The sequence below is a fragment of the Phyllobates terribilis genome, unplaced genomic scaffold (genome assembly GCF_046119375.1).
Source record: "Phyllobates terribilis strain yellow unplaced genomic scaffold, ASM4611937v1 Scaffold_1__5_contigs__length_1240528914, whole genome shotgun sequence".
NCBI lineage: Eukaryota > Metazoa > Chordata > Amphibia > Anura > Dendrobatidae > Phyllobates > Phyllobates terribilis.
Genome location: NW_027362761.1, coordinates 569,140,035 through 569,284,213, shown reverse-complemented (window position 1 = coordinate 569,284,213; position 144,179 = coordinate 569,140,035). Strand labels below are relative to the sequence as shown.

The 144,179-nt window shown below is 47.6% G+C and overlaps 1 protein-coding gene across 1 annotated transcript; it reads right to left on the bottom strand.

The window, feature by feature from the left end:
* Window positions 1–31,223: 31,223 nt before the first annotated feature.
* ST8SIA3 (ST8 alpha-N-acetyl-neuraminide alpha-2,8-sialyltransferase 3) lies at window positions 31,224–78,467 on the bottom strand. The gene is made up of 4 exons (XM_073681017.1): window positions 77,895–78,467; window positions 56,173–56,295; window positions 54,971–55,528; window positions 31,224–44,905 (listed from the first exon to the last, which is right to left on the bottom strand). The coding sequence occupies exons 1-4, from the start codon at window positions 78,071–78,073 to the stop codon at window positions 44,623–44,625; spliced, it is 1,143 nt and encodes a 380-aa protein (XP_073537118.1). The 5' UTR covers window positions 78,074–78,467; the 3' UTR covers window positions 31,224–44,622.
* Window positions 78,468–144,179: the final 65,712 nt, after the last annotated feature.

Sequence of the window (144,179 nt, the reverse complement as noted above, 5' to 3'; positions counted from 1 at the left end):
CCATCTTCCAGCCAAACTAAAATGTCTACTTCTTTTAGCGGACAATGTGATAAGATCCCTTTCTTACGGCCACGCCAATCGCTACAAATTCCAGATGAGGCACAAAAACAGCAGGTGCTTCAACGGATATCAAGTGCTCCTTTAAGTGGGCTCTCCTCCACATCAACTTCAACATCACAAATACTCCAGTCCTCAAAGGTGTCACCCCAATCGCACTTGCTTCCTCACAGCTCCCAAATCTCCAGCTGCCCGTCTGAGTATGAGGTAGAACAGATGGTTGAGTCTGCAGAGCTGTTTACTCATACTATAGCCTGGGAATCAGAGGTCGACTCCAGCGCTTCTGTGAATCCAGACGAGGAAATGATCTGCACTGATGCCCAGAATCTTTATGAGTCGGATCCAGGACCAGACGCAGAAGGTTCTGACCATAATGTAGACCCTCATTCCCAAACTGTAACTCCTGTTGGTGGAGACAATGAGGAAGACGATGATGAGACTCAAATACCTGATTGGAGCGACAACTTTAGTTTTTTGTCAGGGCAGGAACAGGTTGGCTCTGAAGACGACGGGTGTGATAACGCACAGGGTGATGATGATGAGGTTGGAGATCCCACTTACTGTCAACCCACAGTCAGCCAAGAGATGAGGTCAGCAGAGGAGGTGGAGGAAGATGCTAGTGACGACGAGGTCAGGTTGCGCCTTCCTGGACAGAGACGTAGTACTGGAAGCACGTCAACAACTGCATCCTCAAACACAACTCTGCCTCTCACCACAAGTTGTGGTGGCTCTTCAGGTCGCATGGGTGCTAAGCCTTGCATAGCCTGGGCATTTTTTCAGATCGATAAAGATGACCCAACTCGTGTTATCTGTAACATTTGTCAGCAAAAGCTAAGTAGAGGCCAAAAAATACATAGTTTGAGTACTTCATGCATGAACCGGCACATGGACATGAAGCATAAGTTGCAGTGGGAAGCTCAGTGTGCTACAATGCGGCCTAGCCGGCCGGGCCAACCACCGTCTGCCATATCTTGTGCATCCGCGGCCTCTTCATCCTCTGTGACTGGGGGGACAGCAGTCACACCTGTTTTGGGGTGCAGACCTGCCACCTCTTTACCCGCAACAGCCAGCGTGATTGGCAGGTCATCATTTTCTTTGGAGGTGGTAACACCAGCTGGTGTTGAGCGCTGTCCGACATCGATAGCACCACCTTTGGATCAAGGCAACCTAACATGTCCGCCTGCATCTTCCTCACAGACCGGCAGTTTGCCGGGGACACCCTTATCAACCCCGTCTAAGCACAATAGCCAACCCTCGGTCCCTCAGATGTGGACAAGTAAAAGACCATTTCCTCCTAGCCATGAGAAAGCTAAGAGGTTGAATTTCACCATCTGCAAGCTCTTGGCTACAGAAATGCTGCCTTTCCGCCTGGTGGACACAGAGGATTTTCGAGACCTTATGTCCGTCGCAGTGCCCCAGTACCAGATGCCCAGTCGGCACTACTTCTCAAAGAAAGGTGTGCCTGCGCTCCACCAGCATGTCGCACACAACATCACCGCTTCTTTGAGAAACTCTGTGTGTGACAGGGTGCATTTCACCACAGACACTTGGACGAGTAGGCATGGACAGGGGCGTTACATGTCGCTGACTGGGCACTGGGTAACTATGGTGACAGCAGGACAAGGGGCTGCTGTCCAAGTCTTGCCGTCCCCACGAGTTGTGCGTCAATCCTCTTTATGTCAAAGTTCCTCCACTGCTTCTGCCTCCTCAACCTCCTCTCGGTCTTCCACCTGCACCCAAAGCCTGTCTGGTCATGCCACAAGCTTTCTAACTGCGCAGAAGGGATCCTGCACACCTCCTTACTATGCTGGCAGTAGGGCTCAACGTCATCAGGCGGTTTTTACTTTGAAATGTCTGGGAAATGTGAGTCACACAGCTGAGGAGTTGTGGTCAGCTCTGGAGAACCAATTTCATGAATGGTTGTCTCCACTGGACCTGAAACCAGGGAAGGCCGTGTGCGACAATGCTGCAAACCTGGGTGCGGCCCTTCGCCGGGGCAATGTCACACACGTGCCTTGTATGGCTCACGTGTTGAACCTGGTTGTCCAGCAATTTTTAGCCCACTATCCCCAGACTAGATGGCCTTCTGCAGAGGGCACGGTCGCTGTGTGCTCACTTCCGCCGTTCGCATCCCGCAGCTCAGCGACTTACATCTCTACAGAAGTCGTTGGGCCTGCCACTTCACCGGCTAAAATGCGATGTGCCTACCCGGTGGAATTCAACTCTGCACATGTTGCAGCGACTGTGGCAGCACCGACAAGCCCTGGTGCAATACGTTCTGACGTATAGCCTGGGCCAACGAGATCCAGAGGTGGGGCAAATCACGCTGGAGGAGTGGTCTCAGATCAGGGACCTATGCACCCTTCTGCACAGTTTTGAAATGGCGACGAAGATGTTTAGTGCTGACGATGCCATTATCAGCATGACTATTCCGGTGATTTACATGTTAAACAGAATTCGGAGTCAGGTGGTGGCACAAGAGGAGGTGGAGGAAGTAGAGGAGGAGGAGTTGTATGCGGAAGGGCTAACATCTGCAAGGTCCAGACGGTCGGCAGCACCAAGGCGGCAGGCATGTGAGGGTGGGGGAGATGGTTTTACCAGGGCGCATGGTAGCAGCCAAACTAGTGAGGAAGGTGCAGGAGCCCAGGAAGAAGTGGAGGACGAACTGATGGAAGACTCATCAGATGAGGGAGACCTTGATCACATTTCTGTTGTGCGAGGTTGGGGGGAGAGGACAGAGGAAGGAAGCATGATTGTTACCTCGCCACCAACACAACAGGGACTTGGTGCTCCTGGATGCGCAACACACATGAGTGCCTTCTTGCTGCACTACCTGCAACATGACCCTCGAATTGTGAGAATTAGAAATAATCCTGACTACTGGGTTGCCACACTGTTAGATCCCCAGTACAAAAGTAAATTTGCAGAAATTATTCCTGCCATAGAAAGGGATGCACGCATGCAGGAGTATCAGCAGAGACTGTTGCAGAATCTTACATGTGCTTTTCCACAAAACACCAGTGGTGCACGTAGTGAATCTCACAGTTCCAACTTGCCAACCGTGGGACCGTCAAGTGTTCAGCACTCAAACCGTAACAGAACCACAGTATCTGCTGGTAACATCAATTTTGCGGAATCATTTCACCACTTTTTTAGCCCATCCTTTGCAAGGCCACAGGAGACAAGAAGTCTGACACATAGTCAACGCCTAGAGACGATGGTACAGGAGTATCTCCAAGTAAACATTGAAGCCATGACTGTGTCACTGGACCCTTGCTCCTTTTGGGCTTCCAATCTGGATAAATGGCCGGAGCTAGCCACTTACGCCTTGGAGATCTTGTCATGCCCCGCAGCCAGCGTTCTGTCTGAACGTGTGTTCAGCGCTGCTGGTGGTGTGCTGACAGATAAGCGCACGCGGCTCTCCACTGATAATGTAGACAGACTCACGTTCATAAAGATGAACAAATCATGGATCCGAAATGACTTTTCTACCTCTGTGTCATCCTGGGGAGAGTAAAAGCTTGATGATTGGTTAAAATCACCCTACCAACCGTTTTAAGCTTTCAAATTACTAATCATGTTTATCTGTATCTTGGCTGGAAAATAATTTGGGCTTTGTAGCAGTGTGCAGCACTGATTCTATTAGGCCATCTATAATAAGCTCCACCAGATTTAAAATTACTAATCATGTTTATCTGTATCTTGACTGGAAAATAATTTGGGCTTTGTAGCAGTGTGCAGCACTGATCCTATTAGGCCATCTATACTAAGCTCCACCAGATTTAAAATTAATAATAATTTTTAGCTGCATCTAGCCCGGAAAATAATTTTGGGGCTCCGAGATGCGCAAGACACATAAGTGCCTTCTTGCTGCACTACCTGCAACAAGACCCTCATATTGTCAGAATTCGAAGTAATCATGACTACTGGGTTGCCACACTCTTAGATCCCCCAAACTTTTCGATCAACCTTTTCATTTTAATAAAGACCAAAAGAATGGTCATTTTTGAAATTATAAGCATTAGCAGGTTATTAGAAACTGAAATCAAACAGTTTTCAACTCAAAACTTTATTCTAGGTGATGTTACATTTTCACATAGGACCCCTTGTTCGAAAGGAGCTTCTGAACTCTCTCGTCCATTGAATTTGTCAGGTTTTGGATGGTTTCTGCTTCAATTGTTTTGCATGAGGACAGAATACCCTCCCAGAGCTGTTGCTTAGATGTGAACTGCCTCCTGCCATCATAGACACTCCTTTTGATGATGCTCCAGAGGTTCTGAATGGGGTAGAGGTCAGGGGAGCATGGGGGTCACACCATAAGTTTGTCCCCTTTTATGCCCATATCAGCCAGAGATGCAGATGTTTTATGTGCAGCATGAGATGGTGCATTATCATGCAAAAAAATGATCTTGCTGTGAAATACACGGTTCTTCTTCTTGAACCATGGCAGGAAGTGCTGTTTGAGAAAATCCACATACATTATGGAGTTCATCTTTAGCGCCTTCAGGGATCCTAAAGGGGCCGACAATCTCTCTCCCCATGATTCCAGCCCAAAACATTACTCCACCTCCTCCTTGTTGGCGCTGTAGCCGTGTTTGCGTGGGGTGTCCATCAACCAGCCATCCTCCACTCCATCCATCTGGACCATCGAGCGCTGCACGGCACTCATCCGTGAACAAAACAGTTTTGAAATCAGTCTTCATGTAATGTTTGGCCCACTGGAGCCGTTTCTGCTTGTGTGAAGTGGATAGAGGAGGTCGACAGGATGGCGTATGCACAGCTGCAAACCTCTGAAGGACCCTGCATCTTGTTGTTCGGGGGACGTTGGAGGCACCAGCAGCTTCAAAAACTTGTCTGCTGCTATGACAAGGCTTTTTTGCCGCTGCTCTTTTAACCTGACGTAATTGCCTGTAGGAAAGAGTCCTCAATTTGCCCTTATCAGCACGCACACGTGTGTACTGTGAATCAGCTACATACTTCTTGATTGCCAAGACACTTCATCCTGATCATCGCACAATGTTGATTGTAGTCATGCCTTGACCTAAACACTCCACAATTTGTTGCTTCTCAGCAGCCGACACATCCTTTTTCTTTCCCATTTTGGCAGAAAATGTAGGCTGCTTAATAATGTGAGACAGCCTTCTTAAGTAGTCTTGCCTTTCATTGGACACACCTGCCAAACTAATTAACACAGGTGTCTGCAATTGCTTACAGTGATATAAAGAGCCCTGACACACATCACCATCAATGAGTTTAACTGACAAACAAACAAATTCTTCCCTTATCACTCCTAAACACTTTTTGCATAATAATTTGGAACACAGTGTACATGTGCTTTTCCACAAAACACCAGTGGTTCACGTAGTGAATCTTACAGTTCTAACTTGCCAACCGTGGTCTGTATGGAGTTGTTCAATAAAGGGCCCAAAATTAAGATAACATAGATGGGAGAGGTCTCTATGAATAGGAATTCCTAAGTATTTGATACCCTGTGAGGGCCAGGCAAAGGGAAAGTTGGACTGGATGGAATCCTATATGGATTTGGGGAGGGAGACATCGAGGGCCTCAGACTTCGCTGTATTGATTTTAAAATTTGACCATGTAACAAAGTGATCTATTTCAGCCATAACAGCATAGATGGATATATGTGATTGAGTGATATATACTAGGACATCATCAGCAAATAGAGAGCACTTGTACTCGATGCCTCCCACCTCAATTCACCTAATATTGGGGTTATGGCGAATTGATGAGAGCAGGTGCTCCGTCACTAGGATGTATAAGAGAGGGGACAGAGGACATCCCTGCCTTGTCCCATTGGTGATTGTGAAAGGTGATGAAAATGTTCTGATGCACCCCCTGGGCCTTGGGACACCCGGAGCCGGACCCTTTTTGGTGGATGCTGGTGGTTGTAGTCTTCGTGGCGGCGACCCGGTTCCGTGGCTCAGGGTGGTCAAACCAGTGGTGGAACTATTTATGTGGTTTTGATGTTTAAATGTCCGACTACGCCACCCGTGGATTGCGGTCAGAGTGAACCGCCGCTGCAGGGCAGACCGCTGAGGCTGGTGTTGTGGGTGCAGCAGAGCGTAGCATAACTCCCCACGGGAGGAGTATAGCCTCAGGGCAGTGTATGCGGAGGATGGGGGTGATGGTGCAGGGCAGCAGCAGTAATGACACAGAGTCAGTGATGCAGTCCAGGGCCTTTACTCACAGTTCTTATTATCCAGACCACGTCTGCAGGTAACGGCTGCCCACGTCGTACTGTGCTTACCAGGTGAGGGGCTCAGACAACTCACAGATAACTTTGGAGCGCTTCACAGGACCCCCTTTGTGTGTCCTTTGTCTGGCCTTTCTTACCAACCCTTCTGTCCGGCTGCCTCGGGCCTCCTCTTGGTAAACTTGGCGCCAGTTTCCCTGACCCTATGTGGTGCCTTCCTAGCGGGTGTAGCGAGGGGCTGCGCCACATAAAATGTCACAGCCTCCGGTTTCTAGCTGAGGGTCGTTTCCTGCCTCCACTAGTTTCGGGGACCGGTCTCCCCCTTTGGCCTGACCCCTCCACGCAGGTGGATTCGGGCGTGCGGTGGCGACTCGCCCGTCCGCACCCCTGGGATCCCTTCATTCCTCGTTCCTGGAGCCTTCTCCGCTCCTCTTCCTTCCTTCTCCCTCTTCCAGGCCTGAGCCTCTGTTACTAGGCCCGCCTCCGGAGCAGAGCTCATGCAGAGCCCCTGCTCCCTGCCACTTCTGCTCAGACTTCTCTGCACTGAACTAAGATGGTGCCCACCTTTTATACTCCCTTCTCAATGCACCCAGGAACTGCTTCCTCCCTGCTCCTGCACTACAGGGTTCCCCTTCCTCAGTGTTCCCTCCCCCCACTCCAGTCAGGGACAGGGACTGTCGTGCCCATCTCAGAGGCATATTGGTCGCCCTGCCCCACGGCAATGTGGTGTAATGCATGCAGGTGTCGGGTCCTGATCCACACTCCATCCTTACCTGAGAGTGAGATATCACACCTCTGGGTGAGGTGCAATACCTCTGTAGCAACCGAGCCCTCAGGGTGCTACAGTTCCATTTATCTTCAGCCTAGGTGACGTATTGTGATACAGGGCCGTGATTTTGGCTATAAAAGGGTCCCCTAGACCCCTACCCCAAGCTTTTTAAGAGAATCATATATGGCGTGCCAGGAGACTCTATGGAATGCTTTCTCAGCATCCAACGAGAGTATCTAATTACAAATTTTTAACTGCATCTAGCCCAGGAAATACTTTGTGCCTAGTAGCAGTGTCTGCTAGTCAGCGGATTATCCCGGCTGTTAAGCAAGCTACACCACCTGTAGTTTGGACACTTAATTTTTTCAAAGGAAATGCTTCGGGACCACGGGATACTCAGTGAAGAGCATCAGGAGGCACCCCAAGGCATAGGGGCTGGGACTGGCAGTAGGATGCCTTGCGGTGGACAGCCGAACTCGATCCATATAAAAGCTTTTTAACTGCAGCAGCTTTAGTGGACGCTACTGGAGCTGGAATTACGCGGCTGCTGGCATGAGACTTGCCCTCCAATAGATCCTTGTAAATGGATTTAAAGTGTATTCATTCAAATTAGAGAGACAATTTAAATTAAAAAGCTTAGAGCTGCCTCCACCACAGGGGGGCTCGCTCGACCCACCAGCGGACAGGCACCAGTATTGGGAGAGGGGGGCTGGCCGTCAGGGTTCACCGCGGCTCTGGCACAAACCCGGCGACACGGAGCGGACTGAACGTGTCGGCTTCTCACTTTTTGGATTTTAGAAGGGCATGACATGCCTATATCTGTGTCTCCCCCTCCTTTTACTCCTCCACCTCTTTTCTTTTCGCATGACTATATGTACTTGTCACTTTTCCATGTGTTAGTTGTGTCTTCTGAGCAGTTTGTCAGCTTTTGGACACCTTTGAAGGTGTTTTCTATGTGTTTCTATGTGTTTTTGTTTGAATGCCATTGGTTTTAACGGTGTTCGAAGGTGTTCGACGAACAGTTCGACGAACAGTTCGGCGAACACACGGGTGTTCGACGAACCGAACCGAAATGACCGTACAACCGGCAGAGACAGGGAGATCTGTTATGAAGTCCATAGCTATATGCTGCCAGGGGGTTCTTTAGCTGCTGTTAGGCGCCGCTGATCTTTAGCATCAGGATCTTCCGGACCAGCGACGCCAACACAAAATAGCACTTTGGTGGGAGGACCGGAACGCTCAGCCCCGACAGCCCCCTCACACTGCCGCCGCTTCTCAACTAAGTGATCAGCGGCAACAGCATTCAGAGGTGCCGAGGCTACCGGAGCTGCCCCCGACACCGGGCTGCTCCCCCCTCCCACTGAGGAGCGCACCACAGCATCGTGGCCTGACCGAACGCCCGCCGCCAGGCCGCCCTCACTGTCCAGCCTCTCGGCTGATGCACCTCCTGCTGCGTCCCCACTACTACAAGCAGAGACGGAGCTCTGCGCCTCACTACCGCGCTCTGTAATCTCCCCGCGCATTTGCACCGGATCCACAGCAAAACCCAGGCTGGGCTGGGCAACGGGGCTTATACAGCGAGCTGAGCCTGCCGCCGACTCAGGGGGTACAGGGAGGGGGGCATATACGTATCTTACCGCTTCCTGCAGCTTTGGCTTGGTCTTCTTTGCCTTTTTGTGGCCCCCAGGTGCCTCTTCTGGTAGATCGTCACCAAGATGGAAGTTTTGGAGGCACACTGGGGACTCCAGGAGCTTAATCTCCGCCATTAGCGCTCCTCCCTGGCCGCTGCTGTCACTGTCCTCCCCAGAGCCAGCAGAACTGCGACCGGACGTCACTGTTGCCTGTCCTGCAGGGAGCTCGCTGCACGTGGCCTGCGGGTGACTTTGCAGGCTGCCAGGTGGGGCTTCCTGCTGGTCATCATCACTCTCATCATCCACCTGGCTCTCAGGCTGCAGCCTCATCTGCCTTTGCTCTCTGGTATCAGCCATTTCTCTGTAGCGGTCTTCATTTATTAGTTTTTCTTTGAATGGACCACTCTGCTCTCTGATGGTGGCTTTCCTTATTTCCAGCAGATGAATCTCACTGGTCAGCCTCTTTACTTCAGCCTGGAGCTTGGCCTTCCTTGGTTTGGAGGCCCCTGCAGCTTTTACGCTTGTGCAGCGCAGCTCCTCCCGGAGCCTCCTGATGAGCTTACTGGCATCTTCATACTCACGGAGGTGGATCATGACCCGGGAGGCATAGGTGGACACAGACTCTCGGGGTCCCTGCAGCGCCCAACCCCCCTCAGGGAGGTCGGCCTCACCTCCATGAGCACTCAGCTTTCCTCCGGAAGGAGCGCCATCATGCACGCCGCTGTCAGGCTTTTCCTCCATGCTGGAAGCCTTGCGGCTTCTAGGGGTCTCCACAATCCCGGGGGGAGTAGGAGCCACATTGCTGCGACTCCTGGTGCAGCATCTCACCCCCGAGTCCTCTGATGTGCAGGCTGGTTGCTGGTTTCTTCTGCCCCCCGCCGGCCTGGTTCAGGAAGCAGAAGCCTGGGACTTGGCTCCTTCACTCATCCCAGAAACCCGCTCTCTCTCTGGGAAAGAGAGAGAGCAGGTCCCCAGGTGGAGAGGTGTTGGTTTCTCAGAGATCAGGAGCTCACAGCAGGATCTGCAGCCACCACACCCGTAATCAGCACACTGACTAGCAGCTGATCAGAGCTGCACCCAGTATGCTGCTGGTGCAGTCACTGTGTACATACATTACATTACTGATCCTGAGTTACCTCCTGTATTATACTCCAGAGCTGCACTCACTATTCTGCTGGTGCAGTCACGGTGTACATACATTACATTACTTATCCTGTACTGATCCTGAGTTACATCCTGTATTATACTCCAGAGCTGCACTCACTTTTCTGCTGGTGCAGTCACTGTGTACATACATTACATTACTGATCCTGTACTGATCCTGAGTTACATCCTGTATTATACCCCAGAGCTGCACTCACTATTCTGCTGGTGCAGTCACTGTGTACATACATTACATTACTGATCCTGTGCTGATCCTGAGTTACATCCTGTATTATACTCCAGAGCTGCACTCACTATTCTGCTGGTGCAGTCACTGTGTACATACATTACATTACTGATCCTGTACTGATCCTGAGTTACATCCTGTATTATACTCCAGAGCTGCACTCACTATTCTGCAGGTGCAGTCACTGTGTACATACATTACATTACTGATCCTGTACTGATCCTGAGTTACATCCTGTATTATACTCCAGATCCGCACTCGCTATTCTGCTGATGCAGTCACTGTGTACATACATAACATTACTGATCCTGAGTTACCTCCTGTATTATACTCCAGAGCTGCACTCACTATTCTGCTGGTGCAGTCACGGTGTACATACATTACATTACTGATCCTGTACTGATCCTGAGTTACATCCTGTATTATACTCCAGAGCTACACTCACTATTCTGCTGGAGCAGTCACTGTGTACATACATTACATTACTTATCCTGTACTGATCCTGAGTTACATCCTGTATTATACTCCAGAGCTGCACTCACTATTCTGCTGGTGCAGTCACTGTGTACATACATTACATTACTGATCCTGAGTTACCTCCTGTATTATACTCCAGAGCTACACTCACTATTCTGCTGGAGCAGTCACTGTGTACATACATTACATTACTTATCCTGTACTGATCCTGAGTTACATCCTGTATTATACTCCAGAGCTGCACTCACTATTCTGCTGGTGCAGTCACTGTGTACATACATTACATTACTGATCCTGTACTGATCCTGAGTTACATCTTGTAGATCTTTTTATTATAAAAATGAAAAACATGACAATAATAATAACAGAAACATAACAAAAATATCAACCAGAAAATAATCACTATATTGAAACTGGTCCAGCCACTCTCCTCACACACATCTACTATATAATCTGCTTATCCCGTCTGTCTGTCCGTCCAGGAAATCCCGCGTCGCTGATTGGTCCGGCCGCGGCCATTCAGCGACGCGGGGTTTCAGAACAAGATGGCAGCTGTTAGCGGCTCATCTGCCGCACGGAGGTCAGCGGCGATGCAGCCGGGAGATGATCGGCGCTAGCCGGTCATCTCCCGGCTGCTCGCAGCAGAAGTTCTCCGACCGGCGGCCTAGGCGGCGCCGCTCCCCGGTCCTCCCTTCACACTTGCCATCAGGAGATCAGCGGCACTAGCCGCTGATCTCCTAACGGTAGCCGCATGGAGGTCAGCAGCGATGCAGCCGGGAGATAACTGGCGGCCGCGACCAATCAGCGATTTTGGCGCCAAATTTAAACACGCTCTCCAGCCAATTGGCGCCGGATTTACAATAAGTACGCCACCGTCGGGAGATACCAGGGCTGACTCCGCCCATGTGGTCATGTGACTCACCAACTGCCCATGACGTACTAAACATGTTTTGTCAGTCACAGTGTGTGATGTACTTCTGTCACGTAAGCGGAAGCAAGATCCGGCTGCAGGCGGGAGAATTACGTGCTGGCTGTGCGTGGTCAGCGATGTTGTCACAAGCAGTATTGACAACATGACGTAATTACAAAATTCATTAGGGTCCCCGGGGGGATACATTGGGGAGTTAATTTAAAGTAGTGCACAACCCATTTAAACACTGCTTCGCTGATTAGTCACGCCTGATCGGCCGCATACATATTCTAGAATACCCGATGCGTTAGAATCGCGCCACCATCTAGTATTATATTTATATATATATATATATATATATATAGATAGATAGATAGATAGATAGATAGATAGAGGGATAGATAGATAGATAGATAGATAGATAGATAGATAGATAGATATACAGAATAACAAATACTTACACTATGACATCTGGTCCAGTGACCAAAGAAAATAATAACAATACATACAATAAGTAAAATAAACAATAGCCGACAAAATATATACAAACTAATATATACATATAAATTTTTTTTTAAATTTTAATATATAATAAACGCTAACTATACAAATATATACAAGACTAAACTAACCACCAAACACTCAAGCCCACCATTCCCAACCCTGGCACTGACCTGAGGGCTGGTCCTGTGTCTCAGTCCATGTCCAACTTCCATAGGCTAGATCAGGCAGTGCCAGTTTATCACCCAAATAACCAGTGTACCAAAGTCCCACAAGATGAACCCACCTCCCCCTTTTTCCACCATCCAACCTAACACCTACACCCAAATCCGTATCCTTATATACAATATATACAAAAACAAACAATACAATAACCGCAACTAACAAAGCCCAAGTTCGGTGCCTGCAGCCCTACATCACTGTCTACAAATCAAAACAAAACAAAAATCTACGGTGTCAGCAGCAGCCCACCACCAGGAGAGGAGATGACCAGACTAGGGCACACTAAAAGAAAAGCCCCCCCAGAGGAGAGTGGCCCTAAATGTGCCCAGTCTCTCATACTCCAGAGAACGCGCCTTCACCAGGTCACGAGTATGGTCCTAAACACATTGTCCACTGGGAGGATTTTCCGTTGCGTCGATACTAAGTGCCGTGCGTTCCACGTGTGATACCTAACCACTGTGCTAACTAGAAATAAGGTGCAGCGGTCCCAACCACCCAGGGCTACGAATGCTCCATAGGCCCATTCCGCATAAGAGAGACCGGCCAGCCGGGGCCAGTCAGTGAAGGCGCCCACCCTGTTGTACACCGCTGTGTTAAAGGGAGAACGAAGCAGGAAGTGGTCCATGCTTTCCAGCATGGTACCACAATGCTCCCGAGGACAGTCCCTGTCCTCAGAGCTCCTACACTTCAGATTGTCCCTCACACACAGTTTCCCATGGAAGCAGCCAAGCCAAGTCCCAAAACTTCGAGGGGATCCTGATAGAATTCAAAAGATGCAGATCCACCCCAAGATCCTGACTTGGGCAATCCATGAGCGCCAGAGGCCTCTGAAAATGGGTCAACAGAACCCTTTTGTCAAGGAGCTTCCTCGGCAGAGTCCTGACCTCCCACATTCCCAGACCCCACCGGCGAATTACCTTCAGAATCAGGGTAGCGTAAGCTGGTAGATGTCCATGCGGTGTGTGTAGATCCTTCACTTGCCCTCCTGTCTCCCATTCCTGAAAGGCTGAAACCATCCCCTACAGGAAAATACCCACGTAGGAGCCTTCTCTTTCCAGAGGTTTTCAATATTGATCTTAATGAAGGTATTCACAAGGAATACCACAGTGTTGACCATACCCAACCCTCCTAGTCTCATCGTACGGTAAGTAACCTCCCTCTTGACCAGGTTCAGTCTATTCCCCCATTACAGTTGGAAGAACAAACTGCAGACCCGAGTCCAGAGAGGCTCTGGCAAGATGCACACACTGCCCAGATAGATCAGCAAAGGGAGCAGGTAAGTTTTGATCAGATTTACTCTTTCCCTTAGACTCAAAGACCAACCCTTCCATTGATTCACCTTCTGAGTGGCGATCTCTAGCCTGCTGTCTCAATTTGGTTTGGGGTAACCCCCTCAGCCAAATTCGCTGCCAAGAACTTTTGCAGAGACTTTGGGTCCTGGAAGGGTGTCTGGGAGATCAAAATCAGAATCTCCTCCTCCCAGCCAGAGACTTTCACACTTATCCCGATTGATCTTAGACCTGGATGTCTCTGAGTAGCGATTTACCTCTGACATCAGCCTCCCCATCAGAGGAAACAAAAATGGTGACGTCATCGGCATATGCCACCACTCTCAGAGTGGCTTCTGGTGCGGCCCGGTCCATCCCGATCGCAGCCAACGGTCCATACTCCACCCTCCTAAGAAGTGGGTCAACCGCAAACACGTACAGCAGCGGTCTCAAGGGACAACCCTGGCGAACACCAAACCCAACCTCAAAAGAGCTGCCAATCCAACCGTTCACAAGCGGTTGTGAACAAGGTCTTAAGTGTACAAGGTCTTAAGCCAATCAACAAACCCCCCGGCAGGCCATACCTCAGAAGGACAGACCAGAGGTACTCATGATTAACCCGATCAAACGCTTTTGCCTGGTCCAATGACAGCATGTACCCCTTCCAGTGGCCAGCCATACCCTGCTCCACTGCCTCTTGGACACAGAGTACAGCACTAATTGTACTGCGGCCCGTAACAAAGCAATGCCGGGCCCCCGAAAGGAGCCGGGGTGCAAATTTCACCAGCCGATTAAACAGCACCTTTGCCAAAACCTTCTGGTCTGCATTGAGAAGCGCTATGGAACGCCAATTCTCAATGTGACTCGCCCAGGGGGGATATGGGGGAAACTCGGTACCTAGGCTTTGACCTTCTGTGGGATGTCACGGCGGTTGGCTCCCGGGCCCGTACCCTGGGGTCACTCTTAAAAAGGGGTTGTTGCTTGAAGGGATGATAAACGGTTTTGTCTCGTGACGCCACCTGTGGTTCCTGGTAATGAGTACCAGCGCTGCTGCAGACCTCTGGAGCAGATGTTAGTGCAGCTGGGTTGGTGCAGCTCCCCACAGGCAGAGCTCAGCTCCAGGGCAGTGTGGGTGCAGATGGTGATGCTGAGCGTTGTAGTGCAGGAGCGGTAAAGTAGCAGCAATAACCGACAAAGACAGTGTGGTGCAGTCGTCCGAGTTTACTCACAGTTATCAAGTTCCTCAGGTTGCCTGTACGGGTGACAGCCTCCCACGTCGCGCTGCGTTTACCAGGCAGGGGTTCAGCACTCCCTCAAGTATCTCAAGAGCACTTAGCGGGACCCCTTTCTGTATGTTCCTTTCTTAGCCGACTTCCCGCGCTGGGTCTCTCCCTCCTGCCCTGCGCCCCGCCACACAAAGTCCCGATCAGGTACCTTGGGATTCCTCTGGGCAACTTGGAGTTCCCGGATCTGGCTTGGTGCCCTTTTCGGCGGCTTAGGTGCAGATGTGGCAACTGCACCTTGAAAGTGCAGAAGCCTCCGGTTTTCTAGCTGAGACCTAAAGTAACTCGGCTAGTCCAGGGACCGTTTCCCTTCTTGCGGCCTGATACCTCTACCGCCTGGCAGATTCGGGCGTACGGGTGCCGTCCTGCACTCACAGTACCCCCTGGCATCCGTTTAGTTCCTGGAGCCTTTCTCCTGCTCCCACTCCTCTCTCAGTCTTGGGCATGACAGGCCAAGCCTGCCTCCCGAGCAGAGCTCATGAAGATCCTCCGCTCCCTACGTCCTCACACTCTCTCTCTCTCCGTTCAACTCCCTAAAAAGATGGCTTCCCTATATATATATATATGTATCTTCTTCAAGTGCTCCCCTGGTCTGCGTCCTCCACCCACACCCACTACATGGTGGCAGCAGAAAGCCGTGCATAATTGCCCTTCCTGCCGGCCTGGAGCAGTGTAGTGTTGAGTGCAGGTGTTAGGCTCCCGGGCAGCACTCCATCCATACCTGAGAGAAGGAGATGCCACACCTCTGGGTGAGGTGCAGTACCTCTGTGGCGACTGAACCCTCAGGGGCGCCACAAATGCAAGATGGGTCCTTACCCTTTGACAAGATGATCAGGGCCGACCTCCTCATTAACTTCAGCAGAGTGCCCAGGGAAAGACACTCACTGAATACCCCAGTCAAGAAGGAAACCTTAAAGGTCTTATAGAATTCAGATGTTAAGCCATCTGGACCAGGAGATTTCTTTAGGGCAAGCCCTTCAATTGCCAACTTAACTTCCTCTTCCCTGATCATCTCTGTCAAAACGCCAAGAGAGGGGTCTACCCCTGGTTCGGGGACAGCTTCAGCTAGAAAAGCCGACATCTCATCCCAATCCAGATCCCTCTTCCCCAAGAGGAGTGAGCAGAAGGATCTGCCAACCTCTACGATCCCCGATCTGGATCTTTTCAGGGACCCTGCAGTGTCAACCAGTCCTGTAACAACTTTACTATTCACTGACATCTTGCAGTTTCTGTAAGGGTCGGGCGAGCGGTACTTCCCATAATCCCTCTCAAAATCCAAAGATGCGTGTCTATCATACTGACACCTCATTAGCAAAAATTTCACTCTGGAGATCTCCTCGCAGTTACCTCCAATTGAGACAAGATGCTCAAGTTTCCTCCTCAGGCCCTGATACAGGCGGTACCTGTCCAGACTTCTGAGGCTCGAGAGCTGGCAGAAGAATCTCGCCACCCTTTTCTTGAACATCTCCCACCACTCTGACTTACTACTACAAAGATCCAGTAAAGGTACCTGGCTCTGAAGAAAATTCTCAAAGGACTGTCTTATCTCCGCTTCATCCAAGAGAGACGAATTTAGCCTTCAAAAGCCTCTTCCCATCCGGGGGGTCTCTGTAACATTCAGAGAAAACAAAATCAAACAGTGATCGGAGAACTCCACCTCAACAACAGATACTGCTGAAGAGATAGCTTACCTCTATGTGTCAGGACTGCGAATATTTTTAATTACATTTTGGCCATTTTTGCCCTTTTTCAAGATGGTGTCTTTTGTCTCATGTGCCCCTTGTCTTCCTGCTTTATAACTCCACCCCAGCCTCTAATCAGTGCTAGAGTATTCTGCCTGTGACCTGTTCCTGGTGGTTTCCTAGTTTCCTGCTCTGCCCTGCAGACTTGTGTGGATCTTCTGTTACCTGCTGTCAGAGATTCTGCTGCATTCAGTTGTTACCTGTAGTCCTCCTTCTCCTGGCTGCTCCTGCTGCTACCTCTGAGCCTCAGTCTTCACCTGCATTCTGCTAACAAGTAAGCTGGTTTCTGTTCTGACTCACCTGCATTAGATAGCTGCAGAGCACGGGACTGTGCTGCGCTATCAGGGACTTCCTACCCAGGCCTCCCTGGATTATCTAATATATATATATTGTATGGACTTCATTGCATGGACTTGATAAAGACTTCCTTGTTTTCTAGCATCCTCTAGTGTGAACTGTGCTTTACAGAGTGCTTTGCTGATTGCATTTAGAGCACGGGACTGTGCTGCATTATCTGGGACTTCCTACCCAGGCCTCCCTGGATTATCTAATATATATTATTTGGACTTCCTTGCATCTATATATATACTTGTGTATGGACTTGATAAAGACTTCCGTATTTTCTAACATCCTCTAGTGTGAACTGCGCTTTACAGACTTCTCTGCTGATTGCATTTTCCCCTGAGTGTTTATGGACTTTGAGTTTTCGTCTGCACTTGTTTGAAACACCGTGTGTTTATAAAATACACTTTGACACCTACAAACTGTGTTCTGTTGTATCTTTGTTCCACGCAAAAAGAATCCTGTGGTATCCATTATAATTATTACACTATGATAGGTGAACCCCTCGTGGCCTGGGGTGTGCCAGATGTGGACATGCACCAGGCGAGCCTCACTAGCTATACTATTAAGGGCGACGCTATCATAAGTCAGCTTATCTCTTGAACCTCCTCTATCCCGGGGCCTCGTGACAGTGTTGAAGTCCCATCCAAAGACGACCTGCCGACTCGTAAAAAGGTAGGGCTTGATCCTCATAAAGAGACACTTCCGGTCCCATTTAGATTGGGGACCATAGATGTTAATGAGCCGAAGCTTCTATCCCTTCATGAGGACATCTATTATCAGGCACCTCCCCATTTCTAACTCAATAACCCAGCAAAAAGGAACCCCACTCCGCTATATGGCTCAGCCACAAGAGACCAATAGGAGGGCCCGCATCTCCACTCCCTCTTAACTTTAAACACCTCTGCCATATTTGGCAGCCTGGTCTCTTGCAACAAGAAAATGTCAGCTTCAACCCGGCTGAGAAAATCAAAGGCTGCAAATCAAGCCATATTTGCCTTATGCTGGCGACTTTAATGGATGCCAGCATCAACAGAGTGGGTACCGCCATCATTGGTGATTGAGCTAGATGGCTTTCTTCTTCCCACTCCCCTTATCCTCTGCCTCAGGCGAGGAATCCTTCCCCCTCTTTAACGATGCAGAGGTGTCCATTCCCACATTTTTCCTTCTTTTTTCGTCCTCGTCTCCGGACTCTGGGCCAGTCCCTCCCCCCAAGGACCTTGCATCCCCAGGAGAAGGAGACTCGGTGCCCCCTATAAGCTCCGCCAAAGCCGGAACCTCACCCTCTGCCTCTTCCTCAGAGGAAGAGATGTTCTCAAGGGCTTGGAACCGGTTAGAAAGACCAACCAGAGGGGAGTCAGTTTTACCTTCCTTAGGTAAATAATTGGTCAGAGTGGAAGAAGATGTTTTATCTCCCTTCTTTCTCTTCTTTTTGGTGCCGAGCTTACGCTTGTCCTCTAGCCACTGCTTATTATTCTCATCTATGCTTTCATAATGGGAGGATTCTGAGGCAGAGGCGGTTTCCTCCCTGTGGATCCTCCTGACCTCCTCATCCAACTCATCATCCTTCGGGGCCTCAGCAGCAACAATGGCATCCAGGACAGGGGCTGCCTTAGTAGCCTGGGGCTCACCCAGCTCCCTATCCTGTCTGCGCTTGTCTAGACACCTCAGCTGGGGAGGCGTCTTTTTTTTGTTTTTCTTCCCGGGCCCCACAGCTCCCCCACCCCTGCTAGTCCCCTCCCCAGCAGAATCGGCCTCACAGCTTTCTCCCACCGGGGTCTCGACTGCATTAGCAAAGGAGCGAGGACAAGGGCTGAATGGGTGACCTAACTCACCACACAGGTGGCACCTAATCTCCACACAAGAGGCAGCAAGATGGCCGACACCCCCACACAACGCACATTTCTGCACGGTGCAGTTTGCACTGAAGTGCGTGGGGTCGTCGCAACTGTGACAGAGCTTCAGTTGCCCCTGGTAGAAGACCAGGATACAATTCCTACCCAGGAAGGCAGATGATGGAATATGGGCCACCGTGCCACCTGAACGCTTAAGTTTTACCATAAAAGTCCAGGCCCCAGACCAGATACCAAAATCGTCGCGGTTTTTCTTTGGCATCTCCATGACCTCTCCATACCGACCAAGCCACATCATGATGTCATAACAAGAAAGCGACTCGTTACGAGTCATCATTGTCACTTTCTTGATCTGGTTTTGGCGAGACACTGCCTGAACAGCAAAGTCTTGTCAGCCGGGCTCATTTTTTGCCAACTCATAATTCGACCAGAAGAGTTCAAGTCCCTCCGGCCGAACAAAGCAGACATGAAACTCAGGCATGGAATAGGGATGTATCAAGGCAAAGATGTCAATCGCCTTGAAGCCCATCCTCAGCAGGAGCTCCACAACTTTAGACCTTGGAGGACATGCATCACTGCCCCTCCACCGAAGATGGACCACATTGCTATGCACACTGCCTGACCCGGCTGTTGGGAGGGACCACACTGTATCCCCACCTTTTTGCTCTCGGAAGGCCCCGAGGCCCTGCCTCTCTATCCAGAAGGATAGATCAACCTCTCGACCCTCTACCATTAGTGATCTCTCCCCCTTCTTTAGAGCCCCCAGGAGACGCCGTTGCAACATGCCGTCCCCAGAGCCTGGAGATGAGGAGGATGCCCTATTTGCCCCGGTGTTGACACTGGCATAACTCTGGACAGGTGTTGCCACCACCGGGGGGGCAACTGGACCAGTGACTGCATCAGCCCCAACAGCATCACTATTACCCACCTCCATCTCACCCTCCACCAAACCAGCAACCACACCACTAGACAATGAACTTGCCTCATTTACACCCATCACCACATTCACTCCTGCTGGACCAGTAACAATGGTGGATGACATTTTGACCTCAGCATCATCAGGCACAAGGGGCTCAGTCACCTCCATAGAACTGAAGGCAACCTCACACCTGGTCTTATGTGTGCCCTCCGCATTATCAGTCGGTAATTTCTGTTTGACATTAGGATTAATGCGCCGCTGATCTTTAGCTGCTGTGAGGCGCCGCTGATCTTTAGCATCAGGATCTTCCGGACCAGCAGCACCAACACAAAATAGAACATTTGTGGGAGGACTGGAACTCTCAGCCCCATCACACTGCCGCAGCTTGTCAACTAAATGATCAGCGGCAACAGCATTCAGAGGCGCCGAGACTTCCGGAGCGGCCCCGACAACAGGCTGCTCCCCCTCCCACTGAGGAGCGCACCACGGCATCGTGGCCTGACCGAACGCCCGCCGGGCCACCCTCACTGTCCAGCCTCTCGGCTGATGCACCTCCTGCTGCATCCCTGCTACAACAAGCAGAGACAGAGCTCTGCGCCTCACTACCTTGCTTTGTAATCTTCCCACGCCTTTGCACCGGATCCGCAGCAGAACCTGGGCTGGGCTGGGCAACGGGGCTTATACAGCGAGCTGAGCCTGCCACCGACTCAGGTGGTACAGGGAGGGGGGCATATACATAGCTTACTGCTTCCTCTTCTGGTAGATCGTCACCAAGATAGAAGTTCTGGAGGCACACTGGGGACTCCAGGAGCTTTATCTCTGCCATTAGCGCCCCCCCCTGGCCGCTGCTATCACTGTTCTCCCCAGAGCTGGCAGAACTACGACCGGATGTCATTGTCGCCTGTCCTGCAGAGAACTCTGAACGTGTCCTGCAGGTGACTTTGCAGGCTGCCAGGTGGGGCTTTCTGCTGGTCATCATCACTCCCTTCATCGACCTCATCATCCACCAGGCTCTCAGGCTGCAGCCCCATCTGCCTTTGCTCTCTGTTATCAGCCATTTCTCTAAATCTATCTTCATTTATTAGTTTTTCCTTGAAAGGACCACTCTGCTCTCTGAGGAATGCATTCCTTACCTCTAGCTTATTTATGTCCATTTTCAGTCTCTTCCTTGTCTTCCTTGGTTTGGAGACCCCCGCAGCTTTGGCGCTTGTGCAGCGCAACTCCTCCCGGAGCCTCTTGACAAGCTTACTTGCATCTTCATGCTCATGGAGGTGGCTCATGACCCGGGAGGCATAGGAGGACATAGACTCCTGGGGTCTCTGCAGCCCCCAACCTTCCTCAGTGAGGTCGGTTTCACTTCCGTGAGCACTAAGCTTTCCTCCTGAAGGAGTGCCATCATGCACGCTGTCAGGCGGCTCATCCTCCATGCTGGAAGCCTTGCAGCTTCTCTGGGTCTCCACAGACCCGAGAGGAGTAGGAGCCACATTGCTACGACTTATGGTGGAGCATCTCACTCCCGAGCCCTCCAATGTTCAGGCCGGTTGCTGGTTTCTCCTGCCCCCTGCCGGCCTGGTTCGGGGAACAGAAGCCTGGGACTTGGCTCCATCGCTCATCCCAAGAAACCCACTCCCTCCCTGGGTAGGAGAGAGAGCAAGCTCCCAGGTGGAGAGGTCTTGCTTCTCAGGAGCTCAGGAGCACACAGCAGGATCTGTAACCACCACACCCACAATCACCACAGTGAGCAACAGCTGATCAGAGCTGCACTCACTATTCTGCTGGTGCAGTCACTGTGTACATAAATTACATTACTTATCATGTACTGATCCTGAGTTACATCCTGTATTATACTCCAGAGCTGCACTCACTATTCTGCTGGTGCAGTCACTGTGTACATACATTACGTTACTGATCCTGTACTGATCCTGAGTTACATCCTGTATTATACTCCATAGCTGCAATCACTATTCTGCTAGTGCAGTCACTGTGTACATTACATTACTGATCCTGTACTGATCCTGAGTTACATCCTGTATTATACTCCAGAGCTGCACTCACTATTCTGCTGGTGCAGTCACTGTGTACATACATTACATTACTTAATCATGTACTGATCCCGAGTTACATCCTGTACTATACTCCAGAGCTGCACTCACTATTCTACTGGTGGAGTCTCTGTGTACATACATTACATTACTGATCCTGTACTGATCCTGAGTTACATCCTGTATTATACTCCAGAGCTGCACTCACTATTCTCCTGGTGGAGTCTCTGTGTACATACATTACATTACTGATCCTGTACTGATCCTGCACTCACTATTCTGCTGGACATTAGGTGTTCTTTTGCTTGCACAATCCGTGTTCGTTATTAGACTCTCCCACTGATTACCTGGCATACTACAGAGATCCCCTATGATCATGAGTAATCTGTTAGGAAACTCTGCAACAAGCGTTGAATTCCCTTGCAGTGCCACCACAGGAGAAATAAAGCATTATACAGTTCTTATTAAAATCAATGTGCTTTCTGTCTAATGCACGGATAGCTCAGGTTCTCCAGAGTAAGAGTTGCTCCTTTTCTGCTGCTGGGTAAATGTTGAGGATCCAAAAATGTTTTTTTCCAGACCAGATACCCATACCCATTTAATGAAGAGAAAATTATGTTAACAAATGAAGTACCGGTAATTTTTGTCCTAAATTCAGCGAGTAGTTTCCCGGCTTATGCAGTTTACGATAAATCTTGAGAGAAGCTTAGAATTAACAGATCAGACTTGTCATTTTTATTGCTCATTAGTATGTATCAGTTTCAGCGACATAACAGTATGATGAATGGAGAACAGAGCTTAATCCAGGAAAAATGCCATGTAGAGAGGTAATATCAGAGGATGGCGCTCTCCGGTAATACTAATGGCACAGACATTAATGGATCGTGATTAAGGACATCGTGAGGTGCGGCCTCCATAGATCGGACCTATATTTTATCACATCAATCGGATTTAGACCTGAAAAATTTGATGAAAGTCATCACACTATTCTGAGCAGTTTTTGCAGTGTGACAAGGAATACTGTGAATTCTTTTTTTGCAGGGGATGTGGGGTGACAATGTGAGTCCTGTGTTCTCTAGAACTTGTAGTACTCTCCTTGCTGGGAGCTTGGGAGTTAATTTCTGTTTGTATTGCTCTCTGCTGTATAGCATGGGTGGGACTGCAAGATTTTTAAGCTCCTTTAATCCTGCTATTCATTGCCAGTTATAGTTATACTAGCTATGGTTAACTCCTGTGTTTCTAGTGGATATTCTTGATACAGACCTTAGCTCCTTTAACTGACCATTCTTACTGCCAGCCTGCTCCTCTGGCCAGCGGCTACTCCAACGACTTAGCCCAGTGTCCCTGTGTAAGTCTACATCCCTGCACAGGGATTAAAGTGTGGAGGCCAGGGCTTCCTTGAGTCCTGATAGTCGGACTTGCCAGCGCAAAGTCTGTCTGAGGTTGACTCGATTTTTATATACAGGGAAAATGAAGCCACATATTGGAAACGGAGAATCACAGGACTAAAAGATAAATGCCAGCTTCAGGAGAAGTGGCAATTACACTAAGTAAAAAAAAATACATATTTAAAGTAAGTTAAAGTTTCTCTTTTATTGTATTATGTCTGTTTGTTATTGTCCCTCATACTAAATTGTTTATTTCAGTGTCTTTGCACTTGTGGTTCTCTTACCCACTTTTTTAGGCTTTGGGAAATCCCTTTCCTTTCCTCAGTGTGTCTGGAATGCAGTTACTGACAGCTCAGCCGTCCAATCTGGTACAGGGGCGTGCTGAAGCTGTCAGAACTTTGATTGATAGTTTGGTTGTCCAGTCTGGTGCAGGGGCGTGCAGAAGCTGTCAGTGTTTTGATTGACAGCTCGGTTGTCCAGTCTGGTGCAGGGGCTTGCTGAGCTGTTAGTGTGTTGACTGACAGCTTGGCCGTCCAATGTGAGACTGGGAGGCGCTGGCTATCTCCATGTGTTCATTATCCCAGGTGACTGCCAGGCTACTTAACTGGGCCATTACTCCCAGACCTCTTCCAGACGTACATTCAGCTGGTGTGAGGTTTGTTTCCCTCTGCCTTGTGTTCTGGGAATTGATCTTCTGTCGCCTGACCTTGGACCTCGTTCTGACCATCCATCTGTTTAACCCCTTCTGCTCTGATCTGCTATCCTCCTGGTATTTTGACCTCAGACTGTTACCTGACTATGCCTTTGTCTCTCCCTTCTGTTTATGACGTACTTTCCTGGCTTTTGATTTCGGACACCATGACCATCACGGCTTGGCTGAGAAAAGTGACTCAGTGTCACATCCTGTTTATACATTCTAGTAAAATGTTCTATGCTTAGGTTATAAAAAAAAACACATTATACCCATGCATGGTTAGTTGAGCCATTGAGGAGAGTCAGGACACCCTCATCCACATTAGGATAGTCTGCTGATTCCTCTAAAATTGGAGAGCTTGCCCAACTTTCCTCTAAGACGTATGGACATCTTTACAATCCCATTTTGATAGTAAAGGCAATTCCATCGAGCAGAGAATGCTTATCTTCTCAGACTAGGAAGAAAGAAAGTACGAAGTATGAGTGAAGACCTCGGGAGCATACAAAGTACCAGGCTTAGGAGCATTAAACAAATAAGGACAATGCAAAACCTAAAAGGTCATAAACAGAATTTTAAAATCAATGAACAACTTAAAAGCCAGCCTGCCGAGAGATCCCGAGTCGTGTAAATGTGATAGACTGACTTAATAATGGCTTGTATTCTAGACGGAGCCGACCGCTGAGGATTTCTCCACTGAAACCTCCAAGAACAATGACCTAAATGAGTCAATTGGATAGAGAAGATGATCCGCTCTTCTGAGAGAAGGTTCCGCTCAAAGTCAACCGTGGAACTTGTATTTTAAGATTCATCTTCAGCTTGGGGGATAACTTGCAGTTTTGGGTTTAACCCTTTAATGGATTGCAGTTCCATTAGTAAATTAAATGTAAATTATTATTATTATTTATTATTATAGCGCCATTTATTCCATGGCGCTTTACATGTGAAAAAGGGGTATAATACAAGAACAATTACAATAATCTTGAACACAATGTGACAGCGACTGGTACAGGAGGAGCGAGGACCCTTCCCACGAGGGCTCACAATCTACAAGATGTTAGGGATCCACAAGAGGCTACATTCACACTCATCATTTGCAGGTTCTTTTTTAAAGTCACTTTTCTTTTTTTCGTTTTGTGCCATTCCTTGAAGTTTTCACGCCAAATTCTTCAAAATAGTGCATGTGGTTCATGAATTTTGCAAAAAATTAAAAAAGGCTCTTTGGGCCCATTTCACTATTGCATTTGCATCTTTTTTTGTCTAGTTTTTGGTGTCTTTCATTTGCTCCTTATTCTTTTAATTTTGGCTTTTTTTAAAGTCTATTTTATGTGGATTCGCCTGGTGGGCAGGGTTCGGGGTTTCCAGATGTTTTCCACGGATTCATTCATTTCAAGTTTTTAAAAAGTCTCAAAGTTTTACACAAGCGTACTGCATTTTCCCCTTGGGAGTGGTTTTATGTATACCAGTGTTATTGCTTTTTTTTGTTTTTTTGCACAAATTTTGTGACATTTTAAAGGATATGAGCGAAAAAGTTGCAGAACAGGTTAAAGTGAAAAATAAAAAGGCATTTTTGATTTTGCACAAAAGTCATGAACCACGTGCACCATTTAGAAGAATGTGCCACAAAAAAGTTACAAAGCAAAAACAGAGTTAAAAACCTCATGCAAATGATCAATCGGGCTCTTTATGTTTTTCATGAACCCTTTTTGCAACGTTTTAGCACAAAAAGTCACCTGTTCTGCTAAAATGTACCAACATTGCACAAAAATTTCAGACACACACAAGATCACTCCACGGTAAAACTGGAGTTCAATTGAGCAAAAATATTGCAACATTTTAAAAAGTCTCAATTGATGAATCAGCCATAAACATCTGGAAGCCCCAAAACTCATACACAAATGACGAGCATTAAAAAAAAAATGAAACAATTGTTTAACAGGAATTATGGGTTCACTTTTCCCAAAATAAATCAGTTGCCTCTGCTCATATAAAAAAAAAACAAAATAAAAAAAACAGGAGAACATATACAGTGCCTTGAAAATGTATTTATACCCCGTGAATTTTTCCACATTTTTCACGTTACCCCAATTACTTCAATGTATTTTATTGGGATTTTATGTGATACCAACACAAAGTAGAAAGTATTCGTGAAGTGTAAAGGAAATGATACATGGGGTTTTCTAAATCTAAAATATAAATCTGGAAATTGTGACATGATGCATTTCTATTCAGCCGCCCTCAGTCAATACTTTGTAGGACCACCTCTCTCTGTAATTACTGCTGTGCTGTTTTGGGGTCTGTCTCTACCATCTTTGCACATCTAGAGGTGACATTTTGCCCCTTCTTCTTTGCACATTCGCTCTCGCTCAGTGAGATTGGATGGAGACGTCTGTCATCAGCAATTTTCAAGTCTTGTCACAGATTCTCAATGGGATTTAGGTCTGGATTGTGACTGCGCTGTTCACACACATGAATGTGCTTTGATCTAAACCCTCTATTGTAGCTCTGGCAGGATGTTTAGGGTCGTTGTCCTGCTGGAAAGTAAACCTACACCCCAGTCTCAAGTCTTTTGCAGCCTCTAACAGGTTTTCCTCCAGGATTGCCCTGTATTTAGCTCCATCCACCAACCCATCAACTCTGATGAGCTCCCCTGTTCCTACTCCCCATAGCATGATGCTGCCACCACCATGTTTGATGGTGGGGATGGTGTTTTCAGGCTAATGTACAGTGTTAGTTTTCCGCCACACAAAGCATTTTGAATTTAGCCACAAAATTTCTACTTTGGTCTCATCTGACCACACATCTTCTTACACATGCTTTCTGTGTGCCCAACATGGCTGTTTGCAATCAAGACTTCTTATAGCTTGCTTTCAAAAATGGCTTTCTTTTTGCCACTCTCCCATAAAGACCAGATTCCTGGAGTATACGACTAATAGTTGTCCTGTGGACAGATTCTCCCAACTGAGCTGTGGACCTTTGCAGCTCCTTCAGAGTGACAATGGGCCTCTTGGCTGCTTCTATAGTTAGTGCTCTCCTTGCCTGGGATGTCAGTTTAGATGGACAGCTATATCTTGGTAGATTTTCAGTTGTGCCATATTCCTACCATTTTTGGATGATGGATTGAACAGTGCTCTGTCAGATGTTCAGAACTTGGGCTATTTTTTATGACCTAACCCAGCTTTGCTCTTCTCCCCAACCTTATCCCTGACCTGTCTGGTGTGTTCCCTGGTTTTCATGACACTGTTTGATCCTTAATGTTCTCACACAAACCTCTGAGGCCTTCACAGAAGAGCTGAAGTTATACTGAGAATAAATTACACACAGGAGGACTCAATTTACTAATTATGGAGGCAATTGGAATACTCAGGATTTTATTTAGGGGTAGCCTCTTAAAAGTGCCAATAACTACTGTTAGTGTATGTTCACACAGGTTGGGTATAAAGCAGATTTTCCATCCAAATTTTCAAACTCAGACTATAGACCGAGAATAATCACAGCACATTTGCACAATGACATCTTTATTATTAAAATCAATGCATTCATGACTGTGTTTTGGCACAGAAATTCAAGTGTCGGCACATTACATCCATCGATCACTAAAAAAACAAAAAAGAAGTGAAATCATTGCGGTTTTTATTCACAAAATACAGATACAATTCAATATGTAGAAGACTTCTACAATGTAAGAAATCTAGATTTCAGACCGGACGAGAAAATATTTACATTAGCGTCAGAGAATACGGAATATGGCCTTTCATATAATGATTGTAATGTACAAGTCGCATAGAAAACACCGGGGCAGATCTATACAGAGGAACGGGGAATGCCAGAGGACATTCACAGAGACGCCAAAGGATGGTTTTATTGTGCTGTGCAATTAAAGCACATCGTTCCCTAAAATAAAGTGTAACTATGGATAAAAGTCGTTGAGTAGTTCCTATATGGTTCATCCAGCAACATTATAACATAAAAGAATGAAGCAGTTTTACAAATAATCGTGATGATAAATCTCCCACCATTTTGTGTATGCAGCTCCTACGCATACATATCACGTTACAGACTTCTAAGAACCTCCGTGAACCGATAGTGAAGGCATACTCCCTTCTATTTGTTTATTACGTCTTGCTAACAAGTATTTGGTAGGAAGGAAGACTGCAGGATCAGACTACATCTTGGTTGTTTGCAGTCTGTTACTATGGAGACACAGAATTCTATTAGTAGAATTTTTAAACTTTTTCAAAGTTACTTAATTTTTTTAAAAATCAGGGCAATAAAAATGTTTGCGAGGATGGACATTCCCTTTAAAGTATAAGGCCTCTTTTAGAGTTCCGTTTTTTTTCACGTACAAGAAGTGAATTTTATGAGAGTTTTTTCAGTTTTTCTAGGATGAGAATAAAAAACCTGCTTCTCCACCTTCTACCTATCAATCCGTGAAAAATTGACAGCACTCAGATGGCATCCAAGTGTGGTCCAATTTTTTGCACGGATCCAAGACTCGGATCAATATCGGACACGTTGCCGCGATTTTTCGAGGAACGCTCCGTCCGACAAAAAATCGGATATGCGAATAGTCTCGTAGGCTTCCATAAGTACACATTCTATTCATGAAAATCATGACATGAAAAATGGACGTCTAAATGAGCCCTAACTTTCATTTTCCCAAAATTTTGACATGTCAAAAATTTTGATGAATGGGGTTTGGGTTTTAAGATTTCCACCATTCACTAAAATAAGAGCAGAGTGCAATGTCCCTTCATTTCTGATCAGCTTTGATCATCTCGGCCTCAGAGCGGAGTGAGTGGTGTATCGATTCAAAGAAAGTTCAAAGCGGTGGGGTCTCACCACCTCAAAACTTCTGACATGTCAAAAACTTTATAAAATGAGAATAAACTTTAAATAAAGTTTAAATATTCTATTTGGCCATTTTAATTACAGTTGTTTCCGGGAATGCAAGATGGCATCCAACAGCCAGGAAACCTTGGTGACAACCAATACGGGAGCTGTGATAGCAGACATATTGGTTGTCACCCAGATTTCCCCAAAACAGAAATAACTAACTAAACTATAGGACAGATAAGGATTTTTAATTAGTGGATGACTCAAGGACTTTTTTTTTTCAAACTTTAGGTGGAAATGTGCTTTATGTCTAAATTTCGCTGTGTGCTTAAAGTGAACCCTGTAAAGAAGGTCTATATGAGACGAAAAAGTAACACCGGTGTAACAGAATGTATAAAAGGGTTAGACAATTTATTCTTCTTATATATGCATGTATTTTGGCTACAAATAATTTTTTCAATTGGAATTCATTAACAATTTTGCACTGTTTGCCTTCTACTGCATCTGTGTTGCACTGTCTAGTGTTGGCTGCAGAATGGGCTAACTGAGAATCTCTCAGTGAGCTTTTTTTGATGGGAAAGTTTCTAACTCTTATCTGTCTTTTTTTTCCTAAGCTGATTTATGACCACAGACCACATGAAAGTTGAATGTGCCAAGAAACAAAGAATCTGTACATGGCAAAACAGTGTCAAAATATCCAATGAAAATGAATTGCAAAAATTATTTTTAGCCTAAAATACTTACATTCGAATTAAAAAAAAAAAAAATTTTCCAGAGGTGTACAAGCAGACATTGATGCCATGAAATAGGCTCTTAATGCAAATTAGCTCTGATCAATTTGCGTAAAGTCATAAAAGGAAAAATATATATTATTTTCGATTTCCTTTTACCAAAAAAATCAGATATATGACTGTGATCAGTTTATCCATCAAACATATCAGACAAAAGTTTACGTCAGCCGTATCAGTCGACAGATTAAGCAACACTAACATATGATTGCTTTATAGGTAGAAATAAAAAATAAGAAAAATTGTCAAGTTTCAAAGGATGTACAGTATAGACACATCATAACAATCTGCCAGCTGCCATGTCTATACTGTACGCGCAGATGGAGCGGCATTTATGGTAGGTGGTCTCAACATGGTACGTACTGGTAGTAAATTCACGGACAGCGGAATTATGCTTTTTTATTGTAGTTACAAGACTGCAGTTTTCTAATTTACCTTGCGTTCCCACTTATGGCCATTTTCAAGAGCATTGCTTGCTGTCAGTGAATGTAAGTCACAGGATTGTCCAGAAATCCCCCCAAAAATAAGGTACTGTTTATGAGGACTGCCACAACCATCCATCGTTTTCCTTTCCGACAATTTTCATATTGCACTTTTTTTTCCGTCATAATTTATTTTTTTTGCTTCTACATCTTACGATATAATGAAAAATATACACAAAATACCTCCGCTTGAGAAAGCGAGGATCCAGTCATGCAAAACGCGCGTCGGGGGCTTGTGGGGGTTCATCTCCACCCTGTTCTGTTCCTGTCCAGCCTCCATTGGGGTAAGAATGCTTTGATAATGCTTTAAATTGCCATTGGGCATACTACAATATAGTAATTGGTAATTTTTTACGTAAGCACTATTTCCCCTTTGGATGTCTAGCCGGTATGTTTCCCAATATATATTTACCAAGGATCTAGCCAATAAATTGTTTGACACTTTAAATCCCTTTGCACTTTTTTGCACAACTGTGGAAACTAGCAAATCATGTATGGCTGGTATTCATCTCTACCTGTCCTGTTCTTAAATGGTTTTATTGCATGTGATTTATTGTATTGTAAATAATAACATTTCCTTTTGATTGTTCATACCATATACTCCTTTTTTCATACATTTTTTGGAGTGGTATTTCCCTATGGGTCACGTAATCCACCCGTGATGCTGCGGACCCATAATTATGCTAATTTTGGGTTTCTGGTCATTCATCTTATCATATAATGTACAGAAAAAGTGGGTAAAAAAATCCAAATGAGGTGAAAAATACAATTCCGCCATTCTTCTTTTTTTTTTTTACAGTCCAGAGTGAAGTAAATAGTCTTTTTTTTATATATATTTTAGTAGACAAAAAAATTTTCACAACGTTGTAAAAGAATTTGGGATTTTGTTGCCAATTTTCTAAGACCTGTAACTTTATTATTTTTTGTCAATGGAGCTGCGTGCAGGCTTTTTTTTGCCATTTCAAGATGTTGTTTTCATTGGTATAATTTAGAGGTGTGTTCAATGTTTAGATCGCTTTTTTATTGCATTATATTTCAATATTTCTGTAGGAGGAAAGAATTCATGGTGATGGGGGGCCTCCAGTAGGCCTCAGTCTGCCACAGCAACCATTGGTACCCTGTGATTGGACACCCGCCTGGGATTTCGACACTTAAATGGGAATTCCCATCTCCAAGGTCCTGTTTCAATATGTAGTAGGTGTAATAATATTAGCAAATCCCTCCAATTAGAAATGTTGTAGAGTTCTTCTGATTCACTATGTCACTTACCCCATGTGCAGGGCATTGCAGTAACTTAGATATCGATGGTTACGACCACTAACAACTAACTGTCACTATATGAGTGGTCGTAACCACGGATACCTAAGCTACTGCAATGCCCTGCACATGGGGTAAGTGACATAGCAAATCAGAAGAACTACATTTCTAATTGGAGGTATTTGCTAATATTATTATTATTACTCCTTCTACATATTGGGATAGGATCTTGTAGATGGGACTAACCCTTTAGATGTCAGACAGAAATTGCGGATATATGGATGTATAGCGGATTTTAAAGGGGTTGGACATATGAACAGAGCTGCCATGGTTTTCTAATAGTGAACAGCCCCTTTAAATCTAGGTCCGGATAACTGTTACTAAACTTGTCTCACTGAAACAAGTGCAGAGGATTTTCTTGTAAGGAGCAGGACTTGGCAGGGCTAGTCATAAACAGAAAGCTTCCCATTCTCTGACAGCAAGCAGAGATCTTGAAAACGGTGAGAAAATAGAACACAAAATATATTTAAAAGTTGCACAACTTTTTATTTTAAACCGATTAAACTTGGTTTACGTAACAGCAAAAAAACACCTTTAAGCTGCTGCAATAAAGAAGACTCCATCTGTAACCATGCATTGATCATTGATTTGCCATTTTAGCTCTCCGGAATTAAGTACTAAAAATTATAAGGAATTATAGAGCATATGTTGAAGTTTTTGTCTCAATACAACACCCTCCATGTTTTTTTATTTTTTAATTATAGAGTAGATTTAATTTAATTGTATTATAAGAACTTTCACCAAAAACGTAAAAATTATCTTTATATTAGCAGTCAACATTTGGTAATAATGTTTTATTCCCTTACAGAGATATTGGCTTTTTTTTTCTATTTAGCCATGGCAGCCATTTTGTGTAAGTGCAGCCATTTTGTGTGACAGTAAGTACAGCCATATTTCCTGTCAACTTTAAAATGGCTTCTCGTTAACTCATATTAAAAGCGTTGTTTTGTTACTGACAGATCATTCTGACAAAATGTCAGTTCTACCATTCATCTATAAGAGATGAATCAATATGGCGCGCAAAATGGCCGCCGCATCAAAGCAGAAAAAAAACCCCACACAGGATTTCTGTGAGGAAATGTAACATAAGCGCTGCTAATCATTTTGAGGTTGAGGAGGACAATGCTTTAATTAATTTTCAGATTTGGGAATAAATTAAAAAAACACACACACATCATAAGATTCTCAAGAAAAATCTATGAAAATTATTTGTGTTGCCCACAGCAACCAATCACAGCGCAACTTTCATTTTTTAAGAGTGACTTCAGAAATGAAAGATGCGCTGTGATTGGTTGCCATGGGTGACAAACGCAGTTTTTCTTTTAGATGGGATTCTAAATCTCCCCCTATATATTTTAGTGCTACAACAAAAATCATAGATTATCTATTCTGATCTGTAAGGCCCGGCCTGACTGAGATCAATACTGTAGTTACAACAATGCCCCCAGGTCCACCTCAGACCCATTCGGAACCATACTTTCTTTATGGACCTTTGCCAAGCAAATTTATGGGGGTTTTAGATTCAGCAGCCCTGTCCAGGCCTTGGCGTACGAGAGGTCCAAAAGCCACCTGAGAGGCGGCTGATCTCTATGGTTTCTTTCTAAGGATTGGCAGGGGTCCTGTCAGTCAGACCAACACTGGTTAGGAAGTGATGGCTTCTCCTAGCGACATACCATCCCAAATTATAGCGGAAAAACCCTTTAAAGAAATATAATATATTGCCGGTCGCACCAAAGCGCTGGTTGAGTTGCTCGATGGTAATGGCTATTTCTGCTACTGGTGCCAGTGGAATAACTTGAAGTTAATGGAAAATCTCCAACATGACCCCCGACAATGGCGGGTCTTTATTAGTATTGGTCTTCTGACATGGGCCAAAGAGACCTTTTGGGAAACCTCAGGGTTCTGGGTGTGACGGCATCCATTGCACCTCTGACTCGTGGCCTTTTACATGGCAGAGGGTTTGTTGGGCAGCCTCGCCACAGCCAGACATAGTCACAAGTACAGATGAGCAAACCTGAACTGCAAAGTTCGAGGTTCCTACTGGACACCTAGTGTCCGCTGCTGAACCCTGAACATGGACTTCTCCTCTTCAGGAGGAGAGAGAGATCCCCATTGATTTCTATGTGGGTTCAGGCTCAAGTACGGGTACAGTTCTGGCACCCGGACGGAACTTTGGACTAAAGTTTGGTCGAACGCGACCAACCTGAACGTCCATGGTTCCTACTCAAAAGTGCCCATGTTTATAATATTATATTAAAGATAGGCACCAGTATTACTGGTAGGAAGATCCAAAAATTGGGGTAATGCACATACCCCACTGCTATATTCCCAGGACAGTCACATGATAATTACGGCCATTGGGCTACTATAGAACATGTCTTCGTATATCTCTGTCTACAGTATAGCTGAAAAATGTATGATATCTGGGGGTCCACCATTATCACTGAACAAGGGAGAACGGAGCAGTAGTGTGCGTCCATGACCACCACTCTATCCATTGAGAGTAGTAGTCACATATCAGCAATACAGGACTAATAGATCTAATGAACGAAGCGGTAGGCACACAAAATCACACATGATTTGTGGCATTTATCAGACTTAAAAAAAAAAAAAATGTGCCTAAAAAATCAAGAAGAGCCAATGACCTAAATGTTTTCCAAACAGTGAAAAATTATTAATAGGGACTGAGTATATATATATATATATAAAAAAAAAACAAAATAAATATCAAATATTTTGTGTAGAATTGTGCAGAATAGATGGAATTATTACGTCTACATTCGAGCTCGGAACATTCCTGACAAAATGTACTACTTGGTCGGATTGACGGCGATGATGGAAAGCAAAGATGGTATAAGTCGATTTGCAGGACCTGGTGCAGCAACCAGGTCAGAATTCTGGGCCGGCCATTTTGGAGCCTTGTGGGCCACCTCTTACCTACTAGCATCCATGGCTCCTTTTATGATTAGCTGACCTGGCGCGTTACGCCGCAACGGTGACGTTACACGCAAGACCGGATAATTAAAAGAGGAACCGGGTTCCCGCAGGACTCCCATCTGATGACCACTGATCCGTGACATGGTCACCGGACCGCGTCCTGCAAATCGATTTACACGATCAATATACAGACTCCTGATTGTTAACGTAACCTGTGACAATAAATAATAGCAGCAGATGTAGGGATGAAAACAGTGTTTTTTTTCCTTATAAAATATTTTCAGCGTCATCCTCCATTAAGTGAAAACGAACAATTCCTCTGTTGCTAATGTGGCACCCCAGGGGTCTGGTTTCCACAGTAACAGCAATGTTATGTCTGAGAGCAGGTGGGAGGTCTCTTGGTCAGGGATCCTGTGCATGCCACACCTCCTGCCCAGTCCTGGGAGGGGAAGAACTTCCCCTATATAAACCTAGGGCTGAGGCAGGGTTAGTGAGTAGAGAAGAAGTAGAGACAGAGAAGAGAAGCAGCATAGGAAGAAACAACAGGAGCTCTGTGGGAGCAGTACTACAAAGAGTCAGGGGCTGGCAGCTGCAGAGCTCGCCCTGACTGAGAAGCTATCACCGGACCCGGAGTCCGAGGCTGTGGGGACTAACTCCTATCCAGCAGCAGAAACCGACCGGCAGGGGATTTCAGGTCCTCTGGCCAAGAAACCCGAAGGCACGGTCACACGCGTGGGACCAGCACCGCCGTCGTGGAGCGGAAGCTACTAGAAGGCCCCGAGTCACCGGCCATACGGGTGAGCACCACACGGTACACTCAGGGACGTGGGCTACTTATACCCGCCTCTAGCAAGGTAGCCAGAAGAGTACAGTTAGTTTGGGAGGCCTACAACTCCGCCTGGCTAGGGGAGATCCCATCTGCTCAAGGACTGACCAGGCCCCAATCGCTAGCCAGTACTCCGGGAGGGTCTATCTTTGTCACCAGTAAAGACCCTGAACTACACCGTACCGTCTCCGAGTGGTTCCTGCTACCCCCATCATCCACGTCGGCTGCCCTGAGGCCATACCCCTCCCGTTGGGGGTGATACTATCACGCTGCACAATCCTACCACCGGCCTCAGCGGTCTGCCCTGCAGCGGCAGCTCCTTCGCTGCATTCAACGGGTGGCGTAGTCGTACAACATCTACCACTAATACAGCGCCACTTAGTCTGACTCCCTGGGCACGGACCGGGTCACCGCCACGAGACTACAACCCTCAACAGATCCGGCTCCGGGTAAGCTCCCGCGTGCGCAACGCTGCGCAACACAGGCCCAGGGGTGCGTCAACTTTTGGCGTAGTCGGCAGGATTTCGTGCCCGCAACCACCGGGTACTGCGTGCCTGAAAAAGACTGTTCAAACTTACCAGTGGTGAAGATTCCCGCCATCCGGCGCCATCTTCAGCCTTCTTCCCGCCATCGGTGAAGATTCCTGCCATCCGGCGCCATTTTCAGCCTTCTTCCCGCCTTCCGTGGAGTTTTCCCGCCGTTGGACGCCATCTTGAAGACGCCGCGCGGGAAGAAGAGGGGCGTGGACTCCAAAAGCGCGCGAGAACTGAAGCCCCGCCTCACGTCCAGACGTCGCGTAAGGTCCTGGAAGGAGCCCAGCAGACGCTGACGTCACAGGAGCGCGACGGAAGGTCCTCAACCCTGACGATCCACTGCGGAGCCGCGGCCTACGGAAGAGGATCATCGCAAGGTAGGCCACGGTCCACTAGGGGGGAGAAGGATGTCGGATACGGAGGAGAGCTTCACCGCTTCAACCCCCGCCAGCGCCACCGCCGTTGCGGTCATGCCTTTCACCATGCCCTATATCCCGGGGGCAGCCTGGCTACCCCAGTACTCAGGGGAGTCACATACCCTGCATGACTTTAGAGAAAAGCTGGATAGCCTCTTCCAGGTGTATCCCCTCACAGAGGAGCAAAAAGTGAGCATCCTGGTGGCCCAATTAACCGGGGCAGCCCAAAGGGAGGTAAAGTCCTGGCCACCTGGGAGGAGGACTGTCGCAGAGATACTAACCCGGCTGAGGGACACCTTTGATACCCGCACCTCAGCCGAGATCAAGCTTAGATTCTACGGGTGCAAACAGCGGGCACATGAGAGTATAAGGGACTATGCCCTGAACCTACAAGAGGCCCTGAGAGCCATTAAGCAGACCGACCCTGACGGCGTGGGAGACGAGGACAGGCTGTTGACTGAACAATTTATAGAGGGTTTATATTGCAATGCCCACCGAACCCAGTTGCGGGCAATGGCCTTACAGGACCCTCATCTGGGATTTGCACAGTTCAAGGACAGAGCCATCCGGGTGCTCCGAGAACCGGCACCAGGTGGCGTTGTGACCCACAGACGCCCCACTACCACTTACCACCAGGAGGCGGCACCCTTGTCGGCAGGGCCTGTGGGAGCTGATGCGCAGGCTTTGAACAATGACCCGGCTCCAGACCTGCACCATCAGGTCCAAGAGCTAGCTAAAAGCGTTGCCGCGCTAACCCGAACTGTGCAGTCTTTACAGGTTTCCACTCCAGGGAAGATCCAGCTGGCATCCGGACCGGAGGACATCCCGTGGCGTCGACCAAGGAGGACCCCACCGGCCAGAGGAAGACCCAGCGACCGATACAACGAGGACGGACAACCCATCTGCCGCCGCTGCAATCAACCCGGACATATGGCAAGGTACTGTCCTTTAAACTGGCACAACCTGGGGTAGAGGGCCAAACCCCAGGAAAAAGATCATCAGGCCCATCGAACTGGCGCGACAGATATGTGGGAGGACGTCCAGTCTTGCCTGTGGTACTGGATGGCATCCCTGAGTGCCCTATTGGACACCGGGTCACAGGTCACCACTATCCCGTACGTGCTCTTCAAGCAGTACTGGAATGACTCGGATATCACCCGCTACCCTGACGACGACTTGAGTATCATCGCCAGCAATGGTCAGCCCGTGCCACAGATTGGATTTAAAGAGGTGACCATTAAAATCGGTAGAGTCGAACTGGCAGCACAGGGACTGATCATTGTAGACATTGACAAACACGAGAGTCACCCAAAGATAACTCTAGGAACTAATGTAATTGAAAATTGTCTTGCAGAGGTGATTTTCCTTTTACAACAGGTTGCCAAGAACGCCAGCTCCGGCCAGCAGCGAGTGCTCCAGAAAGAGATCCGGGCACTGATGCGACGGCAACAGATAGAACTCTCCGGTGGTGAGATTGGTAGCGTAAGAATGTGTGACCCTTTCCCTATTGCCATGCCCCCAAAAAGTGAAATGATGATTTGGTGCCGGGCAGCTATTGGTCTGAGAGGTAGAGATTACCAGGCAATGGTAGAACCAGTTTACTCAGACAGTAGGCCCACCATTTTGACAGCACGGGGGGTGGTCAATGTACGCCATGGGAGGGTGCCCGTTCGCATAATAAATATCGGGAAGAGGGAAGTGTACCTGCCCCGGTATGCCACGCTAGCCAAATTGTATACCATCAATCAAAATTCCATACAGTCCGTAGAACCCTTGCCTCCATCTTCCCCGGAGGAAGGTAACGGCTCTAAAGAAACAATGGAGGACTGGTGTCAGCAACTACATTTGGGTACTGACTCCACTCCCTCACACCAGAAACAGGGAGTCTATCGGGTGGTTCAAGAGTACGAGAGAGTGTTTAGTAAACACCCGTTAGACTTTGGGCGAGTCAAGGGGGTAGAACACCACATCCCCACGGGAGACCATCTTCCCATAAAAGAGAGGTATCGACCCGTACCCCCTGCACACTACCAACACGCCAAGGGGATGCTTAGGGACATGAAGGAGGCTGGGGTGATCAGGGATAGCTGTAGCCCCTGGGCAGCTCCACTAGTCTTAGTCAAAAAGAAAGACAACACCATGAGGATGTGTGTAGATTACCGGAAAATTAACCGTATCACACGCAAGGATGCGTACCTCTTACCAAGGATAGAGGAGTCTTTGGCTGCTTTAAGATCTGCTAACTTCTTCTCTACCTTGGATCTCACTAGCGGGTACTGGCAGGTTCCTGTAGCAGAGGCGGACCGGGAGAAGACCGCATTCACCACCCCGATGGGACTTAGCGAGTTTACCTGTATGCCGTTCGGACTCTGCAACGCACCGGGAACCTTCCAACGATTAATGGAGTGCTGTCTGGGCCACAGAAACTTCGAGACGGTCCTGTTATACCTGGACGATGTCATCGTATATTCCAAGACTTATGAGGACCACCTGAAACACCTGGCGGAAGTGTTCGAAGCTCTGGCAAGCTACGGCTTAAAGGTAAAACCCTCCAAGTGTCACCTCTTGAAACCAAAGGTGCAGTACCTGGGACACGTGGTGAGCGCTGACGGAGTGGCTCCCGACCCTGATAAGATCACCGCAATTAAGGAATGGCCAAGTCCCTCCAGTGTAAAGGAAGTGCGGCAGTTCCTCGGGTTGGTAGGCTATTACCGCAGATTCATCCCCGGTTTCACCAAAAAGGCAGCTCCTATGCAGGACCTCCTGATAGGCCAGTCCCGGAAGGCCAAGAACCAGAAGCCGCCCTTCAAATGGGAGAAGTTAGAAGAAGAGTCCTTCCGCCAGCTGAAGATGGCCCTCACGGGGGATGAAATTCTGGCGTACCCTGATTACAGCCAGCCCTTTATCCTCTACACCGACGCAAGTAACATCGGGCTAGGAGCCGTACTGTCCCAGATCCAGCAGGGGAAAGAACGAGTAATCGCTTACGCTAGCCGAAAACTGCGACCCACCGAAAGAAACCCTGAGGATTACAGCTCATTTAAGCTAGAGTTCCTGGCAGTGGTGTGGGCAGTCACCGAACGCTTTAAGCACTACCTCGCTTCTTCCCGGTTTACCGTGTACACGGATAACAACCCGTTGACACACCTGGACACGGCAAGACTCGGTGCCCTAGAGCAGAGATGGATGGCCCGTCTGTCCAACTACGAGTTCACAATCAAATACCGGGCAGGACGCTCCAATACCAACGCGGACGCCCTGTCCAGGATGCCAAACCTACCGGACGTAGGAGAAGATCCAGAGGGACTGGAAGAAGTCGAACTCCCCGCGTTCCACCGTCATGGGACTATCCAGTATTCCCATCGGGTAAGGAGTAAGCAAGCCGCTACGTTTAACCCCTTGCCTCACTACAACTGGGAGGAAATGCAAGACAGTGACCCTGCTGGTGAAGGAGATGCTGACTCGGCCAGAGGCTCGCCTTGACCCAGACGCTCCGGAGGAAGCCAAGCAACTGTGGGCTGAGAAGAGTCGACTGTTCCTTTACAAGGGGAAGTTGTGCCGTAGAATGGTTAACTCCCGGACGCATGAACTAATCTGGCAAGTAGTGGTGCCACGGAGAGACGCAGCCATGGTGATGGAAGCATACCACGACAGGGCTGGACACTTCGGATGGAAGAAGCTGGAGTTCCTGCTGCGTGGGCGGTTCCACTGGGTAGGCATGAGGGGAACCATCGAGAGGTGGTGCAGAGACTGTGGCCCGTGCAACCTAAGAAGGAAGGACCGTGCCAGCCAGAAGACTCCCCTGCAGTCCATCGTCACCCGGCAGCCGTTGGAACTGGTAGCCTTGGATCATGTAAAACTGACCCCAAGCAGAAGTGGCTACGTCTACGCGTTAACCATTGTGGATCATTACTCCCGGTTCTTGGTTGTCGTCCCCGTTAAGGACTTAACGGCTCAAACAGCAGCTAGAGCCTTCCAGCAGCACTTCTGCCGCCCACACGGGTACCCGGACCAAGTGCTGACGGACCAAGGACCTGCCTTTGAAGCGGAGGTCTTCCAGGAATTCTGCAATCTGTATGGCTGCCGGAAGATAAGGACGACACCCTATCATCCGCAAACTAATGGACTTTGTGAGAAAATGAACCAGGTGGTAATGGATCTCCTGAAAACGTTGCCCCTGGAAGAACGCAGTCTGTGGCCTGAGAAGCTGCCCGATCTGGTGGACCTATACAACCACATCCCGGTAGGTTCCACCAACTGTACCCCGGCTTACCTAATGAGGGCGAGACCTGGTAAGTTACCTGTTGACCTGGAAATGGGAGTCCTGACACCCGAGGACACTTCACCAGAAGCAGACTGGGACACAGAGAGGCAGCAGCAGTACCGGAAAGTACAGGAGAGCGTGGAGCGAAGTCTCTGTCAGGCTAGGGAAAGACAAGAGAAAACTTACAACCAGTATTTTCCCGCTGTTCTCCTGGTACCCGGAGAGCAGGTCTTGAAGAGGAAAAGACGGCTCCACAAGTTGGACGACCAGTGGGAGAAGGACCCGTACACCGTACTGCCCTCAAGCCACGAGAACCCGAAAGTCTGTACCATCAGAAAAGACGGAGGGGAGACCATAGCCATTGTATCCCGGGATCACCTGAAGAAGTGTCCTGAACAGCTACGGAACCCTGAAGAGGAACAAGAAGACCATCGACCCGTAGAGGAAAGGGAAGATATGGTTAGTACTGTGCTCGGAGACTTCCCTCGGTCCTGGACTCAAGTCAATGGTGCAGTTGTGGTACCCGTCCTCACGTTCCTCCAACCAGCATCCCAAGTGCCTACGGAGCAACAGGTAGAGCTGGAAGAGCAGCCGGTCCAGGAGGCAGAAGACTCCACACAAGCAGAACAGGAGGATCAACCCTCTGCTTATAGTGAGCCTGCCGTACCCCTAGTGAGCCAAAGAGCCGGTAGACAGCTGCCCAGTTTACCCTTGACAGCTCCTACACCCTGTAGTTCAGGGCTAGACAGTCAGCTCCGTAGGTCCACTAGGGCCACTAGAGGCCAGTTACCCGCACGTTGGAGGATTTGAAGTGTATAAATTATTTTATTTGTGGTTACCTGTTTTTCTTGTTGCTTGTGTATAATTATGTGTTTCTAGTTATTTATAGGAGTCCTTGGTGCATTTACCGGGAATCCTTGTACATGGTTGGAGCGTAACCTAGGAATGGACTAAAGACTGTTAAGGACTCGGGGCAGGACAGACCCCTACCTGGTTACGTCTCCCTGTTTTGGTGAAATGGACACCTTGCTTTTCTTCAAAAACTGCACCCGGTTGCGGACACGCCGTGACTATCTTTATATGTTTTTCTTATTGTACTATTATTGTTTATACCTTGTTATGTTTAAAAATATGTTTAGTCCCGGAGTACTAAATTTCACTAGGGGGGAATGTGGCACCCCAGGGGTCTGGTTTCCACAGTATCAGCAATGTTATGTCTGAGAGCAGGTGGGAGGTCTCTTGGTCAGGGATCCTGTGCATGCCACACCTCCTGCCCAGTCCTGGGAGGGGAAGAACTTCCCCTATATAAACCTAGGGCTGAGGCAGGGTTAGTCAGTAGAGAAGAAGTAGAGACAGAGAAGAGAAGCAGCATAGGAAGAAACAACAGGAGCTCCGTGGGAGCAGTACTACAAGGAGTCAGGGGCTGGCAGCTGCAGAGCTCGCCCTGACTGAGAAGCTATCACTGGACCCGGAGTCCGAGGCTGTGGTGACTAACTCCTATCCAGCAGCAGAAACCGACCGGCAGGGGATTTCAGGTCCTCTGGCCAAGAAACCCGAAGGCACGGTCACACGCGTGGGACCAGCACCGCCGTCGTGGAGCGGAAGCTACTAGAAGGCCCCCGAGTCACCGGCCATACGGGTGAGCACCACACGGTACACTCAGGGACGTGGGCTACTTATACCCGCCTCTAGCAAGGTAGCCAGAAGAGTACAGTTAGTTTGGGAGGCCTACAACTCCGCCTGGCCAGGGGAGATCCCATCTGCTCAAGGACTGACCAGGCCCCAATCGCTAGCCAGTACTCCGGGAGGGTCTATCTTTGTCACCAGTAAAGACCCTGAACTACACCGTACCGTCTCCGAGTGGTTCCTGCTACCCCCATCATCCACGTCGGCTGCCCTGAGGCCATACCCCTCCCGTTGGGGGTGATACTATCACGCTGCACAATCCTACCACCGGCCTCAGCGGTCTGCCCTGCAGCGGCAGCTCCTTCGCTGCATTCAACGGGTGGCGTAGTCGTACAACATCTACCGCTAATACAGCGCCACTTAGTCTGACTCCCTGGGCACGGACCGGGTCACCGCCACGAGACTACAACCCTCAACAGATCCGGCTCCGGGTAAGCTCCCGCGTGCGCAACGCTGCGCGACACAGGCCCAGGGGTGCGTCACTAAAATAGTACAAATATTAAAGTGCAGCTCTGCCTTAGATTCACATTGACTCTGGATCCGAAAATATAAAATATAGTAACTTCAATTTTTTTTTTTTATGCGCTGCATTATTTGATAGATTTCAATTTGGAAACCATTAGCAAGCTGCTGTTGATTGATCTGTTCATCTTTGGTGCTGCTATTTAATACTTTGAGGGCACAGTAATATCCTGCTATAAATGGCTTCGGACCTGTTTGTTTCCCTGCAGCCCTATAAGTACACAGCACCCAATATGCCCCATCTATCTAGGGATGAGCAGACCCATGGAAGTTCGGGTTCTGGTTCCCGACCCGAACTTTAGGCCAAAGTTCGGTTCGGGTACCAGAACTGTATCCGAAATTGAACCAGAACCCCTTTGAAAACAATGGGGACCCGAACTTTGTAACTGGAACTTCCTCTCTCTCTTGGAACTCCCTCTCTCTCAGAACTCCCTCTCTTGGAACTTCCTCTCACTCTCGGAACTCTCTCTATCTATCGGAACTCTGTCTCTCTCTCTATCGGAACTTCAAACATTAAAACTGACTACTGGGAGAAGTGTTTGGAGCTTTGCACCGGACACTAAATGTCCGGTACGAACCCCAAACTTTTAAGTTTGGGTTTGCTCATCCCTAATAGTAAACTGTCAGCAAGCATACATACATATTAGTTTGTTGGCCAATCTAGTTGCATTCATCACTAGGGCATTGTTGCCAACATTTCTGGGGGCGTTTATGTTTTGTCCCAACCACGCCCCATGGCCCTCCCAAAAACTCCCACCCCCAATTTGGACCACCCATATTTAGCGGTTTACATAAAAAATAACCAACTTTTGGCCCCTCCTGAGAATGCCCCAGACCCACCCCAGAGCATCCACTTTTGGCTGAGATTTACATAATCTCCGACCCCTTTTGTCCCATGAGTCCTAAGAAATTTAGGACAGCTGGCGACTATGCCAGGATATATGACGTTTAGACCCCCCACTCTTCCCAGGACCACCTCTGACCCAACTTTTGTGTGATGTTTTAATAATCCCTGACGCCTTTCTGCTCAAAAGTCCCAGCATGCGTCCATTTTACCTACTTGTTTACGGTCTCCATACAATTAGTGAAACTTCCAAATAGCCACCGTCCAAGCCATTCACACCTGGACAACATTATTCAGTAAATTACTAAGCACCTAAATAGAGACACATAACAAGATCAATGGATCTGCCAAGGCAGCTTGCTGATGGTTTCCTGGTAGCAATAAGATCACTTTTTCTACTCTGAAAACTGTAGAAACATATTGAAAAATAAAATGTAAGTAGCAAAAGATATAGAATCAGGCTTAAGTCTACTGAATATGGAGTCAATGTGGATTAGAGGAGGAGCTTCACTTCCAAAATTAAAACGTATGATTATCACATCCGCGTCAAACTCAAGGGGCAACGAGCGCTTTATTTAAAAAAAAACTCATTCTCTGGAGAACACTTTCCTTACATTTTAAGAGGTGATGATATAGTGGGGGGCAATCTGGGCATAAATGTCCCACTAAGGCTGTAAGATGCTTGGTTCATCTCTTATTGATCGGGCACAGTAGCCCAACTAACCAAAGCCTTCCAAAACTGACATATGATATCATGCGTGCAAGAGATATCCAAAATTAAGAACCACCCCCGAGGACCCCATTCTCACATTTCTATAAGATGTCTCATTTAAAGGGGCTTTCCATTTTTGTATAAATAAATCCAATGAATGAAAACTTATGCAACTTTATAATATATTTTACGTTTCAGTTCTTCACTTATTTTCAAGGTAGATGCTTACGGTCGGTGAATGAGAGCTGCCTGCTCTTAGCTAATAGTTGGGTACCATTGCATCCAATCTGTGAACATCGTCTACACCGGATACCACATCTCAGCTCAGAGCAGGACTAGCTATGTACAGTTTTATTGGCCCCCAATTGGAAACAAGAGTGATCACATTCACAGACGTTTTGAATATGGTGAAGAATTGAAACACAAAGTATATTAGAAAGTTGTAGAACTTTTCATTTATATCAAAATTCAGCCATATTTTGAATAAAAAAAGGAACACTCCTTTAAATCATTACAATGAAGAATATTACATGCCTTGGTTATGGTCCTAATTTGGGACTATGAGTAAGGAGTGAAAAGATCCAACTTATTACAGCCCCTCGAAAACTCCCGTAAGTTTGACCCGCCTGGCTTCCAGGAATTTACATTCTACGTCATCATGAAGAAGATTTTCGTTACATTTTTCCGATGTCTATTCAATCACATTTGGGCACTTTTTTTTTATAACAATTGGCACTTCATGTTTCCTGTTTCGTCTTTAGGCACAATGTGACAGCGTCAGCTTGGTCAGTCCTTCTCTGTGCATTTTGTACAGCAGTTTGAACTCTGCAGGAAGCTGGTGCGATTCCTGCCATTTTGTAGTGAATTTTGTTCCTTTTTTATCATAGTAATGATACGGAAGATCCTTCCCTGTATTCGGATCCCAACCGAACGGCCAGAACCCATACAAGTGGATTTCGTCACAGATGGAAGAGGCCAGTGTATACATCAGAATGCCGGTGCTCAACCTCTTGGGAGATAAGTGCTTGTTTTTCCAATATCTGTAAAAAAAACGCACAGAAAAAAAAGTGAAAAACAAATTATAGATATAAAACAATCTGTGAAAATTCACATATATGGATTTAAAACAGCATTTTTTTTATATCACAATCTTTATTTAAAAAAAAAAAAATAGTAATCTTGCAATTTTCACATCGGCCACTGGGGCAGTTTTAGACTTCTACTTTTCCTTTAAGTGAGAGTTTTCAGCAGTTTCCTTATCATCAGAGGCAGGATGACAATGACTGATAACACCTCTATACACAGCTCATCCACCAATCACAATAGGCGATGTCACAGCTCCCTTCACAATGATTTTTGCACACGCTCATATGAAGCTTCAATAGAAATTATAGTGAGTCTGATCATTGCTATTAATGTACATGTGTTGTTTCCTGAAACAGCAATAATTTTGAGTCTAAAAATGCACAAGGTGAAAAGCACAAGGTTTCTAATTTTTAATAAAGTTTGTGATAAAGACATTTTTTAAATAAAAAATAAACACAAAAAAATGATTTAAGCAAAAAAATTCATTTTTCTGATGACGACTTCCCTTCAATACCTTATATAAATTTGTTCTATTTGGGACCGACTAATATAGTGGATATCACAAACGTCCTTTTATTTTATGATCCATTGAAAGAGCATCTCATTCCCTGGAAGACTTAGCATGACCATACATCATGTGCAACAATAAGTATTTACTAGGGTCTTTAGCCTGTTTAAATTCTATAAATGAGCATTTTAACCCATTACTGACCAGGAGGGTGCAGTCAGACGGCCATATAACATGGATGATGATGGCATTGCAATGCTTGGACTGGCCGGCGGCTCTCCTGACACGAGTGTGACAGCGTGTATTTCTATGCAGCTGTTATGCTTGGGTGAGGAGAGCCGCCGGCCAGTGCGATCACGTCAAAGAGCTTGCAGGTGCAAGCTTCTTGCTTAAGAAACTGGCCACTTCTGATAAACTGCAGGGTGGTCAGTAACCTAAGCAACGAGCAATTAACTATATGTTTGAAAACCCTTCCATTCTTGAGACTGGAGAAAACTTTAATAATCATTAAATTGCTAATTTTTACTAACACTTTGCAATTTTAATGATTTATGACCGTGAGTTTTTATACATACTGTATATAAATTAACTTGTAATTTATGTAACTTTTTCTGCAAATATATATATAAAAAGATTTATGGTATGTATGCATGCACAATAAAAAAAACTATTTTTTTTACTAAATAATCACTTTTTTATTCTTTTTTGGGGGTGGGTCAGGGGCTGCTTGTAAATTTGCATTATTATTTAAAGGGAATGTGTAATCAGAAAATATTTAATTGTTAAAATCAGGTTATTGTGTTAAATGTATATTAAAAAATTAGTTTTTTTTTATATTTTCATATCATTTTCATATCACAATCTTTATTTAAAAAAAAATAGTAAGCTTGTAATTTTCATACTGGCCACTGGGGCATTTTTGGACTCATACTTCCTGTCCTTTCAAGAAGAGCTTTCAGCAAGTTCACTATCATCACATGCAAGATTATATTGGCAGGTATCACCTCAATACACAGGATCCATTAATCACAATAGGCTCCCCTTCCCTTTACAATGACCTTTGCACACAATCATTAGATGCTTCAATACAAAAGATAGGGATAAAGTCTGTTTATTGCTGCTAATGTACATGTGTTGTTTCCTGAAACCATATGAAGGTAGAGTCTAAAAAAAGCTCCAGTGGTCGGTGTCATTTATTAGACTCATACTCATCAAAAATATTAGAATTGCAAGGTTTCTATTTTTGATCTTTTTTTAGTAAATATTGAAGAATTTTTAAGAACTCAAAAACCTAATTTAAATAATAGGTGAATTTCCAATGATAACTTCCCTTTAAATTTACATTTGTTGCAGGTCATAAAAGAGGACATTATCTAGTTTTTATTATGTCGTTTCCACTGTAACTGGGACATTCACAGGAGCACAAGTTACAGGTAAAGCAGCCCCATGATGTGATCTGTGACTAGCAGACACCCGGTGATCGGGTCATTGCCAGGTCCAAAAGAAGCATTGGCATTATTCACTACATAGAGCTCTGTGTTCACCATGATACATAAAGGAATCAAGCAAATTACATATTCAGCTCTGCTACATTTATTGATAATGTCCACAACCTGATATAAGGTCAATCAGAATTTGATCCAAATTTTAGTGTTTCCCCCAGCTTTCCTATTCCACATTACTGGTCTGGCTGGTGAGACCCCTCGCAATGGTCGATATCGCATTTCATAGCCAGCGTCACCCACCGTTTGCCAATCTCCGTTAGGGGCTCTTCCCACTGTGGCAACGAAGACTCAATAAAGGTCGAGCAATGAAATTAAGATCCGCTATGTGAGAGGACTATAAAACCCTAATGGATGGATGCTCGTAATAAAAGCTGGCAAATCAGATTTGGTCGGGTTACAGATCTTGATGAAATGCCAAATCATATTTAAGGTCTGCAGCAAGAATCTGACAATGGGAAAAACCGAGGACGAGGAAATAATGTGAGATTATTAATGTGTCACATAGAGGTTTGTCAGTCGCGTCAGTTCAGCTTGTCAGCCTTTATTGCCGCGCTCACAAAATCTCCCGCAGCCAATAACAGCTTGCAATCAGGAGGAAACATGCTACGTCTGGATGGGGATTTGTCTTTTATTAAATATAAACCCACAGCATACAGCAAAAAAAAAAGATTGTTTAAAGGGGAAGTGTCATCAGAAAATGACCTATTGTTTAAATCAGGTTCGTATGTTAAATGTATTCTTTTTAATATTTGATGCTTTTTTTAATTTTTTTTTTATAATACTATGTTATATTCTAAAAAAAATCCTTAGGCTGCGTGCGCACGATGCGTTTTTCAAGCGTTTTCGCCGCGGAATTTCAGCAGCGAAAAAGCTTAAAAAACGCTTGGTAATACGTGCCCCATGTTCCCAAAATGATAATCCGCATGTGCTGTGCTCATGCTGCGGGAATTTCCGCTGCGGATTATCATTGCGGAAAAATACGCAGCATGTCCATTATTTTTGGGAACATGCAGCGTAATTGCCACCATTGACCTGGATTGAATCGCTTAATATCCGCATGACTGTATGTGCACATGTGGATATTAAGCAATTCAATGTGCGGATGGTACCCGGGTCTGGAGAAGAGGAGACTCTCCTCCAGACCCGGGTACCATAGTACCTGTAAAAAAAAAAATTTAAAATAAGAAATAAACATTATACTTACCTTCCTATGGCCCCCGGTCTCCTGTACGATGCGTCCGGTCTCTTGTACGGCTCGCAATGGTCTAAAAGGACCTTCCATGACGTCAATTATACATGTGTCAGGTCACGCGACCGCTGACGTCGGCAGTCGCGTGACCTGTCACATGACTAAATGACGTCATGAAAGGTCCTTTTACACCACTGCGAGCCGTACAAGAGAAAGGACGCATCGTACAGGAGACCGGGGGCCATAGGAAGGTAAGTATAATGTTTATTTTTTATTTGTTACCATTTTTATTCTTTTTTTAACTGTTAACTTGGTCACACTATATAAATCCATGCCGGTCGCATGGATTTATATAGTGTGACCAAGTTATCAAGCACTTTTCCAAGTGATGCTAAAATCTCTTGGAAAAACGCTTGATAACCCGTATGCAGAAATGCATGCAAAAACGCAGGATATACGTCTCTACCTGGCAGGAAAAACGCATGTAAAATCCGAAAAGATCGGCAGCATTTCTGCATCGTGGGCACTTAGCCTTACAATTATTACACTTGCTACTATGTCTAATATTAGACTTCTTCCTATTGTTCACATTAGCAGCAATAGACTGACTCAGTCTCTATTTGTTTGTATAGAAGTACAAGTATATCTCCCAACAAGTCCGGATAAGCGGGACAGTCCCGAAATGGGGAAAATGTCAGCTGTTCCAGGAGGACATAGCTGTGTCACAACTTCAGCTCTGCAATGTCTTTTCCATGCAGGCTCCATTATTGTGCAGTTCGTCCTCCAGTACAGGACCTTGGAGAAAGGGCTGGCATCAGTCTGTGTCCTGTACATTCATTGATGAACTCGTTGCTTTACTTTGTCTGGTTTTCCCAGAAGTTTCCTTCAAACTTCCACTCGAATTGTGGGCAGCAGCCTTGGGTGTAAGCCAAAGGCTGCATTGCCAAGGATAACAGAATTTTCACTGGCTACTAGTGTTGATTGAGTATGTATCATTAACCCTTTCCAGCGCGCACACTCGGGTGCTCGCCGAGTATTTTGGCGTGCTCGGCGTTTCATTCACTGTCGCCGCGCCTGCAAGTGTCACGGCTGCTAGACAGCTGTGACACATGTAGAGATTGCCTGTCTGACAGTATTGAACACGCCTACTGAAATTTCATTAATACTTTGTACAAAAACCTTTGTTGATGATAACAGCTTCAAGATGCATTCTGTATGGAGAAACTAGTCGCATGCATTGCTCAGGTGTGATTTTGGCCCATTCTACCAAACAAACACTGTTCAAATCCTGAAGCTTCCATGAAATCTTTCTATGAACTCCGAGCTTTAGTTCCTTCCATAAATGTTCTGATGGATTCAGGACTGGTGATTGGCTGGGCCATTCTAGTAGCTTTATTTTCTTTGGAGCTTCCTGCTCTGTGTGCTTGGGATCATTGTCGTGCTGAAATGTAAACCCCCGTTTCATCTTCATCATCCTGGTAGATGGCTGATTTTTTTCAAGAATGTCTCGGTACATTTGTCCATTCATCCTTCAATTACATGAAGATTGCCAGTGCTGTATGCTGAAAAACAGCCCCACACCATGATGTTCCCACCTTCAAATATCACTGTTGGTATGGTGTTTTTGGGGTGATATGCCTTTTGGCCTCCAAACATGGTGTGTATTATGACATCCAAAGAGTTTAAGTTTGGTATCATCTGACCATACTACAACCCCTGGCAAAAATTATGGAATCACCGGGCTCAGAGGATGTTCATTCAGTTGTTTAATGTTGTTGAAAAAAAGCAGATCACAGACATGGCAGATAACTAACGTCATTTCAAATGGCAACTTTAGGGCTTTAAGAAACACTAAAAGAAATCAAGATTAAAAATGTGGTACTCAGTAAGGGTACTTTTTTCAGACCAAGCAGAGGGAAAGACTCCAGACCTGACATGAGTATTGTTGTTTCTAAATGAATAAGAACTTGTTTCCTTTGCATTATCTGAGGTCTGAAAGCATTGTTTCTCTGTTTCTCTGTTTCTTTTTTTATCATTTTGACGATTTCTCATTTGCTCCAAATAAATACAAAATTTTTAGCTTTGAATTTCGGAGACATGTTGTCAGTAGTTGATAGAATAAAAAGACAATGTACATTTTATTCAAAAATATACCTATAAAGAGAAAAATCTGAGAAAATTAAAATTTTGCAGTGGTCTCTTAATTTTTGCCAGAGCTGTATGTATGTATGTATGTATGTATGTATGTATGTATGTATATATACAGTACAGACCAAAAGTTTGGACACATCTTCTCATTTAAAGATTTTTCTGTATTTTCATGACTATAAAAATTGTACATTCACACTGAAGGCATCAAAACTATGAATTAACACATGTGGAATTATAAACTTATTATAAAAGTGTGAAACAACTGAAAATATGTCTTGTATTCTAGGTTCTTCAAAGTAGCCACCTTTTGCTTTGATGACTGCTTTGCACACTCTTGCCATTCTCTCGATGAGCTTCAAGAGGTAGTCACCGGAAATGGTCTTCCAACAATCCTGAAGGCGTTCCCAGAGATACTTAGTACTTGTTGGCCCTTTTGCCTTCACTCTGCGGTCCAGCTCACCTCAAACCATCTCGATTGGGTTCAGGTCTGGTGACTGTGGAGGCCAGGTCATCTGGCGTAGCACCCCATAACTCTCCTTCTTGGTCAAATAGCCCTTACACAGCCTGGAGGTGTGTTTGGGGTCATTGTCCTGTTGAAAAATAAATGATGGTCCAACTAAACGCAAACCGCATGGAATAGCATGCCGCAGCAAGATGCTGTGGTAGCCATGCTGGTTCATTATGCCTTCAATTTTGAATAAATCCCCAACAGTGTCACCAGCAAAGCACCCCCACACCATCACACCTCCTCCTCCATGCTTCACATTGGGAACCAGGCATGTAGAGTCCATCCGTTCACCTTTTCTGCGTCGCACAAAGACATGGTGGTTGGAACCAAAGATCTCAAATTTGGACTCATCAGACCAAAGCACAGATTTCCACTGGTCTAATGTCCATTCCTTGTGTTCTCTAGCCCAAAAAAGTCTCTTCTGCTTGTTGCCTGTCCTTAGCAGTGGTTTCCTAGCAGCTATTTTACCATGAAGGCCTGCTGCACAAAGTCTCCTCTTAACAGTTGTTGTAGAGATGTGTCTGCTGCTAGAACTATGTGTGGCATTGACCTGGTCTCTAATCTGAGCTGCTGTTAACCTGCGATTTCTGAGGCTGGTGACTTGGATAAACTTATCCTCAGAAGCAGAGGTGACTCTTGGTCTTCCTTTCCTTGGGCAGTCCTCATGTAAGCCAGTTTCTTTGTAGTGCTTGATGGTTTTTGCAACTGCACTTGGGGACACTTTCAAAGTTTGCCCAATTTTTCGGACTGACTTACCTTCATTTCTTAAAGTAATGATGGCCACTCGTTTTTCTTTACTTAGAATTTGTATTATGGCAAGAAAAAAGCAGCTAACAGTCTATTCAGTAGGACTATCAGCTGTGTATCTACCTGACTTCTGCACAACACAACTGATGGTCCCAACTCCATTTATAAGGCAAGAAATCCCACTTATTAAACCTGACAGGGCACACCTGTGAAGTGAAAACCATTTCCGGTGACTACCTCTTGAAGCTCATCAAAAGAATGCCAAGAGTGTGAAAAGCAGTCATCAAAGCAAAAGGTGGCTGCTTTGAAGAACCTAGAATATAAGACATATTTTCAGTTGTTTCACACTTTTTTGTTAAGTATATAATTCCACATGTGTTAATTCATAGTTTTGATGCGTTCAGTGTGAATGTACAATTTTCAAAGTCATGAAAATACCGAAAAATCTTTAAATGAGAAGGTGTGTCCAAACTTTTGGTCTGTACTGTATATATGTATACAGTACAGACCAAAAGTTTGGACACACCCTCTCATTTAAAGATTTTTCTGTATTTTCATAACTATGAAAATTGTACATTCACACTGAAGGCATCAAAACTATGAATTAACACATTGTACAAAAAAGTGTGAAACAACTGAAAATATGTCTTATATTCTAGGTTCTTCAAAGTAGCCACCTTTTGCTTTGATGACTGCTTTGCACACTCTTGGCATTCTCTTGATGAGCTTCAAGAGGTAGTCTGTTAAGTATATAATTCACATGTGTTACTTCATAGTTTTGATGCCTTCAGTGTGAATGTAGAATTTTCAAAGTCATGAAAATACAGAAATGAGAAGGTGTGTCCAAACTTTTGGTCTGCACTGTACATATATATATATATATATACACATATATATATACATATATACACACATATATGAAATAAAAAATAAAAATGCCCCCACATCCAAAAGTTAATAGAATTTTTAACAAGTACAGAATGTAAAAAAATGTCTAAACCCCCCTGTTCAATTGGCAGGATTTTGTCATGTAAAAAAATCATTGCAAGAAAAAATAATTTCAGAACTTTTTCCACCCATAATCTGAACAATTCAATTGAAAAATAAACTGAATCCTTTTCTGGTTGTAAAAGAAAAATAGAGAACTAAAATAATAAGGTTGCATAAATATATACATCCTTAAACTAATATTTTGTTGATGTACCATTTGATTTTATGACAGCATTCAGTCTTTTTGGGTAGGAATCTATCAGTACATGGCATATCTAGAATTCGCAATCTTTGCCCACTTTTCCTTACAGTAGCGCTCCAAATCTAAAAAATTGTGAGGGTATCTCCTGTGTACAGGGCCCTCTTCAGATCACGGACACATTTTCATAGGATAGGAATAGGATTCAGGACTGGGCTCTGACTGGGCCATTCTAAAACAATGATCTTCTTCTCATGAAGCCATTCTCTTGGTGATTTGAAGGTCGCTTAGGGTCATTGTTGTACTGAAAGATGAAATTAATTTTCATTTTCAGCTTTTTAGCAAAAGCCTGAAGGTTTTGTTGCAAAACTGACTGATATTTGGAACTGTTCATAATTCCCTCCATTTTGACTAAACCCCAGTTTCTGCCGCCGAAAAACAGCCCCAAAGCATAATGCTGCTTCCATCATGCTTCACTGCCAGTACAGTTACTGGGAGGGACACACAGGTCACATTCAGCCTAAATTTCTGGGAGAGACACACAGAGCTCACAACCAGCCTATATTTCTGGGAGAGACACACAGAGCTCACATCCAGTCTATATTACTGGGAGAGACACACAGAGCTCACATCCAGTCTATATTACTGGGAGAGACACACAGAGCTCACATCCAGTCTATATTACTGGGAGAGAGACACGGAGCTCACATCCAGCCTATATTACTGAGAGACACACAGAGAGGTCCCATTCAGCCTATATTGTTGGGAGAGACACATAGACCTCACATCCAGCCTATATTACTGGGAGAGACACTCCTAAAAGTAAAAAATCTGGAACTTGGATCAGGCTGCAAATTGCATATCAAGGGGTATGAAAATTATTGAAGGAATGACGATTGCAGACTGAAACTTAATGCATTTTTATTAACTTAAAGTGAATCTGTCACTTGGTTTATGCTGCCCAAAAATGGGCACCATGAATCAGAGCCTGGCTACATGATTGCAGTCAAGTAAATCTTTCTTTGAAGCGCTCTGAAGTTTCAGGGAAAATACAGCTTGAAGCGCAGATCCAGATGATTAACTGGTCACTTCCTATGTACACATGTGAAGTAGACCTGTAAATCAACTGGAGAGGTGAGGGACAAAGCCTGCCGAGTGCGGTGCTGGACTAGTCTTGGCTCTGCCCATCGTCCCCGGCTGGATCTTAAAACTATATTTTCTCTAAAACACAGGAGCGTTTCAGAGAAAACTGTACAATTGTGCAGCCAGGCTTTGATTCATGCTGCCTGTGGTTTGGGCAGGATGAATCAAGTGACAGTTTTCCTTTAAGGTGATCGATAACATATATAAAAATATATTTTGAATATTAATGCCTTTACTTTCTTCACCTATTTGTCACATGACCCAAAATCAGACTTGCTGAATTATTTAGTGTGGACCAGAATCCACTTTCTCTATTAATTCCGATGGGTCTAAATCTAGGTTCTACTAGGAATAGAAAGAGAAACTTCCAGTTGACACATGGGACGCCTAGTGATGATTTTTTTTATCAGCTGTGGAAAAGTCAGAATCAATCAGTTATAGATAATAAAAGTCCTCTGCTTACAAAAGCTTTCAGCAAAGTACAATACAGCTGTCACTATTTCCTCACTCTGCTAACGATAATGAGATGACTCTGCTCATTCAGCCTCAGTCTGTCCAGAAAAGCCAACAATTGAGCTACAGAAAACAGGAAGTGTCAGCCAATTGTCTCCTCTGGTGGGCACTGTTAAGACTGAAATCTTCAAGTTTTTTTATGTGAATTTTTTCAAAAATTTTCATTAGCATCTGGTAGGGTAATTTTAGCTTGACATATAAAAATATTAAAACATTTTTTATACTTTGTGCAATAACTCTTTTGATGATCTTTATTATAGTATTTTTACAGCTAGTCTGCTGCCATGAAAAGGGAAGAAAAAAAAAAGTTAAAAAATATTTTTTGGGACAATCATTAAGATGGGAAACCTACTCAATCACTGGTCCAATCTACTGAGCAGTTGTTTTCTTGCTATGCATGCTTGACCACCCCTCCACTAAGAACTGGGACCCATCGTCCTCTAGATCAGTGAAGGCCCCAACAGTCGGACTCTCATTAATCACATTTTTATGGCATTTGAAGGGCTGGCCATTGATGGGATCACTAGTCCCTATAATAAAGGGCTGGAATTTAGACAGTCTCTTACCTGTTGACATGCTGCATGATATTTCCAGGCCAAGCCAACTGGACTTTAAGCTGTTCCCGATGTTCAACGAAAAAGTCGACCAGTGTTCTGGTGACTGTTGCCGAAGTATGAAAGAAAAATGCCGGGATCCACAATATGGCGCCATCCAGCTTTTTCAAATGTAAGAAAAAATTGTTCCGATCTTGAATGGTCAAGAGGTTATTGTAATATTTTTCCAGGATGCTGGGGTTGAATGTAGTCAGGTTAGTTTTCCTCCCCACGTCTTTCTGAAAAGCCTCCGTCGGAGCAAAGTTGCAACGAAAGACAAAATCGGCGCTGTCTATTTCCGCCCCGCACTGACTTTCCGTGAGGATACCGCTGTTTCCTATCACGGCACAAATGTTATAATGTTTGTTGAGAATGGGCGACACGTCTGGAAGAAGCGATCGGAAGTTATTGCTGATAGAAAATACGTATTTATGACTGGAGTAGTCGTAATGCATCAACTGACCAGTTCGTACACTGTTCTTGGTCAGAGAAAAATTTCTGATGACGTCCACGTTCTGCAAAATTTCTCTCCTTATATACCAAAAAGAAAAAAGCATAATTAAGAAAACTAAACACGATTTTCTCAAGAATTTCACCAAATATCAGGACTTAAAGAGGTGTCTCAACATAACCCTTGGATCAAAGCTGGATTGTTGATCAACTGGTCTTGTTTGGTCTCACAAACCACCAATGATCAATTGCAGCTGTCAATTTTTGAGACTTTGTTCTCACTGCTTCTACAGTATAATACGGCGTGGATTGTCAGATGGTTTGACATTTAGCATTTTTATTACGAATATACCTAGTAAACTGCCCTTACTAGAAGGCCATTATGGTGAAGATCGTATATTGAGCCTGGATAATCAAGATCAGGCCCCCAAACTGTTCTAGGCTTCAAATATTAGACCCCAAATCACACTTCAAATTCAGACTTCAACATTCAGATCACAAGCCCAAGTCCAGATTGAATAATTTAGACCCAAGGTCAGACCCCACAATTCAGACACAGGACCAAAACTTATAATTCAGACTCCAGAACAGACACCATTATTTGGACCCCAGGCTGTGTTACCATACTTTCAAGTTACATATGTTGACCACTAATAGGGTAGTATTATGTAATTAGGAACAGTGGTCTTGATTGGTTGCAACCTTAAGTCAATTCCTCCACTTACCTCTGGCGAGCGAATGCCGTCCGGTTGAACACCCACTTGGCCGGTTTTTCTTGTAGTTCTTGCGTCAAAGAATTTGTTATTGGAACAAATGAAGGGTCCAAAAACTTCATCGCAAACTGGGACCTGGCAGAACAAAACAAAATTATCATTATTTGATGTAAAACATAAAGAGTATTAATCCCTTTAAATGAAATGTTCCTGGGTCGTCCTAGTCATTCATTCTTGTTGGTTTCCAGAAAACATGGCCACCACTCCAACTCTTATCACATGGAGGAGAGTAACAAAGTGATGAAAGGCTCAACTTGACGCTCTTGGGTCCCCAAGTGGAATGTTTAACAGTTCCCCAAACTATTCTGTGCCATTTTAGTTACCGGTGTCTTTATATGTTGCAGGGTCATGTCCTGGGCCTAGGTGCAACTTCTACCTCTGCACCCTTTGTTGTTTAACTCTTGGATGTGATACTGGAATCAATAATCTATGCAGATTTTATTATATAGCATTATATCACCCCCTTATGTACAACTGTAACTGCTATGAGGCCCAAAGTGCCAGAACCCCTTCTCCATAGACATAAGAAAATAGTGCCCAAAGGCAAATATAGATCTCTGGAGTCTGTAAGAACAGCAGCACATACGAATGAACTAGCAGATTGCTGAATATGCCTGCTACAGTCTTCATCAACATTGGAATACTGGTTTATATACTCAATTGTTGCTTGTAAAGTTTTATACCAGCAATGGATCAAAGTAATAATTACTTTAGGAAGCATCTATTATCAACTTAAAATATTCATGAATTAAAAAGGTCAGCTCAGGGAGCAAAAAATAAGCCCTCACATGGCCCCATGGCCCAAAAATGGAAATGTCACGATCTCAGAGCAAAATTAAAAGAAAAAAAAATTCTGTTTTTTTTTGGCTTTTGGAAGAAGGGTATGAAAAAATAAAAATGAAAAAAAATGAAAAACACCCTGTCAAGAAGGGGTTAAGTAGAAGGATGTGGCTAGAAGAAACAGAGGTAAACCCTGACATGGCTTCTCCTCAGTGTATTGTCTATCTGCATACAGTGCATACTGAGTTCAGAATCACATTTTACAAGCCGCTATGGCCTCCTGTAGAATGTTAACCCTTTACAAGCAGCTACTGTATGTTCTCTTAGAAGCAGCTCTGTCCTCGTTTATCGGGGATGCATAATACACAGGGACATTTTATTATGTGACTGATGCAATATGTGTAGTAAGGTATGAAGTAAAGTTCGAGCTCCTGTTGTTAATTGGGGTACATTTTTGCCTGATTTGCATTCTGCTGATTCACAAAACATTGGGATGCAGTAATAAATTAATTCACCAGGTTTGTTTTTTTTGTTTGGGAGAATTTATGAGAAAAATAGGTAAATTAAGCCAGTGGTCAAGTTGATGAAACTGGCCAATTCCTGAGATCTCTGCTTTCTAGATTCAGCTCCCCCCCCTTCCCATACACTCACAGTTGGTATGTCCCAGAGAAGAGAAAGAATCTTGGTCATTCCTTAAAGTGAAAACAAAACTTTCATCTCTGTAGTACTGAGGAAACCCATCAGATTTAGTAATAGCATATATTTGAGAAAGGTCTCATAATTTTATCTACTACCACTTTTTATGTTTTTCTCATAACTGCTAAGTTCTGTTTAACTACTTCTAGAAAACCCATAGACCATGAACGTACAGGCAGTCCACACTTGACACTGACGTTCTAAAATATCAATGTATTGTAAGCAGGTTGGACAGGATTGTGCAGCTATGGGGGTTCGGGAGTCGGCTGTCAGGACACAGCCAGACTCCACACAGAAAAGGTAAGCATGATATATTATCAGAAAGCTGTGTATACAGACACTGAACCAGCTGTTCACAAACAGTCCCCAACTTACTAACATCCAACTAGCATATAACTTGCAGCTATGAACTTTGAATGTACAAAAAAACTAATACAGTAGGGAAAATAAGTATTTGATACACTGACAATTTTGCAAGTTTCCCACCTACAAAGAATGGAGAGATCTGTAATTTTTATCATAGCTATACTTCACCTGTGAGAGACAGAATCTTAAAAAAAATCCAGAAAATCCCATTGTATGATTTTTACATAATTAATATTTGGTACAGAAACCTTTGTTTGTGTAGCACCCTGAGGATTCGGCTGCTACAGGGGTATTGCACCTCACTCCAGAGGTGTGGTATTCCACTCCCGGGTAAGGATGGAGTGTGGAACTGAGCTAGTAGGCTGCATGCACTACATACATCCCATTTCCGGGGGACAGAACGACGGTACTCCCACCAGTATATGTGCAGGTACGACAGCGTCTGTCCCTGGCTGGAGTGGGAGGGGGGTGGAACATCCCAGTAGTGTAGGGGCAGATAGGGGGAGTAGTCTGGGTAAAGATAGGAGCTCATTGGGTGCTGGTCACCTGAGCTCACACATAGAGGGAGTATATAAGGTGGGCACCATCTTAGAACAGGGTCAGTCAGTGAGAGTTTAACCTGAGGAGCAGAGCAGAGGAGTTCAGCCAGGAGGGCTGACAGGGAGCTGTGGCTCCGGCTGGGCCCAGCTCCAGAACAGAGCCTGCTGAGAGAGAGAGAGAGAGGAGTAAGAAGGACCCAGAGAGGAAACAAGAAGGAACCCCAAGATCCCAGAATAAGGACAGAAGGGTGAGGGGTTGGCGAACAAGGGTACCGGAACCCAAGCTGGCGGAGGCCAAAGCAAACCTTAGCCAGGAACCGGAGGTCGTGGGCAGGATCTGCCACGACCCTCACCAAATCCACTAGAAAGGCACACCGAGCATAGGGTCAGGGAGCCCAGAGGAGGCTTGACCAACAAGAGACCCAAGGGAGCCGGACATAAGTGGATCCCTGGTGGGAACGGCCAGTAGAAAGGGAAAGTCAGAAAGGAGCTCAGGACCACGCTCCAGAATTGCCTGGGGGTTGGCCGAGTCCAGGACCTGGTGGACGCAGCACGGCTCGGGTGGTCACTCAAGGCCAGAGTGACCAAAAGAACATCAGTAAGTAAAAACCCTGAACTGCACCTCCCGTCTCAGAGTCTCCTTTCTACACCACAACAACCACCATCCTCCACGTCTGACCCCCTGAGGCTATACCCCTCCCGTTGGGGGTTATACTACCACAGCTGCACACACACCACCAGCCTCAGCGGACCATCCTGCAGCGGCGGCCTTTTGACCGCAAATCAACGGGTGGCGTAGTCGACACTAAGAACATCTGCAAGGACTGCCGCACACTGAGTTTGACACCCTGGGCACGGACCGGGTCACAGCCACTCGGAGACTACAACCCCCATCTGATCCGGCTCCGGGTATCCCTAACAACATGGCCCAGGGGGCGCGTCAACTTTGGCGTAGTCGGCAGGATCACGTGCCCGCAACAACCGGGTACTGCGTGCCTGAAGAAAAGTTCACATTTACCTCAAAAAGAAGTCTCCCGCCAATTCCAGAGGGTCCCTGCCATCGGACGCCATCTCGGATCAGTTCCCGCCATTTGCCCGTCATCTGCAGTCTTTTCCCGCCATCCACAGAGTTTCCCGCCACTGGGAGAAGATTCCCGCCATTTCAGAAGATTTCCCGCCTTGGCAGAGCGGACGCCATTATGGGCGTGCCAGAGGATGGCAAGAGGCCACCTCCCATCATGGGCCAGGATCGGAAATGGCGCCAAAAGTGGAAACCGCCCCCACCAGCAGAGACTGTGATGATTGATATGTCCATCAGCGTGAAGGAACTGCCCCTGGAACTGGCAATCACAAAGTTGCCCCAGGACCACCCCCAATGTGGGCGGAGACGGAACAAAAGAGCGAAGATGGGAGCAGCCTGGAGGAGTCTGGAGAGAGCGCACCCGGAGATGAGGAGTCTGGAGAGGAGTCCAGAGAGAACGCACCCGGAGATGGAGGGAGAGTCAGGCAGCACCGACCCTGTGGTCAGGAGCCTGTTGCAAGCCGCCACTCCGGAGGGCCTGCTGGAGATCCTGGCACAGCTCCCCCGAGACCGGGAGCGTGCACAGACCGCGCTGGAGGGCCTCGCACGAAGGATGGCCCGGGTACAGCAGGAAACGCTGGCGGAGTGGACCCGAGAGATGGCCCTGCAGGCTGGAGCCTGCCAGCGAAGCATGCCACCCGCAGCGAGGAGCAAGTCCACCTCTGAGGACGGCGAAGGAGGGACGACGGCCGGAGACGACGCCGCGGAGGGAGCCGAAGAGATGAAGGCAGGTAATGGGGACGACAATATCCCGTGCCCAGAAGCCGTAAACCTGCCCCAGCTCCCCGTCGCAGAGCCCGAAGCCCCACTCACCGTTCCCGTAGCCGCTGCGTCATCGCTCCAAGCTAGGCCTCAAGCGGCCGGAGCCGCGGCCACGCCCCCTGTGACGTCACGCGCCTCGATCCAGAGCACGGCCAAGCAGGAGACGCCACCGGCCTGGTCGCAAGGCCGAGTGCCCCCGGGCGTCGCAGTACCAACAGCGCCCTCTACCTCCACTGAGCCACCGGCCTGGTCACTGGGCCAAGTAACCCCGGGCGCCGCCGTCTTCACGGTGCCCTTTACATTCAGGGTGCCCCAGGCCTGGTCGCAAGGCCTGGTGAACCCGGGCGCCGCCACCAAACCAGCGCCCTCAACGTCCACAGCGCCACACCTGGGTGAAGATCTATTTGCCCAGCACACATGCCCGGATGGGCAGCCCTTTATATGGCCACCGGAGTATTACCAACTTGAGCTCCAAAAGGAAAGGCCCCTGTGCGAGCCCCTGATTCCGGCTCCGAAGCCCGTCAAGAGGACCCCGCTCTCGTTGGCGGAGGCGCAGTTTGAGTGGGACCCCGCAGGAGGACGTCGCCACTGATGTACAGTAGGAGCACTGTATATAGTTACCCGTCGGGGTATGAGAACTGTTATAAGTACTGCTGCTAGTTAAAATATAGTCCCCGTTGGGACCAGTGAACTGTTCCAGTGTGTCCCATCTCCCCACAGGCTGAGGACTGTGAGCAGCCATCCCCTTTTCCCCACTGGCCGAGGACTGAGAGCGGCCATATCCCTTGTAAATAGTTGCGCTTCCTAAAGTGCCCCCTACCGGTTTTATAGGAAACTGTTTTTTCTTGAAGAGACTGTGGCACTTCCCTGGTCACAATTTGCACAAGTGGCCAGAGGTCAAAATGTTTTATAGGAAAAGTTTTATTATGCTGAAAGAGTTAATATTATTATATGATGTGTCCGTAACATTTGATGCTGGTAACATTATAAGTAAGAAGTACCTCCCATAAAGGGATGATTGAAGGATAATGTTTATAATGTTTTATATGTTTATGATGTTTTGAAAAAAATTGTATGTTTTTGGATATTTTATTCTTTTACAGCCCGAGGACGTGCTGTGATTTACCAGGGGAGAATGTAGCACCCTGAGGATTCGGCTGCTACAGGGGTATTGCACCTCACTCCAGAGGTGTGGTATTCCACTCCCGGGTAAGGATGGAGTGTGGAACTGAGCTAGTAGGCTGCATGCACTACATACATCCCATTTCCGGGGGACAGAACGACGGTACTCCCACCAGTATATGTGCAGGTACGACAGCGTCTGTCCCTGGCTGGAGTGGGAGGGGGGTGGAACATCCCAGTAGTGTAGGGGCAGATAGGGGGAGTAGTCTGGGTAAAGATAGGAGCTCATTGGGTGCTGGTCACCTGAGCTCACACATAGAGGGAGTATATAAGGTGGGCACCATCTTAGAACAGGGTCAGTCAGTGAGAGTTTAACCTGAGGAGCAGAGCAGAGGAGTTCAGCCAGGAGGGCTGACAGGGAGCTGTGGATCCGGCTGGGCCCAGCTCCAGAACAGAGCCTGCTGAGAGAGAGAGAGAGAGGAGTAAGAAGGACCCAGAGAGGAAACAAGAAGGAACCCCAAGATCCCAGAATAAGGACAGAAAGGTGAGGGGTTGGCGAACAAGGGTACCGGAACCCAAGCTGGCGGAGGCCAAAGCAAACCTTAGCCAGGAACCGGAGGTCGTGGGCAGGATCTGCCACGACCCTCACCAAATCCACTAGAAAGGCACACCGAGCATAGGGTCAGGGAGCCCAGAGGAGGCTTGACCAACAAGAGACCCAAGGGAGCCGGACATAAGTGGATCCCTGGTGGGAACGGCCAGTAGAAAGGGAAAGTCAGAAAGGAGCTCAGGACCACGCTCCAGAATTGCCTGGGGGTTGGCCGAGTCCAGGACCTGGTGGACGCAGCACGGCTCGGGTGGTCACTCAAGGCCAGAGTGACCAAAAGAACATCAGTAAGTAAAAACCCTGAACAGCACCTCCCGTCTCAGAGTCTCCTTTCTACACCACAACAACCACCATCCTCCACGTCTGACCCCCTGAGGCTATACCCCTCCCGTTGGGGGTTATACTACCACAGCTGCACACACACCACCAGCCTCAGCGGACCATCCTGCAGCGGCGGCCTTTTGACCGCAAATCAACGGGTGGCGTAGTCGACACTAAGAACATCTGCAAGGACTGCCGCACACTGAGTTTGACACCCTGGGCACGGACCGGGTCACAGCCACTCGGAGACTACAACCCCCATCTGATCCGGCTCCGGGTATCCCTAACAACATGGCTCAGGGGGCGCGTCATTTGCACTTACACAGGTCAGACGTTTCCTGTAGTTCTTGACCAAGTTTGCACACACTGCAGCAGGGATTTTGGCCCACTCCTCCATACAGATCTCCAGATCTTCCGGGTTTCGGGGCTGTTGCTAGGCAATATTGAGTTTCAGCTCCCTCCAAAGATTTTCTATTGGGTTCAGGTCTGGAGACTGGCCACTCCAGGACCTTGAAATGCTTCTTACAGAGCCACTCCTTAGTTGCCCTGACTGTGTGTTTTGGGTCATTGTCATGCTGGAAGACTCAGCCATGACCCATCTTCAATGCTCTTATTTAGGGAAGGAGATTGTTGGCCAAATCTGGTGATACAAGTCCCCATCCATCCTCCCTTCAATATGTTGCAGTTGTCCTGTCGCCTTTGAAGAAAAGCACTACCAAAGTATAATGTTTCCACCACCATGCTTCACGGTGGGGACGGTGTTCTTGGGGTGTACTCATCCTTCTTCTTCCAAGCATGGCGAATGGAGTTGATACAAAAAAGTTCTGACCACATGATTTTCTCTCATGCCTCCTCTGGATCATCCAGATGGTCATTGGCGAACTTCAAAAGGGCCTGGACATGTGCTGGCGTGAGCAGGGAACCTTGTGTGCCCTGCAGGATTTTAATCCATGACAGCATAGTGTGATACTCAGGGCTGTGGAGTCGGTAAGCCAAACCTCCGACTCCGACACCAACTCCTCACTTTCCATGACACCGACTCCAACTCCGACTATACGACTCCCTCATACATGGCTCATGTTTAAGTGATAAATTTACTGTAGCACAGATTCATCTCAGCTAAAAGTCTAGATCCTTAGATCAGGAATAGGACAGACATTTATAGGACATTTCAGAACTTTCCCAAATTCTTATGAAAAAATATTCCCCACAAACTGCATTGTACTACTGTACCCAATTTATTATATATTTTAGGAGTCAGAGTTGATCCATTTTATACCGACTCCGACTCCACCAAAATGGGCTCTGACTCCGACTCCAGAGCCCTGGTGATACTAACGATACTGTTTGAGACTGTGGTCCCAGCTCTCTTCAGGTCATTGACCAGGTCCTCCCATGTAGTTCTGAGCTGATTCCTGACCTTTGTCATAATCATCCTTACCCCACGAAGCGAGATCCTGCATGAAGCCACAGACCGAGGAAGATTGTGTTTTTTCCATTCTCTGATAATTGTGCCAACAGTTGTTGCCTTCTCACCAAGCTGCTTGCCTATTGTCCTGTAGCCCATCCCAGCCTTGTGCAGGTCTACAATTTTGTCCCTGGTGTTCTTAGATAGCTCTTTGGTCTTGGCCATGGTGGAGAGGTTGGAGTGTGATTAAGTGTGTGGACAGGTGTCTTTTATACAGGTAAGGAGTTCAAACAGGTGCAATTAATGCAGGTAATGAGTGCAGAGTAGGGGGGCTTTTTAAAGAAAAACTAACAGGTCTGTGAGAGCCAGAATTCTTGCTGGTTGGTAGGTGATCAAATACTTGTTTCATGCAATAAATGCAATTTAATTATGTAAAATTCATGCAATGTGATTTTCTGTTTTTTTTATTTTTAGATTCTGTCTTTCACAGGTGAAGTGTACCTACGATAAAAATTACAGACCTCTCCATTCTTTGTAGGTAGGAAAACTTGCAAAACCGGCAATGTATTAAATACTTATTTGCCCCACTGTACCTCAGCCCTCGCCTCTCTAACCGAATTTCTATGTAGGTGGAAACAGGGCCAGAAAAAAAACAAAAAATAAGACTGAATTGGAAAACTGTTACGTTTTTGAAAACTGCAGCATGTCACGTCTTTCAGTGTTTTTGAAGAGTTTTTCCACCCATAGAAAACAAAGGGTAAGTGCAAAAAAAAAGCATCAAAAATGCAGATATCGGGTTTTGCTGCATTTTTGGTGCAGAAAATTCAGGAACAACAGGCACTAAACTGTATCAGAATGAAAAATGCAGCAAAAACCGAGGCAAAAAAGCAGCAAAAAACACAGTAAACCTATTTTTTTTTAAGTAGCTTCATTACTGCCAAGAGAGCAAGTTTTGCCTGCAGAATAAAATGCAGCAAAAAAGCAAAGTGTGAACATAGCCTAATACTCACCTCACTTCTCGCCACCCACTTTTCAGTGCTCTTCTTTCACCCATTGCAAGCTGCATCTCTTCACTAACAGACCAGGACTTCTGGCTGTGTCCATGCCCCGGAAATCACTGCACATCATACGATTGCAATGTAAATGCCAACATCGTGACCTTATGATGCACAGTGGCTTCCGGCACATGGACACAGCCTGAGGGTTCGACCGCCACAGGGATGCTGCACTTCTCTAATGGAGTGTAGTGTTGTTCCTCTGAGGTAAGAACAGTGTGATGGTCAGGACCCCACCTCCACATCCAACACTACACTTTTCCCATCAGAGGGGGCTAGAATGCACTAGGTGCTGCCCTCCTGGTTACCGGGAGACTGGGGAACCAAGAACTAGGGGAACCATGTAGTGGGTGAGGGTGGAGGACTCACATTTTAGTGACACTTAAAATTTAATATTTAATACACAGCCATCTTGGTTCTTGGTCCTTTTCTGTCTGTCAGGTTGTCCTTCAGTCTGCTCCATGATGGTTCTTTGACTGTTCTACTGTGACCTCCTACCCTGTAAGCGGATCCTGTGTGGGCCTGCATCGGATGGAGACACAGCCCTCGTACCTTGGCCTTGGGTCGAGGGGCAGGTTGCAGATAATGGATGTCTCAACCCGGTCAAGGACCATGACCAAGAAGGCCCGGAGCTCAGGAGTGTAGCTCCACAGCAAATGGATCCCAGGGAGGATGCAGACGGAGCGGTATACGCCACCTGTCCTCGCCAACCTGATATATTCAGAGGGATTCCGGCTGCAAGAGGGGTACCGACACCCGACCTTGCTACTCCACGTCCTGGTCGGGAAAGCCCGGTAGGCCCTGAGGATCCCACCGGGTAATGGAGGGAACGGAGCTGCCACCCGTACCCTTTTTCTGAGAGGAGTTCAGAGGGAGACCCGGCCTATCTACACACACACAGACAGGAAAGGGACCCGGTCTGAAGTCTAGGAACACTCTGGTGCGGGGTCCTGATTGAACACTGGACTTACTCGGAGGTTGTCGGACCCCCCTCGTCTATGGTGACCGCAGAACTCCGCGAGAAGCAGGGAGAAGCCTTGCAGCTGTACTCTTCAACGTGAGTAAAAACCCTGGAAGTTAACCCCTATGGCCTCCGGACTCTTTATTCTGCATTACACCGCGCTACGCAGCACCAGACCTCCTAGACTACTACCCCCGTCATCCTGTCCCTCTGCCCTGAGGCCCTGCTCCGCCTGTGGGGAGTAGTAACAACGACGGCTGCCATAACACCATGCCTCAGCGGACTGCAGCGGCGCTGGTGGCCTTCACCAGGTGCCACAGGTGGCGTAGTAAAGATCAGCCACTCAACCCAGATAAGCCCATACCATCCTCTTTTTGTATTAATGTGACGACCCTGGGCACGGGTCGGGTCCGGGCCACGGCTGCACCCCATCTCTCCATCACAGGACCCGACTCCGAGTCCCCCATCTCCCAGGGTAAGGGCTTACAGGAGACTTTGAGGCGTCACAGATGCGGCATGCAACGAATAAAAGAAGAGGACCTGAAGACAGGCTGTAAGCAGAGAGTTATTAGGTTTGTTTGTTTTTCCTGGCTTTGTTTCAAGCTACACAGTTATTCGGGTTATGAACAAACATACAGTCCCTATCTAGTGTATAGTCTGGGAACGGCCTGTATACAGAATAGTAAACACTGAAAGGAAACAGGAGCTGCTGGGTCCTAGGAGCCAAAGTCAGCACTGCTATACAGCCAGGAGGCAAAATTTCCCCTGTAACTGGGGCTATTACAACAGCCCCAGTTACATAGGAAATCAGTAATAAAAAGTATCTATTAATATGTTAAAATCTCCCCTTCCAACCCCACACCCCAAAGGTGTTTTAAGACTTCATAGTGGGGGGGATTGTGTGTGAAATAAATAAAATAAATAAATAAATAAAAAAGCAAAATAAAATATAAAAACAAACTAAAAAAGAACTAAAAAAAAAAAAAGAAACACTGCCAATCTGAATCACTATTTCTAACCCTAACTCCGTGAAACTGAACGCAATTTGAAATGCTTTTAGTGGTCACTTGTGGTTGTAACAAAAAAACAAAAATATTACACATATTTCCTACTTTTCTTTACATTTTCACCCATTATAAAAAAAAAACAATATAAAAATGACAAAGCAATTAAGCCACATGTATTGAGGTTAAAAAAAAAGTTAATATTATTTGAACATCCGAACAAAAATTATTTCTAGAACTGTTATTGTACGATAAAACTCCAAAATGTGCCCAGTCAGGAATGGGGGAAAATGGCCGGATTCTTGCTTGCTCATCGGTGCCCACCGCACACCCAACGACATGATTTTGAGGGGCCAATGGTTTACAATGGCATCCAATTACTTGCTCAATGCCACCTTTGCTGCCATCTTGGTACCTTTCTGAAGTTCAGGAAAGTCTGAGCTTCATAGGAAACTGCAAGTTATGCTATAACCTGCAATACTGCGATATTGCAGTACATAGTATAAGCGATCAAATGATCGTAGGATTTAAGTCCCCAATGGGGACTAACAAATCAAGTAGAAAAATGAAGAAAAAGCTTTCAAGAATATTAAAAAATATAAAAGTTTAAATCACCCCTCTTTTACAAGTTTTAAAATAAAGAAATACAAAATAATAATAATAATAATAATTATAAAAACAATAATAGTAAACATATTTGGCATCAGCAAATCTATAAACTTCCAGTCAATAAAATGGTAAAATTGGTACAATTATTTAAAACATACATTGAATGCCGAAAAAACATCAAAATGCCAGATTTGCACTTTTTAGTCGCCACAGTTTATCCAAAAAATGCAATAAAAAGTGATCAATATGCCATATGTAACCCAAAATGGTATCAATAAAAACATCAGCTCAGCAAAAAACACAGCCTCTCACAGTTCATTCGACACAAAAGCAGAAAAGTTAGGGGTCTCAAAAATGGCGACACAAATAAAAAATGTTGTTTTTGCAAATTTCATAATTGGTGCTCTTGACTTTCATCCAAGGCATAATCACAGTAGTTGAAGTCAGGATGATCAATTTGGTAGTTAAGCAGAAGGTTAGGGCTGGTGGCAAACAAAAGCCAAAGTACTTTAGCATAGACAGGAACTATAGAAAGGTATCGCTCAGGCATGCATCTTTGGGGGGAGGGTCCCTTTAAGTATTTTGGATCTCCTTAGCAAGAGGAATCAGGGTGTGCACTAGCCCTTTAATAGACTGGACATTAGGGTGTGCATATGTCCTGGAGGTAGCACCAAGTGTTTCAACCAGAAGAGGAAGTCATGATCGGGCCCTGGAGGAGCTCTCTAATGAAGACCCTTCCAATAACTGCTGGGCGGTCACATACTGTCTTTGCACATGGGGTCCTGTGTTGTCCTGTGTTCTTTATGTCCACCACTGATTATATTCATACTTCCCAAGTTTTGACCCAGTCAAGAGGATTATCTATTTACGATGGTAAATTTCAAAAGTAATCATTGCCCCTCTTCGAAAGCAATGCTCCACCACCATTATTCCAATTTTTACAATTATGTTTCATCAAATATTTTTACTATCTGGCCTTTAAAGAATAACCGTTGTTATAATTTTTATTACATAGATCAATAGTACACGTGAAAATGTGAAACTTTGTAATATATCTTATCAGAGAAATCTGCTTCTCTCTCCTCCTGGACTGATCTTTCATTCTCAAAATTCTCAATTTATGGCGTTAAAATGTAATTTTAGTGAATACAGACTTTCCCAATATTGAGATAGGAGATGACAGTTGATTCTATGGAAGTTGCAGTAGAATGTCCTCTAGCTCCTCCCATCTCCATAGAATTTTATAAGCACCAACTGTCATCTTCTATCTCAGTACTGGGAAAATCTCTCTTCACTGAATATAGATTTTATCCCTGACTTGAGAGTGAATGATCAGTCCAGGAGGAGAAAGGAGCCAATTTCTCTGATAAGATATATTACAAAAGTTGGTTATCTTCATGTTGACTATTGATTATGAAATAAAAAATTAAAATGACAATTACTCTTTAAGGCTGTTTAGCTATCTAAGGATCCGTCAAGGGCTCGTTTTGACTTGCAAGTTTGAAAGGGCCCATATAGACATGCTAACCACGGTTGTTAAGGGGGTTATCTAGAACTATTTAATATTTTGATTACCAGCCTAAGAACTAACAGACAGGTACTGTAGTTGCTAACTACCTCGCTATTATGCCCAGCACCGTTCTCTACCGGCACAGAGCGGTCACTGACTACCTCTCACGGCAATTCAGCGGCTTTCATTGACATCACATCGGCAGAGCAGCGGCTTCTCTTCGAATCTCCTCTGTTGACGGGGTGTGACTCCTGATATTACGCTGATTGCCTAACTGCGGGTAGCCGGCTGTCAATCAGCATGATGTCAGCAATCACACCCATCGACAGAGCAGCCTGGAAAAAGAAGAGCTGCTCTGTTGACATGGAGCAGCCGGATCGCCGGCAGGAGTAGTCGGTCACCGATCTGAGCCAGTGCCGGGAAGAACAAGCAGGTAGTTGACTCTGTTAGCAACTACCTGCGTTTTTTGGTTTTTAGGCCCATGGTAACAAAAAACAAATAGTCCTGGACCATCCCTTTAAATGACTATGTAAAAGTTGGTTGGTAGTTGTTTGTCAACCTGTTTAAATAGGCTAACCAGAATTCTAGGTGCGCAGAACAATCGTTAATATGAACGTTTTGTGCAAATAGAATATCATATTATACAGTAGACAGCACACATCCTGTTTACAATCGACGCTGTGCTGCCGATAACAATAATTTTACACCTGGCATAAATGATCCACTTACCAGACAATCAAGAGTTTTTCTCATTTGTTGGGTGCTTGTCTCCATGCTTAAACAAGCAAATAATCAGTGACTGAGTATTCTAATGAACACTCATCCCCTATTATCAGCTTGTCTAAATGGGCCTTAAAGGGGTTGTCCACTACTAAGGCAAGACCTACTATATTTCCCAATGTAAGATAAAAGCGCCATATACTCACTTCCTGCAAATCGGCTGCACGGCACAAGTGGCATAACAATATCACATGAGCCTCGGGAGACCCAGCTCCGACATCGCTGGAATGGCGCTGATACAGAAGGTGAGTCTATGTGGTTTTTAATTTACATTTGGGAATATAGTATTTAAGAAAGAGTTATCCTAGTAGTAGACAACCCCTTGAACTCCTTTATTTGTGTTTTTCTGAACCCCTCTGTGCTGATTTATGACCACAAACCACATCAAAGTTCAGCTCAGCTTTGATGTGGTTTGTGATCATAAATCAGCACAGAGGGGTTCAGAAAAATACAAATAAAGGAGTTCAAGGGGTTGTCTACTACTAGGATAACTCTTTCTTAAATACTATATTCCCAAATGTAAATTAAAAACCACATAGACTCACCTTCTGTATCAGCGTCATTCCAGCGATGTCGGAGCTGGGTCATAAATCAGCTAAGCGAAGCTCAGAAAAAGAAAGGTACCAGAATTCCAAAATTTCCCCTCAGAACGAGCTCACTGATGGATCCTCAGTTACCTCATTCTGCAGTCAGCAATGAGTAGGAAAATAAACAGTCTCTAAAAGCCAAGCGGTGCAAAATTTCTAATCAAACCCAATTGCAAAAGTCATTTTTTTCAGCCAAAATACATGCATTAAAGAAAAAAAATTCCCCCTGAAAGCTATCCATATCTTTTAAGCGTAATCTAAGAATAATAGATGGAAAAGGACATAGAGAAATGTAAAATATCCTCTATAGCAGCTGCGGGGAAACTACAGCATGACCTCTTGGTCTATGGTAGAAGTCTACAATGGCCCATGATTCACCAAAATGGTGTAATAACCTGATGCATTGTGATAATCTGATGATAATTTGGCGGCACTGTGTGCAGTTGTAGCACCACTGGCATGGCTGGCATGGCTCATCTCCAGCTGTTCCTGCACAATGGCTTGTGTTACTCCGAGCCTCGCCAGTTGTTTAGCTTAATCTGCTCAAACCAGAGGATTTATATGATCCACGTGAGTGGAATTACAGTCTCGCTGCTGGTAAGTGCTCGCATTTAATCTAAACAGGAGCAGCAGCTGCCAAATGTCGGATTACAAGCATTATAACAGTGTGTTCTGTATAAAGGACTACAATGAGAATCGGGGGAGGGGGGCGGAGGCTGCAGACCTAAGCCACATCCACTCCGCGCCTCTCTCCGATTTGCAAAAGCTTCCATCCAAGTAAAACCATAAAGGCCTGGATGGAAGCGTTCCATCATTTCCAATATTGTGGGATGTATGAAAATATTGGAGATGGATATGTTCAGAGCTTAGGTTTCGGCACCAAACTGGAGATAGAGGCTCAGACACATAGGGCAAGATGTGCCGAGGGTTGTCGGATGTAATTCCTGCTTACACCTTCCATACGAGTCCTAAAAGTCCCCATCGTAGTGGTACAATGCCAATTCCATAACATAACCACAGTGCCAATCTCAAAAACATGGCAATGTGCCAGTCTAAAGGTCACGGCCAGTCTTCCAATCAAAGCCATAGGGTTAGATTTGTAGGGCGATAGTGCCAGCCTTATACTTATTATAGTACCAATTTTATAGCATTGGTAATAGTGCCAGTCTGAAAACCATTGCACGTATAGTCATAGCCATAATGCCAGCCTCAACTTCAAGGGCATTGTGTTAGCCTCATAGTAATGGCCCTATGGTCAATCTTACAGATATGGCCACAGGATCAGTCCCACAGTCATGGCCACAGTGCCAGTCCCATAATCATAGCCATAATGTCAGACCAAAAATGATGCCAATTATAGCCACCGTGCCAGCTTTATTGTGTCTATAGTGCCGGTCTCATAGTTCTGTCCATAGCATCCTTCTCATAGTGCTGACGAAAGAGCCAGAGCATAGCCCAGACCATGAGTCACACAATTATGCCGTAGTGCCAGTCTCATGGTAATGCCATAGCATTAGTCTCATAGTCATGCCATAGTGCCAGTCTCATAGTCATGCCATAGCATTAGTCACATAGTCATGCCATAGTGCCAGTCTCATAGTCATACCATAGCATTAGTCACATAGCCATGCCATAGTGCCAGTCTCATAGTCATGCCATAGCATTAGGCGCATAGTCATGCCATAGTGTCAGTCTCATAGTCATGCCATAGCATTAGGCACATAGTCATGAAATAGTGCCAGTCTCATAGTCATGCCATAGCATTAGTCGCATAGCCATGCCATAGTGCCAGTCTCATAGTCATGCCATAGCATTAGGCACATAGCCATACCATGGTGTCAGTCTCATAGTCATGCCATAGCATTAGGCACATAGTCATGCCATAGTGCCAGTCTCATAGTCATGCCATAGCATTAGGCGCATAGTCATGCCATAGTGCCAATCTCATAGTCAAGTCATGCCATAGTGCCAGTCTCATAGTCATGCCATAGCATTAGTCTCATAGCCATGCCATAGCATTAGTCGCATAGCAATACCATAGTGCCAGTCTCATAGTCATGCCATAGTGCCAGTCTCATAGTCATGCCATAGTGCCAGTCTCATAGTCATGCCATAGCATTAGGCACATAGCCATGCCATAGTGCCAGTCTCATAGTCATGCCATAGTGCCAGTCACATAGTCATGCCATAGCATTAGGCACATAGCCATGCCATAGTGCCAGTCTCATAGCCATGCCATAGTGCCAGTCTCATAGTCATGCCATAGCATTAGGCACATAGCCATACCATAGTGCCAGTCTCATAGTCATGCCATAGCATTAGGCACATAGTCATGCCATAGTGCCAGTCTCATAGTCATGCCATAGCATTAGTCTCATAGCCATGCCATAGCATTAGGCACATAGTCATGCCATAGTGCCAGTCTCATTGTCTTGTCATAGCATTCATCGCATAGTCATGCCATAGCATTAGTCTCATAGTTATGCCATAGTGCCAGTCTCATAGTCATGCCATAGTGCCAGTCTCATAGTCATACCATAGTGCCAGTCTCATATTCATGCCATAGCATTAGGCACATAGCCATGCCATAGTGCCAGTCTCATAGTCATGCCATAGCATTAGGCACATAGTCATGCCATAGTACCAGTCTCATAGTCATGCCATAGCATTAGTCTCATAGTCATGCCATAGCATTAGTCTCATAGCCATGCCATAGCATTAGGCACATAGCCATACCATAGTGCCAGTCTCATAGTCATGCCATAGCATTAGGCACATAGTCATGCCATAGTGCCAGTCTCATAGTCATGCCATAGCATTAGTCTCATAGTCATGCCATAGCATTAGTCTCATAGCCATGCCATAGTGCCAGTCTCATAGTCATGCCATAGTGCCAGTCTCATAGTCATGCCATAGCATTAGTCTCATAGCCATGCCATAGTGCCAGTCTCATAGTCATGCCATAGTGCCAGTCTCATAGTCTTGTCATAGCATTCGTCGCATAGTCATGCCATAGCATTAGTCTCATAGTTATGCCATAGTGCCAGTCTCATAGTCATGCCATAGTGCCAGTCTCATAGTCATGCCATAGTGCCAGTCTCATAGTCACGCCATAACATTAGTCTCATAGTCATGCCATAGTGCCAGTCTCATAGTCATGCCATAGTGCCAGTCTCATAGTTATGCCATAGTATAACTTACATAGTTTTGCCATAGTTATGCTCATAGTGACAGTTTTGTGGCTATGGTGACCCTGTAAGTATCTACATGGTCCAATCTTTCACACTACTCATCCCTCATTGGACAGAAAGTATTACCTAAACCGTCCATCAGCCCCATCACAATTTTGGAGCGTTATCCTTGCGCTATACAACGTGCCCCCTGGTCTGCAGTCAGATGTAATCATGAATATTACCCAAAAAAGTGCAAATATCGACCATAGTTCTGTATCTGGTGTAAAGCCCGAACTCCCCAGGATTCAGTATCATGGGTAAAAGTAGTGAAGTGTTTTACTACCCTTACAATCTGCAAATAAAGAGTTCTTCTATTTTTTTTTTAAGTTTAAAGAGCCAGATTGACGGATTGGTAAAGGAAGTATGTCATTTTTTTTCACTATTTTACACTAATCTGAACAGTTTTCAAAATATTTATTTCTGTAAAACTCCTCTAAACTTTAAGTAATGAAAAGTTGTACAACTTTCTCATGTAACTTTCAGCTCCTCACCGTTTCTAAGATCTCTGCTGTCAGTAAATAGGAACACTCTTTTTTTGTATCCAGAACATGAAACTCTTCATGGAGAATAAACTGGATCCTGTGTGGGCAATGTCTGTGAGCTACAAAGGCTGGATTCCAGTGATACAATGTAGCAAATAATCAGGACAGATTTGCCCATAGCATTGCCTAAACTGGATACAATTGTAGCAAACCCTCAGTTATAAAGTGTTCATACAAGTGATCAGCACTCAGTATTGAAAACTTGTGTTCCCTCAATTGTTCTCTGGTTTTCTTCTGCCCCCAAGACATCAGCCAGGTAAATGTATAGCACTGAAGACACACTACCATGAAGTGATGGAGCTCGCTCACACTGTCGTATACATCGGACGAGTGCTATGTGATGTTTTATCGAACAGCACTCGGACTAATGTTATATTATGGGGCAGTGCACATTTGCTTTTTTTTTTTTTTGCCTTGTCGATCCGGCATGAGAAAAAAATCGCAGCATGCTGCAAGTGGCTCCGCAAATCGGATCACACGCACCAATTCAAGTCTATGGGTGCATGTAAAACATTGGACTGCGTTCGGGTGTCATCTGAGTGCAGTCCGATGTACGCAGACACATACAATGGAGAAGAAGGAGAAATTAAGTTCTCCATCTTCGCACCTGTGCTGCAATTCTCTACTGCAAGACAATCAGATTACAGTAAGGTGACACTGGGCTCAAACTCTGATCAGGGTTTACTCAGAGTATCATTAGCATAATTGCCACGATTCTCTCGCATGAGCCCAGCAATATGCATCACAAATAGCCTCCTATGCCAAAGTAAAATGTGCATGGCACAATATATAATATAGTGGATAACAATATATGGCAGACCTGGGCAAAGTATGGCCGCTGGCCACATGCGGCCATTTGGGTGTTCCTGTGCCACCCACGGACCGGTACAGCCAAAGGTCTAGATAAATCATTCTGTGTGTGGGATTGTGAGTGGATATAACATTATGTAAGGGGGCTGTGTGGGGAAATCATACTGTGTAGCGGGACTTTGTGGAGACATAATGTATAGGGGGGGCTTTGTGGGGACATACTGTGTAGTGGGGCTGTGAGGGGACATCATACTATGTGGGGGGCTCTTTGGGGACTTCAAACTGTGTAGGGGGACTTTGTGGAGACATACTGTGTAGGGGGCTTTATGGAAACATACTGTATAGAGGGGCTTTGTGGGGACATACTGTGTAGGGGCCTGTGAGGGGATATCATACTATGTGGGGGGCTCTGTGGGGACTTCATACTATGTGGGAACATCATACTGTCTAGGGAGCTTTGCGGGGACAAACTGTGTAGGAGACTGTGAGGGGATATTATACTATGTAGGGGCTCTGTGGGGATTTCACTGTATTGGGGCTTTGTAGGGACATACTATATAAGGGGGCTGTGTGGGGACATCATCCTGTGTAGTGGGACTTTGTGGGGACATACTGTGTAGGGGGGCTTTGTGGGGATATACTATGTAGGGGGGGTGTGTGGGGACATCATACTATGTATGGGGGCTTTGTGGAGACATACTATATAAGGGGGCATCATACTGTGTAGGGGGACTTTGTGGGGACATACTGTGTAGGAGACTGTGAGGGGATATCATACTATGTGAAGGGCTCTGTGGGGTCTTCATACTGTGTGAGAACATCATACTATGTTGGGGGACATTGTGGGGACATACTACGTAGGAGGGTTGTGTGGGGACATCATACTGTGTGTAGGGACTGTATGGGCATCATATTGTGTTGTGACCGGTTGATCAAGGTACGAAGGTTGAATAGCAGAAGGAGACTAATTTGCTGCTTTATATAATTTTTATAAAAAGCAGTAAATTATATGTTTTTTATTAGCTGCTATAGGGAAGAACACCTTACATGTATTAACAGTAGCAGTGAGTCACCAGACTTAATTATTCTCAAGATTAAGTGAAAAAAATTTATACAAAACAATAATAATGAACAGAATAAAGTTCTTCCAATTGGATCTGCCCTACACAACAGTCAGTGTCTCTTGTGGCCCCTTCGGAAAATGAATTGCCCACCTCTGATATATGGCTTAGTCCAGTCTACTATGTTATTCCATATTTTGTGTTCTTGGACAACTTATTTATGGTGGAGCAGCCGCAGGGGGCCCAAGTGGTAAGGGGGCCCACTTCCACCTCCAAAGTAGCAAGCAGCTTCTGACACAGACACAATATTGGACTATAAAGAGCCCATGGGCATGGGCCCCTTCTGCCTGTGTCCACCTGTAGTTAAATTCATACCCTTTTGGCCTCTGCTGGGTTAATGGACCTTTTTGCCTTGTACATCAGGAGCTTTGGCTGGTGTGCACCCTAAGCAGAGGCCTATAACCCCATGTGAACCATTGCTGTGATTAGGTGTTATAGTGGTGCTGCAAATCATCAACCCTGTAGGCCTAGAACATGCACTGGTAATTTTCAGTTACAATTCTGCTGCTGGAAACAGTCAGCAAGCTTGTCAAAAAACTCACCTATCATTTCAATTGAGCTTCTATTATTCAACTCAAATCATCAGAGACTGAGCCAGCAACAAACTTTAGAAGTATTCAGCTCTGAAACCAGCAGAATTGCGATTTCAGCTCTGGAGCATATTACAGGCATGACTCATATTTTGGCTCATATTACACATTTCACAATGGAAAAAAATATCAGTAGGTCCCACAAAGGTAACTAATGATCAGACATACTTGATACTTGCAATATTATCTAAAACATGGCACGAGTTATTCTTTCTGTAAACTTTCTTCTGAGTTGTATCTGTGTCTGAGAAAGCTGGGTGCGATCTCATCTTCCTCTCCTCCTATTATATCTCCTCCAGCTTTCCTAGATTCCTCACTCCATCACTACATTACTAGGCAGCTTTGTCCTTCAGGACTTTAGGAAAAGTTGGGTGACTTCTTTTCCATTAACTCTTAATATTAATTGTCATCCAGCTTTCTCTTGAAGATCTACAACATAGACAATTTGACATTTTATTTTGAGCGATTTCTTTTTAAGAGGCTTTTCCTTTTAACGGGCAATAAAAGATAACGAACTACTCCACCTATCAAGAAACCAAAACTTCATCAACTCTTATATCATCCAAACTTCAATAATAAGGACCGTTCTTCTCTTCGCCCCTGCGCCATATAATCCTCTGGAGTCCAATCTGTGGCTCTCTCCACCAGTTATTGCAGTACTACAACTCTCAGTGTGCCATGCCAGCTGGAAGTTGTAGTCCTAGAAAAAGCTGGAGAGGCCACAAAGTTTGGAGACCCCTTTTCTCTGCGGTTCTTCCTATACACAAAGCAGGGGATCAGCACCTGGGACAGCACCAGGCCTAATATTTTATATGAACTTTTATGTAAAAATCAGGATTTATTAACTAAGTGTAATAATTCAGAACAGCCAAAAAAGGGTTAATTCTACACTGATGTCACAGGGAGGGGCTGCTAATAATAAGACCACTGTGCATTATATGATGGGTGCAGAAGCTGCCATTGTGCTTGCTACACTGCGCCTGCGCCAGGCTGATGGCCATGGAATATAGATGAGGCAGGGACCATGATGTACAATCTCAGCAGTGCCAAACCAGCACCCATCTGCCCCTGGAATAGAGCCCCTGCCAGCCCCCTCCCCTGCCCAGAATGAGCCGATCCCCTGATACAATGTATCCCTCCTGCCCCTCCCCCAGTGATGAGCTGATACAATGTATCAATGTGCTACATACCTGAATCCTGCATGGAACATGTACATCCTGGGACCCCCAGCACTGGCATATTTGGGGGTGGTGAAGATGTTGTCCTTCTTCAGGGACACATAGCTGATGAGGGACAGGATGAGGAGGGCAACGCTCAGCATCACCAGACCCAGCACACTTGCCACCCGCACCATCTTGCAGATTCTCATCCCTGCTCAATGCAGCAACCACATAAGAACTAGGTCGGTGGGGAGACACCAAATGATCAGGAGATAATCCACAGGGAGAGCCCGGAGCCAGGAGATTTAGCAGGAAGATGGAGGGCAGAGCCGCACAGGGGAAATGGCAGCGGATGCGTCTGTGCTGCTGCTGCTAGGAGCCCCCCTCATGGTGCAGCGCCAGCGGCCAGCCTGCCGAGCACTACTGCGCCCGCAATAATGGAGGCCACTGCATCCTGCTCAGCTACTGGAGAAAAGGCGAAGGAAACCCCCCAGACGGCCCGGAATCCCCCTCACACAGCCCGGCTCTCCGTATGCATTGGAGGAGGAGGCAGGGGGCATGCGTAGTGCGGCTCAGCACAGGTTTCCCTCTGCCAGGGATGCCAGGGAGCAACTCTGCCCTCACACAGGAGATGCTCTGCAGCACACAGGAGATGCTCTGCAACACACAGGAGATGCTCTGCAGCACACAGGAGATGCTCTGCAACACACAGGAGATGCTCTGCAACACACAGGAGATGCTCTGTAGCACACAGGAGATGCTCTGCAACACACAGGAGATGATCTGCAACACACAGGAGATGCTCTGCAACACACAGGAGATGCTCCGCTACACACAGGAGATGCTCCGTAGCACACAGGAGATGCTCTGCAGCACACAGGAGATGATCTGCAGCACACAGCAGATGCTCTGCAGCACACAGGAGATGCTCTGCAGCACACAAGAGATGCTCTGCAACACACAGGAGATGCTCTGCAACACATAGGAGATGTTCTGCAACACACAGGAGATGCTCTGCAACACACAGGAGATGCTCCGCTACACACGAGATGCTCCGTAGCACACAGGAGATGCTCTGCAGCACACAGGTGATGATCTGCAGCACACAGCAGATGCTCTGCAGCACACAGGAGATGCTCTGCAGCACACAAGAGATGCTCTGCAACACACAGGAGATGCTCTGCAACACATAGGAGATGTTCTGCAACACACAGGAGATGCTCTGCAGCACACAGGTCTGCTCTGCAACAAAAGGGCAATGTGAAAATCATCATAAAAAGAACTTCTCTATGTGGGTTAGGTGATCTTCATTCATTTGTGTTATTATTTCTGTTTTTTTTTTCATTATGCATTATTGTTACAAACAATACAGTACAATATAACATTAGAAAAATATCTATTATCTATATATTATCTATCCATTATATATCTATCTATGAATCTATTTAGCTGTCTATTATCTATGAATCTATCATCTATCTATTATCTATATATTATCTATCCATTATATATCTATCTATGAATCTATTTAGCTGTCTATTATCTATGAATCTATCATCTATCTATTATCTATCTATCCATTATCTATCTATTATCTATCTATTATCGATCATCTATATCTATTATCTATCATCTATCTATTATATATCTATTATCTATATATCTATTATCTATCTATTATATATCTAATATCTATTAGGGATAGGAACGGTAGGAACGATTGATGGGGGCAATGTCAGACTGGGGTGCCAAGGGACCACCAGGGTCCCACTTTTCAGCTACATGCAAATCTGACATTATTCTCAATCACAAATATATATAACAATGAATTGGGTAGTTTGGTAAATGAATGAGTTGCTGCCTTTGTCTGTAAATAGTACTGCTCATATAAGAGGGTTGTGGCCCACTCTTGCACAAGGACCCATTGAAGGATTCTCCTGTGGGCCAGTCCAAGCCTGAATAGGGAAACATCCAGGGTGGGGACTATGGAAGTCCATGGCATATCATAGTTCTCTTTCTAGTAGCCTGTGGCCATGCTCACATACTGCGCTGCTCTCTCCCCCGCGCTCACATACTGCGCTGCTCTCTCCCCCGTGCTCACATACTGCGCTGCTCTCTCCCCCGCGCTCACATACTGCGCTGCTATCTCCACCGCGCTCACATACTGCGCTGCTCTCTCCCCCGCGCTCACATACTGCGCTGCTATCTCCACCGCGCTCACATACTGCGCTGCTCTCTCCCCCGCGCTCACATACTGCGCTGCTCTCTCCCCCGCGCTCACATACTGCGCTGCTATCTCCACCACGCTCACATACTGCGCTGCTCTCTCCCCGTGCTCACATACTGCGCTGCTCTCTCCCCCGCGCTCACATACTGTGCTGCACTCTCCACCGCGCTCACATACTGCGTTGCTCTCTCCCCCGCGCTCACATACTGCGCTGCTCTCTCCCCCGCGCTCACATACTGTGCTGCTCTCTCCCCCGCGCTCACATACTGCGCTGCTCTCTCCCCCGCACTCACATACTGTGCTGCACTCTCCCCCGCGCTCACATACTGTGCTGCTCTCTCCCACCGCGCTCACATACTGCGCTTCTCTCTCCCCCGCACTCACATACTGTGCTGCACTCTCCCCCGCGCTCACATACTGTGCTGCTCTCTCCCCTGCGCTCACATACTGCGCTGCTATCTCCACCGCGCTCACATACTGTGCTGCTCTCTCCACCGCGCTCACATACTGCGCTGCTCTCTTCATCGCGCTCACATACTGCGCTGCTCTCTCCCCCGCACTCACATACTGTGCTGCACTCTCCCCCGCGCTCACATACTGTGCTGCTCTCTCCACCGCGCTCACATACTGCGCTGCTCACTCCCCCGCGCTCACATACTGCGCTGCTCTCTCCCCCCGCTCACATACTGTGCTGCTCTCTCCCCCGCGCTCATATACTGCGCTGCTCTCTCCCCCGCACTCACATACTGTGCTGCACTCTCCCCCGCGCTCACATACTGTGCTGCTCTCTCCCACCGCGCTCACATACTGCGCTGCTCTCTCCCCCGCACTCACATACTGTGCTGCACTCTCCCCCGCGCTCACATACTGTGCTGCTCTCTCCCCTGCGCTCACATACTGCGCTGCTATCTCCACCGCGCTCACATACTGTGCTGCTCTCTCCACCGCGCTCACATACTGCGCTGCTCTCTCCCCCGCACTCACATACTGCGCTGCTCTCTCCCCCGTGCTCACATACTGCGCTGCTCTCTCCCCCGCGCTCACATACTGCGCTGCTATCTCCACCGCGCTCACATACTGCGCTGCTCTCTCCCCCGCGCTCACATACTGCGCTGCTATCTCCACCGCGCTCACATACTGCGCTGCTCTCTCCCCCGCGCTCACATACTGCGCTGCTATCTCCACCACGCTCACATACTGCGCTGCTCTCTCCCCGTGCTCACATACTGCGCTGCTCTCTCCCCCGCGCTCACATACTGTGCTGCACTCTCCACCGCGCTCACATACTGCGTTGCTCTCTCCCCCGCGCTCACATACTGCGCTGCTCTCTCCCCCGCGCTCACATACTGTGCTGCTCTCTCCCCCGCGCTCACATACTGCGCTGCTCTCTCCCCCGCACTCACATACTGTGCTGCACTCTCCCCCGCGCTCACATACTGTGCTGCTCTCTCCACTGCGCTCACATACTGCGCTGCTCTCTCCCCTGTGCTCACATATTGCGCTGCTCTCTCCCCCGCTCTCACATACTGCGCTGCTCTCTCCCCCGTGCTCACATACTGCGCTGCTCTCTCCACTGCGCTCACATACTGCGCTGCTCTCTCCCCTGTGCTCACATACTGCGCTGCTCTCTCCGCCGCGCTCACATACTGCGCTGCTCTCTCCCCCGTGCTCACATACTGCGCTGCTCTCTCCCCCGTGCTCACATACTGCGCTGCTCTCTCCACTGCGCTCACATACTGCGCTGCTCTCTCCCCTGTGCTCACATATTGCGCTGCTCTCTCCCCCGCTCTCACATACTGCGCTGCTCTCTCCCCCGCGCTCACATACTGCGCTGCTCTCTCCACTGCGCTCACATACTGCGCTGCTCTCTCCCCTGTGCTCACATACTGCGCTGCTCTCTCCGCCGCGCTCACATACTGCGCTGCTCTCTCCCCCGCGCTCACATACTGCGCTGCTCTCTCCCCGTGCTCACATACTGTGCTGCTCTCTCTCCGTGCTCACATACTGCGCTGCTCTCTCCGCCGCGCTCACATACTGCGCTGCTCTCTCCCCCGCGCTCACATACTGCTCTTCTCTCTCCCTTGCGCTCACATACTGCGCTGCTCTCTCCGCCGCGCTCACATACTGCGCTGCTCTCTCCCCCGCGCTCACATACTGCGCTGCTCTCTCCCCGTGCTCACATACTGTGCTGCTCTCTCTCCGTGCTCACATACTGCGCTGCTCTCTCCGCCGCGCTCACATACTGCGCAGCTCTCTCCCCCGCGCTCACATACTGCGCTGCTCTCTCCCCGTGCTCACATACTGTGCTGCTCTCTCTCCGTGCTCACATACTGCGCTGCTCTCTCCGCCGCGCTCACATACTGCGCTGCTCTCTCCCCCGCGCTCACATACTGCGCTGCTCTCTCCCCGTGCTCACATACTGTGCTGCTCTCTCTCCGTGCTCACATACTGCTCTTCTCTCTCCCTTGCGCTCACATACTGCGCTGCTCTCTCCACCGTGCTCACATACTGCTCTTCTCTCTCCCCCGCGCTCACATACTGGATCAAGGGACCTCATTTATGTCAAAGGTGATGAGGGAGTTGTGAAAAACTCAGCAAATCACACAACTACGGAGCTCAGTCTACCATCCACAGACAGCCGGCTTGGTGGAAAGGTTCAACAAAACCTTGAGGGCCATGTTAGAGAAGGTCATAGAGAAGGACGGCCGAGACTGGGACTGCCTACTGCAATACCTTCTTTTCTCAATCAGAGAAGTACCACAGTCCTCTACTGGATTCTCCCCTTTTGAACTGTTGTATGGCTGACACCCCCATGGACTCCTGGATGTAGCAAAGGAGACCTGGGAGGCGGAGTCTACACCCTACAAGAGTGTAATCAAACACGTGGCCCAGATGCAAGAGAGAATTGCCAAGGTGATGCCTATCGTGAAAGAACACCTCCTCAAAGCACAAGAGGCACAATCTAGGGCAGGGGTCTCAAACTCGGCTGGGTATATGGGCCACAAATGGAAAAAATTTGAATTTGGGGGGCCGCATTTTTTGTTCAATGTGACATTTTTAGTGATACCATTTTTTTTTTGTATACACCTTTTGAACATTTTTGCCGTGTTTATTTTTTATGGCTTGGGTCGTTATGGATGTGGCGATAATAAACGTGTACTTTTTTGTGTTTACTTTAGTTTACATATTAAACAGCATTTTTAGTGCCCAATATTTTTTCATGCTTTAATTTTATTTTTTTGATTTTTACAATTTTCTTTCCTCCAATTGGCCACATACAGTAAAATTGTCATACCATTAGCATCATATAGTAATAATGGCAAACATCTTGTAGTAATGTCCCCATCTTGTACTAATGTGCCCCATCCAGGTCCCCATCCTGTGGCTATGTGCCCCATCCAGGTCCCCATCCTGTGGCTATGTGCCCCATCCAGGTCCCCATCCTGTGGCTATGTGCCCCATCCAGGTCCCCATCCTGTGGCTATGTGCCCCATCCAGGTGCCCATCCTGTGGCAATGTTCCCGATCCAGGTCCCCATCCTGTGGCAATGTTCCCGATCCAGGTCCCCATCTTGTGGCTATGTGACCATCCAGGTTTCCATCTTGTGGCAATGTTCCCCATCCTGGCCCCCATCTTGTACTAATGTGCCTCATCCAGGTACCCATCCTGTGGCTATGTGCCCCATCCAGGTCCCCATCCTGTGGCTATGTGCCCCATCCAGGTCCCCATCCTGTGGCAATGTTCCCGATCCAGGTCCCCATCTTGTGGCTATGTGCCCCATCCATGTCCCCATCTTGTGGCTATGTGCCCCATCCAGGTCCCCATCTTGTGGCTATGTGCCCCATCCAGGTCCCCATCTTGAGGCTATGTGCCCCATCCAGGTCCCCATCTTGAGGCTATGTGCCCCATCCAGGTCCCCATCTTGTGGCTATGTGCCCCATCCAGGTCCCCATCTTGAGGCTATGTGCCCCATCCAGGTCCCCATCTTGTGGCTATGTGCCCCATCCAGGTCCCCATCTTGTGGCTATGTGCCCCATCCAGGTCCCCATCTTGTGGCTATGTGCCCCATCCAGGTCCCCATCTTGAGGCTATGTGCCCCATCCAGGTCCCCATCTTGTGGCTATGTGCCCCATCCAGGTCCCCATCTTGTGGCTATGTGCCCCATCCAGGTCCCCTCATGTGGCTATGTGCCCCATCCAGGTCCCCATCCTGTGGCTATGTGCCTCATCCAGGTACCCATCCTGTGGCTATGTGCCCCATCCAAGTCCCCATCCTGTGGCTATGTGCCCCATCCAGGTCCCCATCCTGTGGCAATGTTCCCAATCCAGGTCCCCATCTTGTGGCTATGTGCCCCATCCATGTCCCCATCTTGTGGCTATGTGCCCCATCCAGGTCCCCATCTTGTGGCTATGTGCCCCATCCATGTCCCCATCTTGAGGCTATGTGCCCCATCCAGGTCCCCATCTTGAGGCTATGTGCCCCATCCAGGTCCCCATCTTGTGGCTATGTGCCCCATCCAGGTCCCCATCTTGAGGCTATGTGCCCCATCCAGGTCCCCATCTTGTGGCTATGTGCCCCATCCAGGTCCCCATCTTGTGGCTATGTGCCCCATCCATGTCCCCATCTTGTGGCTATGTGCCCCATCCAGGTCCCCATCTTGAGGCTATGTGCCCCATCCAGGTCCCCATCTTGTGGCTATGTGCCCCATCCAGGTCCCCATCTTGTGGCTATGTGCCCCATCCAGGTCCCCTCATGTGGCTATGTGCCCCATCCAGGTCCCCTCTTGTGGCTATGTGCCCCATCCAGGTCCCCATCTTGTGGCTATGTGCCCCATCCAGGTCCCCATCCTGTGGCTATGTGCCCCATCCAGGTCCCCTCTTGTGGCTATGTGCCCCATCCAGGTCCCCTCTTGTGGCTATGTGCCCCATCCAGGTCCCCTCTTGTGGCTATGTGCCCCATCCCAGTCCCCATGTTGTGGCTCTGTGCCCCCTGTGCTGTTCTTCACACACATAAAAAAAAAAGATGATTCTCACCTGTCCTCCGTTCCCTCGGCGTCCTTCCTGCAGATGTGGCCCGCAGGCACCACAGAGTCCGACCCCTTGACGATCCCGACCTGGTCCAGGAGGAGCCGCCGACAGCAGCGCTGCATTGCCGCACACAGACTGTCTCCCAGCACAGCATTTCCAATGCCAGCCGCCGGCCAATCAGAGGCCAGCAGCTGACATCTGCGTATGGCAATGACGTCATACTCGCTGCGCCGACACGCAGATATCAGCTGCTGGCCTCTGATTGGCCAGCGGCTGTCATTGGAAATGCTGTGCTGGGAGACAGTCTCTGTGTGCGGCAATGCAGCGCTGCTGTCGGCGGCTCCTCCTGGACCAGGTCGGGATCGTCAAGGGGTTTGTGCCTGCGGGCCGCATAAAGCAGCCTCAGGGGCCGCATGCGGCCCGCGGGCCGCGTGTTTGAGACCCCTGATCTAGGGTGTACAATAGATCGGCAAGAGTGAGACACTTCAACCCTGGGTATCGGGTACTGGTGCTGGTGACTCGCCCCCTGGGCCGTGGGGCACCCGGAACCGGGCTTTAGTGCGATGATGGGGTTAGTAGTGGCAACCCGATCCCGTGGCTCAAGGTGGTCAGACCAAATGCTGTGGCAGTCTATTTGTAGAGTTATGAATGTCCGACTACGCCACCCGTGGATTGCGGTCAGGGATGACCGACGCTGCTAGGCAGACCGCTGGGGCTGATGTTGGTGTGCAGCACAGGGGTAGGATAACTCCCCACGGGAAGAGTGTAGCTTCAGGGCAGCGTATGTGAATGCTGGGGGTGATAGTGCAGGCCGCAGTAATAAGAGTGCAGAGTCCTCTTCAAACAGTCCAGGGTCTTTATTGTTGGTATTACTAATGACCCAACAGGAGTACCGGGCAGGAATGAGCCTGGGTGTCTGAGAGCATTCGGGCGAGCTCCACTGGTCAGGGTGAGTGTGAAGGCCTACCGTTCTCTCTCTGCCCTTGCTGACTATCCCCCTTTTCGTGGTGTGATAGCCCACGTCCCTGAGCTGGCCGTGTACTTCGCCTGTATGGCTTGCGACTCGGGCCTTAGGTACCTTTTGCCTCTCCGTGCTGTACTGGTCCCTCTGTGTGGCGGAGCCTCCAGGCTTCTTAGGCCAAGGGACCTGAAATCCCTTGCGGGTTGGTTCTCTGCTGCCGGGCTTGCAACCCTGACAGCCTTGGACCCCAATGTCCAGTAGTGATTCTCTCAGCCAGGACCGGCTCTCGTCGCCTCTGTCCCTGGCTCGCAGCTTCTCCTCTGCCTCACGGACTCCTTGGCTACAGCTGAACTGTCCCTCCTTCTCTGAGATTAGTCTCAGTCCTGAGCTAGGTCGTCCAGTTCTCTCTAACCCTGCCCTCAGTTCCAGCTTTTATAGAGGCAGCCTGCTCCCCCTACTGGCCTGGGACAGGAGGTGCTGTATGCTAATTGTCCCTGACCAGGGGACCTCCCTCCTGCTCTCAGACACAGCCTTTAATATTTGTGACATCCTGGCCTGGGGTGACACATTCCCCCCTAGTAAAATTTAGTACTCCGGGACTAAACAGGAAACACAAATACAGGGTATAAAAGACAACATTAATACATGGCAACAAACAAAACACAATTGAGTTCTTTAGGTCACAGTGTGGTCTGTGACCGGATGTCCATATCACCAACAAAAGGAGAGGGTCACAGTATGATCCGTGACCGGGTGTCCATTTCACTAACACAACGGGAGCCTTAACCAGGTGGGGGTCTGTCCTTGCCCCGAGTCCTTGACAGTCTTTATTCATTCCTTTGGTTAGGCTCCGAACATATTTACAAGGGAGTCCCGGTTACTCAAAGTTCATAACCTGTTAGTCCATGTATCTAGAAAAACTGGGAAAACAGTATTAATAACCAGGGTACAAACAGAAAACATTAAATATATACATTGTGCATTTAGATCTTCCAGCGAGCTGGTATTTGACCCCTAGTGCTCCGGGTTGACCTCCATAACCCACTGTCTGGTGGTGGTCTAACCTGGCTTTCCCCACTAGTATTAAGGGTGCAGCTACTAGCTGGGTTTACAGGCAGGGCAGGCATCTGTCTGCAGGTCCTTTGGCTTACCGCAGGCATGGCAGGCTCACTGTCAGTAGAGGGTTGACTCTCCTGGGCTGCTGGCATGGGTTCTTCTGCCTCTGGGGCTGCTTGTTCTTCTTGTTCTTCTGTAGGCTCCTGCTGGGTAGGCTGAAGGAAGTGTAGGACGGGTACCACTATCGCGTCATTTATCCGAGTCCAGGTCCGGGGGAACTCTCCGAGAACTGTGCTGATCATTTCTTCCTTGTCCTCAGCGGGTTCAAGGTCATCTTGATCTTCACTTGGACTCTGTAGTTGCTCGGGGCACCGTTTTAGGTGGTCTCTGGAGACAGTGCTAGTGGTTTGTCCTCCATCCTTGGTAATCACACATACCTTCGGGTTGTTGTGGTCGGACTGCAATACTGTGTACGGGTCTCTCTCCCACTGGTCATCTAGCTTGTGAAGCCTTCTCTTCTGCTTCAGGACCTGCTCTCCAGGCTCCAGGGGACCAGCTGTGGCGTGTTGGTTGAAGAGCCTCTCTTGCTTTTCTCTCGCTTGAGCCAGACTCCCCTCCACACTCTCCTGTACCTTCTTGTACTGTAGCCGCCGTTCCGTATCCCAGTCCGCGTCTGGGGAGGTGTCCTCGGGTGTCAGGACTCCCATCTCCAGGTCTATCGGCAGCTTACCTGGTCTTGCTCGCATCAGGTAAGCCGGGGTGCAATTTGTAGCATTCACCGGGATATGGTTGTACAAGTCTACCAGGTCTGGCAGCTTCTCCGGCCACAGGCTGCGTTCCTCCAGGGGCAACGTCTTGAGGAGATCAATGACGATATTGTTCATTTTCTCACACAGCCCGTTGGTTTGCGGGTGGTAAGGCCTTCTCCGAATCTTCCTACAGCCGTAGAGGTTGCAGAACTCCTGGAATACTTCCGCCTCAAACGCTGGACCTTGATCTGTCAAGACCTGTTCCGGATACCTGTATGGACGGCAGAAGTGTTGCTGGAAGGCTCTGGCCGCTGTTTGGGCTGTCAGGTCTTTAACAGGAACCACCACCAGGAACCGGGAATAGTGGTCCACTATTGTCAGGGCATAGACGTAGCCCGACCGGCTTGGAGCCAGTTTCACATGGTCCAGAGCTACCAGCTCAAGAGGCTGCCTGGTGACGATGGGCATCAAGGGTGTCTTCTGGCTGGTACGTTCCTTCCTTCTGAGGTGACATGGGCCGCAGTCCCTGCTCCACTTCTCTATGGCCCCTCTCATACCGATCCAGTAGAACCGCTCTCTCAGTAGGAACTCCAGTTTCTTCCACCCGAAGTGTCCCGCTCTGTCATGGTAGGCCTCCAGGACCATCGCTGCATCCCGTCTCGGGACCACTACCTGCCAGGTCAGCTCGTGCGTCCGGTGGTTGACAAGCCTTCTGCACAGCTTACCTTCGTAAAGTAATAGCCTGCTTTTCTCCTTCCATAACTGCTTGGCTTCCTCTGGAGCGTCCGGGCCAGGGCTAGCGTCTGCCTGGGTTAACATGTCTGTCACCAGGCGTACTGCAGGGTCACTATCTTGCATTTCAGCCCAGCCGTGGTGGGGTAAGGGGTTGAACATGACGGTGGTTAGGTCTTTGTCTCTTACCCGGTGAGAATACTGAGTGGCCCCATACCGGTGGAACGCAGGGAGCTCTACTTCCTCCAGCTCTTCCGAGTCTTCTTCTCCTTCGGGTAGGTGGGCCATTCTTGATAGAGCGTCTGCATTGGCGTTGGTTCTGCCTGCCCAGTATTTGACTGTGAAGTCATAATTTGATAGCCGGGCCATCCACCGCTGTTCTAGGGCACCAAGTCTTGCATTGTCCAGGTGTGTCAACGGGTTGTTGTCCGTGTACACGGTGAACTTTGCGGAGGCCAGGTAATGTTTAAACCGTTCTGTGATGGCCCACACCACTGCCAAGAATTCTAGCTTGAAGGAGCTATAATTCTCCGGGTTCCTTTCAGTGGGCCTCAGCTTCCGGCTGGCGTACGCAATCACCCTTTCTCTGCCCTGTTGGTTTTGGGACAGTACGGCTCCTAGCCCCACATTACTGGCGTCTGTGTGGAGGATAAAAGGCTGGCCATAATCGGGGTAGGCCAGGATCTCATCCCCCGTGAGGGCCATCTTCAACTGGCGGAAGTACTCCTCTTCCGGCTTGTCCCACTTGAAGGGTGGCTTGTGACTTCTGGATTTAGACTGACCTATCAGGAGGTCCTGCATTGGAGCTGCCATCTTAGTGAACCCGGGAATGAACCTTCGGTAGTAGCCTACCAACCCGAGGAATTGCCTCACTTCTTTGATGCTAGAGGGGCTTGGCCAGCTCTTGATGGCTGTAACCTTGTCGGGGTCGGGGGCTACTCCCTCAGCACTCACCACGTGCCCTAGGTACTGTACCTTCGGTTTTAACAGGTGACACTTTGAGGGCTTCACTTTCAGGCCATAGCCTGCCAGGGCACCTCGGCCAGGTGCTTTAGATGGTCCTCGTAAGTCTTCGGATAGACAATCACGTCGTCCAGGTAAAGTAGGACCGTCTCGAAGTTTCGGTGCCCTAGACAGCATTCCATCAGCCTCTGGAAGATCCCAGGTGCATTGCAGAGCCCGAATGGCATACAGTTGAATTCACTCAATCCCATCGGGGTGGTGAAGGCGGTCTTCTCCTTGTCAGCCTCTGCCACAGGAACCCGCCAGTACCCGCTAGTAAGGTCCAAAGTAGAGAAGAAATTAGCTGATTTTAGAGCTGCTAAAGACTCCTCTATCCTAGGTAACGGGTACGCGTCTTTATGGGTGATACGATTGATTTGTCTATAGTCCACGCACATTCTCATGGTACCGTCTTTCTTTTTTACCAGAACCAAGGGGGCTGCCCAGGGGCTACAGCTGCCTCTAATGACCCCGGCTTCTTTAATTTCTCTCAGCATGCCCTTTGCGTTCTGATAATGTGCAGGGGGTACAGGTCTGTGTCTCTCTTTTATTGGTGGGTGGCTCCCCGTGGGGATGTGGTGTTCTACCCCTTTCACCCTGCCGAAGTCTAGCGGGTGCTTACTAAAGATTCTCTCGTACTCCTGAACCACCCGGTAGACTCCTTGTTTTTGGTGCGAGGGAGTGGAGTCAGCACCCACGTGGAGTTTCTGGCACCAGTCCTCCTTGTGTTTCTGGGAGCCATTATCCTCCACCGGTGGAGATGGAGGCAAGGGTTCCACGACCCTGAGAGCATTGTGTTCGACAGCAAACAATTTGGCTAGTGTAGCGTACCGGGGCAAGTGTACTTCTCTTTCCCCAATGTTTAAGATCCGGACGGGCACCCTTCCATGGCGGACATCAACCACCCCCCAGGCTGTCAAAATGGTGGGCCTGCTGTCTGAGTACACGGGTTCTACCATGGCTTGGTAGTCTCTCCCTCTTAACCCGATTGCAGTCCGACACCAGATCATCATTTCACTTTTGGGAGGCATGGCAATGGGGAACGGGTCGCTCATCCTCACGCTACCGATCTCACCACCAGACAGTTCTACCTGTTGCCGTCTCATCAGGGCTCTTATCTCTTTCTGGAGGACCCTCTGTTGGCTGGAGCTCGCATTCATCGCCACCTGCTGCAAAATCACAATTACTTCTGAAAGACAATTTTCAATCACATTAGTACCCAAGGTTATTTTAGGGTGACTTTCAAGACGGTCAATGTCCACAATGATCACTCCCTGTGCCGGCAGTTCAACCTTACCAATCTTGATAGTCATCTCTCTGAACCCCACCTGCGGCACGGGTTGGCCATTGCTGGCGATGATGCTTAAGTCATCGTCTGTATAGCGGGTTATGTCAGCGTCACTCCAGTACCGCTTGAAAAGTACGTAGGGGATGGTATTCACTTGAGATCCGGTGTCCAGCAGTGCACTCATGGGGATACCATCCAGCACTACAGGTAAGACCGGGCATCCCCCCACGTACTTATCACGCCAATTAGACGGGCCTGATGACCTTATGCCTGGGGGTTGGCCCTCTGCCCCAGGTCGGACCCATTTAAAGTACAGTACCTGGCTACGTGTCCCGGCTGGCTGCAACGGCGGCAAATTGGCTGTCCATCCTCGGTGTAATGGTTGGCGGGCCTCCCTCTGAACGACGGGATCCTCCTCTGTCGACGCCACGGGACATCCTCCGGACTGGAAGCCAGCTTGATTGGTCTTGACGGTTCCATCTGCAACGACTGTATGGTCTTGGTCAGTGCAGCCACACTCTTTGTTAGTTCTTGGACCTGATGGTGCAGGTTTGCAGGCTGGGATGGATTTAGGGCCTGCGCATCAGCCCCCACAAGGTCTGCGGGGTAGGGCGTCGCCTCCTGGTGGTAAGTGATGGCAGGGCGCACCTGGTGCGGGTTCTCGGAGCACCCGGATGGCCCTATCTTTGAACTGCGCAAAAGTCAAATCGGGGTTCTGTAGGGTCATGAGGTGCAGCTGGGTTCTGTGGGCGCTGGACAGCAGACCTTCTATGAACTGGTCAGTCAACAGTTTATCGGTGTCCTGCACGCTGCCAGGGTCAGCTTGTTTAATTGCTCCCAGAGCTTTTTGCAGGTTCAAGGCATAGTCTCTGATACTATCTTGGGCTCGTTGCTTACAGCCATAGAACCGCATTTTGATTTCTGCTGAGGTACGGGTGTCAAAAGTACCCCGCAGCCGGGTCAGAATGTCCTTTACAGTCCTTTTCTCCTCATCTGACCATGATTTCACTTCCCGCTGGGCTGCACCGGTTAGTTGCCCCGTCAGAATGCTCACTTTCTGTTCTTCTGTCAGGGGATAAACTTTAAATAAACTGTGCAGTCTTTCCTTAAAGTCAGTTAATGTATGGGATTCCCCTGAGTATTGAGGCAGCCAGGCTGCTCCGGGGATGTAGGGCATGGAGAACGGCATCACCGCTGCTGCAGCCACGCTGGTGGTAGAAGGTCCCTCTGCGTCCGTCATCTTCCTCCCCCCTAGTTAACCGTGGCCTACCTTCCGTTGATCCTCTTCCGTAGGCCGCGGCTCCGCTGGTGCTGCTCCGGGCGAGGACCTTGCGTCGCGTCCTGGTGACGTCAGCGTCGCTCTCTCTCCTTCCAGGACCTTGCGCAGCATCGGTGCGTAGGGCGGGGCTTCAGGTCTCGCGCGGTTTGGACGTCCACGCCCCTCTTCTTCCCGCGCGGCGTCCCGAAGATGGCGCCTGATGGCGGGAAATGGCTCCGAATGGCGGAAAACGGCCCCGAATGGCGGGAAACTTCTTTTTAAGGTAAGTATAAAGTCTTTTTCAGACACGCAATACCCGTTTGTGGCGGGTTGGTCACAATCCTGCCAACTACGCCAAAGCTGACTCGCCCCCTGGGCCGTGGGGCACCCGGAACCGGGCTTTAGTGCGATGATGGGGGTAGTAGTGGCAACCCGATCCCGTGGCTCAGGGTGGTCAGACCAAATGCTGTGGCAGTCTATTTGTAGAGTTATGAATGTCCGACTACGCCACCCGTGGATTGCGGTCAGGGATGACCGACGCTGCTAGGCAGACCGCTGGGGCTGATGTTGGTGTGCAGCACAGGGGTAGGATAACTCCCCACGGGAAGAGTGTAGCCTCAGGGCACTGTATGTGAATGCTGGGGGTGATAGTGCAGGCCGCAGTAATAAGAGTGCAGAGTCCTCTTCAAACAGTCCAGGGTCTTTATTGTTGGTATTACTAATGACCCAACAGGAGTACCGGGCAGGAATGGGCCTGGGTGTCTGAGAGCATTCGGGCGAGCCCCACTGGTCAGGGTGAGTGTGAAGGCCTACCGTTATCTCTGCACTTGCTGACTATCCCCCTTTTCGTGGTGTGATAGCCCAAGTCCCTGAGCTGGCCATGTACTTCGCCTGTATGGCTTGCGACTCGGGCCTTAGGTACCTTTTGCCTCTCCGTGCTGTACTGGTCCCTCTGTGTGGCGGAGCCTCCAGGCTAAGCAACAGTACATGTGAAAAAGACTTAGGTATACTAATAGATCATAGACTGAACATGAGTCAACAGTGTGATGCAGCAGCAAAAAGGCAAATACTATTCTGGGATGTATTAACAGAAGCATACAGTCTAGATCACGTGAAGTCATTATCGGTCTTTACTCCTCTTTGGTCAGACCTCATCTGGAATACTGTGTCCAGTTCTGGGCACCACATCTTAAAAAAGACATGAAGAAACTGGAGCAAGTTCAGAGAAGAGTGACCAGAATGGTGACCGGTCTGCAAACCATGTCCTATGAGGAACGGTTGCAGGATTTGGGAATGTTTAGCTGAGAGGAGACTTAATAGCTGTCTACAAATATGTCAAGGGCTGTCACATTGTAGAAGGATCATCTTTATTCTCATTTGCACAAGGAAAGACTAGAAGCAATGGGATGAAACTAAATGGGAGGAGACACAGATTAGATATTAGAAAAAACTTTTTGACAGTTAGGGTGATTAATGAGTGGAACAGGCTGCCACGAGAGGTGGTGAGTTCCCCTTCAATGGACGTCTTCAAACAGAGGCTGGACAAACATCTGTCTGAGATGATTTAGTGAATCCTGCTTTGAGCAGGGGGTTGGACCAGATGACCCAGGAGGTCCCTTCCAACTCTACCATTCTATGATTCTATGATTCTATGATTCTTAGGCCAAGGGACCTGAAATCCCTTGCGGGTTGGTTCTCTGCTGCCGGGCTTGCAACCCTGACAGCCTCGGACCCCATTGTCCGGTAGTGATTCTCTCAGCCAGGACCGGCTCTCGTCGCCTCTGTCCCTGGCTCGCAGCTTCTCCTCTGCCTCACGGACTCCTTGGCTACAGCTGAACTGTCCCTCCTTCTCTGGGACTAGTCTCAGTCCTGAGCTAGGTCGTCCAGTTCTCTCTAACCCTGCCCTCAGTTCCAGCTTTTATAGGGGCAGCCTGCTCCCACTACTGGCCTGGGACAGGAGGTGCTGTATGCTAATTGTCCCTGACCAGGGGACCTCACTCCTGCTCTCAGACACAGCCTTTAATATTTGTGACATCCAGGCCTGGGGTGACACACTGGTACCTACAGTGAAGAGCAAATTCCTGGCCAAGTGGCAGGGACCCTATTAAAGTTGAAAAGGTTGGCAATGTCAACTAAAAAGTCCATCAGCCAGGGAGAAGGAAGCCCTACCAGGTGTACCATGTCAGCTTGATTAAGCCATGGCGAGATAAGGAGCCTGTGGAACTCCGTGTTTGGTGGCTGAGTCTGACGCCAACGTGAAAGAAGTCAAGTTGGCAGAGTTGTTGTCACGTACCCAAAAGCAACAATGCAGAGAGTTGCTACATCGGAATAGAGACCTATTCTCAGAACTACCCAGTTGTACTCAGATCATAGAGCATGAGGTTCTTACGGAGGCTCATGTCCGAGTAAACTTGAAGCCATATCGGATTCCCGAAGCCCGCCAAGAGGTGATCTCTAAAAAAGTGAAGCGGATGCTTAGCCTGGGAGTCATTGAAGAGTCCAAGAGTGGCTGGTCCAGTACCATAGTCTTAGTGCTGAAACCAGATGGAGAATGGTGGTTTTGCAACGACTATAGGAAGCTGAACGAGATATCGAAGTTCGACGCCTACCCAATGCCTAGGGTGGATGAGCTTATTGAAAGGCTAGGACCCGCTCGGTAGATCACCACCCTGGATCTCACAAAAGGATACAGGCAAATTCCCCTGTCTAAAAAGGCCAAGGAGAAGACGACCTTCTCGACGCCAGACGGATGTTATCAGTATGTCAGGAAGCCATTTGGGTTGCAGGGAGCTCCGGCCACTTTCCAGAGAGCCATGGACCGGATCTTAGCACACCATAAAAAGTATGCATCGGCCTACTTAGATGACATCGTCATATTCAGCCAAGACTGGGGAAGTCATCTTGATAAAGTGCAAGCCATACTTGACGCCCTAAGGAAGGTGGGCTTTACCATCAACCCAAAGAACTGTGCTATGGGGATGGAGGAAGCCAAGTATCTTGGCTATGTGGTTGGTAGAGGGGAAATAAAACCACAAATAAATAACGTCGAGGCGATCCTGAACTGGCCACAGCCAGCAGGTCAGGGCATTTCTAGACATTGTGGGCTACTATCGAAGATTTGTCCCTAACTTTGCCCTGATAGCAGCTCTGCTGACAGATCCTCTAGAAAGGGATGAAGTCGGCTATGGCTAAGTGGTCCCCAGAAGCTGAGGCAGCCTTTTAGGAACTAAAACTGGCCCTCTGTAAACAGCCAGTCTTGGTGGCGCCCAACTTCTCCAAAGAGTTTGTGGTCCAGACGGACGGATTGGAAGTTGGGCTGGGAGCAGTCTTGTCCCAGGAGATTAATGGAGAGGAACACCCTGTAATGTACCTCAGTCGGAAGCTGTCCACATGTGAGAAGAACTACTCCATAGTGGAAAAAGAATGTTTGGCCATCAAGTGGGCATTGGACACTCTGAGGTATTTCCTGTTAGGTAGAAGGTTCAGGTTAGTGTCGGACCATGCTCCACTGAGGTGGATGCGAGAGAAGAAGGGGAACAATGCCCGAGTAACTAGTTGGTCTATTGTATTTTGGCAGACGGTGCCAAGCCCCCCGGCTTTGGGCAGAGGGGGGGAGTATGGAAGGTTGCAGCCAGACAGGTCGTGGATGGGAGGTATGTGTCCCCGAGGTGCCAAGCCTCGGTGATGTAGGACTCGGAAAAGCAGGCTCCAGCACACATAGTGCTGAGAGGTGTTTAATGGACCCGGATTATGGGACCGGGTTTTACGAGCAGCTGAAAGAGCTGGGTGGGATCAGGTACTCACTTACCTCCAGTCCAGGTCTTGGAAGGTCTGATTTAAGACAGCTGCGGCTGTCTCAGTCTGCTTGTGTGTTTTGCAAGGTAACGAGGCCTTGCATTCGGTGCTCAGACTCTGCTGGAGGAAGAGAAAGGCACTTTACTTAAACACCTGAGGCCGTGCTGTATGGACTTGTTATTTTGAGTTTTGTTCTGTTATATCTTTTTGTGCGGGGAAAAAGGCTGTTTTGTGTTTGCTTCATGAGCGGTTTATGCTGTCAAAATAAACCAGCCTGGATACTTTAATGAATACGCCTCCTGTGCCTACCTCAACTGCAGCCTAGTGAGTACCAAACCCTACAATGGGTATAATCACAAGGGACGTGGGCATACAGTAGAAGGTTGTACAATACCAGGACATTTCATGAAAAGTTGGTAAAGATTTCCAGAGTCCCCCCCCTTCCAAAGAAGAAAAATTTGTAAGCATGCATGATGGTACGGTGGCTCAGTGGTTAGCACTGCAGCCTTGCAGCGCTGGGGTCCTGGGTTCAAATCCCACCAAGGACAACATCTGCAAGGAGTTTGTATGCTCTTCCTGTGTTTGTGTGGGTTTCGTCCGGGTTCTCTGGTTTCCTTCCAGACTCCAAAGACATCCTGATAGGGAGTCTAGATTGTGAGCCCCAATGGGGCAGTGTCCATAATGTCTGTAAAATTGTCTGAATTGTAAAGCGCTGCGGAATATATTTGGCACTATATAAATAAAAAGATTATTATTATTATGTTTTGAGAAACTTGTGCCTATTATTGTGACTCTAATGATCATTTAAATATCTTAGCTATAAAAAAACCAGCATCAATTATCTTTATGATTCATAAGGTTTTCCCATCTCTCCATAAAACATGGGAACTATCGCATACTTGCTTTCACGTGCCCGTCACTCCCGGCGCTGGCACTGGAGAATCCTGACAGCGCACACTGTGTGTGTTGTGAGGATTCACAAGTCTGCAATCACATAGCGTGACTGCAGACTTGAACCCCAAGCATGGCCAACCACTTTAAGTCTCAGAGAAAGTGTGACTGCATATTGCATTACTGACATCAGCAGCTGTCTGACTGTCCCTGCCTAACACCGTGTCATCGACTCCTAACTCTTTCCTTCTCTATCAATTTATTGTTATTAATTCTATCTATTCTCTTCTCCTGATGCACTTTATTCTTCGCACTATGTCTCTCTGACCGAGCTCTGAGGTCAGCTCTCCTATCCATACTCCCCATAAAATGGCAGCAGTGTCTCCTGCCTGGGTTTTTATAGTGGCAGCAAGTGATCAATGATCTCTGACCTGTAGTCCCCCTGATTGGCTGGTGTGAGGCTCTGAAGATGTGTGTTGCAATAATCACCTAGCAGGTTAACGATGCAACAATATTTTATTTCTTACATCCAATGTTTTACAACAACTCCAGGTAAATTGTCAAAATACATTGCCCACGATCCTCAAGATCCCCTCCCTGGGGCGGAAGTTCCACTGCCTTTGTACCAGGTGATACTCACTGTCTCCCAACTTTTGGTTGGTCCACAGATTTCTTATCTCCAGCCAGTATAATCTGCAATCACATTCCACGCTCCTTCAGACGACAGATAAAACGATAGAAGCACAAGTATTCAGTAGCAATAGTCCTTACGAAAGTTCATCAAATCCAGACAACAGATCCCACAAATGTAGCACATTTATCCAGCCCAGTCGGCAACCGATCTCCAAACTCCATAGGCCATCCATCCATGGCTCCAGGACCTCAGCCTAGATCCTATCCCTTCAACGTCATTCCAACAACTCCCTGACTAAACATGTGGCTTCTTCCTCCCTCTCTGGGATCAGCCCCCTGAATGGGAACAAGTGTTCACACCCTCCTCCTTAAATATTTGCTTTTAGCTGAAAGAATGAAGAATATTCCAGAAGCCTTCCACCTGGGAGTGCATATGAGACCCCCTGTGGTGAAGGCTCTGGTGAACCTAATTTGCCCATCCACACAATGTGACTAGTGACTGTTAGAACAATGGCTTGACGCCCCTGAGACACTAGCTAGATTAATGGAATGATGGCTTTCCTTGATTACTAATCTTGGGTCTGGCCTTATGTATGCATAAGATCCAGCCTGCATGTCTTCCTCTGCTTACTGTCACTGAATGGAAGCATTGATTCCTGAGGCTGAACTGCTGAGCAAAAAAATCACTAATAAAACACAGAAAGCAAACCTTTAATAAAGCACAATAATAAGATTGACGTAACCGGTGCTCCGTGCTGGAAAAAGTCTGCATCCCTTAGCGCCGTGGACTCTGCTCTACATCCATTGGTTCAGTAGTCTTTAGTAAGTGGCCAGCTCCTTACAGCTGGCTATGCTATAGTACTGGGTAACTACATGCATTATAGTGAAATTCGCGGGTTATGTGATCCTTCTTCCCGGCTTTATGCTATCTGTAACCTCTACTGTAGGCAATTCAAGCAAAAACGAATTGCAAACTATTCAGATTTGAAAATTTCAACAAATTTTGAAAAGAATGTATATTAAAATCAATCAGTGCAGAATCGATTCGCTCATCTCTACCACCTACCTAAACATTGTGCAGTCCGAGTACACCCCTTCATGGCTGCGGTAATCCCTCATAGCAATGGCCTCTTTCTTCAGGATGATTCCTCACCACAGTATTCAGAGGAAGAGCTCAAGGTGATGAGAAGCTACAAGTCCCGAGGGTGCTAATCGGTTGTCGAGTCATGATGGGAGATGTCATTTTTAACGAAGGCATGAGATCCACAGGTCTTACACCATAATCTAAGGCATCTAAACAGTCCACAGTGCAGACTTAATGCAAATCTTAGCAAGCCCCGGTCTATGTATTGACTATTGGGTTCCTTTACTTGATCCTATTCCCCAAACCACAGAACATGTGTCTCCCGGATAACATCTAAGAGATTGCTTGTATTTTATTTTACAAAAAATCTTTAATTTGTTGATCAATATCTCCCATGTTAATAGCTCTTTGAAACATTACATCCATTTAAATTCTGAGGGCGGCTGCAGTGCGTTAGCCTAGTCACGCTGGTATTATCCTGTACTGTGCTCACATGTAGATGCCCAGAAAGTATGTGCACCCTTCAACTCATTAAAGGGAAAGTACCATTAGAAAATGAACTATTACATCACGGTTTTTTGTATTAAATGTATTTTTATTTATTTATTTTTTGTGCAATGTGTTTTTTTATATTTACAAATGTGTATTAAAATTAAAAATTAGAAATGTTGCACTTTTCACACTGGCCAATGGTTTTTTTTGGTTAGCTCTAACTTCCTGTTGTTTCAGGAAATCCACATGTACAGATCCTATCTCTTGTATTGAAGCATTTAATCAACTTGTGCTAAAGTCATTGTGATGGGAGGAAGAGTTGGGATGGCACGAGAGGATGAACTCAGTGATTAGCTGCAGCAGTGGTGTTCACTGCAGTCATAATGTCACCGCTGCAGCCAGTTAGCAAAGACATAGGCAGCATCAGAGAGCTGGTGCTGCACCTAGGGACGGTGAGTAACACAGTGCTGACCAATCAAGGGCATCACTCTAAAAGTACAAAACTCCTTTAATGAAATTTAAGCAACATTATTTTAGCAAATATAAAAGCAGAACAGCAATTTTGCTATTATCAAAGGCAAAATATACTCTGCCATTGTCCAGGACTGTAAGATTTATAGCTTATGTTTTGAATCAGGGACAAACCTCACGAATTCCCATTAAACGCGCCATGGAGCTCACTTTTCATGGCTTACATAGACACAGTACTGGCATGTGTGAGAGGCTGTGCCTGATACTGCCTCTCATCTAATTCACTTGCATAGATACAGCTGACGCACCCCTGGGCCTGTGTCGCACTGCGTTGCGCACGCGGGAGCTTACCCGGAGCCGGATCTCTTGAGGGTTGTAGTCTCGTGGCGGTGATCCGGTCCGTGCCCAGGGAGTCAGACTAAGTGGCGCTGTATTAGCGGTAGATGTTGGACGACTACGCCACCCGTTGAGTACAGCTGAGGAACCGCTGCTGCAGGGCAGACCGCTGAGGCCGGTGGTAGGATTGTGCAGCGTGATAGTATAACCCCCAACGGGAGGGGTATGGCCTCAGGGCAGCCGACGTGGATGATGGGGGTAGCAGGAACCACTCGGAGACGGTACGGTGTAGTTCAGGGTCTTTACTGGTGACAAAGATAGACCCTCCCGGAGTACTGGCTAGTGATTGGGGCCTGGTCAGTCCTTGAGCAGATGGGATCTCCCCTGGCCAGGCGGAGTTGTAGGCCTCCCAAACTAACGATACTCTTCCGGCTACCTTGCTAGAGGCGGGTATAAGTAGCCCACGTCCCTGAGTGTACCGTGTGGTGCTCACCCGTATGGCCGGTGACTCGGGGCCTTCTAGTAGCTTCCGCTCCACGACGGCGGTGCTGGTCCCACGCGTGTGACCGTGCCTTCGGGTTTCTGGGCCAGAGGACCTGCAATCCCCTGCCGGTCGGTTTTTGCTGCTGGATAGGAGTTAGTCCCCACAGCCTCGGACTCCGGGTCCGGTGATAACTTCTCAGTCAGGGCGAGCTCTGCAGCTGCCAGCCCCTGACTCCTTGTAGCACTGCTCCCACAGAGCTCCTGATGTTCCTTTCCTATATCTGCTTCTCTGTCTCTACTTCTTCTCTACTCACTCACCCTGCCTCAGCCCTAGGTTTATATAGGGGAAGTTCTTCCCCTCCCAGGACTGGGCAGGAGGTGTGGCATGCATAGGATCCCTGACCAAGAGACCTCCCACCTGCTCTCAGACGTAATATCTCTATCACTGTGGCAACCAGACCCCTGGGGTGTCACATTCCCCCCTAGTGAACTTTAGTACTCCGGGACTAAACATATTTTTAGAAAAAAAACATAACAAGGTATAAACAATAAAAATACAATAAGAAAAACACATAAAGATGGTTACGGCGTGTCCGCAACCGGGTGCAGTTTTGAAGAAAACAAAGGTGTCCTTTTCACCAAAACAGGGAGACGTAACCAGGTAGGGGTCTGTCCTGCCCTGAGTCCTTATCAGTCTTTTAGTCCATCCTGGGTTACGCTCCAACTAATTGTACAAGGATTCCCGGTAAATCCACCAGGGACTCCTAAAAATAACTAGAAACACATAATTATTTACAAGCAACAAGAAAAACAGGTAACCATAAATAAAACAACTTATACACTTCAAATCCTCCATCGTGCGGGTAACTGGCCTCTAGTGGCCCTAGTGGACCTACGGAGCTGACTGTGTAGCCCCGAACTACAGGGTGTAGGAACTGTCAAGGGTAAACTGGGCAGCTGTCCACGGGCCCTTTGGCTCACTAGAGGCATGGCAGGTTCACTATAAGCAGAGGGTTGATCCTCCTGGTCTGCTGGTGTGGGGTCTTCTGCCTCCTGGACCGGCTGTTCTTCCAGCTCTAGCTGTTGCTCCGTAGGCGCTTGGGATGCTGGTTGGAGGAAGGTGAGTACGGGTACCACAACTGCGCCATTGACTTGAGTCCAAGACCGAGGGAAGTCTCCGAGCACAGTACTAACCATATCTTCCCTTTCCTCTACGGGTCGAGGGTCTTCTTGTTCCTCTTCAGGGTTCCGTAGCTGTTCGGGACACTTCTTCAGGTGATCCCGGGATACAATGGTTGTGGTTTCCCCTCCGTCTTTACTGATGGTACAGACCTTCGGGTTGTCGTGGCTTGAGGGCAGTACGATGTACGGGTCCTTCTCCCACTGGTCGTCCAACTTGTGGAGCCGCCTTTTCCTCTTCAAGACCTGCTCTCCGGGTACCAGGGGAACAGCGGGAGCACACTGGTTGTAAGTTTTCTCTTGTCTTTCCCTAGCTTGACAGAGACTTCGCTCCACGCTCTCCTGTACTTTCCGATACTGCTGCTGCCTCTCTGTGTCCCAGTCTGCTTCTGGTGAAGTGTCCTCGGGTGTCAGGACTCCCATCTCCAGGTCAACAGGTAGCTTCCCAGGTCTTGCCCTCATCAGGTAAGCCGGGGTACAGTTGGTGGAACCTACCGGGATGTGGTTGTATAGGTCCACTAGGTCGGGCAGCCTCTCAGGCCACAGACTGCGTTCTTCCAGGGGCAATGTTTTCAGAAGATCTATCACCACCTGGTTCATTTTCTCACAAAGTCCATTAGTTTGCGGATGATAGGGTGTCGTCCTTATCTTCCGGCAGCCATACAGAGTGCAGAATTCTTGGAAGACCTCCGCTTCAAAGGCAGGTCCCTGGTCTGTCAACACTTGGTCCGGGTACCCGTGTGGACGGCAGAAATGCTGCTGGAAGGCTCTAGCTGCTGTTCGAGCTGTTAAGTCCTTGACGGGGACGACAACCAAGAACCGGGAGTAGTGAACCACGATGGTTAGTGCGTAGACGTAGCCACTTCTGCTTGGGGTCAGTTTTACATGATCCAAGGCTACCAGTTCCAATGGCTGCCGGGTGACGATGGACTGCAGGGGAGTCTTCTGGCTGGCACGGTCCTTCCTTCTTAGGTTGCACGGGCCACAGTCTCTGCACCACCTCTCGATGGTTCCCCTCATGCCTACCCAGTGGAACCGCCCGCGCAGCAGGAACTCCAGCTTCTTCCATCCGAAGTGTCCAGCCCCGTCGTGGTATGCCTCCATCACCACGGCTGCGTCTCTTCGTGGCACCACTACTTGCCAGATTAGTTCATGCGTCCGGGAGTTAACCATTCGGCGGCACAACTTCCCCTTATAAAGGAACAGTCGACTCTTCTCAGCCCACAGTTGCTTGGCTTCCTCCGGAGCGTCTGGGTCATGGTGAGCCTCTGGCCGAGTCAGCATCTCCTTCACCAGTCGGACGGCAGGGTCACTGTCTTGCGTTTCCGCCCAGTTGTAGTGAGGCAAGGGATTAAACGTAGCAGCTTGCTTACTCCTTACCCGGTGGGAATACTGGATAGTCCCATGACGGTGGAACGCGGGGAGTTCGACTTCTTCCAGTCCCTCTGGATCTTCTCCTACGTCCGGTAGGTTTGGCATCCTGGACAGGGCGTCCGCGTTGGTATTGGAGCGTCCTGCCCGGTATTTGATTGTGAACTCGTAGTTGGACAGACGGGCCATCCATCTCTGCTCTAGGGCACCGAGTCTTGCTGTGTCCAGGTGTGTCAACGGGTTGTTATCCGTGTACACGGTGAACCGGGAGGAAGTGAGGTAGTGCTTAAAGCGTTCGGTGACTGCCCACACCACTGCCAGGAACTCTAGCTTAAATGAGCTGTAATTCTCAGGGTTTCTCTCGGTGGGTCGCAGTTTTCGGCTGGCGTAAGCGATTACTCGTTCTTTCCCCTGCTGGATCTGGGACAGCACGGCTCCTAGCCCGATGTTACTTGCGTCGGTGTAGAGGATAAAGGGCTGGCTGTAATCAGGGTACGCCAGGATTTCATCCCCCGTGAGGGCCATCTTCAGCTGGCGGAAGGACTCTTCTTCTAACTTCTCACATCTGAAGGGTGGCTTCTGGTTCTTGGCCTTCCGGGACTGGCCTATCAGGAGGTCCTGCATAGGAGCTGCCTTTTTGGTGAAACCGGGGATGAATCTGCGGTAATAGCCTACCAACCCGAGGAACTGCCGCACTTCCTTTACACTGGAGGGACTTGGCCATTCCTTAATTGCGGTGATCTTGTCAGGGTCGGGAGCCACTCCATCAGCGCTCACCACGTGTCCCAGGTACTGCACCTTTGGTTTCAGGAGGTGACACTTGGAGGGTTTCACCTTTAGGCCGTAGCTTGCCAGAGCTTCGAACACTTCCGCCAGGTGTTTCAGGTGGTCCTCATACGTCTTTGAATATACGATGACATCGTCCAGGTACAGCAGGACCGTCTCGAAGTTTCTGTGGCCCAGACAGCACTCCATTAATCGTTGGAAGGTTCCTGGTGCGTTGCAGAGTCCGAACGGCATGCAGGTAAACTCGCTAAGTCCCATCGGGGTGGTGAATGCGGTCTTCTCCCGGTCCGCCTCTGCTACAGGAACCTGCCAGTACCCACTAGTGAGATCCAAGGTAGAGAAGAAGTTAGCAGATCTTAAAGCAGCCAAAGACTCCTCTATCCTTGGTAAGGGGTACGCATCCTTGTGTGTGATACGGTTGATTTTCCGGTAATCTACACACATCCTCATGGTGTTGTCTTTCTTTTTGACTAAGACTAGTGGAGCTGCCCAGGGGCTACAGCTATCCCTGATCACCCCAGCCTCCTTCATGTCTCTAAGCATCCCCTTGGCGTGTTGGTAGTGTGCAGGGGGTACGGGTCGATACCTTTCTTTTATGGGAGGATGGTCTCCCGTGGGGATGTGGTGTTCTACCCCCTTGACTCGCCCGAAGTCTAACGGGTGTTTACTAAACACTCTCTCGTACTCTTGAACCACCCGATAGACTCCCTGTTTCTGGTGTGAGGGAGTGGAGTCAGTACCCAAATGTAGTTGCTGACACCAGTCCTCCATTGTTTTCTGAGAGCCGTTACCTTCCTCCGGGGAAGATGGAGGCAAGGGTTCTACGGACTGTATGGAATCTTGATTGATGGTATACAATTTGGCTAGCGTGGCATACCGGGGCAGGTACACTTCCCTCTTCCCGATATTTATTATGCGAACGGGCACCCTCCCATGGCGTACATTGACCACCCCCCGTGCTGTCAAAATGGTGGGCCTACTGTCTGAGTAAACTGGTTCTACCATTGCCTGGTAATCTCTACCTCTCAGACCAATAGCTGCCCGGCACCAAATCATCATTTCACTTTTCGGGGGCATGGCAATAGGGAAAGGGTCACACATTCGCACGCTACCAATCTCACCACCGGAGAGTTCTAGCTGTTGCCGTCGCATCAGTGCCCGGATCTCTTTCTGGAGCACTCGCTGCTGGCCGGAGCTGGCGTTCTTGGCAACCTGCTGTAAAAGGAAAATCACCTCTGCAAGACAATTTTCAATTACATTAGTTCCTAGAGTTATCTTTGGGTGACTCTCGTGTTTGTCAATGTCTACAATGATCAGTCCCTGTGCTGCCAGTTCGACTCTACCGATTTTAATGGTCACCTCTTTAAATCCAATCTGTGGCACGGGCTGACCATTGCTGGCGATGATACTCAAGTCGTCGTCAGGGTAGCGGGTGATATCCGAGTCATTCCAGTACTGCTTGAAGAGCACGTACGGGATGGTGGTGACCTGTGACCCGGTGTCCAGTAGGGCACTCATAGGAATGCCATCCAGTACCACGGGTAAGACTGGACGTCCTCCCACATATTTGTCGCGCCAGTTCGATGGGCCTGGTGATCTTTTTCCTGGGGGTTGGCCCTCTACCCCAGGTTGTGCCAGTTTAAAGGACAGTACCTTGCCATATGTCCGGGTTGATTGCAGCGGCGGCAGATGGGTCGTCCGTCCTCGTTGTATCGGTCGCTGGGTCTCCCTCTGGCCGGTGGGGTCCTCCTTGGTCGACGCCACGGGATGTCCTCCGGTCCGGATGCCAGCTGGATCTTCCCTGGAGTGGAAACCTGTAAAGACTGCACAGTTCGGGTTAGCGCAGCAACGCTTTTAGCTAGCTCTTGGACCTGATGGTGCAGGTCTGGAGCCGGGTCATTGTTCAAAGCCTGCGCATCAGCTCCCACAGGCCCTGCCGACAAGGGTGCCGCCTCCTGGTGGTAAGTGGTAGTGGGGCGTCTGTGGGTCACAACGCCACCTGGTGCCGGTTCTCGGAGCACCCGGATGGCTCTGTCCTTGAACTGTGCAAATCCCAGATGAGGGTCCTGTAAGGCCATTGCCCGCAACTGGGTTCGGTGGGCATTGCAATATAAACCCTCTATAAATTGTTCAGTCAACAGCCTGTCCTCGTCTCCCACGCCGTCAGGGTCGGTCTGCTTAATGGCTCTCAGGGCCTCTTGTAGGTTCAGGGCATAGTCCCTTATACTCTCGTGTGCTCGCTGCTTGCACCCGTAGAATCTAAGCTTGATCTCGGCTGAGGTGCGGGTATCAAAGGTGTCCCTCAGCCGGGTTAGTATCCCTGCGACAGTCCTCCCCCCAGGTGGCCAGGACTTTACCTCCCTTTGGGCTGCCCCGGTTAATTGAGCCACCAGGATGCTCACTTTTTGCTCCTCTGTGAGGGGGTACACCTGGAAGAGGCTATCCAGCTTTTCTCTAAAGTCATGCAGGGTATGTGACTCCCCTGAGTACTGGGGTAGCCAGGCTGCCCCCGGGATATAGGGCATGGTGAAATGCATGACCGCAACAGCGGTGGCGCTGGCGGGGGTTGAAGCGGTGAAGCTCTCCTCCGTATCCGACATCCTTCTCCCCCCTAGTGGACCGCGGCCTACCTTGCGATGATCCTCTTCCGTAGGCCGCGGCTCCGCAGTGCATCGTCAGGGTTGAGGACCTTCCGTCGCGCTCCTGTGACGTCGGCGTCTGCTGGGCTCCTTCCAGGACCTTACGCAACGTCCGGACGTGAGGCGGGGCTTCAGTTCTCGCGCGCTTTCGGAGTCCACGCCCCTCTTCTTCCCGCGCGGCGTCCTCAAGATGGCGTCCAATGGCGGGAAAACTCCACGTATGGCGGGAAGAAGGCCGAAGATGGCGCCGGATGGCGGGAAAACTCCACCGATGGCGGGAAGGAAGCGGAAGATGGTGCCGGATGGCGGGAATCTTCACCACAGGTAAATTTGAACAGTCTTTTTCAGGCACGCAGTACCCGGTGGTTGCGGGCACGGAATCCTGCCGACTACGCCAAAAGTTGACGCACCCCTGGGCCTGTGTCGCGCTGCGTTGCGCACGCGGGAGCTTACCCGGAGCCGGATCTCTTGAGGGTTGTAGTCTCGTGGCGGTGATCCGGTCCGTGCCCAGGGAGTCAGACTAAGTGGCGCTGTATTAGCGGTAGATGTTGGACGACTACGCCACCCGTTGAGTACAGCTGAGGAACCGCTGCTGCAGGGCAGACCGCTGAGGCCGGTGGTAGGATTGTGCAGCGTGATAGTATAACCCCCAACGGGAGGGGTATGGCCTCAGGGCAGCCGACGTGGATGATGGGGGTAGCAGGAACCACTCGGAGACGGTACGGTGTAGTTCAGGGTCTTTACTGGTGACAAAGATAGACCCTCCCGGAGTACTGGCTAGTGATTGGGATCTCCCCTGGCCAGGCGGAGTTGTAGGCCTCCCAAACTAACGATACTCTTCCGGCTACCTTGCTAGAGGCGGGTATAAGTAGCCCACGTCCCTGAGTGTACCGTGTGGTGCTCACCCGTATGGCCGGTGACTCGGGGCCTTCTAGTAGCTTCCGCTCCACGACGGCGGTGCTGGTCCCACGCGTGTGACCGTGCCTTCGGGTTTCTGGGCCAGAGGACCTGCAATCCCCTGCCGGTCGGTTTCTGCTGCTGGATAGGAGTTAGTCCCCACAGCCTCGGACTCCGGGTCCGGTGATAACTTCTCAGTCAGGGCGAGCTCTGCAGCTGCCAGCCCCTGACTCCTTGTAGCACTGCTCCCACAGAGCTCCTGATGTTCCTTTCCTATATCTGCTTCTCTGTCTCTACTTCTTCTCTACTCACTCACCCTGCCTCAGCCCTAGGTTTATATAGGGGAAGTTCTTCCCCTCCCAGGACTGGGCAGGAGGTGTGGCATGCATAGGATCCCTGACCAAGAGACCTCCCACCTGCTCTCAGACGTAATATCTCTATCACTGTGGCAACCAGACCCCTGGGGTGTCACACAGCTACAGAACCAGACACAGCTGAGCATAGATGATAGTAATTGGTACAACCAGTTGGATGTTGTGTCTCAGTTCCTGATGTGCTGTAGTTGTATGATGAATATATTGGTCTGGGACAGACTTTCATGTGACGTTTACCACTGGAATTGGATGTTTCGCCCCCAGCAGTTCGCCTCCAGCAGTTCGCCCCCAGCAATTCGCCCCCGGGTACATTTCGCCCCCGCACATTTCGTCCCCAGCATTTGGCCCCCAGGATGTTTTGCCCCCGCACATTTCACCCCCGCACATATCGCCCCCAGTTCGCCCCCGGATGTTTCGCCCACAGCAGTTCGCCCAAACGTCCGGGGTTGAAACGTGCGGGGGCGAAATATGCGGGGGCGAATCTTCCTGGGGGCGAAATGTGCGGGGCGAAATGTACCTGGGGCCAACTGATGGGGGCGAACTGCTGGGGGCGAAACTTCCTATAACCGTTGACCACTGTAGCCATAAATAAAAGAGGAAGGACATGGACCCTCGAAATGAGCTACAGGAGTGGTGGACTCTACTACAGACAGATATGTCATCTCACCATGTTTTCAGCCTCTCTCACCCCGGCATCCAATGAAAGGGAACTATTGCCTTTTTTCGAGGGTCACGTATACAAAAAAACACTATAAACAGAGCGAAGGAATAGAGTGAAAGACTCCACACTACACATGGATGAAATGTAGAGAGTGGCAGACCCCACACTACACATGGAGGATAGGTAGAGAGTGACAGACCCCACACTACACATGGAGGACAGGTAGAGAGCAACAGACCCCGTCCTACACATAGAGGACAGGTAGAGAGTGACAGACCCCACACTACACATGGAGGACAAGTAGAGAGTGACAGACCCCACACTACACATAGAGGACAGGTAGAGAGTGACAGACCCCACACTACACATAGAGGACAGGTAGAGAGTAACAGACCCCACACTACACATGGAGGACAGGTAGAGAGTGACAGACCCCACACTACACATGGAGGATAGGTAGAGAGTGACAGACCCCGCCCTACACATGGATGAAATGTAGAGAGTGATAGACCCCACACTACACATGGATGAAATGTAGAGAGTGACAGACCCCACACTACACATGGAGGACAGGTAGTGAGTGACAGACCCCGCGCTACACATGGATGAAATGTAGAGAGTGGCAGACCCCACACTACACATGGAGGATAGGTAGAGAGTGACAGACCCCACACTACATATGGAGGACAGGTAGAGAGCAACAGACCCGGTCCTGCACATGGAGGACAGGTAGAGAGTGACAGACCCCACACTACACATGGAGGATAGGTAGAGAGTGACAGACCCCACACTACATATGGAGGACAGGTAGAGAGCAACAGACCCGGTCCTGCACATGGAGGACAGGTAGAGAGTGCCAGACCCCACACTACACATGGAGGACAGGTAGAGAGTGACAGACCCCACACTACACAAGGAGGACAGCTAGAGAGTGACTGACCCCGCCCTACACATGGAGGACAGGTAGAGAGTGACAGACCCCACACTACACATGGAGGACAAGTAGAGAGTGACAGACCCCACACTACACATAGAGGACAGGTAGAGAGTGACAGACCCCACACTACACATAGAGGACAGGTAGAGAGTGACAGACCCCACACTACACATGGAGGACAGATAGAGAGTGACAGACCCCACACTACACATGGAGGATAGGTAGAGAGTGACAGACCCCGCCCTACACATGGATGAAATGTAGAGAGTGATAGACCCCACACTACACATGGATGAAATGTAGAGAGTGACAGACCCCACACTACACATGGAGGACAGGTAGTGAGTGACAGACCCCGCGCTACACATGGATGAAATGTAGAGAGTGGCAGACCCCACACTACACATGGAGGATAGGTAGAGAGTGACAGACCTCGCCCTACACATGGAGGATAGGTAGAGAGTGGCAGACCTCGCCCTACACATGGAGGACAGGTAGAGAGTGACAGACCCCACACTACACATGGAGGATAGGTAGAGAGTGACAGACCCCACACTACATATGGAGGACAGGTAGAGAGCAACAGACCCGGTCCTGCACATGGAGGACAGGTAGAGAGTGACAGACCCCACACTACACATGGAGGACAGGTAGAGAGTGACAGACCCTGCAATACACAGCGGCCGCTTGAGGAAGCAGCCGCTGGTGGCCGCGAAACGCGTGTCGGAGCCCGCCATTGCGCTCTCTCAGTCACTGACCATCATCTGGCCTTCACGTGGTAAGAATTTTGATGACACAATTTTTCTAATAGATTTCCTTGCTCATGTATTTTTACCCTTGCAACATATAGGCTATGTGTTCGGTTCAGCCAGTATTCATATATGTCTACTTTAAGTATTAATTTAGATATACAATGTGAAATGACCTGACCATTTGCCTGATTTTGCAATTAGGTCACAATTGTTTCTATCTACTTTCATATTATACATGAGCTTTGTATAAACAAAATTACTGGCCTTGATGTCAGTGACTACCACTGCCATTCTCATATATTTTTATTCTCACTTTTGTATGTAAAACAATTTTTCTATTTTTAATTATGATACAATAAAATTTAATCTTTTAATGCCATTAAAAAACTCTTTGTTCTCATTATTTATACACATGGAGGATAGGTAGAGAGTGACAGACCCCACACTACACATGGAGGATGGGTAGAGAGTGACAGACCCCACACTACACATGGAGGATGGGTAGAGAGTGACAGACCCCGCACTACACATGGAGGATAGGTAGAGAGTGACAGACCCCGCACTACACATGGAGGTCAGGTAGAGAGTGACAGACCGCACACTACACATGGAGGACAGGTAGAGAATGACAGACCCCACACTACACATGGAGGATAGGTAGAGAGTGACAGACCCCACGCTACACATGGAGGATAGGTAGAGAGTGACAGACCCCGCACTACACATAGAGGACAGGTAGAGAGTGACTGACCCCGCCCTACACATGGAGGACAGGTAGAGAGTGACAGACCCCACACTACACATGGAGGACAAGTAGAGAGTGACAGACCCCACACTACACATAGAGGACAGGTAGAGAGTGACAGACCCCACACTACACATAGAGGACAGGTAGAGAGTGACAGACCCCACACTACACATGGAGGACAGATAGAGAGTGACAGACCCCACACTACACATGGAGGATAGGTAGAGAGTGACAGACCCCGCCCTACACATGGATGAAATGTAGAGAGTGATAGACCCCACACTACACATGGATGAAATGTAGAGAGTGACAGACCCCACACTACTCATGGAGGACAGGTAGTGAGTGACAGACCCCGCGCTACACATGGATGAAATGTAGAGAGTGGCAGACCCCACACTACACATGGAGGATAGGTAGAGAGTGACAGACCTCGCCCTACACATGGAGGACAGGTAGAGAGTGACAGACCCCACACTACACATGGAGGATAGGTAGAGAGTGACAGACCTCACACTACATATGGAGGACAGGTAGAGAGTGACAGACCTCACACTACACATGGATGAAATGTAGAGAGTGACAGACCCCACACTACACATGGATGAAATGTAGAGAGTAACAGACCCCACACTACACATGGAGGACAGGTAGTGAGTGACAGACCCTGCACTACACATGGATTAAATGTAGAAAGTGGCAGACCCCACACTACACATGGAGGATAGGTAGAGAGTGGCAGACCTCGCCCTACACATGGAGGACAGGTAGAGAGTGACAGACCCCACACTACACATGGAGGATAGGTAGAGAGTGACAGACCCCACACTGCACATGGAGGACAGGTAGAGAGCAACAGACCCGGTCCTGCACATGGAGGACAGGTAGAGAGTGACAGACCCCACACTACACATGGAGGATAGGTAGAGAGTGACAGACCCCACATTACACATGGAGGACAGGTAGAGAGTGACAGACCCCACACTACACATGGAGGACAGGTAGAGAGTGACTGACCCCACACTACACATGGAGGACAAGTAGAGAGTGACAGACCCCACACTACACATGGAGGACAAGTAGAGTGTGACAGACCCCACACTACACATAGAGGACAGGTAGAGAGTGACAGACCCCACACTGCACATAGAGGACAGGTAGAGAGTGACAGACCCCACACTACACATGGAGGACAGGTAGAGAGTGACAGACCCCACACTACACATGGAGGATAGGTAGAGAGTGACAGACCCCGCCCTACACATGGATGAAATGTAGAGAGTGATAGACCCCGCACTACACATGGAGGACAGGTAGAGAGTGACAGACCGCACACTACACATGGAGGACAGGTAGAGAGTGACAGACCCCACACTACACATAGAGGACAAGTAGAGAGTGACAGACCCCGCCCTACACATGGAGGACAGGTAGAGAGTGACTGACCCCGCACTACACCTGGAGGACAGGTAGAGAGTGACAGACCCCGCAGTACACATGGAGGACAGGTAGAGAGTGACAGACCGCACACTACACATGGAGGACAGGTAGAGAGTGACAGACCCCACACTACACATGGAGGACAGGTAGAGAGAGACAGACCCCGCACTACACATGGAAGACAGGTAGAGAGTGACAGACCCCACACTACTGTGACATGCAGAAGTAGTGCTGTTGCAGAGTGTGACATGCAGAAGTAGTGCTGTTGCTGTAAAAGCTTTCAGCAACTATTAGAAGTAACACAAGCACATGACACAGAAAGTGTTGTGCTCCTGAAGCATCCAGCAACTAGAGAGGTTAACACAGTCACAGGAGAAGGGGAGTGTTTTAACAGAGCCCCAGGGGGATTGTGGGGAAGTTGCTTACTGCCTGGCTGGAGCCGAAGAGAAAGGTGGTGTGTGTGTTCTGTATCTCACAGAAGCACCCCTGCAAGTGAAAAGGATTCATTTCAGGAGTGAAGCTAAGCACAGGTCACGTAGAGTTCCTGGACTAGCAGTGCAGAGTATTGTCAGGCAGAAAGATAAGGACTGGAAGAAATAGTGTCACAGGGATCATCTCCCTCAGCAAACCCCCCCCCCTCCTCCATCTCACTGTGCTGTAAAGAATGCTGTGTTCAATAATGTGCCTTGGCATTAGAACTGTGCTGTCCTGTACTACTGGGAAGACTGTGAACTGAAGTGCTGCTAAGGAAACTGTACTGTCTGTCACTGGACCCTGTTGCTCATAAGACTTAACTTGCACTGGCAGTGCGGCTTCTTATTAAATGCTACTGTTCTACCGTTTGTCAGGACTTGTCAAGTGTGTCTAGTCAGCAAGTGAAACAACCTACGTGTCTGTGCCTGAGGGTCAATACCCCTGTGGGCCTGAGAGAAGCTGCAGCACATGGTCTATGGTCGCCCTGAGTAACGGTTCCCCCAGGATTCCAAAGAATTCATGTAACCTGTCTCGCCCCTATCTGAACCTAGCGGCGTGCGGGTAACATTGGTGGACTGTACGGGGAATCATGAGCGGGAATTAGCATGTAGAGGGAGAAGAGGAGAAGTATCTGGAAAAACACAGCAGCACAACACCTCAATTCAAATCTGCTACACCAGTATAAAGGGGACAAGCCCTAAAGAAAACTCACTAGCAGCAATGGATGTGGAAATACAAATGGACAGAATTAGTGAGCTGCTTCTTCAGTTAACCTGTGAAGAAATGAGAACAGTAGCAGAACATATAAAGATGTCAGAAGAACAGATTTCCAAAGCACACAACCGCAGGAAACTGTTAGCTGCCATTAATTCAAAAATGTATGAGCTGGGGAAGAAAGAAGCTGAAGACATTATGGGGACATTCCTCCAGGAGCTAACATAGTTTCTATCCAGGGTGAAGTTGGGTGATGGACGGGCGGCATCAATTACCAGAAGCGGGAATCTCCGTCCGCAGACAGAACTACAGGAATTGAAAGAACAATTCAAAGCCTTGACAACAGCCCTGCAGGAATCGACCAAAAACTCTGAATGGGTGATATACTCAGAGAGGACCTTTAACCTGCTCGGGTTAGATAAATCAGGGAGGCAGTCCTCTCTAACACCACAAATCACCATAAGGAAAGAATTCAAGATCCTGGGACAGATTAGAGAGTGTGAACAGAAAGAGAGACTGTCTTATATGAACTTGTTGCACCAGATAGATGCAGGCTTAGAGAAAGGCTACCAGCCAGATGAGATCGTTGAGGGGGTGGTGAAAGCGATCAGCCCAGAACTGAACCTCCGTAGTATGCTGGAAATGAAGAGTCAACTGACCTTGCAACAAAAGTTTGATGCTGGACTAGTCCAGAAGAAGTTCTTGAGATCATTGGGAACAGGCTTAATCAGCAAAGATATCAAGTTGCAGCTGAAACAATAACTAGAAGATCCTGGCATTCTGGATGAAGTCCTAATTGAAAAAATGAATGAGGCAGCTAGTTTGGAGTCAGAGAGCGAACAGAAGTTAAAGAAAGGCTTTGCTCCTAAAATCACCAAAATGAGTCAGCTGAAGTTGGAGACCCCCGGTGGCCAGTCCGAAGATCATGGAGACCCTTCAGTGCCGCCTCCGAGGGGGAACCTTAAATCACCAACAAAAGAGAGAACCGCCAGCGCTGACTGGGAGGAAGTAATAGGAGAACTACGAGCCGAGTTGATTGAGGTGAAAAAGTTGATTCGTTCCAGGCCAGAACCTGTATCCCTCAGACCCAGGAGTGGGTTCCAAAACAGAAGTTACCCAGCTTGTGAAGCATGTCATTCATCAAATCAGAGTGCGGTGTGTGTCCACTGTCTAAGATGTGGTGAGGAAGGACACTATGCCAAGGAATGCCAATGGTCACGGTCGTTTGGGTTAAAAGACAGGAGGTTGCCAGTGCGGGGCGACTGGTAACCACGACACGGAGCAGGCCCCAGAAGCAAATCCAAATCTCACCAAACCCCAGAATGGCGCATGAGGTAAAACGGCTGCGTCAGTACTATACTATCCCCAAGTGTGTTCACGTCTACAACAGCTGCAAGAGAGACAGGGGCATCAGTTACTTAATGCCCAGTGCAGAGGTCAAACGATGTACTCCTGGGAGGAGGATTCCTCAGTCAGTAAAGCGAGACTCATCAGCCTAATCGGTGAAAGCTGCTTTATACAGTGCCAGCTAGATGGACTCCTGGTAAAAGCACTGTGGGACACAGGAGCCCAAGCGAGCCTTTTAAATGAAAAATGGAGAAGGCGCTAGCTGCCACACACCTGCCTTCAGTCGCTAAAAGAACTCTTAGGACCAGTGAAACTCCACGGAAAAGCTGTCAACCAGACTGAAATCCCTTTCATAGGCTGGGTGGATTTGGCTTTCCAACTGAGAGCCACGATGAACAGCAACACCATTGAACTTTTTGGTACCTTTTCTCGTGACCAGTGATCAGAACATGGCAGAGGATCCTATCCTGGGTTATAATGTAATCAGTGAGGTCATCACGAAACACAAGTCAGGGACGCTGGTGGTGGATGCAATTGCCACATCACTTGCCATACCGAACGCCATGGCCGAAAATGTGATTCATAAAGTAAACAAAGCACAGAATACAATGGACCTAAAAGAAGTCAAGGTAGGCAGGCACCCAACCATCATCACTGCAAACCAAATAGTGGGGGTGAGGTGTGGAGTCCAGGTAGAACTGGGAAGAAAAGTCCAGAAAAGACTGTTTGTGCCAAAAGACTCCTCAGAACTTCCGGAAGGCCTAGTTCAAGGTGAGACTGTACTTACGATTCCTACTGGTGGGTTTGCTCGAGTGACAGTACCGGTGATGAATACTACAAAACACAAAATTAGACTGAATCCAAAGACTGTGTTAGGTCACATTGAAACCATTAAAACGGTATATCCAGCCAGTGTGAGACCCGCCCAGGGGTCTACCGTGAATTCAGTCTCCCCACCAAGGAACAGGAGTTGCAGGAGGAACAGGGGAGGAAATTGCATGACCCACCTCAGGGTCCTGGGATCCCCCAGTATCCCTGGATCACTTGTGTGCTGAAGATATAGCGATAGCAAAACAGATGCTGAGATTAGAGTGTCACGCATTCTCCAAAGATGACTCTGATATAGGCTGTATCCCGTCATTGCAATTGAAAATCAATTTGAAAGACACGACCCCAGTAACCAGAAGTTACATGTCTGTGCCGAAACCATTACACCGTGAAGTGAAAGAATATTTGCAAGATCTCATCAACAGAGGTTGGGTCCAAAAGTCGAAGTCGTCTTATTCCTCTCCTATTGTCTGTGTTAGGAAGAAGGACGGTATGTTGAGACTCTGTTGTGATTGCCGGGAAGTAAACCGAAAGTCAGTACCTGATTGACACCCGATACCAAAGATCCAAGATATGCTGGATAGCCTATCAGGAAGTACCTGGTTCTCTGTCCTCGATCAGGGTAAATCCAAAGGCGGTGAAGGTAGAGATATACGTCCACGCCGCTGAAAAATCCTCAAATCAGGAACAAATAATAAAATCCTTGTTTATTGGTAAATGCCTACGCGTTTCTGGGTGTTCCACACCCCTTCATCAGGGCACCAACAGAAACACCCAGAAACGCGTAGGCATTTACCAATAAACAAGGATTTTATTATATGTTCCTGATTTGAGGATTTTTCAGCGCCGCGGATGTATATCTCTACCTTCACCGCCTTTGGATTTATTCTGGTCCTGTGGGACACCTATTGGAGATCCACTGCAGCTGCCTTTTATATGTTATGGTAGTTGTGTCCTCACGCAACCCAACCAGGTGAGAACCACCATTTTACTATTATTCCCTATGTCTACAGGTGTAACCCTATTGGGCTTTGCGCTCTCTCTCTCTTTGTACTCAATCAGGGTAAGGCATACCACCAAGGGTTTGTCGAAGAGTCCAGTAGACCCTTGACAGCATTCATCACACCATGGGGATTATATGAGTGGATCCGCATACCGTTTGGGCTCAGTTCAGCTCCAGCAGAATTCCAGAGGAGCATGGAGACATGTTTAGAAGGATTGAGGGACGATATCTGCCAGCCGTACTTGGAAGACAATATGGTACACAGCAAAACCTTCCGGGAGCATGTTGAACACGTGAGGACCATATAACACAGAGTTAAGTTGACCCCAAAGAAGTGTGAACTGTGCAAAAGGCAAGTCCGATTTCTAGGGAAAATTGTGTCCGGAGAAGGATGTACCATGGACGCAGCAGAAATCGCTCCGGTACTGGCCTTAAAAGACAAGCGGCCCTCTACCATCGGGGAGTTGAGGCAGATATTAGGATTCCTCTCCTACTATTGTACCTACATTTGGAACTTCTCCAGGATTGCCGCCCCACTATACCTCCTCCTGGGGGGGGGGGGGGGGGGGGGCGACAGAGACGACAACTCCCACAGAGAAAAAGAAGAACGCGGGTAGGACCGGGCTTAAAAGAAACAATGCTTTTTCGTCCCACCAGTCCATTCTCTGGACAGCAGACCACCAAGAGGTATTGGAAGAACTAGTAGACTACCTGGTAAAACCACCCATCTTGGGATATCCTGATTTCAATTTACCATTTGTTCTTCATTGTAACGCTTCTCAAGTTGGACTGGGAGCTACCCTGTATCAGCATTAAGATGGAAAGTTGAGATACATAGGTTACGGTTCTAGAACATTTACAGATGCCGAGAAGAATTACCATCTACATTCAGGAAAATTGGAGTTCCTGGCACTGAAATGGGCTATCTGTGAATGATTAAGAGATTATCTCTACTACAGCAAAGAGTTGGAGGTATACACTGACAACAACCCTTTGACCTATGTCCTTACCACAGCCAAACTGAATGCAACGGGTCAGAGATGGATCGCTGAACTAGCTGACTTCAATTTCAGCATCAAGTACAGACCATGAAAATGCAATGTGGATGCTGACGGATTGTTGAGAATGCCACTAGAGCCTGAGGAGTTCATGCAAGAATGCCCGGAGGAAGTCAGTCTGGAAACAATTGAGAGCACTACCCAAGCAGTACAAGCTTATCAGGAGGAAGACACACCATTGTGGAAACCACCATAAAAGCGAGAGAACAAGATCACCCCCTGTCTATTCAACAACTACGAAAAGGGAAAATCCATAGAGCACAATGGGAAGATCAGATAATTGGTAGAATACTACTTTATGTAGACCAGTATCGGTTTCCAAGTAAACGGGAGAGAGACAATGAGTCACCTGCAGTATCTGTTTTATTTAAAGAATGGAAGAAGCTCTACCTCAATGAAGACGGTATCCTGTATCATAAAGGAGGACAAAACTGGCAGTTGGTACTACCCAGGGTATTCCGTAGGTTGGGTTGGTCTTCAAAGAACTCCATGAAAACATGGGACACCTGGGAGTGGAAAGGACAAGAAATTTGATCTGTGAACGTTTCTTCTGGCCATACATGCAGAGAGATATTGAGAGGTACGTGACCAGGGAGTGTGGGTGTCTGAAAGATAAACGTCCCAACACATCAACCCGAACACCTATGGGCAGCATCCAAACTACGTATCCGTTTGAGATGATCTCAATAGACTTTCTACATCTCGAGATGTGCAATGGTGGTTACGAATACATCTTGGTGGTGATGGACCATTTCACTTGATTTGCTCAAGCATATGCCACCACCAATAAATCGGGTCGAACAGCGGCAGAGAAGATCTTCAATGATTTTGCTTTGAGGTTTGGGTTCCCTATGAGGTTACACCACGACCAAGGAAGAGAATTTGACAACCAGCTCTTTGCCAAGCTAGGAAAGTACTGTAGAATTCAGAGATCCCACACAACACCCTATCACCCAGAGGGTAATGGACAAGTGGAACGTTTTAACCGGACATTATTGTCGATGTTGCGCACTTTAACAGCTGATGAGAAAAAAGACTGGAAGAGTTCTCTGTCAAAAGTGGTTCATGCCTATAACTGTACAAAGAGCGATGCAACGGGTTACTCACCCTTCTTCCTATTGTATGGATGATCGCCAAGACTGCCAATCGACATCATGTTCAATACTCCGGTGTCAGAGACTTACAGAACGTATCCAGTGTATGTTCGGAAATGGAAGGAACGGATGGCAGAGGCATACAACATAGTGTCCAAAGTGGTTACGCAAGGACAGGGCAAGAGTAAGGAGTACTATGATCTAAAATGCTATGGAGCTGAATTGGCACCGGGAAGCCAGGTGCTAGTCAAGAACGTACGTGAGAAAGGCGGTCCAGGAAAACTTTGTTCATACTGGGAAGACAAGGTGTATGTAGTCGTAAGGAGGAAAGCTGAAGACAGCCCAGTGTATGAAATCCGATTGGAAACGGGAGGCAAGAAACCCAGAATAGTCCATCGGAACTTACTGCTACCCTGTGATTATCTACCTCCACAACAAGACTTCCCAGAAGTAACCAACATCGTCCGAGATTGACTAAGGGACCACCACAGACTGAAGCTCCAGAGGTGGATAGTGACCTTGAAAGTTCCGATGGAGAAGAACACACCGTTGTATTTCTTGGACCGGCAAGGAGAGGAATGTACCATCCTCAGAAGAGTGAGCTAAGTCCTGAGGCTCCAGAGTTCATTTCAAGGAGTACAGATGAAGTCCAATACAGATCTGATGATCGAACACTGGCCCCTGAAGAGACCGATCGACACTCAGGAGGAGCGGAATTACCAGACCGTGCAGACACAATCGACTCAGGAGAAGTACTGGAACTTACAGAGGTAGCTCCAAGAGGATCTGAGGAAGCACGGGAAATGAGTGTGGCGGAAGAAACTTCTGTGACCGAAGAACCCGTGGTCTCTGAGGAACAACCCACCAGGAGGATGTCGACTAAAGAAATGAGGAGGCCCGTGATGTTGACGTATGAGACACTTGGTGAACCGAGTCAAGTGCCAAGGACTGTCGACTGGAATCAGGTAACTGTTACGGATCCGGGTGGTGGAACCTCTGTGCTGCGGTGCAAGGAGAGACCAGAGGGGCGTAACTAGGTATCAACTCGGACTGACCAAGGTCTCACGGTGGCTCAATCGACTCCGTGAACCAGGGAAGGACCGAGCAGAGAGACCAGGTGCTACTCTGGGCCAGTCCTTGTATGAGAGCAGGTGACTCCCACGGGTCAGAAGGCAGGGACTGACCGGTACAGCAGATGAGCACGGCAGGCAGGTTGACAGGTGATCCGGGTAGACGGACTGGCAGACACCACGGGTAACTGGCAGGAGCCTCCAGGTAGGCAGGCTGGTAGGCACGGCAGGTAACAAGCAGGAGCCTCCAGGTAGGCTGGCTGGTAGGCACGGCAGGTAACTGGTACGTTCTCCGGGTAGGCAGGCTAGGCTGGTCCATAGACAGACTGGCGGGTTGGACCGTAGGCAGACCGTTGGGCTGGAGAGTGTACTTGGCTGGCGGAGACAGGTAGCAGGTAAAGGCTCCGGATAAGCGACTTGCCAAGCCCTTAGACAGACTGGCGGGCTGGGCTGTAAGCAGACTGTCGGGTTGGACTGGTAGTCAGGCTGGCGGGCTGGTAGTCAGGCTAGCAGACTGGACTGGTAGTCAGACTGGCAGCGGGACCTGAGGGCTGAAGCAGAGTTAGTACACAGAGCAACAACCTTGCACGGGGACCTCCATTTTGGAGGAGGTGCCTTTTATATGAGAAGTCCTCCGGTCATTGGCCGGGGACTCCTTAGGACTGAGTGTGCGGCCACTTTAAGGGGGAGGGAGCGCGCGCACGCCCTAAGCACAGTGCCCGGGAACCTGCGCGCGTCGGCAGCAGCAGCAGGAGAGCTGGAAGACGCCGGGCCAGGAGCGCGGCGGTAAGGGAGACGGCGTCTCTGCCTGTCAGGGGGCAGAAACCCCGATGCTACAGTAACTTTGCCTGCGGACCAGGTAAGCCCACTTTAGTGGTATTCACCACCGAGAAGCAGTACGGAAGATTTTGCTTGGTGGAAAGACTTGTTTTCATGCTTTGATTTTTCTTAAAAGACTTTGTAGAAACAAAGAACTGTTAAAGCATAGCTAGAGAGAGCTGGTTGAAGATGTACAAAAAGCTCCAGCTGAAGAGATGCTGATTGTTTTAATTGTGTTAATTGTTTATTTCTTACAGGCATCCTACAAGAAAAATGTCGTAAGAATTAGGTTATCAATGTTTATGAAAGTTATACCAATTTCACGATGCCAATTTGTATATAAAGTTATCCAACTTTCACCACTGTCTCAGAATTGGTCAGATTGACCAATTAAGATGAATGTCGAGGACGACATTCAAAAAGGAGGGAAGACTGTGACATGCGGAAGTAGTGCTGTTGCAGAGTGTGACATGCAGAAGTAGTGCTGTTGCTGTAAAAACATTCAGCAACTATTAGAAGTAACACAAGCACATGACACAGGAAGTATTGTGCTCCAAAAGCATCCAGCAAATAGAGGGGTTAGCACAGTCACAGGAGAAGGGGAGTGTTTTAGCAGAACCCCAGGGGGATTGTGGGGAAGTTGTTTATTGTCTGGCTGGAGCCGAAGAGAAAGGTGGTATGTGTGTTTTGTATCTCACAGAAGCACCCCTGCAAGTGAAAAGGATTCAAGTCAGGAGTGAAGCTAAGCACAGGTCAGGTAGAGTTCCTGAACTAGCAGTGCAGAGTATTGTCAGGCAGAAAGATAAGTACTGGAAGAAATGGTGTCACAGGGATCATCTCCCTCAGCAAACCCTTCCCCCCTCCTCCATCTCACTGTGCTGTAAAGAATGCTGTGTTCAATAATGTGCCTTTGCATTAGAACTGTGCTGTCCTGTACTACTGGGAAGACTGTGAACTGATGTGCTGCTAAGGAAACTGTACTATTTGTCATTGGAGCCTGTTGCTCATAAGACTTAACTTGCACTGGCTGTGCGGCTTCTTAATAATTGCTACTGCTCTACTGTTTAAGAGGACTCTTGTCAAGTGTGTTTGGTCAGCAAGTGAAACAACCTACGTGTCTGTTCCTGAGGGTCAATGCCCCTTTGTCCCTGAGTAACGGTTCTCCTAGGATTCCAAAGAATTCATGTAACCTGTCTTGCTCCTATCTGAACCTAGCGGTGTGCGTGTAACACTACACATGGAGGATAGGAAGAGAGTGCCAGACCCTGCACTACACATGGAGAGCAGGTAGAGAGTGACAGGTCCCGCACTACACATGGAGGACAGGTGGAGAGAGACAGACCCCGTACTACACATGGAGGGCAGGTAGGGAGTACACTACACATGGAGGACAGGTAGACAGTGACAGATCCCACACTACACATGGAGGACAGGTAGGGAGTGCACTACACATGGAGGACAGGTAGACAGTTACAGATCCCACGCTACAAATGGAGGATAGGTAGAGAGTGACAGAACCCACACTACACATGGAGGACAGGTAAAGATTGACAGACCCCACACTACACATGGAGGACAGGTAGAGAGTGACAGACCCCGCACTACACATGGAGGGCAGGTAGAGAGTGCACTAGACATGGAGGACAGGCAGAGAGTGACAGATCCCACACTGCACATGGAAGACAGGTAGAGAGTGACTGACTCTACGTGACACATGGAGGGCTGGTAGAGAAAGACAGAACATTTTTGCTGCAGCAAGTTTCCCCCCCCACACACATTCCCCTTAGTATTTTTACAACTTTATAATGCTGTCTTGTACACCATTGCTCCTCTATGCTTATGGCTGTCCCATACAGAATGAATGCATGACCATTTCTCCAGTCCAATGCAACATATCAGATTCCTATTCTCAAGATATGTGATAATTCCAGCAGTGGAACCACCACCCTCCCGCCAATCATAATGTTATCACTAACCTATAGTGTTACGATACTGGCGTAGTACTGCTGGAAACCAGTGGCCGAAAGAGCATGAGCAGGAACAGCAAGCTGTAGTAGAAGTTCTTGGAGTTAGCAAAAGGAGTTGTAGGAAACAATCCGTAGATAGGTGAGAACAATCTGGGTAAGAATGTTCAGGAGCTGGAGACTGCAACTAGGCTAACAGCTAGACACAAAACTCAAGCAATCAGTGAAAGATCCATGCGGCTTTAAGTAGGCCCAAACAGTAAACAAGATAGATTCCATAGATTTAGAATCCGCCATCTTGGTAAAGGGCAATTGCAGAATACAACATCAGCCTCCAGTGGTAAGGAGTGAAACTGCAGCACAATTATTAAAGTGAACAATAGCGGCCACTAGTGGTCAAACTGTAGAAGGGCAACAGAAATCCTGACAGGTGAAAACTGTCAATGTTGGTAATCGCTCTTTAACCCCTTTCAACATGTCTCGATTAGATCGAGGGGTGCCGGTGGTGCGCGGTGACAACCAGGGGTCTGCTGAAGGCAATCATCACTGCAATCTTTGTACTCTCATGAAGCCCAGTCACAGACTGGTCATCATAGGAGATTACCATTTCTCCTACATACTGTAATACTAAAGTATTATTGTGTATAGTACAAGCGATCCAACAATTGAAGGTTCAAGTCCCAAACATAAAGGAAAAATGGAAAGAAAAACTGATTTAAAAAAATAAAAAAATGTCATTATCCTCCTTCTCGCTGTTCAAAATTAAAGATATAGAAAGAAATTATATATTTATTAATCCAGAAATGGAAAAGAAATTAAGACGCCAGAAAATTCAATCAAAAGGCGTTAAAAACATTGTATGTATCCTAAAATAGTATCAATAAAAAGACAAGCTCGTAATACAAAAAAAAGCGAGTTCTGAATTTTTTAAAAAAATATACAGTACAGACCAAAAGTTTGGACACACCTTCTCATTTAAAGATTTTTCTGTATTTTCATGACTATGAAAATTGTACATTCACACTGAAGGCATCAAAACTATGAATTAACACATGTGGAATTATATACTTAACAAAAAAGTGTGAAACAACTGAAAATATGTCTTATATTCTAGGTTCTTCAAAGTAGCCACCTTTTGCTTTGATGACTGCTTTGCACACTTTTGGCATTCTCTTGATGAGCTTCAAGTGGTAGTCACCGGAAATGGTTTTCACTTCACAGGTGTGCCCTGTCAGGTTTAGTAAGTGGGATTTCTTGCCTTATAAATGGGGTTGGGACCATCAGTTGTGTTGTGCAGAAGTCTGGTGGATACACAGCTGATAGTCCTACTGAATAGACTGTTAGAATTTGTATTATGGCAAGTAAATAGCAGATAAGTAAAGAAAAACGAGTGGCCATCATTACTTTAAGAAATGAAGGTCAGTCAGTCCGAAAAATTGGGCAAACTTTGAAAGTGTCCCCAAGTGCAGTTGTAAAAACCATCAAGTTCTACAAAGAAACTGGCTCACATGAGGACCGCCCCAGGAAAGGGAGAACAAGAGTCACCTCTGCTTCTGAGGATAAGTTTATCCGAGTCACCAGCCTCAGAAATCGCAGGTTAACAGCAGCTCAGATTAGAGACCAGGTCAATGCCACACAGAGTTCTAGTAGCAGACACATTTCTTCAACAACTGTTAAGAGGAGACTTTGTGAAGCAGGCCTTCATGGTAAAATAGCTGCTAGGAAACCACTGCTAAGGACAGGCAACAAGCAGAAGAGACTTGTTTGGGCTAAAGAACACAAGGAATGGACATTAGACCAGTGGAAATCTGTGCTTTCGTCTGATGAGTCCAAATTTTAGATCTTTGGTTCCAACCACCGTGTCTTTGTGCGACGCAGAAAAGGTGAACGCATGGACTCTACATGCCTGGTTCCCACCGTGAAGCATGGAGGAGGAGGTGTGATGGTGTGGGGGTGCTTTGCTGGTGACACTGTTGGGGATTTATTCAAAATTGAAGGCATACTGATCCAGCATGGCTACCACAGCATCTTGCAGCGGCATGCTATTTCATCCGGTTTGCGTTTAGTTGGACCATCATTTATTTTTCAACAGGACAATGACCCCAAACACACCTCCAGGCTGTGTAAGGTCTAGCTGACCAAGAAGGAGAGTGATGGGGTGCTACGCCAGATGACCTGGCCTCCACAGTCACCAGACCTGAACCCAATCGAGATGGTTTGGGATGAGCTGGACCGCAGAGTGAAGGCAAAAGGGCCAACAAGTGCTAAGCATCTCTGGGAACCCCTTCAAGATTGTTGGAAGACCATTTCCGGTGACTACCTCTTGAAGCTCATCAACAGAATGCCAAGAGTGTGCAAAGCAGTCATCAAAGCAAAAGGTGGCTACTTTGAAGAACCTAAAATATAAGACATATTTTCAGCTGTTTCACACTTTTTTGTTAAGTATATATTTCCACATGTGTTAATTCATAGTTTTGATGCCTTCAGTGTGAATGTACAATTTTCATAGTCATGAAAATACAGAAAAATCTTTAAATGAGAAGGTGTGTCCAAACTTTTGGTCTGTACTGTATATATATATATATATATATATATATATATATATATATATATATATATATACAATTTTGGTGTCACCATGATTGTACTGCACTAAAGAATCATGCTGCCAGGTTTTTCTTTACCGTATGCCATTTTTGAACGCTGTAAAATGAAACCCCCAAAAATGTACTTGAGGAATCGCTTATTTTTCACCAGTTCATCTCATTTGAATTTTTTTTTACATTTTTTTAGTACATTATATCATAAAACAAATTCTGCCAATCAAAAGTACAACTCGTACTTTTTAAAAAAAAAAAAACGAAAAAAACCCCGAAAGCGCCATAAACGCAATTTTTTGGCCATATCCTTATAGGGTTAAGAATTATCCATCCTGCGTATTATTTGTACATACAGTATATATATATATATATATATATATATATATATATATATATATACTGTAATTGTTGTTTTATCGCTGCCTTTATCCCACTGATACGTAATTAAGGAGCTGTCAACATCTTGTAGAAGACGACCTTCCAATTATCTCTGTTAACAAGCAAACCCGAGTGCAACGTTTGGGGGGATGAACTCCACCAAAGTAATTGGCTTATTGCATATTAATTAGTGAAATTCCAAATTTGGTCAGTGTCCCCTGAGGAGTCACCCGGATAGGCCTGGTTCTGGGTGACTGAACTAGGCCTCGATGGGCAAACCTCCCTAAAAACAATGCACAAGGTTGTATGGGCCATTACTGAATCCTGCAGGAGGACAATCACTGCAGAATAAACCTCAAACGTTGCCTTTATTGCCGGGATTGTTGTGTGAAAGTGGCCGATAAATGAGACCACGAACCGATGGACATTAGACCTGACCCCTCCAGCTAAGGGTATTGTTGCTTAGCAACCAATCAACCAGAGATTTCCCACTGCCCTTTTTTGCACTATGTGTTCATTCTCGTAGCCCGCAGACTCCTTCAATCAATTTTCGTCTCCTCAATATCTGATTAGATATCTGTGCAATGATTTTCTAAATATTTCATTTCAGCTATATATGTCGCCCCCCCCCCCCCACAACCCCATTACAAATTGAATTTCAGGGGTAATTTTACTTTATAATGCTTCACTTCTTTATTTAGTATGGTTTTTTTTGTTAATTATTATCTATGGGATTTTAGTTCTTTTATAGTGTATTACTAGAGACTGGCATTTTTTTGTTTAGTTTTTATTGTAAATTTTATTTTTTGTTTTTATATGTAACAATTCCAGACCAAATTAATCAAGTGACAAGTGGTTTACTAATACCAAAAATCATCATCTAAAAAAAAATCAATATATGTACTGTATATATATATATATATATATATATATATATATATATATATATATAATATTTAACTTATTTTTTATATTTTTATATATATATTGTATAATATTAATATATATAAATGTGGCGCCCCTGAGGGTTCAGTCGCCACAGGGGTACTGCACCTCAGATGAGGTGTGGTATCTCCTCTTCCAGGTAAGGATGGAGCATCTCTCAGGACCCCACTTCACACTCAACACTACACCACTCATGTCCTGTAGGGGGCCTAAATTCACCAGGGTGCTGCCCCGGCCCGGGATAGAGGAGATGGGGGGAACCAAAGATAGAGGGAACCATGTAGTGGGTGAGGGTGGAGAGCACACGTTTAGGAAACACTTACTAATTCATATTTAACCTACAGCCATCTTAAGTTCAAGGTCTTTGATTGTGATCTTCGTCTTTGATTGTGGCACTCTGCTAGAGTCTGCAGCTGACTGAAGACACACGGTCCTCGTTCTCTGGCCTTGAGACTAGGAGCGGGTCAGTTAACCACTGTCTCTACCCGGTCAAGGTCCTGACCTAAGAAGGCCTGGAGGGGAGCAGAGGACATAGGCTCCACAGGCAAAAGGATCCCAGGGGGATGTGGAAGGAGCGGCGTACGCCACCTGTATTCTTTACTCTGGCCTAGTCAGAGGGACTCCTGCTGCAAGAGGGGTGACCGGCCCCCGATATCTGACTTTGTCACTTCACGTCTCAGTCAGAAAAGCCCGGAGGTTTAGTGGATCCCAGGGGGGATACGGACGGAGTGGCTTACGCCACCTGTATCTCTCTACCTGCGTTTATCCAGTGGGACCCGGCCTTACACCTTGTTCTAACCACACAAACAGTCAAGTGAAGACTTAGTGGGAGAACTCACCTAGGAGAGGAACACACACACCAGAGGGGTCTTGACAGGTGCTCCTGATCTACCTGGAAAGTGCTGGACCCCCTTCCCGATGGCCGCAGCACACCGCGAGGAGCAGAGGGAAGCTTTGCGGCTAAAGTTCACCTGAATGTGAGTAAAAACCCTGGATGACTTCACACCCCGCTTCAGCCTGTTATTTCCTGCGCGGCACTGCACCCACCATCCTTCCTCACACTGCCCTGAGGCCTGCTCCGCCTGCGGGGAGCCGTCCCATCTAAGCTGCCTGTAACACCGGCCTCAGTGGACTGAAGCAGCGCTGGTGTCCATCACCATAAACCGTAGGTGGCGTAGTCGGAAAATACCACTCAACCCTAAAAGCCCATTAAATCTTTTATGTGACCGCCCTGGGCATGGACCGGGTCCGGGCCACGACTGCAACCCCGAGACACCTACACTGACCCGGCTCCGAGTAACCCATTTCCCATATATACTAGCTATTGAACCCATTCTACGCCCGGGTGGTGAGCATTTTTATTGGCATATGGTCTCCCATGCTGGTATTTGTGCTGCACCATCCTGTCCACACCATCCTATCCTGGTATGCATGGCACCCCTCATCCCCATCCTGGTATGCATGGCACCCCTCATCCCCATCCTGGTATGCATGGCACCCCTCATCCCCAATCCTGGTATGCATGGCACCCCTCACCCCCAGTCCTGGTATGCATAGCACCCCTCAACACCAATCCTGGTATGTGTGGTACTCCTCATCCCTATCCTGATATGTATGGTATCCCTCATCCTGATATGCATGGGCCCCTCACCCACATCCTGGTATGCATGGAACCCCTCACCCCCATCCTGGTTTGCATGGCACCCCTCACCCCCATCCTGGTATGCATGGCACTCTTCACCCCAACTCCGGTATGTATGGCACCCCTCATCCCCAATCCCGGTATGCATGACACTCCTCATCCCCAATCCCGAAATGCATGGCACCCCTCATCCCCAATCCCGGTATGCATGGCTCCCTCATCCCCAATCCCGGTATGCATGGTCCCCTCACCCCCCAATCCTGGTATGCATGGTCCCCTCATACCCCAATAATGGTATGTGTGGTACCCCTCATCCTGGTATGCATGATCCCCTCACCCCCCAATCCTGGTATGTGTGGTACCCCTCACCCCCCAATCCTGGTATGCATGGTCCCTTCACCCCGCGATACTGGTATGCATGGTCCCCTCACCCCCCAATCCTGGTATGTGTGGTACCCTCATCCTCCCAATCCTGGTATGCATGGATCACTCATCCCCCCAATCCTGGTATGCATGATCCCCTCACCACACAATCCTGGTATGCATGGTCCCCTCATCCCCCCAATCCTGGTATGCATGGATCCCTCATCCCCCCAATCCTGGTATGCATGGTCCCCTCATTCCCCCAATCCTGGTATGCATGGTCCCCTCCCCCCCAATACTGGTATGCATGGTCCCATCACCACTCAATCCTGGTATGTGTGGCCCCCTCGTCCCCCAATCCTGGTATGTATGGTACCCCTCATTCCCCAATCCTGGTATGTGTGGCCCCCTCATCCCTTTCACGCTGCACACATACAAAAAAATAAACACTTATACTCACCTTTCTTCTCTGTGCTCCAGCGCTGCTGCGTCCTGTTCTGCCGGAGGCCAGGGGAGGAGTGTAGCACCGGAGTACGCGCGTGCCCATACCGCGCTGTCCGGCGCCATTTTGCTGAAGACACACTGCAAATGTGTCTTCAGTAAAATGGCGCCGGATAGTGCTATGCGCATGCGCCGATCCGACGCCTCACTCATGCCCCGGTCTCCGGCGAAGAGAGGCGCCGCTGCAATGCTCCTCCCGGTCAGGTAAGTATGTAAGTATGGCGCAGAAGATCGCAGTATGCGTTCAGTGTCTACGCATACCGCGGTCTCCGGCGCCATACACACTCCTCTTACCTGTAACGGCTGGATGTGTGCTTCTGTCTGGAGCAAGACTGCGCGTCATGCATGCGCAGTCTATAAAGGCTTCAGACAGAGACACGCATCTCCCGTTATATATATATATATATATATACATATATACAATACCAAATTAGTAATAGCCATTTTTTGTTAATTAATATTGGAATTTTTTTTTAACTTTGCATTTTATTTTGGGTTTTCATATGTGACATTTCCAGACCAAATTAATTAAGTGTCAATTGGTTTACGAATTACCAATCTTCATAGTAAAAATAATGTTATACCACAATAGCCATGACTATTCTTTTTAATTATTATATACTAGCTATTGAACCCGTTCTACGCCCGGGTGGCGAGCATTTTTATTGGTATATGGCTCCCATGCTGGTATGTGCTGCCCCCTTCCTGATATTTGCGCTGCCCCCATCCTGTCTCCACCTATCTTGGTGTGCATGGCAACACTCACCCCCAATCCTGGTATGCATGGCACCCCTCACCCCCAATCCTGGTATGCATGGCACCCCTCATTCCAAATCCTGGAATGCGTGGAACCCTTCATCCCCAATCCTGGTATGCGTGGTACTCCTCACCCCTATCCTGGTATGCGTGGCACCCCACACCCCCAATCCCGGTATGCGTGGCACCCCTCACCCCCAATCCCGGTATGCATGGCACCCCTCACCCCCAATTTCGGTATGCATGGCACCCCTCACCCCCAATCCTGGTATGCATGGCGCCCCTCATTCCAAATCCTGGAATGCGTGACACCCCTCATCCCCAATCCTGGTATGCGTGGAACCCCTCATCCCCAATCCTGGTATGTGTGGTACTCCTCACCCTTATTCCGGTATGTGTGGCACCCCTCACCCCCAATCGCAGTATGCGTGGAACCCCTCACCCCCAATCCCGGTATGCGTGGCACCCCTCACTCCCAATCCCGGTATGCATGGTACACCTCACCCCCAATCCCGGTATGCGTGGCACCCCTCACCCCCAATCCCGGTATGCGTGGCACCCTTCACCCCCAATCCCGGTATGCGTGGCACCCCTCACCCCCAATCCCGGTATGCGTGGCACCCCTCACCCCCAATCCCGGTATGCGTGGCACCCCTCACCCAAAATCCCAGTATGCATGGCACCCCTCCCCCCAATCCCAGTCTGCATGGCACCCCTCACTCAAAATACCAGTATGCATGGCACCCCTCACCCCCAATCCCGGTCTGCATGGCACCCCTCATCCCCAATCCCAGTATGCATGGCACCCCTCATCCTTATCCTGGTATGATTGGTACTCCTCATCCTGATATGCATGGTGCCCCGCATTCCTATCCTGGTATGTATGGTCCCCTCACCCCCCAATCCTGATACGCATGGTACCCCTCATCCTGGCATGCACGGTCCCCCTCATCCTGGTATGCATGGTCCCCCTCATCCTGGTATGCATGATCCCCTCACCTCCCAATCCTGGTATGTGTGGTACCCCTCACCCCCCAATCCTGGCATGCATGGTCCCGTCACCCCCCAATCCTGGTATGTGTGGTACTCCTCATCCCCCAATCCTGGTATGCATGGTCCCCTCACCCCCCAATCCTTGTATGTGTGGCCACGTCATCCCCAAATGCTGGTATGTGTGGTCCCCTCACCCCCCAAACCTGGTATGCGTGGTCCCCTCACCCCCCAATCCTGGTATGTGTGGTACCCCTCACCCCCAAATCCTGGTATGCGTGGTCCCCTCACCCCCCAATCCTGGTATGTGTGGTACCCCTCACCCCCCAATCTTGGTATGAATGGCACCCCTCACCCCCCAATCCTGGTATGCATGGTCCCCTCATCCCCCAATCCTGGTATATATGGCACCCCTCACCTCCCAATCCTGGTATGCATGGTCCCCTCACCCCCCAATCCTGGTATGCATGGTACACCTCATCCTGGTATGCATGGTCCCCTCACCCCAGAATCCTGGTATATATGGTACCCCTCACCCCCCAATCCTGGTATGCATGGTCCCCTCACCCCCCCCAATCCTGGTATGTGTGGTACTCCTCACCCCCCAATCCTGGTATGTATGGTACCCCTCACCCCCCAATCCTGGTATGCATGGTCCCCTCACCCCCCAATTCTGGTATGTGTGGCACCCCTCATCCCCAATCCTGGTATGCGTGGTACTCCTCACCCCTATCCCGGTATGCGTGGCACCCCTCACCCCCAATCGTGGTATGCGTGGAACCCCTCACCCCCAATCCCGGTATGCTTGGCACCCCTCACTCCCAATCCCGGTATGCATGGCACCCCTCACCCCCAATCCCGGTATGCGTGGCACCCCTCACCACCAATCCCGGTATGCATGGCACCCCTCACTCAAAATCCCAGTATGCATGGCACCCCTCACCCCCAATCCCGGTCTGCATGGTACCCCTCATCCCCAATCCCGGTATACATGGCACCCCTCATCCTTATCCTGGTATGATTGGTACTCCTCATTCTGGTATGCATGGTGCCCCGCATTCCTATCCTGGTATGTATGGTACCCCTCACCCCCCAATCCTGGTATGCATGGTCCTCTCACCCCCCAATCCTTGTATGTGTGGCCCCGTCATCCCCCAATCCTTGTATGTGTGGTCACCTCACCCCCCAATCCTGGTATGTGTGGTATCCCTCACCCCCCAATCCTGGTATGCATGGTCCCCTCACCCCCCAATCCTGGTATGTGTGGCCCCCTCATCCCCCAATCCTGGTATGCATGGTCCCCTCACCCCCCCCAATCCTGGTATGCGTGATCCCCTCACCCCCCAATCCTGGTATGTGTGGTACCCCTCACCCCCAAATCCTGGTATGCGTGGTCCCCTCACCCCCCAATCCTGGTATGTGTGGTACCCCTCACCCCCCAATCTTGGTATGTATGGCACCCCTCACCCCCCAATCCTGGTATGCATGGTCCCCTCATCCCCAAATCCTGGTATATATGGCACCCCTCACCCCCCAATCCTGGTATGCCTGGTCCCCTCACCCCCCAATCCTGGTATGGGTATGCATGGTACACCTCATCCTGGTATGCATGGTCCCCTCACCCCATAATCCTAGTATATGTGGTACCCCTCACCCCCCAATCCTGGTATGCATGGTCCCCTCACCCCCCAATCCTGGTATGTGTGGCCCCCTCATCCCCCAATCCTGGTATACATGGTCCTCTCACCCCCCAATCCTGGTATGTGTGGTACCCCTTACCCCCCAATCCTGGTATGCATGGTCCCCTCACCCCCCAATCCTGGTATGTGTGGCCCCCTCATCCCCCAATCCTGATATACATGGTCCTCTCACCCCCCAATCCTGGTATGTGTGGTACCCCTCACCCCCCAATCCTGGTATGTATGGCACCCCTCACCCCCCAATCCTGGTATGCATGGTCCCCTCACCCCCAAATCCTGGTATGTATGGCACCCCTCACCCCCCAATCCTGGTATGCATGGTCCCCTCACCCCCCAATCCTGGTATGCATGGTACCCCTCATCCTGGTATGCATGGTCCCCTCACCCCCCAATCCTGGTATGTGTGATACCCCTCAACCCCCAATCTTGGTATGCATGGTCCCCTCACCCCCCAATCCTGGTATGCATGGTCCCCTCACCCCCCAATCCTGGTATGCATGGTACCCCTCATCCTGGTATGCATGGTCCCCTCACCCCCCAATCCTGGTATGTGTGATACCCCTCAACCCCCAATCTTGGTATGCATGGTCCCCTCACCCCCCAATCCTGGTATGTGTGGTACTCCTCACCCACCAATCCTGGTATGTATGGTACCCCTCACCCCCCAATCCTGGTATGCATGGTCCCCTCACCCCCAATCCTGGTATGTGTGGCCCCCTCATCCCCCAATCCTGGTATGTATGGTCCCCTCACCCCCCAATCCTGGTATGCATGGTCCCCTCACCCCCCAATCCTGGTATGTGTGGTACCCCTCACCCCCCAATCCTGGTATGTATGGCACCCCTCACCCCCCAATCCTGGTATGCATGGTCCCCTTACTCCCCAATCCTGGTTTGCATGGTCCCCTCACCCCCCAGTCCTGGTATGTGTGGCCCCCTCATCCCTTTCACGCTGTACACACATTACACACATACAAAAAATTAAACACTTATACTCACCTTTCTTCTCTGTGCTCCAGCGCTGCTGCATCCTGTTCTGCTGCAGGCCGGGGGAGGAGTGCGGCGCCGGAGCACCGCGATGTCCGGCGCCATTTTGCTGAAGACACACTGCAAATGTGTCTTCAGTAAAATGTCGTCGGATAGCGCTATGCGCATGCGGCGATCCGACCTTCACTCATGCCCCGATCTCCGGCGAAGAGAGGCGCCGCAGCAACGCTCCTCCCGGTCAGGTAAGTACGGCGCTGGAGATCGCGGTATGCGTTCAGTGTCTACGCATACTGCGATCTCCGGCGCCATACACCTCCTCTTACCTGTAACGGCTGGATGCCTGCTTCTGTCTGGAACCAGACTGTGCGTTGCGCATGCGCAGTCTATAGAGGCTTCAGACAGAGACACGCATCCCCGGTTATATTATAGATATATATATATATTTTTTTTACTGATAATTAAAATGTTTAATTTTTAATATGGAATAGTTCCAGACTAAATGAATCTAAAGGTTTATTAAATTTAATAATTATCATAGTAGAAACAAAATAAAAACAAACCAAAAAAATTATTTTTAGAATTCCATTTGGTCAACCGCTTTTCTAGCAGAAGACCTACTTACAATCACCAAATTACTAGGGGAGTTCAGTAGTTAAAGGGATTGTCCAGCATCTCTACATACCTGCCAAGACGAGTGAATAATCAGCAGGTATCATGCACGTGTCCTATTTTAACGTTTTTTTTTCTACTGCATGCCTCTTGTGAGTTATGCAGGGTCATAAAGTCATCAGGATCGCCCCTTTAAAATCCTTGACAATCAGCTGTCCAGAGCAAGCTGTGAGCAGGTGCGCAATTTTTCTGCAGTGGCCACTTCAGGAGAAATAGGTATGACATGGTGTCCATTTAAATTAACATGTGACAATATAATGATGGAGTCATCCAGAGCCAAGTTGCAGCAGCTCTCCAATCTGCCCAATAGAGTCCATATACCCTAAATAAAGCATACAAGAGTTGTCTTAATAGGGCAGACCCTTTAAAACCATGGAAATTCAGCTTTTTATGGCATAGATATCTAATGCAGTTATTAGCTAGCCTGCTAGCTGATGGTTTCCATGAATCAGCAGGAACAACACAAAACAAAGAAACCAGATTTCACATTTGCTGACGATATGGACAATGATCATGCAAAATGAAGATCTAATACCGACATGATTAAAAATAATATCCTCTTCCATAGTATGAACAGCGACTACGTGGCACAGACCTGATCCTGCATTTATTTTTATAACGCGTTAGGACCACAAAATAAGTCGGCAGAGTTAATGATCGTCACAAGGTTTCCTGGAAGTCATGGATTAGAAAAACTGACACCTTTAAGTGAAAGATGATGCTTTATCTGTGAGATGACACGAAACTCCTGGGTAATATACGACTTCTACATCCAGTTTACAATCAATGTCTAATGGAGTCCTGCAAAAATTGTAAAAAAAAAAAATCAAAAGGTTAATAGAGCGTTGGCCCTTGTTTAATTGAAAAAATGAGTGAAATATCATAAAGTATGGAGACTACCGATGTTATAGAAAGATGTAACACCTTAAACGGATAGTCCGATACATAAAATGCCTTGTATAAATATCTATTTTAAAAACCTAACCATTTTTGTAATTTGCTTTATTTGATAAGTCCTTTCTGTTCTCCCTATATGTAACGTCACAGGAGGATGGTCCTGCATTCACTTTCCCGACACTTCTATCACTCCCCTGAAACAGGATGTCATCAGGGTGCGGCGATACGGTCACTTACCACAACGTCTGTCACTGCCCCCCTCTGCTGATGTCCAAAATCAATTGTTCTGATAGAAGTGGAGAAGTGACAGTGCGGCGCTGCTGTCACTCTTACTACTTCTAGCACAGTAGCTCCCTGATGACGTCTCTTTAGAAAATCCCCTCAAACAAAAAGTCACAGGAAGTGTAGTTAAAAAAATACAGGAATTAGCCACATAGGGAGAACAATGGGGAATTTTCAAATAAAGCAAATTACAAAAGTGGATAGGGCTTTAAAATAGATATTTTCTCAGGGCATTTTATGTATCAGGCCTCCCCTTTAAAATCTCTCCACGGAACGGAATGATAGAGAACATTGCATTGTTTGTAGAGAGAATTTCCTGGGATCTGTTCTACTCCTAATGTTAGTGCTTTATTGTAGAAATCTGTAGCAAATGTAAATACTTGAATCCAGGTAATAATATATGCTACGATAGGAACGTGTCATATTCCTCACCTTCCAACAGCCTTTAGTTCGCCTTGCCCTGACCGCATACTTTGTGTTCAGGTCAACAAAAAAATCTACCTAAAATTATAAAGAAGATAGATAATGGGAGATGAAGCTGTAGCTTTAATTCTTAAGTGTGACTCTGAGACTGCATGCTGTGAGAGGGGAGAGAGAGCAGCAGAGGAGACGTCTAATTGGCTCTTAGCCCAAAGCAAAGCTATTATGGGTTGAGGATGTGCCTGGTATTGATGTTCACTCCTTGTCTCATCTTGTTGTAACATCTATGTCGGTACCTGCCTCCTCTGTTTTCACTTCAGTCACCGGCCAGTGCCACACCTTCATTGCCAGTGAAACAGAGTGACAATGTGGCACTCCTGTTTGATTCCTCTGTTGCCTCTGGTTGCAGGTAGGGAGAGAGCACAATTGTGCCGCCTGTCCGAACTGTCAATCTTAAGGAGCACTCCACCCTCCAGAAAACAGGAAGCAGGGAGGAAGAGGAGTGATGTACCCTTAAAGAAAGAAGATGAGGAAAACCTTTTAATCCCGATATTTATGTGACTAAGATGTGGTAACAGGCAGAGCCACCCGTATACCAAGATAGTATAAACGATGGAGGGTTCAATGAGCACCAAAACTTCTTGTCCAGGGGTCCTGTAAGTTATACACTACGGCCCCTTCATTTTCTAGAATGGCTCAGATGGGAGTCCAAGATCGCAGACGTCCAATAGGTGATGGAATGCCCTTATAAGATCAATAGCGTGTACATCAGCTTGGAAACTTCTGATTGGAGAACCAATGAGAAAAAAATAAATGATCCTATTGTGAAAAATATGACAGGAGTCTCATTTTAACTTAACACAGTTTTTTCCAATATGTTTTGAAACCAATTATCCACTTCTCGAAAATATTCACTAATTACCCAAATACTATACAAGTATCAATTGACCCCACTTGACCTTCTCTTCAATTGTTTCCATACCTTTGTACAAAAAGATGGCATTTTCCCCCACAGACCCTCTAAAGATTTCTGTATTAAATGCTTTTTGCCTAGGCTGTTAATCCTCCAAATACAACTAAAGTAATGGTCCCTACAATGGATTATCCCATAGAGAAGTTCTGCTATACCATATTATATATTTCTTGTGTATAAAAAATAAAGATGCTTAAATACATTTTTGCATTGATTTTTGTGGAATAGTTTATACATTTATTTCACGCTGCTTTAGTTGTAAAAGCAAAAAAAAAAATCTATCTCCTGTGGCATATTGTGTAAGGAGGTCAGAGGACATGTGACAAATTTTATAAGGGTGCAAAATTTCACACCTAGGACTAGAGTTACAGTTAGGACTAGGGTTAGGGCTAGAGTTAGGGAAAGGATTAGGTTTAGTGATAGGGTAGTAAGAAAGTTATATATATATATATATAAAAAAAAAAATAAAATACAAAGTTGTAATAAAAAAAATAAGTAAAAGAAAATATAACAATATTTAATACATATATATAATTTTTGTCGTATTTCAGCAACAAGCAAAAAATAACTAGCGGGTCAAAGGGCAAACTGTAATTCCTTCAATATTTTCTTACAATACAATACATGTGCTTGAGGGATAAGAGGTTCAATACTGGACTGGTATAAGGGACTTAGAGTGCCAATGCTCCACAGTTTAGAAGGCGCAAAATTGTTGCCTTGCCCAAGGCAATGATAACTCATGCTACTCCACTGTCTCTATCTACAGCGGATGAAATAAAGATTGAAATATCAACAATTTTCCAAGTAAATATATTTCTAAAGGCGCTATTGACGTGAAATTCTCACCACATGTCGGTAACAACCCATCCAATCCACACAGGTAAAGAAATCAAACCATCAATGTCCATAAATTAAGTTATGTGTAATAATGAGTTATGACACAGGGAAAAAGTATTGAACACATGAAAAAAGAGAGGTGCAAAAAGCCATGGAAAGTCATGACACCAGCTGAAATCTATCAGTAATTAGAAAACAATCCTGCCACTTAGTGACAAATAATATCAACTGGTTCAACTGATGGCCGATAAGGTGTCTCATTACCAAGGTGCCACACAAGAAACATCTCATGATGGGTAAAACCAGTGAGCTGTCACAAGACCTTCACAACCTTATTATTGCAAAACATACTGATCACATTGGTTACAGAATCATTTCTAAACTACTGAAGATTCCAGTGAGCACTGTTGGGGCCATAATCCAGAAGTGGAAAGAGCAGTCATCTTTCTTCAAAATCAGGATCCTCATAGCATCTGTTCACACCCTCCATCACTTATTAGCCCTCTGTGTCTCTACTTGTACTGATACTGGTGTCACGCAAGGTGTGGGAAAGACTTAGTGCAACACAGAGGGAAGAGGGAAAGGGAGTCCAGACACTAGGGAAAAGGGGGAGTGGAGACCTCCTAGTCTGGTCTAGTGTCACCCTGTCTCAACTACCGTCCCTATATTGGCTCTTCACCAATTCCCACACTCGTGCCTCGCCTTGACTTTCCCTGGCATATGGCTAAGGCTAGGGAAGGAGGAAGATGAGCACTAGACAATCTCCACTAACCTCTATAGACAACAAGGGTAGACAAACAGGGGGGGAATTGCTTAGCTTTAGACGACTCCAGACAAATGCGCACACGGCCTCAAGCTCCAGAGAAGACGAAGTACTGCTCTTGCTAAAGACTCACAAGTAGTAATGAATATCGTTGGCACCTCCCTCTCAGACACACTAGGTATTTATACACCCAGGCCAGGGAGCTAATTAGCCAGAGGGAGGTAGCCGCTGGGTCCTAGAGACAGCCAGGCTCTAAGAAGATGTCTGTAATGCCAAACGTAGAGATCTCCTGCAACCCACTGCAGGATGACTGTCTGTCACCTCTGACACACCCGTGACAACTGGATGGTGACTGGTTCATGCATCATTATTTGAATACCCCTATGAATTTTATTGATGGCTGTACTCTACAATACAAGCAATTTTTACCATTCACCTTATGTGTCGCCCCTTATTTCCTCCTAGATTGTAGGCTTGCAAGCAGAGCCTTCACTCCTTTTGGTGTATAATTTACGGTATGTGTTACTCTGTAATGTCTTTAATGTCTGCACAAGTCCCCTCTAAAATGTAAAGTGCTGCGGAATATGTTGACGCTATATAAATAAAAATTATTATAACATATTTTCACCGTAAACCGTCCGCGACCAGGTGCTCCCTGCAAGATTTTAGACAGAGAAGTGAAAAGAATTATCAGAAGAGTTGTCCAAGAGCCAAGGATCACCTGTGGAGGGCTACAGAAAGACCTGGAATCAGCAGGTACAATTGTTTCAAAGAAAACAATAAGCAATGCACTCAATCTCCATGACCTGTATGCATGCTCATCACGCAAGACTCCATTGCTGAACGAAAAGCATGTTAAAGCGCGTTTAAAGTTTGCTGAACAACACTTAGACAAGCCTGTGACATATTGCGAGAATATAGTCTGATCAGATGAGACCAAAATTTAACTCTTTGGATGCCATAATACACACAATGTTTGGAGGCCAAAAGGCACTACATGTCTCCCCAAAAACACCATACCAACAGTGAAGGTTGGAGGTGGGAACATCATGGTGTGGGGCTGTTTTTCAGCATACGGCACTGGCAAACTTCATATAATTGAAGAAAAGATGAATGAACAAATGTGTCGAGACATTCTTAATAAAAATCTGCTGCCATCTACCAGGACGATGAAGATGATAGAGGGTGGACATTTCAGCAACACAATGATCCCAAACACACAGCCGAGGAAGCTCTCAAATTGTTTCAGAGAAATAAAATAAAACTGCTAAAATGACCAAGCCAATCACCGGACCTGAATCCAAGAGAAAATATATGGAAGGAACTAAAGCGCCTTCAGGATGTGAACAATGTTTTTGTGGAAGATTGGGCCAAAATCAGAGCAATGCCTGTGACTAGTTTCTCCATACAGAAGCCATCATGAAGCTGTCATCACCAGCAAAGGCTTGTGTGTAAAGTATTAAGTAAATTTCAGTAAGCGTGTTCAATACTTTTTCCCTGTGTCATTTCTCATTATTACACATAACTTAATTTATGGAAATCTATGGTTTATTTCTTAGCCTGTGTGGGTTGGATGGCTTGTTACTGACATAGTGAGAATTTCATGTCAACAGCACCTTTGCAAATATATTTACTTAGGAAACTAGTGACATGTTTAATACCTATTTCACCCGCTGTATATAATTTTTTCAAAACTTTTTTTTTACTCTGCTTACCAATCACTATGGAGTAAAAAAATAGTTTTATATTTGATGTGTCTGAATCGGCCATATATTTAGAGAGGCGTTTTGAAAAGAAGTATATTATGCTCATAGGTGTATACCGACCTCAAAGCTTAATAAGCTGAGTGGAGGGAAGAAGTTAAAAAATAATAAAAGATTATACTTACCTGTATGATGCTCACCCCCAAACTAGCCGCAACTTTTGGTCCTCTGTTCTTCTGGTGCTGTCTAGATCTCACGTGGTCATGTGGAGCGCTACCTAGGATGGAGGAGTCTTGTAGAAATCCTGCAGAGAACACATTGGTTAATCCCCTGCTGATTTGTAGAACAGCTGGGGGGGGTTAAAGTGGTCTATCATTAGATGTGTTCCTAATATAGAAATATGTCACTTGCTAGAATATTTGTATTAGTATGTCCAATGTCCTGGCAGTTCCATTTCCAGCTAGCCTCCTAATCCACAATGCAGAGAGCAGTTGTCCCCAACCTTTCTTATCTCGAGAGCCACATTCAGCGCTGAGATATGGCCACATCCAGAGCCTCCCCAGTAGTGACACCCAGAGTCCCCATTACTGTATAATGACAATGAAAGATTTCCCACAGCAGGAATATTAAGAACTTGTTTCCTCCTCCTTTATAAGAAGCATACTTACATCTTGGGACTCATACCTTACGTATATTTGCTATTCTAGCATCAAGCACACTCATCACAGTGTTGCATCCAGATTCAAGCACCACTCTAACTGACAGTATCATCCTGTCTGTGCAGGATACCCAAAAAGTCACCATCCAGAGAAATTCTCATAACTGTTTGCTTGACCTGGTGTTAATTTCACCAAGCTGGTAGACTGCAGAGATCCACACATCTTGGGCCGACGAGCCACATGTAGCTCACAAGCCACAGGTTGGGTTTATCTGGCATGGAGTATAAACAGAAGGGGGCTGGCTTGGCTATTAAAAACAGAAAGTCTGGGGACCACCTTCACACATAATATTGATGACATTGCAACAAAGGAAACTCTCTCTTGTATGAACACAAACCGAAGGTGGACCTGCTAGAATATAGGAGGATATTGTAGGACTTTTTGTCCTTGACAAGGAAAAGGGGGAAGGCTCCTGCTGCAGCCACTTGCTTTACAGCCAGACACAGGGCAGTGAGGAGGAGAAGGGGAAACATAACTTAGCATGGCTTATATGAAAGGCAGTCTTGAGGACCTTTATTAGGTCCTGGGCTGACCCACGAGTGACACTGCCTCAGTGATTTCCACCTGGTGAGGTGGATTTTGAAGCCTCTCATTCAGATGAACAGATTTTAAGCAGTGCGGAGAGGTGGTGCTGGTGCAGCATGAGTAGCGGTGTTGAAGATACACTGCTCAAAAAAATAAAGGGAACACTCAACACATCCTAGATCTGAATGAATGAAATATTCTCATTGAATACTTTGTTCTGTACAAAGTTGAATGTGCTGACAACAAAATCACACAAAAATCATCAATGGAAATCAAATTTATTAACCAATGGAGGCCTGGATTTGGAGTCACCCCCAAAATTAAAGTGGAAAAACACACTACAGGCTGATCTAACTTTGATGTAATGTCCTTAAAACAAGTCAAAATGAGGCTCAGTATTGTGTGTGGCCTCCACGTGCCTGTATGACCTCCCTACAACGCCTGGGCATGCTCCTGATGAGGTTGCGGATGGTCTCCTGTGGGATCTCCTCCCAGACCTGGACTAAAGCATCCGCCAACTCCTGGACAGTCTGTGGTGCAACGTGACGTTGGTGGATGGAGCGAGACATGATGTCCCAGATGTGCTCAATCGGATTCAGGTCTGGGGAACGGACGAGCCAGTCCATAGCTTCAATGCCTTCATCTTGCAGGAACTGCTGACACACTCCAGCCACATGAGGTCTGGCATTGTCCTGCATTAGGAGGAACCCAGGGCCAACCGCACCAGCATATGGTCTCACAAGGGGTCTGAGGATCTCATCTCGGTACCTAATGGCAGTCAGGCTACCTCTGGTGAGCACATGGAGGGCTGTGCGACCCTCCAAAGAAATGCCACCCCACACCATTACTGACCCACTGCCAAACCGGTCATGCTGAATGATGTTGCAGGCAGCAGATCGCACTCCACGGCGTCTCCAGACTCTGTCACGTCTGTCACATGTGCTCAGTGTGAACCTGCTTTCTTCTGTGAAGAGCACAGGGGGCCAGTGGCGACTTTGCAACCCTGGTGTTCTGTGGCAAATGCCAAGCATCCTGCACGGTATTGGGCTGTGAGCACAACACCCATCTGTGGACATTGGGCCCTCATGCCACCCTCATGGAGTTGGTTTCTAACCGTTTGTGCAGACACATGCACTTTTGTGGCCTGCTGGAGGTCATTTTGCAGGGCTCTGGCAGTGCTCCTCCTGTTCCTCCTTGCACAAAGGCGGAGGTAGCGGTCCTGCTGCTGGGTTGTTGCCCTCCTACGGCCCCCTCCACATCTCCTGGTGTACTGGCCTGTCTCCTGGTAGCACCTCCAGCCTCTGGACACTACGCTGACAGACACAGAAAAACTTCTTGCCACAGCTCGCATTGATGTGCCATCCTGGATGAGCTGCACTACCTGAGCAACTTCTGTGGGTTGTAGAGTCCGTCTCATGCTACCACGAGTGTGAAAGCACAACCAACATTCAAAAGTGACCAAAACATCAGCCAGAAAGCATTGATACTGAGATGTGGTCTGTGGTCCCCACCTGCAGAACCACTCCTTTATTGAGTGTGTCTTGATAATTGCCAATAATTTCCATCTATTGTCTATTCCATTTGCACAACAGCATGTGAAATTGATTGTCAATCAGTGTTGCTTCCTAAGTGGACAGTTTGATTTCACAGAAGTTTGATTTACTTGGAGTTACATTCTGTGGTTTAAGTGTTCCCTTTATTTTTTTGAGCAGTGTATAATGAGCTGCAGTAGTGAAGCAGTAGAAGTGAATTAGTGCAGCTGGAGCAGTGAAGTTGTTATAAAGGAGACCAAATACAGCAGAACTGGTACAGAGAATATATTGTAGTGGAGACCAGATGTAGCAAAGCTCGTAAAGTAGAGTTGCAGTGGAGACCAGATGTAGCACTGGGGGTACAGCGGAGTTGTTGTAAAGAACAGTTGTAGCAGAGATGGAACCTGGATGGATAGCAGAACAAAGTAGTAACAGGAATGCCAAGCCGACTACCTGAATACTCAGGCAACATCCTGTTACCTGACCAGAGTTAAATGACCTGGTGGCATGAAATCATCGAAATGTGTAGGGTTGCTGTTGCAATTAGTTGCTAGGGAGTAGAGGAAGAACTGTCCGGAGGAGAAGTGGGACAGGTGAATAAACTGATAAAACCAATGATACACAATTTTAAGCCAGGAACTGGTTGTAGACCATTGCACCTTAATAATTATTTCAAAAAAATGTAGTGGTTCTTTCTTCATCATTGTAATCTTATATTCTGAAAATAGTTTATAGCAAATAAAATGGCTGCCATGAGTAAAGATCTGGACTGTCAGGATTTCTCCCCTCAGTGTGTCTGGGATGCAGTTACTGACAGCTCAATTGTCCAGTCTGGTGTAGAGGCGTGCTGAGCTATCAGTGTTTTGATTGACAGCTCGGCCATCCAATCTGAGACTGGGAGGTGCTCGGCTACCTTCAGGTGTTCCCTGCCCCAGGTGATTGCCCAGCTACTCAGCTGGTCTGTCAGTCCCAGATCTCTCTGCAAGACGTAAATTCAGCTCTGTGTGGTTTGTTCCTTTGTGCCTTTCATTGCTTGTGGTTCTTTTTGCTGCCTGTCCTTGGACCTCGTTCTGGCCATCCGTTTTGCCCAGCCCCTTTGCTCTGATCCGTTATTTTCCTGGTATTCTGACCTCGGACTATGCCTTTATCTCTTCCCTCTGTTTATGATGTACCCTCCTGACTCTTCGGACTACTTGACTACCCTGACTCAGGGCTCATCTTGAGAAGTGACTCAGTGTCACATGGACATTACAAAGCAATACATCCCCTAGTTGTAGACTAAGAGATTCTTAAGGTCAAGAAGACTTTACTGAATTGGGTTTTGGTCTTTGGAACTAAAATGAGGACATTAAAAAATAGGTAATTTTGCAATAACTTAACACTGTCCTTTATACCATGATATGTAGTTTTGAATTATCTGAGTTCAATAAATTTGAACTGAGATCATCAAAACTTTGTCAGACCCGTAAGATTAAAATAAACTCACGCTGTGTG

Bases quoted from the DNA above. Each gene is read 5' to 3' on its own strand.
- ST8SIA3 (XM_073681017.1), bottom strand. From the start codon at position 78,073: ATGAGAATCTGCAAGATGGTGCGGGTGGCAAGTGTGCTGGGTCTGGTG. The intron at 55,529-56,172 runs GTAAGTGGAGGA...TTGGTATATAAG, and splicing joins ACGGCATTCGCTCGCCAGAG to GAGAGAAATTTTGCAGAACG. The intron at 44,906-54,970 runs GTAAGAGACTGT...TTTTTTTTACAG, and splicing joins ATCATGCAGCATGTCAACAG to ATATTGGAAAAACAAGCACT.